Source organism: Lagenorhynchus albirostris, chromosome 2, assembly GCF_949774975.1.
Source record: "Lagenorhynchus albirostris chromosome 2, mLagAlb1.1, whole genome shotgun sequence".
NCBI classification, from domain to species: domain Eukaryota; kingdom Metazoa; phylum Chordata; class Mammalia; order Artiodactyla; family Delphinidae; genus Lagenorhynchus; species Lagenorhynchus albirostris.
The window spans coordinates 169402614-169543543 of record NC_083096.1 but is presented as its reverse complement, the minus strand read 5'-3'; the positions used below and the strand labels follow the sequence as shown (position 1 = coordinate 169543543).

Genomic DNA, 140930 nt, shown 5'->3' with positions numbered 1-140930 from the left:
TTTGTCTCTCACTGAATTCTTTCTGTGATGAGACATCAAGAACCTGAGCTTCATTAAGTCCTGAGACCAGGTGTGTGATCTCAGTTGGAAGACCAAGGGTTCAAGTCCCAACGTGGGTTTTGGCTGGGTTTGAGCCCCAGCCCACGAGTTCAAGTCCCAATCTGAGTTGCAGGGCTTCAGCATCATCTGGTTTTCAACCTCCCTCAGTGGCTGCTCCTTCCTCAGTCTTCTTTGCCACCTCCTCCTCCTCTATTGGCTTTCTAAAGAAAAAAACTCACTCCTGGACTTCCCTGGTGGTGCAGTGGTTAAGAATCCGCCTGCCAATGCAAAGGACACGGATTTCATCCCTGGTCGGGGAAGATCCCACGTGCCGCGGAGCAAAGAAGCCCATGCACCACAACTACTGAGCCTGCACTCTACATCCTGTGAGCCACAACTACTGAAGCCCGCGTGCCTAGAGTCCGTGCTCCACAACAAGAGAAGCCACTGCAATGAGAAGACTGCGAACCGCAATGAAGAGTAGGCCCCGCTCGCTGCAACTAGAGAAAGCCCGCGTGGAGCAAGGAAGGCCCAATGCAGCCAAAAATAAATAAATAAAATAAATTCCAGAAATGACAGTGGTTCCACTGACAGTGGTTAGGACTCCATGCTTCCACTGCAGGGGGCACTGTTCGATCCCTGGTCAGGGAACTAAGATCCCACATGCCGCAAGGTGTGGCTAAATACAAACATCTAAATTCCTTTTCATGATTTATAGGGCTGTAGGAGGCAGAATAATGCCCCTCCGAAGTGTTGCTATAGATTGAATTTTTTTGTCCCCCTAAAATTCATATATTGAAACCTAACCCCCAATGCGATGGTATTTGGAGGTGGTGTCTTTGGCAGGTGATTAGGTCATGAGGGTGGAGCCCTCATAAATGGGATTAGCACCCTTATGAAGGAGGCTATAGGGGTCCCTTCCCCTGCTACCATGTGAGGACACAGTGAGAAGACAGCCTTCTATGTACCCAAAGTGAGCTCTCACCACGACACTCTGCCAGTGCCTTCATTTTGAACTACCCAAGAGAGAGAAATTTCTGTTGTTTGTAAGCCATGCAGGCTGTGGTATTTTTGTTAATAGAGCCCAGAGGTTTTAAGACAGATGTCCATCTCCTTATATCCAAAACCTCTGAACCTGTGAATATGTTACCTTATGTGGCAAAAGGGAATTAGGTTAAAGATCTTTTTTTTTTTTTTGCTGCACTGCATGGCTTGTGGGATCTCAGTTCCCTAACCAGGAATTGAACCTGGGCCACGGCAGTGAAAGCCTGGAATCCTAACCATAGGCCATCAGGGAGCTCCCTAAAGATCTAAAGATGGGGAGATTATCCTGGATTACCTGAATGGGTCCAATGTAATCACAAGGATCTTTATAAGAGGGAGGCAGGAGGGTCAGGGTCAGACAAGATGCTACACTGCTGACTTTGAAGGCAGAAGATGGAGCCACAAGCTAAGGAATGGATTCTTGGATAAGGCAAGGATATGGGGCTTCCCTGGTGGCACAGTGGTTGAGAGTCCACCTGCCGATGCAGGGGACACGGGTTCGTGCCCCGGTCCGGGAAGATCCCACATGCCGCGGAGCGGCTGGGGCCGTGAGCCATGGCCGCTGGGCCTGTGTGTCCGGAGCCTGTGCTCCGCAACGGGAGAGGCCACAACAGTGAGAGGCCCGCGTACCGCCAAAAAAAAAAAAAAAAAAAGGCAAGGATATGGATTCTCCCCTAGAGCATCCAAAGGGAAGACCTTCCAACACTTTGATTTTAGCTCAGTGAACCCATTTCAGACTTCTGACCTCCAGAATTATAAATTGTTTTAAACCACTAAATTTGTGGTGATTTGTTACAGCAGTAGTAGGAAACTAATACAAGGGCACTTCATAATCTGCCCACTCCTGGGAATTCCCTGGTGGTCCAGTGGTTAAGACTCTGCACTTCCAATACAGGGGGTGTGGGTTCGATCCCTGGCTGGGGAACTAAGATTCCACATGTGGCGTGGCATGGCCAAAAAAAAAAAAGTAAATGATCTGGCCACTCCTAACTCCAACCTGTATCCCTCAATGACTGTACTTTAGGGACAGAATCAAGTACTTTCCTGACCCAGAGCCATCTGGTAACCAAGCAGGGGCCTTCCTGGGGCACACACACCCCCTGCCCCTGCCATGTCCTCCACCTGCCTCTTATTTGTAGAAAAACTTTAGCCTTCCCTGAGTTACAAAGAATGAATTTAATCAGAGAACTGAGAAAACGTAGAAAGGAAAATAGTCAACAAGACAAAATAATAATAGTTTAGCCATTAAACAAAGTCAAGGACCTTTAGTTCCTCCTCATGGGCTATAGATAATATCCTGAGCCATGTCCTTTGGGCTATTTTGCAGATACTGAAACCCCCCACCAGGTGGAAGAAGTTAACTGTATGCTGACCACAAGCATATAGACCCAGACCCTTGGGAACCAGAAGACTGATGATGTTGACTCCTGATTAAATCACCACCAACCAACCAAGTTGCATAAGACCTCCACCTGTCTGCGCCATGATGGTTCGACCAGCTTCTCACTCAGATGCCAAAGGACCATTAAAGGGCAGGAAAAAAGGTGGTACCCATACCCAGAAAGAGCCCCGCCCATTCCCTGAAAACCTATGCAAATGCTTCTCCCTCGTTAACCTTGCCCTTAAATCTTGCCTTGATGCACCCCCGAACCCCACCCGCGAGAAGTTGATTTGTGAACTAAGTTCCTGGTTCTCCATTCTCTGGCCATTGAATAAAGCTTGTGCTGCTCCTCTCTCAGCTTCAGTTTCACTTTTGGCTGTGTGAACCAAACAGAAAAAGAATATTCCCTACCAAGGCAAGGGGCCTCGGCCAGGCTAGGGCCCAAGTGGGTGGTCCATGTGACCTAACTCGGTAACAGTCTCACACCCCCAACTATCACATCCCTGTTTCTCTCCTGACATTTATCACATCTGAAGCGATCACGTTCACAATTTTTACTTGCTTATTATGTCTTCTTTCTCTAATTTGTCAGCTCCTCAAGAGTAGGAACCTTGCTGCCTTGTTCATTGCTATGTTCCTGGCACACAGAACAGTGCCTGACACATAGTAGGTATTTTAAAAGTGCCTGCTAAATGAATGAATGTGCATCTCTCTGATTAAGGATTAATGTTCCAGAGTTGTGGTTAGCAGTAGCTTCTTTCTCCTACATGAGGGAGGCTTGAAACCTATACAGACTCACAAATTATGTATAAAGCACAAGCAGTTTTTTGACATCATCAGCCATTCTTCCAAGACCCAGTCGGGGGCTTCCCTGGTGGCGCAGTGGTTGAGAGTCCACCTGCCGATTCAGGGGACACGGGTTCATGCCCCGGTCTGGGAACATCCCACATGGCATGGAGCGGCTGGGCCCGTGAGCCATGGCCGCTGAGCCTGCGCGTCTGGAGCCTGTGCTCCGCAGCGGGAGAGGCCAAAAGAGTGAGAGGCCCGCGTACCGCAAAAAAAAAAAAAAGGCCCAGTGGGGAGGAAAGGCAAAAATCCCAAGCCAAAAACAGAAGTGAAGGGAATTCCCTGGTGGTCCAGTGGACTTGGCGCTTTCACTGCTGCAGGGTGCTGTGGGGGTCGGGGGGGCAGGTTCAATCCCTGGCTGGGGAACTAAGATCCCGCAAGCCACAGCGTGGCCAAAACCAAACAAACAAATAAATAAATAATAAATAAATAAAAATGGAACTGGAGTGTTGGAGTGTCTCACCACCTGAAGAAGAGGAGGATGGGTACCTCAACCATGAAGTACTATTCGTGGGGACACTGTGGACACTATATTGACACTTTGCCCTGCCACCACTCTGGATCAGCATGTGTATGATCATATTCTAGAGCTGAGTCTCACTTTAACATCTACAGTGGGAATTGGTACACCAGGGAGTTATTCACTGACAATGGGTCAATGGGCGGAGGAGCCAAGCCCATGTTATATATACCATGAATATAACATAAGTCATGTCATATTCACTCCATTGGCTTTAGTGTAATAATGTGGGAATTGACCTTTCGGAAATTACTTATATTAATTATAGAATTATTCAATATAATAAAGGATTACCCAATATAATAGTATCTTTTCCACTTAAAATAAACCTTTCTATTAATACACCAGCCACACACACACACATATTCATTTTGGGTGGGGTGAAAGGCCAGGATGCCTTCACTTCTGGGTAGTGACTATGAGAGTCCATTAGTCTCCTCCTCTTTCTCTTCAGCCACTACCTAGACCATCACTGTGGATTGGATCCTCTTCTGGCTAGATTCTGACCCTCAGGCATTAGGAGAGCGAAGGACAGTATGCATTCTTGCTGTGGAAGCAAATGGTATAAGGATCAGGATTCTTACACGGAGACTTCCCTTTCTGTCTGTACTGGTTTCCAAGGGATGTCATGTTAAATTACTGCCAACTGGATAGCTTAAAACAATAGAAATTTAGGGCTTCCCTGATGGTGCAGTGGTTAAGAATCCTCCTGCCAATGCGGGAGATGCGTGTTTGAGCCCTGGTCCAGGAAGATCCCACATGCCGTGCAGCAACTAAGCCCGTGCGCCACAACTACTGAGCCTGAGTGCCACAACTACTGAGCCCGCAGGCCACAACTACTGAAGCCTGTGCGCCTAGAGCCTGTGCTCCACAACAAGAGAAGCCACCACGATGGGAAGCCCACATGGCCTCCACTCTCCACAACTAGAGAAAGCCTGCATGCAGCAATGGAGACCCAATGCAGCCAAAAAATAAATAAATAAATTTATTTAAAAATTCTTTTTAAAAAACAATAGAAATTTATTCTTTTATAGTTATGAAACAGGAGGGAAGGGGGCAAGACGCAAACTTTAAAAGAATGACATAGGACATGACAAAAACTGGTTAGAACCAACTAGGTCCATGATGGTGGAAGATTCTACTTCCAGTAGACCTTGAGCCTCATTTTACGCTCATTGTAACACATTAGCTAAATGACACACCCACCAGAACCATGACAGTTCTGAGGCCAACCATAAAAGGTTAAAGAGTGGGCGGTGGCCCAATTCCTGGAAATCCCCACCCCTTCCTGAAATAATTGGAATAATCCTCCCACTCATTAGCCTATGAAATTACCCAGCCCATAAAAACTAACCATGCCATATGTTGGGGCCTCTCGCCTTCTGAGATGGCCCACACTCTGTCTGTAAAGTGTGTTTCTCTCTAAATAAATCCACTTCTTACCTATCACTTTGTCTCTCACTGAATTTTTTTTCTTTTTTTTTGTTAACATCTTCATTGGAGTATAATTGCTTTACATTGTTGTGTTAGTTTCTGCTGTATAACAAAGTGAATCAGCTATATGTATACATATATCCCCATATCCCCTCCTTCTTGCATCTCCCTCCCACCCTCCCTATCTCAGCCCTCTAGGTGGTCACAAAGCACTGAGCTGATCTCCCTGTTCTATGCGGCTGCTTCCCACTAGCTAGCTATTTTACATTTGGTAGTGTATATATTTCCTTGCCACTCTCTCACTTTGTCCCAGCTTACCCCTCCCCCTCCCCGTGTCCTCAAGTCCATTCCCTATGTCTGCGACTTTATTCCTGTCCTGTCCCTAGGTTTTCAGAAACTGTTTTTTTTTTAGATTCCATATATATGTGTTAGCATACGGTATTTGTCTTTCTCTTTCTGACTTACTTCACTCTGTATGACAGTTTCTAGGTCCATCCACCTCACTACAAATAACTCAATTTCGTTCCTTTTTATGGCTGAGTAATATTCCATTGTATATATGTGCCACATCTTCTTTATCCATTCATCTGTTGAAGGACATTTAGGTTGCTTCCATGTCCTGGCTATTGTAAATAGTCTCTCACTGAATTCTTTCTGCAGAGAGACATCAAGAACTTGAGCTTCATTAAGTCCTGAGACCAGGTGTGTGATCTCAATTAAAGGCCGATGGGTTCAAGTTCCAATCTGAGTTGCACGATTTCAGTTCTGGAATCTGGAAGTCCAAAATCAAGTTGTCTGCAGGGCCACACTCTGTCTGAAGGCTCTAAGGGAGGATCCTTCCTTGCCTTTTCCAGCTTCTGGTGGCTCCTGGTGTTCCTCGGCTTATCACAGCATAACTCCATATTCTACCTCTGTCTTCACAGTGTCTTCTTTCCTGTGTATGCCCCTGTGTGTCCTCTCCTCTTCTTGTGAGGGTACCAGTCTTTTTTTTTTTTTTTTTTTTTGCAGTACGTGGGCCTCTCACTCTTGTGGCCTCTCCCGTTGCAGAGCACAGCCTCCGGACGTGCAGGCTCAGCGGCCATGGCTCACGGGCTAAGCCGCTCCGCGGCATGTGGACCGGGGCACAAACCTGTGTCCCCTGCATCAGCAGGTGGACTCTCAACCACTGCGCCACCAGGGAAGCCCTGTATGTCTTCTTTGGAGAAATGTCTACTTAGGTCTTTGGCCCATTTTTGGATTGGGTTGTTTGTTTCTTTAATATTGAGCTGCATGAGCTGTTTATATATTTTGGAGATTAATCCTTTGTCCATTGATTCATTTGCAAATATTTTCTCCCATTCTGAGGGTTGTCTTTTCATTTTGTTTATGGTTTCCTTTGCTGTGCAAAAGCTTTTAAGTTTCATTAGGTCCCGTTTGTTTATTTTTGTTTTTATTTCCATTACTCTAGGAGGTGGATCAAAAAAGATCTTGCTGTGATTTACGTCAAAGAGTGTTCTTCCTATGTTTTCCTCTAACAGTTTTATAGTGTCCGGTCTTACATTTAGGTCTTGAATCCATTTTGAGTTTATTTTTGTGTATGGTGTTAGGGAGTGTTCTAATTTCATTCTTTTACATGTAGCTGTCCAGTTTTCCCAGCACCACTTATTGAAGAGACTATCTTTTCTCCATTGTATATCCTTGCCTCCTTTGTTGTAGATTAGTTGACCATAGGTGCATGGGTTTATCTCTGGGCTTTCTATCTTGTTCCATTGATCTATATTTCTGTTTTTGTGCCAGTACCATATTGTCTTCATTACTGTAGCTTTGTAGTATAGTCTGAAGTCAGGGAGTCTGATTCCTCCAGCTCCATTTTTTTCCCTCAAGACTGCTTTGGCTACTCGGGGTCTTTTGTGTCTCCATACAAATTTTAAAATTTTTTGTTCTAGTTCTGTAAAAAACGCCATTGGTAATTTGATAGGGATTGCATTGAATCTGTAGATTGGTTTGGGTAGTATAGTCATTTTCACAATATTGATTCTACCAGTCCAAGAACATGGTATATCTCTCCATCTGTTGGTATCTTTAATTTCTTTCATCAGTGTCTTATAGTTTTCTGCATACAGGTCTTTTTTCTCCCTAGGTAGGTTTATTCCTAGATATTTTATTCTTTTTGTTGCAATGGTAAATGAGAGTGTTTCCTTAATTTCTCTTTCAGATTTTTCATCATTAGTGTATAGGAAAGCAAGAGATTTCTGTGCATTAATTTTGTATCCTGGAACTTTACCAAATTAATTGATTAGCTCTAGTGATTTTCTGGTGGCATTTTTAGGATTCTCTATGTATAGTATCATGTCATCTGCAAACAGTCACAGTTTTACTTCTTCTTTTCAAATTTGTATTCCTTTCATTTCTTTTTCTTCTCTGATTGTCATGGCTAGGACTTCCAAAACTATGTTGAATAATAGTGGTGAGAGTGGACATCCTTGTCTTGTTCCTGATCTTAGAGGAAATGTGTTCAGTTTTTCACCATTGAGAATGATGTTTGCTGTGGGTTTGTCGTATATGGCCTTTATTATGTTGAGGTAGGTTCTGTCTATGCCCACTTTCTGGAGAGTTTTTAACATAAATTGGTGTTGAATTTTGTCAAAAGCTTTTTCTGCATCTATTGAGATGATCATATGGTTTTTATTCTTCAATTTGTTAATATGGTGTATCATACTGATTGATTTGTGTATACTGAAGAATCCTTGCATCCCTGGGGTAAATCCCACTTGATCATTGTGTATGATACTTTTAATGTGTTGTTGGATTCTGTTTGCTAGTATTTTGTTGATGATTTTTGCATCTATATTCATCAGTGATATTGGTTGGTAATTTTCTTTTTTTGTAGTATCTTTGTCTGGTTTTGGTATCAGGGTGATGGTGGCCTCGTAGAACGAGTTTGGGAGTGTTCCTCTGCAATTTTTTGGGAAGAGTTTGAGAAGGATACATGTTAGCTCTTCTCTCAATGTTTGATAGAATTCACCTGTGAAGCCATCTGGTCCTGGACTTTTGTTTGTTGGAAGATTTTAAATCACAGTTTCAATTTCATTACTTGTGATTTTTCTGTTCATATTTTCTATTTCTTCCAGGTCCAGTCTTAGAAGGTTATACCTTTCTAAGAATTTGTCCATTTCTTCCAGGTTGTCCATCTTATGGGCATAGAGTTGCTTGTAGTAGTCTCTTAGGATGCTTTGTATTTCTGCGGTGTCTGTTGTAACTTCTCCTTTTTCATTTCTAATTTTATTGCTTTGAGTCCTCTCTCTCTTTTTCTTGATGAGTCTGGCTAATGGTTTATCAATTTTGTTTATCTTCTCAAAGAACCAGCTTTTAGTTTTATTGATCTTTGCTCTTGTTTTCTGTTTCTATTTCATTTATTTCTGCTCTGATCTTTATGATTTCTTTCCTTCTGCTAACTTTGAGTTTTGTTTGTTCTTCTTTCTCTAGTTCCTTTAGGTGTAAGGTTAGATTGTTTATTTGAGATTTTTCTTGAGGTAGGCATGTATAGCTATAAACTTCCCTCTTAGAACTGCTTTTGCTGCATCCCATAGGTTTTGGTTCGTCGTGTTTTCATTGTCATTTGTCTCTAGGTATTTTTTGATTTCCTCTTTGATTTCTTCAGTGATCTCTTGGTTATTTAGTAACGTATTGTTTAGCCTCCATGTGTTTGTGTTTTTTACGTTTTTTTCCCCTGTAAATCATTTCTAATCTCATAGCGTTGTGGTCAGAAAAGATGCTTGATATGATTTCAATTTTCTTAAATTTACTGAGGCTTGATTTGAGACCCAGGATGTGATCTTTCCTGGAGAATGTTCCGTGCGCACTTGAGAAGAAAGTGTAATTTGCTGTTTTGGGATGGAATGTCCTATAAATATCAATTAAATCTATCTGGTCTATTGTGTCATTTAAAGCTTGGTTTCCTTATTTATTTTCATTTTGGATGATCTGTCCATTGGTGTAAGTGAGGTGTTAAGTCCCCCACTACTATAGTGTTACTGTTGATTTCCTCTTTTATAGCTGTTAGCAGTTGCCTTATGTATTGAGGCGCTACTATGTTGGGTGCATATATATTTATAATTGTTATATCTTCTTCTTGGATTGATCTCTTGATCATTATGTAATGTCCTTCCTTGTCTCTTGTAAAATTCTTTATTTTTAAGTCTATTTTATCTGATATGAGTATTGCTACTCCAGCTTTCTTTTGATTTCCGTTTGCATGGAATATCTTTTTCCATCCCCTCATTTTCAGTCTGTATGTGTCCCTAGGTCTGAAGTGGGTCTCTTGTAGACAGCATATATATGAGTCTTGTTTTTGTATCCATTCAGCAAGCCTGTGTCTTTTGGTTGGAGTATTTAATCCATTCACGTTTAAGGTAATTATTGATATGTATGTTCTTATGACTATTTTCTGAATTGTTTTGGGTTTGTTTTTGTAGGTCCTTTTCCTCTCTTGTGTTTCTCACTTAGAGAAGTTCCTTTAGCATTTGTTGTAGAGCTGGTTTGGTGGTGCTGAATTCTCTCAGCTTTTACTTGTCTGTAAAGCTTTTGATTTCTCCAAGGAATCTGAATGAGATCCTTGCTGGGTAGAGTAATTTTGGTTGTAGGTTCTTCCCTTCCATCACTTTAAGTGTATCATGCCACTCCCTTCTGGCTTGTAGCGTTTCTGCTGAGAAATCAGCTGTTATCCTTATGGGAGTTCCCTTGTATGTTATTTGTCTTTTTTTCCCTTGCTGCTTTCAATAATTTTTCTTTGTCTTTAATTTTTGCCAATTTGATTACTATGTGTCTCAGTGTGTTTCCCCTTGGGTTTATCCTGTATGGGACTCGCTGCACTTCCTGGACTTGGGTGGCTATTTCTTTTCCCATGTTAGGGAAGTTTTTGTCTATAATCTCTTCAAATATTTTTTCGGGTCTTTTCTCTCTCTCTTCTCCTTCTTGGACCCCTATAATGTGAATGTTGTTGTGTCTAATGTTGTCCCAGAGGTCTCTTAGTCTGTCTTCATTTCTTTTCATTCTTTTTTCTTTATTCTGTTCCACAGCAGTGAAGTCCACCATTCTGTCTTCCAGGTCACTTATCTGTTCTTCTGCCTCAATTATTCTGCTATTGATTCCTTCTAGTGTAGTTTTCATATCAGTTATTGTATTGTTCATCTCTGTTTGTTCTTTAATTCTTCTAGGTGTTTGTTAAACGTTTCTTGCATCTTCTCGATCTTTGTCTCCATTCTTTTCCCGAGGTCCTGGATCATCTTCATTGTCATTATTCTGAATTCTTTTTCTGGAAGGTTGCCTATCTCCACTTCATTTAGTTGTTTTTCTGGGGTTTTATCTTGTTCCTTCATCTGGTACATAGCCCTCTGCCTTTTCATCTTGTCCATCTTTCTGTGAATGTGGTTTTTTCCCCACAGGCTGCAGGATTGTAGTTCTTCTTGCTTCTGCTGTCTACCCTCTAGTGGATGAGGCTATCTCAACAAGGCCTATTCTTTAAATATTTGGTAACATTGCAATGTGTCTAATCACTGAAGTTATATCAAGAGTCCCACAAATGCCCATGGCACATAGTGTAGCCAGTCCAGGAAGAGACATAGCTCCATCCATTGTAGCTTTGTTGTAATTGTTCCATGTTTCTCTTCAGCGTACCATGCCCAGGTCTATGAGCATTTGTGATGTCCACTCTTAGGTCTGTTCTGTTTTTCACTCTTGCTAATGGTCCATGAATCCCTTGACGATGTTGGTATAAATCTTCCCCATGTTTTAGTTGACTTGTCTCCTTTGAGGTAGGCATTATCATTCCAATTGGGTCTACTCTTAGTAGATGCCTCTGAGATGAGGCTCTAAGGCTCAGGCCCACAAGGTCCCTGTCTGGTGCTCTGTTCTTATTGACATTTTTCTGATAGGGTGAATTTCCCCACTCAAGATCCCTTGAGATTATGTTGACCTCACCCAGGCTAACTGAGGGGTCACATGGCTTTCTTTCATTCCATGGGAAACCGGACCATAGCTGTTTTGTGTCATGATAGTTGTAGTTGGGCTAATAGGAGTATTTTAGTTATTGTAAAATGTCCATGCTCTGTATCCAATCATGGTTTGATCCAAACGGGGTGTTTATCACCTTGGCAATCAGGTAGTGAAGTCAACCTATTAGGTTATGGTCAGTCTATTTACAGGAAAACTGGGCACATTATGTCAGATAATTAGGACAGTTAATAGTGAAGCTATTGAGAGTTGTCAATGTAAATGTTTTTCTATTCTGAAAGAGATACCAGAAGAATCTTGTATCTGTACACTTATTCCCCATAATCTTTAAGTTTAATGTGTTTAAACTTGATTTCAGTGTTGTCAAACCCAAGTTCCTTTTCCCCAAGCACAGTAAGGCCAAACAAACTGAAACGCTGGATTGGAGCAGGGAAAGGTTTATTGCAAAGACCAAGCAAGGGAAACGGGTGGCTTGTGCTCAAAACCCCCAAACTCCCTGATGGTTTTTGGGGAAGAGTTTTTAAAGGCAAAATTTAGGGTGAGGGCTGCGGAGTGTGTGACTTTCTTCTGATTGGTTGGTGGTGAGGTAACAGGATGGTACTCCAGGGAACTTGTGCTCAGCCAGAAGTTATTATCCCCCACCAGGGTGGGAGCCTGAGTTCCTACAGAAGAACTCAAAGATATATTGTGATGTCTATCTATCCCTTGAGGAGGAACCAGGCCCCTGCTTTATCACTGCATTAATGTTTCTTGACTGCTCCTCCTTTGTTTCTGCATTTCCTTCCTTCCCTTTGAAATCTTACAAACTAGAAACAAAGTTTTTATAACTGGGAAGGCCCCACAGGGTTTCAATAGGGTTATTTTGTTTGTAGCTCTAGGGTGTCAGGATAGTTGTTTATTATGTAATTTAGACTACTTATTCTATCAGAACACTGTTCAATCTTCCATTTATTTCACACCTAGTCTGGATTTAGGTTTTCGTTAGTAGTTCATTAAACTTTTTACCATTCCTGCTGATTTCCTTCTTATTGGCCTAGACCTGTTTCCTTACTGTAAAGGTTGTTTCCTGGTTTGAGTCTGTGATTAGGGAGTTCCATAGGCACTAATAAGTGTCTCTATGTCTGATATTGTGGATTTAGCATCTCCGCAAATCCCAGTCCTGAAAAAGTATCCTCCAAAGACATTTCTTTTTTCTTTGTGGCTCAGTCATGGCTTTGACATAGTCTATCTACCAGATTTAGCCTTTGTTAGTTCTTCCAGATTGTTTTCTGCTGTCAAGTGACATAGAAAATGTTGGCAGATTTGACAATGTTTTAGCATGTGCTGTTTTAGGAATACCTCTCTCCCTTGAACATTTAATTGATGAGTTTGTGCCCAAATATTTGTCTGGGGAACACACATCTAGCTAATATTTTGTCAATTAATTATTTTTGATGTTAGAGTTCCAGTTAATTTATCTACTTCCGATTATAACTTGCTTTTTGAGTTTTATATTTCTGGGTGCTGAGATATGGTCTCCTAATATGTAAGATTGTCAAACCTAATGTATATTCTCTGATATTGGTGTTCTCCATACTGGTTATCTGTTTATTAGACAATTATTTGTTTTCCACTTTGGGTACCAAATTATTAGGCCATTGACTACTGCCTGTGGATCAGAATTCAAGATAACTTCAGGATGTCCTTTTTGTAAGCTCCAACTTACTGGCAATTGTACTGATTTTAATTCATCGTATAGGGCTGACTTTGTCCCTCCACCTACCAGTTTCCCCTGTTGATGAAAAATTAATCAGTCTATCTAAGAAAGAAATGGAAAATTTTATTTGAGCCAATTTAAGGATTATAACTAGAGAACAGTATCTCAGAAAGTTCTGAGAACTGTTCTACTCATTAGGAATCAAGACACAGTTATATAAGTTTTTGAGCAGAGGGCTGTACATCAAATGACTTATTATTGACAGTTTATATAATCTAGACCTTCATCGTGGTGGGTCATATAACCCCTTATAAGATCAAGAGGAATGTTATCTTTTTTTTTTTTTTTTTTTTTTTGCGGTACGTGGGCCTCTCACTGTTGTGGCCTCTCGCGTTGTGGAGCACAGGCTCTGGACGTGCAGGCTCAGCGGACATGGCTCACAGGCCCAGCCGCTCCACGGCATGTGGGATCTTCCCGGACCGGGGCATGAACCCGCGTCCCCTGCATCGGCAGGCGGACTCTCAACCACTGCGCCACCAGGGAAGCCAAGGAATGTTATCTTTTAAGGAGTTGTCTTGTTGATGCTGGGAGAATGTTGCTGTTTATAGTTGGGCAGGTATTCCTGCCATTGGGGGAGGTTTGGTGATGCCTAATGCACATACACAATCCACAATGAGGGGGGAGAGAATGCCAAAGGGCAGAGGAGAGTTTTTGTTTAAATTTTTCTTGTCTTGCCATAAAAGGTGAATTTTATTCCACATCCCTGTGGTTGAATGTGGGACTGCTGCTTTCCATTTTAGCCCTTCTGGTCTAAGTGAATCACTGCCATCCTTGAACCATCACATCACCGGCACAGCCCCAGCGCCAGCTCAGACCAGGAGGAAGCTGCTGTCTCCAGGGTGGTGGGGTTGTGGTTGAGATGTTCCCTGCCCTCTGCTCAAGGGCAAGTCTAACAAAGGCTGAGACACTGCCTCCTCAGTGGAGGACCCTGCTTTGTCCTTTCCCTTATATACCATTTCCATTTTAAGTGCATAGGACTTTGTGCTACCCGCCTTGTTTGATCAGGACTGAGTCTTGCTCATGCAGAGATGAGTAACCTGGTTCTATGTATCCAGTGTTTTTTTTTTTTCTGTTGGATTTGTTTTCTGTATCAGAAAATGTCTTTGTCGTGGTGATCACATCTTAAAGTAAAAAAATATTGACTCGCTATGTTTTATACCTAAAGCTAACATAATATTGTAAGTCAATTATAAGTCAATAAAAAGCGGGGGGGGGGGGAGAAAAAAAAAGAATATCTTTGTCCAATAAGCTGAAATAGTACTATGCCTGATTCTCAAAGTCTAACTCAGAGCGACCAGTCTGCATGTCCATGAGTCACTGAAATCTGTTTTCTCTAGTAATATAGGTGCTTGGAGTATTGATGTCATACTGCCCTTTTTAGTTCATCTAAGGATGTCTGTTGGTGTGATCCTTGTGGAAAGTCTTGGGCTTTTTTTCCCCTAGAGATCTGATATATTGTAAAAGACTATCTAAGATGGGGACTTCCCTGGTGGTGCAGTGGTTAAGAATCCGCCTGCCAATGCAGGGGAGATCCCACATGCTATGGAGCAACCAGGCAACTAGAGAAAGCCCGCACGCAGCAACGAAGACCTTTTTGGCTGCGTTGGGTCTTTGTTACTGTCGGCGGGCTTTTTCTAGTTGCGGCAAGCGGGACTACTTTTCATTGTGGTGTGCGGGCTTCTCATTGCAGTGGCTTCTCTTGTTGCGGAGCACTGGCTCTAGGCTTGCAGGCTTCAGTAGTTGCAGCATGCGGGCTCAGTAGTTGCTGTGCATGGGCTCAGTAGCTATGGCTTGCGGGTTCCAGAGAGCAGGCTCAGAAGTTGTGGCGCAGGGGCTCAGTTGCTCTGCAGCATGTGGGATCTTCCTGGACCAAGGATCAAACCCGTGTCCCCTGCATTGGCAGGTGGATTCTTAACCATTGTGCCACCAGGGAAGTCCCTACTGACCAGATTTTACCTAAAATTTTAATGAAGATAATCCCTTTTATAATTTTATGGTGGGCAACTGTTCATTCTTTTAATTCTAAACATTTTTTGATTTTATCTGTTCAAGTTATTATGAAAAAGTTATGTTTCTGTCTGTCCCCCTATGATATGCATGTAATAATGTGTAGGATAATTTAACATTCTCAAACCCTTGCAAGTACTAGGCCACTTGTACCTCCCTGGGATAGTTCCTGAAATGTCTACTGTTTTCTTTGCCAAGTAAATGCAAATTGGGCTTAGTGATCTTGGGATCTGGAGATAATAGTATTACAAAAAAAGATATTACTAGTATTTATGGTAGACGTTATTTTCTTGGATATATAGAGAGATTTTCTGGGATTTCTTTTTTTTAAATAAGTATTTATTTATTTGGCTGCGTCAGGTCTTAGTTGAGGCATGAGGGATCTTTCATTGTGATGCTCAGGCTTCTCTCTAGTTGTGGCACATGGGCTCTAGAGAGTATGAGCTCTGAGCGTGAGGGCTCAGTAGTTGTGGCACGCGGGCTTAGCTGCCCTGCAGCATGTAGGATCTTTGTTCCCTGACCAGGGATTGAACTCATGTCCCATGCATTGGAAGGGGGATTCTTAACCACTGGACCACCAGGGAAGTCCCTGGGATTTCTAATGTATTAGATAAGAGCTCACAATACTTTTTGTACATCTTGTTTTATTTTGCACGTTTATTTTACTTTTATCTTTGTTTCTATTGTCAATCTTCATTTTTCTTCCAGCCAATCTAATGACTTGTAAGGGCTTAGGTTCACCTAATGATGCCTTCTTTCTCTAATTCAGTAAAAATGATTGTGATCTCATTATTTCGTCCTCGACCTTTGTGTTGTAGAATATTAACAACCTTTGTGAATATCTGGATAGTGGAAAGGGAACAACTATCTCCCCACATGACTAAATGTTGACAAACCTTGCTTAAGATTGTTGTCATGGAGCACTTCCCTGGTGGTCTAGTGGTTAAGACTCAACGCTTCCAATGCAGAGGGCACGAGTTTGATCCCTGGTCAGGGAAGTTCCACAGGCATGTTATCATGGAAAGAGCATGGATTTGAAAGGCAGAAAGACACAGAGTCCAAATTCTGGCTCTGCCCATTTTGGCTGTGAAATGAATCTTTCCACCATGCTTGGCCTGTGTGGAAACTGGGTCAACTGTGACCAGAAAGGTGGGCACTGTCTCAGGTTGCCGGGCAAAACTACAAAGGTGGGCTTTCCCAAGCCTTCTCAACTTTGTGCACACTTCTCCTTCTGCCTGGAACACTGTTGAGCCTCTCCTCATCCACCTAGGTCTATCCACACTTCATCTTTCAGCTCAGACAATTCCTCCTCTGGGAAGCCAGACTGCTTCCCCACTTCCTAGTTATATTTAGCACCCCTGTGCCTCACCTTCTTCATCTGTAAAATGGGGATGATAATATTACCTTCTTCATGGCATTATTGTGAAGAGTAAATGGGCCAATACATGACAAAAGTCCTTGGCAAATGGAGAGCACTCAATAAATTATGAATAACTTATCATTAATAATAATGTTAATTATTATTATTTATTCACTTTATTAAAACTAGTTAGTTTTAGTATTCTCCGTATTCTCTGCTCCAGAGCAGGCTGTGTTCCCTCCTCTCTGTTTCCATGGCCCTGTCTCTTATAATGCTGAAGTGTACTTCTGTTTTTTGTGTTTACTAGGCTCTGAGCTGCTTAAGGGCAGAGGTGTGTCCTTTACCTCTTTAACTCAGCTCCTAGTATAGGACCAGGTACTTTTGGACTCAAGGTCAAAGTGGGATGATATACTAGGAAGAGAATGGGGTCTGGAGCCCTTTGAAAATGGGCACCTAACTTTGCCTGCCATTTCTGGGGCTACTTTGAACAAGGCCTCTAATCTCGCTGCATTTGGCTTCCTAGTCTATAAAAGGAGATGATTATACCTGTCTCAGGGCTTTTCTAGAGTGAAGGTATTCAAAGCACCAGACTTGGAACTGGCAACAATGAATAGTTATTTACTAGTAGCTTATCAAACTGTAAGTTGCACAAAGAATGTGGCAGATGAGATGTGACAGCCTTGATGTAGGAATGTCAGCCCATATCCAGGACTCGAGGAAGGTCTGAGGGGAGAGAGCCCTTGGAGATGATCCAGTCTGGCTGACCCATTGTACACAGTAAGAGCGCATTGATTGGTGGGGACAATGGTCCTTCTCTAGAGTTACCTGAACATGTAGTGAAGTGACCAAAGCCTGTCTCAAGATGCTGAGTACTTGGTTTCTTGGTGAGCTGCCACCATCCCCAGCCCCTAAGCTGAATGGCGTACTGCCACCTCCCAGGGGCAGTTTCTAGGGTACACAAGTTTCCTCATCCTCGTCTTGGTATTGACTGCCCCCTAGTGGACAGTTCCTCCAGAACCATGCGTACCAGCTAAATACCCCAGAAGGGTTGGGCACTGTCCAACCTATTTGGTCCTCCTCTTCTCTTTCTATGCTCACTCCTGTGGCTCTCTTGCCCCATCTTGTGGCTTTACATATTTTCCATGTGCTGACTACTCCCAACATTGTATGCCCGGTCTGCACTTCCCCCCTCAATTCCAGACTTGGAGATCCAACCTCCACTTGTCCTCTCCACTGGAATGTCAAATGGGCATCTCAGTCTGAATGTGTCCAGAACAGAACTCCTCATCCTCCCCCAACCCTGCTCCTCTCACAGTTCTTCCCCTGCCACTTATGGCAACTCCATCCTTCCAGATGCTCAGGTTAAATCCCAGGGTACCCTCCTTGACTCATCTCTTTTCTTCACACTCCAAGTCCAATCTGTCAACAGATCCTATTGGCTGTACCTTCAAAGTATGTTCGTTCAGAATCCGACTACTTCTTCCTATTGCAATCCTGGTCCAGGCCACCACCATTTCTTTCTTTCCTTCTTTCTTTCCTTTCTTTCTTTCTTTCTTTTTTCTTTCTTTCTTTCTTCCTTCCTTCCTTTCTTTCTTTCTCTGCACCACGTGACATGCGGGATCTTAGTTCCCCAACCAGGGATTGAACCCATGCCCCCTGCAGTGGAAGCGCAGATTCTTTTTTTTCTTTTTCTTTTTTTTTTTTTTTTTTTTTTTTTGCGGTACGCGGGCCTCTCACTGTTGTGGCCTCTCCCATTGCGGAGCACAGGCTCCGGATGCGCAGGCTCAGCGGCCACGGCTCACGGGCTCAGCCGCTCCGCGGCATGTGGGATCTTCCCGGACTGAGGCACGAACCTGTGTCCCCTGCATCAACAGGCGGACTCTCAACCACTGCGCCACCAGGGAAGCCCCTGGAAGCGCAGATTCTTAATCACTGGACCGCCAGGGAAGTCCCCAGGCCACCATCATTTCTAGACTTATTATTAAATTGGTCTCCTATCTGGTCCTGCAGCATCTGGCCTTGCCCAGTGGTTCTCATCTCAGAGAAAAAGCCAAAGTTCTTACAATGACCTCTAGGGCCCTACATGATCTGACTTATCTTCTATCACTCTCCCCTTTGCTGCATTCACTCCACACTGTTATTGCTTGTTCCAGGCATGCTCTTGCCTCAGGGCCTTTGCACTTGCTATTCTCCCTGCCTAGTATATTCTTCAAAGAACTGCATGGCTGGCTCTCTCACTCCTTCAGATCTTTACTTAAAAGACCCTTCTCTGTGAGGCCTTCCCAAGCTATCCTATCAAAATTTCAACATCTCTCTGACATTTCACATCTCCTGGCCTTGCTTTATGTTTTTTCTTCTTAATATTTATCACTATTCAATACATCATACATTTTACCCATTTATCCTTCTCTGGAATGTAAGTTCCACAAGGGTAGAATTTTTGTTTATTTTGTTCCCTGAAGTATCTCCAATGCCTCACACAGAGGTCAGTGGTATTTGAAAAATGAATTTACATCTTTCTTTTTTTTTTTTTGGTATGTGGGCCTCTCACTGTTGTGGCCTCTCCCGTTGCGGAGCACAGGCTCTGGATGGGATCTTCCCGGACCGGGACACGAACCTGTGTCCCCTGCATCGGCAGGTGGACTCTCTACCACTGTGCCACCAGGGAAGCCCTACATCTTTCTTTTAATTTAACCTTCCCAACAATCCAGTAGGATACTTTAGTACTGTCTCCAATTTGTAGATGAGAAAACTGAGGCACAGAGGGGTTAAGTCACTTGCTTAAGGGGTACACAGCTAGGAAATGGGACCCGGGGGAATACTGTACCCCCCTTACCTACCAACCTTATTTATTATCATTATCTGCACTCAGATTACTCACCAGTTAAATGAGGCTCATAAGAGTGTCCTCTTTGTAGGTTCATTGTGACGATTATGTGTGATAAAGCATGTGACAAGCTTATAGCCAGTGACTGGAGTGTTGCAAACACTTAAGAAATGGTTGCTAGGGATTTGCTGGTGGCGCAGTCGTTAAGAATCCACCTGCCAATGCAGGGGACACGGGTTTGAGCCCTGGTCTGGGAAGATCCCACATGCCAAGAAGCAACTAAGCCCGTGCGTCACAACTACTGAGCCTGTGCTCTAGAGCCTGTGAGCCACAACTTCTGAGCCCACGTACCATAACTACTGAAGCCCACGCACCTAGAGCCTGTGCACCGCAATGAAGAGTAGCCCCCACTTGCAGCAACTAGAGAAAGCCTGCGTGCAGCAAAGACCCAACACAGCCAAAAGTAAAAAGAAAAAAAAAAAAAAGAAGTGGTTGCTAGAAATATGAAAAGGTTGACATGGAGTTCATGAAAGGTAGGGATGTTTCAGGCACAGAGCCCAGTCAAGGGGCCAGGAAGTTACTATTACTGCATTTAACACAGTTTCTGCATGGAAACTCCTATGCATCCTTCAGAGCCCAAGTCAGAAATGCTCTTCTCTGGGAAGCATTTCCTGACTTCCCAGGCTACCTCATGTTCCTGTTAAGATTGGGATTTATTTAATGGTTGTTTTTTGGTTTATTTATTTGTTTAATCTGAAGCTGTTTCCAGGCTATGAGCTCCCTGAGGGCCAGGTTATTTGGGTCCTGAAGCATAGACATTTTGACGGCCCTCTTTAAAAATATGAAATTATAAACACAAAAAAATTTGAAAGTGAATATTTATTCAGGATGAGAAAAAAATCCCAGCAATATATATTTTTAAAACATACATGAAGTTTTTAATGCAAAGATACATCAGTCGTGAATTCCCTGGCTGTCCAGTGGTTAGGACTCCACACTTCCACTGCAGGGGGCATGGGTTTGGTCCCTGGTCAGGGAACTAAGATCCCACATGTCAGGTGGCACAGCCAAAACAAACAAACAAAGAAAAGATACATCAGTTTGTTCTCTAGTCCTTTTAAGAAACCAACAAAAGGTACTTTGACTGGTTTAGTTTGACTGTGAAAAGCAACACCACTTTTGTGTACTGAAAGAAAAATAAAATTTACATTTGGCTCATTGGTTCCATACTTCATCTACCAGTGTATTTGCTGCTATTTACAAATGGAAATGTCTATTTAGTTCTATGTATTAATCTGAATAACAGACGCATATTACAATATTTGAGGCAGATGGTAAACTTTCTTATAGGTCTTACCATGGGGCAAACACTATTTCACAAAGTATAATAATGTTTCATTTTTTAAAGTTGAGGTAAAGAACTTGAGCAACAAAATAGCAAAGCTTCATGGGCAGTGAAATGTAACCTCACGCTCCGATTATGCTCTCTGCCTTTCCATTAGGCCAGTGTAGCTTTCTACCTGCTACAGTGGAAAACAGGAACTGCTTATAAAGCCTGAAAATAAGATGTTCTAAACCCAAATCCCAGAGCGTTTTAGTAGGATTAGCATCTTTGAGAAAAGTACTAATTGCCCAACTACTCCGTCAAAACAGCTCCAGAGAAAAGCTCTGCTTTCTCAGAAGACTTACTCCATTCCATTCTGTTCCATTCACACCTTTTGCTAACTAGGGTGAAGAGCTTTAGACCAAACAGCACTTTTATTAATACTATTTTTCTCTCAAAGCAAGTTCTTCATGCTGACATTTCCAGTGTCAGAAGGCACAAATACTCTTACATTCAAAAGTTTTTATTTTTATTTTTCTAAAATGTATTTTATTGAAGTATAGTTGATTTCCAATGTTGTGTTAATTTCTGTTGTACAGCAAAGTGATTCACATATATATATATGTATATACATACATATATATATTCTTTTTCATACTCTTTTCCATTATGGCTTATTACAGGATATTGACTATAGTTCTCTGTGTTATACAGTAGGATCTTGTTGTTTAGCGATTCTATATGTAATAGTTTGCATCTGCTAATCCCAAAGTCCCACTCCATCCTTCCTCCCTCCCCCTTGGCAACCACAAGTCTGTTCTCTGTCTGTGAGTCTGCTTCTGTTTTGGAGATAAGTTCATTTGTGTCATATTCTGGATTTCACACATAAGTGATACCATATGGTATTTGTCTTTCTCCTTCTGACATACTTCACTTAGCAGGATGATCTCTAGGTCCATGTATGTTGCTGCAAATAGCATTATTTCATTCTTTTTTATGACTGAGTAGTATTCCATTTGTATATACACCACATCTTCTTTATCCATTCATCTGTTGATGGACACTTAAGTTGCTTCCACGTCCAACAACTTTTAAAGTTTAAAAAACGGACAGGAACTTCCCTGGTGGTGCAGTGGTTAAGAATCTGCCTGCCAATGCAGGGGACACAATTTTGAGCCCTGGTCCGGGAAGAACCCACATGTCGCGGAGCAACTAAGCCCGTGTGCCACACCTACTGAGTCTGCGCTCTAGAGCCCGTGAGCCACAACTACTGAGCCCACGTGCTGCAACTACTGAAGCCCGCGCGTCTAGAGCCCGTGCTCCGCAACAAAGGGAAGCCACTGCAATGAGAGGTCCACTCACCGCAACAAAGAGTGGCCCCCCCTCTGCAACTAGAGAAAGCCCGCGCGCAGCAGCGAAGAAACAACACAGCCAAAAATAAATAAAAAAGAAAAACAAAAAAACTGACAAATACCATGAACAATATAAGTTTAAAATAATAGCACGTTTTAATTAAAATACTGCTTAAACCTCTTCTATGATACTTTTTTCCTTACTTTTTTTGGCTGCACACCCTTTTATGATTTCTGAGACAACATTATATGATATTTTCTATAACAGGACTAGAAAGATAAGTCAGTCTTTCCTTTTGCATGATTGACCAAAATTAGTTTTTTATTAGTGATCATTTAGACTTTTTTTCTTGAGCTTTGCCATTCGTTATTAGTAAGATTATTTATTCTCTTAAGGACTGTTAAACTTGGGATAACCTCTATCAAATTTCTTACATATGTGAGCTTTAAGATTTGAAAGGCTTTTCCATAGACTGGCTTCTGGCTTCATATGTTTCCAACCTTATTTCTCCTCCAGTACCCTCACACCAGTGAGGCCAGTCATAATGAATGGTCTCTGATTCTGCACCTTCATATCACAACACATCACAGCATAGAGGGCATGAGGAGGATTACTGGAAGGCATTCTGGGGCATTTATTAGAAATAATAAACCTATACCTGGAAGGAGCTAGGACCCCATAATTATATCCCCCCCAAGCCCAAACCCAAGCCCAAACCCAAACCCAAAGCCACCTCCCCTTAGCCAGATTTCAAAAATGCCCGTGACCATCTGAAGAGAGGTGCAATGGAGGAGATCGGGGTGGAAAGAGACAGTGATCTGAATTGACTGTGGTTGAAATACCTTAATTTTGTAAATTTTATAAAAATATATAATCTCATGCAAATAATATGTCCTGATGTGTAAGCTTCACGAGTTTCTTTCTTTCTCTTTTAAAGTGAAATCAAGTTTATTTAGAGAGATACACATTCCATAGGCAGAATGTTGTCCATCTCAGAAGGGAGAGCGGCCAGCTTCAAGAGTTTCATGATAAATCCACTCCTGCCAAAGAAGTCCCCCAAGGCCTAGCCTTGGACATCACACACAGTGGGGTATCAAGTTTGCATCAAATGTCAGGTCTAGAAAGAAGAGCATTAGAGAGCAGCAGGGCCAGTGGTTTTAACCTTCTCATAGTCTTCAGACTCTGAGGTGGTGTCTCAAAGTCTGAGGTGGGGACGTCTTAAAACATACATGACCTCTGTTTAAGTAATAATGATGACATTAAGGGTCATCATCAGCCTGACGTGCATTGCGCACTTTACTATGTGACAGACACTGTTCTAAGTAAGTAACTTGATACCCCACTGGTATCAAGTTACTTACCCTTTACAATATACCTACAAAGTTGGAATGATCATTATTCCATTTTACAGATAAGGAAACTGAGACTTGAAAAGTTTCAGCTTTATATATTAAGGTTCCATGTATAATGCCTTTGTAAAAAAATGGTTCTACTAATTACAGGTTTTGAAAAAGGCTGAAATGGCCCAAGCCCTTCCTTTTACACTATGGGGAAGTAAAACCCAGAAAAAAGGGAGGTCATTTGCTCAACGTCACACATTCGTCCTTTTTCTTTTTTAAAAAATTATTTATTTATTTATTTATTTTTGGCCGTGTTGGGTCTTCGTTGCGGTGCGCATGCTCCTCACTGCGGTGGCTTCTCTTGCTGCGGAGCACGGGCTCTAGGCGCGTGGGCTTCAGTAGTTGTGGCACGTGAGCTCTAGTTGTGGCTTGCAGACTCTAGAGCGCAGGCTCAGTAGCTGTGGCGCACAGGCTTAGTTGCTTGGTGGCATGTGGGATCTTCCCGGACCAGGGCTTGAACCCATGTCCCCTGCATTGGCAGGTGGATTCTTAACCACTGTACCACCAGGGAAGTCCCCACACATTCGTTCTTATTTCCTGGATGCCTGCTCTGTGCCAGGCACTGTTCTATGACCTAGGGCTTCAGAGAACAACGAGACACTCACAGAACACAATTTTAGTGGGTAGGGAGCAGTCAAAGGACAATACAAACAAGATAGATATAAATAAGCAAAGTAATTCCAGTGAGTGCTGGGATAAATTTGTGGACATGGGACTGAGTGACAGGGAGGGAGAACACTAATTCAGACTGAGAAGTGGTCAGGGAAATGTGGTCTGAGCAGGTGACATGTGAGCTCGAAATCTGAGTGAGCCAGAGAAGCCAGCCATGGACCTGCATGGGAGAGGAGCACCCCAGGTGGAGGAACGGTGAGGGCAAAGGCCCTGAGGCAGGAATACTTTGTCTGTAAAATAGAGCAGACTCCTGGGCCAGTGCTCATTCACCACCTGCTGTCTCTCTAGGCCCTCAGAGAGGCCCTTTGATGTCCTGGGCCTCCCTTAAGCTCAGCCCTAAAATGCCAACTTCTCCAGGAAGGCAGCAGCTCTCTGAGGCTGTGGGTCCCCCTCCCAGAAGCCCTGTGGCTGAACCGGATCTGAGTTTCCTGGTTCCTGTCTGGCAGGGGATGAGCAGACATCCTCCCCGCCTTCTCTCCCCAGGCTCCAGCCCCAGTCCCACATCTCCATGGCAACCCTAGACACAATCCTGATCTGAAGAAGGATCTGGAACAGGGAGCACAAACATCACTGAAGAGACCAGAGGAGCTGGCGTGCTTGCCTCCCTTGCTCTCTGTGTCCTGCCAATCTCTCCACTGGCCTAACCAGGCCCCTATACCCCAGTCTCCCCAAAGACCCCAAACTGAAGATTCTGCAGGTCTTCCCCATCGCTGGGCACAGGAGGGCCTGGATGGAAGCCTGTCCTCTGCAGCTGCCCCAAAGGCTGCTCCTGCTGGGGGCAACTGCCCTGACTGCGTCTGCTCTGCACACAGGGGAGTACAAGGTAGCTTGGCTGGGGCAGGCAGGGGATTCAGGTCCCAGCACCCTTTGAGATTGTGTTTCCTCAATCAGCACTCACCCTGATGAGCTGGGATCCCTTGAGCTGGGGGCACTGGGAAACCCTGTGCCTGGTTTTGTCTGGCACCCTCAAGTCCACCCCCACCCCTCTGGATGGCTGCAGCTCCAAGTCACCCAGAAGCAGGTGTCTGGGGGCGGGTGGGGCAGTCTGGCACCGGGAAACACTGTGGGCTTTGGAGTCAGACGGCCCTGCGTTCACACACACACCCTTGACATTACTGTTTCCACTGTCTAAGACTTGGTTTCTTCAGCAGTAAAATGGAAAGAATAATAGGCCCTTGCCCCTTAAGGCAGAGGTCCCCAACCCCCAGGGCCAGTCCGCGGCCTGCTAGGAACCGGGCCTCAAAGCAGGAGGTGAGTGGTGGGCAAGAGAGCGAAGCTTCATCTGCCGCTCCCCCGTCGCTCCCTGTCACTCCCCGTTGTTCCCATCGCTCCCCGTCGCTAGCATTACCACCTGAACCATCCCCACCCCCCGACCCCCGTCTGTGGAAAAATTGTTTTCCACAAAACCAGTCCCTGGTGCCAAAAAGGTTGGGGACCGCTGCCTTAAGGGACTATTATTATTGTGCATATAAGGTGAGATAAACCATGCAAGACACATAGACAGTGCCCAGCTCAGAGAAGGTGCTCGTTCACCCACTCTCTGAACCTCCGCCTGTCCTGCGTGCCTCCAGGGCAGGTTCTGGCTTTAGTAGGTCTGCACAGATGTGAGAAGATGCTCCCACATCCTGAGCCCTAACGGAGAATTTCTCCCCTGAAGACCCATATCCCGGCTTGTCCTCAAGCACCACTGGTGCCCCTACCATGCACCAGAAAAGCCACGTCTTGTTCTCCTTCTATCCTTACAAAAATCAGATGGTTTGAGTACTTATACGTTATCTCATTAATCCTCACAACAACCCCTGTACCAGTGAGGATGTTTTGGGTTGTAAGTAACAGTTACCAGACTAAACAGAGCTTAAACCATAGGACAGGGCTTCCCTGGTAGTGCAGTGGTTGAGAGTCCGCCTGCCGATGCAGGGGACGCGGGTTCGTGCTCCGGTCCGGGAAGATCCCACGTGCCGCGGAGCGGCTGGGCCCGTGAGCCATGGCCGCTGAGCCTGCGTGTCCGGAGCCTGTGCTCCGCAATGGGAGAAGCCACAACAGTGAGAGGCCCGCGTACCGCAACAACAACAAAAAAATTAAAAACAAAACAAAAACAAAAACATAAGGACATTTATTATTCCACTTAAGAAGAGAGGCCATAGATGAGTCCAGAAATGGTTAATTCAGCAGCTCAACCGTGTCAGGGCTCCTCCATAATTCTCATGACCTCATCCTTGCAAGATACCTGCTGCAGCTCTGGGCGTCGCATCCTCAGTCAATAGCTTTCAAAAGCAGGAAGAAAAAGGGGCTCCTCATCACACAGCTCTCCCTCCTTTTTTTTTTTTTTTTTAAATCAGGGAAGAAAACCTTTCCCAGGAACGCTCAGCAAACCTCTCCTTAAATCTCATTGGCCAGAATCAGTTCACAGGCCAATCCCTAAACCTGGCAAATGGAATTAGGATTACAAGGCTTGGTTTAGGCCAAAGACCAGGGGGGCTCTCTGATAATTGAGGGGAATTAAGTTTCTCTTAGCAAGGAGAAACGGAATGCCTGGTGGCTGGGCAGGTGCCCAACCGTGTCTCCCCCATCCTTTTATTTTTTGGCTGCACTGCGAGGGTTGTGGGATCTTAGTTTCCCGAACAGGAATTGAACCTGGGCCCTCCACAGTGAGAGTGCGGAGTCCTAACCACTGGAGGGAAGGCCAGGAAATTCCCTCCCCCATCCTTGAATAACACTTCCGTGATGCTCATTAAATGCCAGGCACTACCCTAAGCACTGAACCCATAGACGTCCACAATCCTTTAGTTTCCACTACAAAATATGGAAAGCTCTGACCACCAAAATTTGTTCTTAGCTAACTAACTGGCAACACCTGACCTGAACTGACAGGAGGCTGTTTACAGTCTGTATTTGTCCTACTTAGGGTAAATGTTCTGTGCAATTGCTCTAGAAAATGTGTTTGATCGTGGAGATCTGTGGCAGACTCCATTTGGGGCTGCAACATATTATATATCTTTCTAAAACCTGAAAAATTCTGAAACACATCCTAGGGTTTTTGAATACGAGATTGAGGACTTGAATTACATTTTTTAATCCTCACAAAAATTCTGACATTGCTCAATCATCCCCATTTTCCCGACGAGAAGACTGAGGCTCAGAGAGGCTGAGTGACTCACTCGGCGGTCACACAGCGGGCAGAAGGCAGGGCCAGGCTTGGAAGGGGACCGCGTGGTTCCAGGGTCGGTGCTTTTCGCTGCAGCCTACCTGGTGGACCTGTGCGGCCGGACGTGGCAGGCGGACGGGCTGCTGCTACGCTCGCACTCCGCGTCGCGCCGCTTCTACTTCGTGGCCCCAGACACCGACAGCAGGCTCTGGATGCGGGCGGCGACCCCCGGCGACAGGATCCGCTTCCAGTTCCGCTTCTTCCTGGTCTGCAGCCTGACCCCGGCGGCGCCCAACACCTCCTCCCCGGCGCCGGCGCCGGAGGACCCCTGCGCACCCGGGTCCTACCTGCAGTTCTACGAGGGCCCACCGGGGGCGCCATGGCCCTTGGGGGCCCGGTTCTGCGGCCTGACCATCACTGGGCCGGTGGCGTCCTCCGGGGACTTCCTGGGCCTGCGCCTGGTCACCAGAGGCCGCCAGCCCCGCGTGGATTTCGTAGGCGAAGTCTCCTCTTTCCGGTTGGGTGGGTGCGGGCTGGTCCTGAGAGAGGGCGGGGGCTGGGGCCTGGCGGCAGGGCCAGGGGCTTCAGGAAGGGGTGGTCCAGACCCAAAGAGCCAACCCCATAAACCTGACTTCCATGGATGCACGGACCAGCCCCTCACCTGTTCACACACAGCTCCCACTCCCACACGATTCCCACACGCTCACACACCTCACACTCCAGCACCCACCCCACTCACACACACTGTACCTGTGCGCAACTCACACCTCGTACACACACCTGGCACACCCACCTGCACCGCACACACTGAAACACCCAACCCACAGGCCTGGCGTACTGTACACTCTCTCCCACACGCAGTTCACATCATGCACACCTCATCGTACACAGTACCACTTTGCTCACTGCCATGCAACTCACACACTCTCATGTTCACACACTGGCTTCTCTGTCCTGGGTCCACCCGATGGCAGAGGGGCCGAGAGTTGGGACTCTGGTGGCTGTAAGTGACAGAAACCCACTTAGGCAAGGAAAGGGAACCGAGAATAATAATCCCTCGTTGAGCGCCGCCTGTGGCCCTTCTTATGCCAGATCCCATCTGTTCTCACAGCAGCTCTGCTGGGCCAGTGCTCATACCCTCGTATTCATTGATGGGAAACAGGCTTGGAGAGGTTGAATGAAGCAGCACAGGACTCCCAGCTCAGAGGTGGAGGAGCTGGGCTTTAACTGCTAGAGTCTGTCCTCTGCTCCAACTGAGTCAAGTAGTCCCAGCAGGTTTCCCCAGGACTAAAGACACTCACTGATGTTTCAGCAGAGGAGCTGCCAAAGCCCAGAAGTTTCCAAAACCTCGGAGAAGCATCATCGCCCTCGCTGGCAAAATGTCCAGACTGGAGAATTAAACATGGGTTTGGGGCTTCCCTGGTGGCGCAGTGGTTGAGAGTCCGCCTGCCGATGCAGGGGACGCGGGTTCGTGCCCCGGTCCGGGAAGATCCCACATGCCGCGGAGCGGCTAGGCCCCTGAGCCATGGCCGCTGAGCCTGCGCGTCCAGAGCCTGTGCTCCGCAACAGGAGAGGCCACAACAGTGAGAGGCCCGCGTACCGCAAAGAAACAAAACAAAACAAACCAAACATGGGGTTGTGAGCACTTCAAGGCAAGAACAGGGGGGCCTCCGAGAGCCAACACAGGTTCACCAGGAGCTGGACCTCGACATGCCAGGCCCCGGACGGCCCTTCAACCTCAGCTGGTCAGAGAGCACCCCCTGCTGTCTCATGTGTGTCTTTGGGGCCATGACTGATGGTGCCTGGGTTCCCCTTTCTGGCTCCTGTGGGCTGTAGCGTGCCAAGGGTCCTATTATATTGTTTTGCAAGTAGATCTCACAGGCTAATTGGAAATCAACCCCTCCCTCCCTCCTTTCCTCCCTCCCTCCCTTTCTCACCTTCCGTGAGGTACCAGCCAAGCATGTTGCGGCTGCTGTGTGTTCAGCAGGGCTGGACTCGAAAGCAGGCGGCAGTGGCGAAGCCCTGTCACAACTGGCTTCCTTGGATCACTTTTCACCACTTTTTACTTGGATTACTGTTTGTGTTTTCTCTCTCATAGATATTCACTCTTACCCCTGCACATCTTTTACAAATCAGAGCATTCACTCTCATTTGCACATGAAAAAACCCCGAGTCAAGTTGGCTTAAGCCAAAGGAGAATTTGGGGGGGCTCCTATAACCGGGATATTAAGGTGTTCATTCAGGTATAGCTGGATTCAGGAGATCAAGGAATGCCACCTGGGCTCTATCTCTTTGTTCTCTCCCTTTGCATTGCACTGGGTCTGTTTGGCTTCCATCTCAGGCAGCTCCAGTTCCTCTTTCTACTTGGCAGCAAGGTGACCCTGCAGCTCCAAGCCCACAGTCCCCCTTATAACTCTCACCTCAGTGAAATAAAGAGCGAGGATCTTTTCTCTCTCTCTCACTTTTTTTTTTTTTTTTTGGCTGCGCCGAGTGCCTTGCAGGATCTCAGTTCCTGACCAGGGATTGAACCTGGGCCCCCAGCAGTGAAAGAGCTGAGTCCTAACCAATGGACTGCCAGGGAACCGCGAAGATCTTTTCTTATGGTTCTAGCAAAAGTCCTCGGGGCCAAATTTGATTAGTCACATGGGCCATGTGTCTGTTCCCGGGGCCAGGAATGGAATGCTCTGATCCCCATGTCCACCTCTGAGCCATGGTATTGGTCAGTCCCTCCTGAACCAGCTTTTCTCCACAGAATGGGGTGCTGGGTAAGCCAACCTGTCTGCCACACCCTGTGCACCAAGTCATACCCTTCTCTCACCTGTGTGCCTATTCATTCATTTAACAAAGATCGAGTACCTGCCCTTGTGCCAGGTGCTGTTCTAGGCTCCAGGGATACATGCAGCAGTGAATGAAAGAGAAGTCCCTGCCCCATCTGAGCTGACATTCTAGTGGGGGAGGCAGACCATAAACAAAGAACCAATCAAATCCATAATCTGCAGAGGTGGTAAGTGCTGCAGAGGAACCCAAATCCGGATAAAGGGGTGGTGGGGGAGGGATGGTGTGCTGTTCTCACGTGGAGGTGAGGGCAGGCCTTCCAACACGATGACATTTGAGTGGAGACCTGAGGGGAGCAAGCCATGCAGTTACGGGCAGGGCTGATGGCAGGTGCAGTGCCACGAGCCGGGATGAGCTTGGAGTGTTCAGGTTGCTGGGCTACCATAGGCTGCGTGCATGCACACGTGCACACACACACACACACACACACTGGGTGCCACAGTGCTCATGAGCACGGGGCTGAATTCCTATCCTGCTGCTTAGATACAAGCTGTGTGGCCTTGGTCTAGTGACCTAACCTCCCTGTGCCTCGGTCTTCTCATCTTTAAAATGGGATTGATAATAGTATTGACTCTACAGGGTTAATGTGAGAACTTAATGAGCTGGGATGTGAACCACGCCTGGCTTGGAATAGGAGCTCAATAAACGTTAGCTGCCATCATCATCCCCATCCCCACCATCATCTTTATGATCATACACCTGCCTCATCTGTACTCCCATCTGCACGCACATGGAGACAGCCTCTCCTGCTCACACCTCCCGCATCCCCTCCCCATAGGGCCAAACATTCTGCGGTGCTCAGCGTCCTCGTCGTGCCTCCCCTCTCAGCCCCAGGATGCTGTTGTGCCTACTTCCGATGTCAGAACAGCCGGTGTGTCCCCCCGAGGCTGGTGTGCGATCCCTGGGCACGGACAACTGTGGTGATGGCAGTGACCAGACTTCTTGGCCAGCAGCTAACTGCAGAGGTCAGTGACAGGTGTGGCTTGGGTCCTGCTGAGCAGCTGGGTTAGAAGCTGGAGGCCGGAGGCACGGGTGCGGCAGGAGAGGATGAGGTGAAGCACAGTAGTGGCGAATCCAATCAGACCAGACTGCCTGAGGACCAGAGGATGTTAGAGCTCAAATGGTGATCGAATCCAGCTGCTTCCAAATGTCGTTTCAGTGGTGGAAGCTTTTCCTACACAGAGCCTTGCAGAGGCCCCAGACATCACAAGGAGAGATGCTCTACTTAACTGGACGTGGGAGGCCTGGGCCGCGGCTGACTGATGTCCCACTGAGAGACTTGAGTTTGACCTTCAAGACTTTGAAAACCATTGATCCAGCCTGACTCCCACATTTTATAGATGGGGAAACTGAGGCCTAGGGAGGAGAAATGACTTGCCCAAGGTCATAGAGTCACTGAGTGACATAACCAGGAATGACCTCTGTGGATGGACAGAGGGGACCAGACTAAGTCACCCCTGATTATCCTTCTTAGGAATCTGGACATGCCCCACTCCCAGTCAGGGTTGCCATGTCCTGTTGAACAGGTTGCTGGTTGCAAAAATGCACCTGGCTGAGGGGTAAAACCCAGCTTCCCGGGAGCCCACACACTTCCCTCCCCAGGCACTCCTCAGGGTCCTCCCTGACACTATGCTCTGTGCCCAGAGGCCCGGGCCCTATGTCCTCTCCTCCAGCTGCCACACCCGTTCCCCCCTCGTTCTCCTTTATACCGTATCGCCAGCTGGACTCGTCTTTGAACACTAGTTATATAACCACCTCCCCACCTGACATCTCCACGTGGCTGTGCAGGCGGGTCTCACACTTAACTTGCCGCAAACTGAACTCATGATCCACAGCCTGCCCTGCGTCCTGCTTCTCACCCGTGTCCCCTTCTCACTCAGTGGCAGCTTTGAATTCCAGTTGTTCAGGCCCAAATGGTTGAGTGGTCCTTTACTCCCTTTTCCCTCTCAGCCCATAACCAAGCCATCAGTGTTGTCGGAATTAATCTGATGTTTTCCTCATGATAAGACTGCAGTCGTGGGTTATGAGGAGGAAGATCCCAGAGGTCAAGTGCACACCAGGCCAGACCAACGCGATCACTGCCCAACACGGTCCACGGATGTTGATGTTGGCCTTGGTCACCGGGTTGAGGCTGTGTTTGTCCGCTTCTCCGCTGTTACTCTGTCTCCTCTCTCCACACCGCCCTCTTTGGGAGGAAGTCATCACGCGCAGCCCACACACTAGCAGGGAGTTAAGCTCTCCTGCCAGGGGAGCATTTTATTGGCCGCACCCCTCGGCTTGCGAGATCTTAGTTCCCGGACCAGGGATTGAACCTGGGCCCCCAGCAGTGGAAGCGTGGCGTCTTAACCGCTGGACCACCAGGGAATTCCCGAGGAGCCTTTTAAAACACTAAGTCAGATCGCATCACTCCCGTGCGCAGGACCCTCCTCACTCCTCACTCAGCCCACACAAGCCTCCCAGGGGCCCCCAGGCCCTGAGTGACCTGGGCCGTCACCTCCCACCTGCTCGCTTGCTCCAACAGCTCCTCCACTCTGGCCCCTGGCAGCTCCTTCCACGCTCCAGTCTTGTCCTGCCTCTGGTCTCTCACTAGCTCTTTCCTCTACCTGGAAGCCTTTTCCCAGAGGTTCACATGCTCATTCCTTTGCCTTCTGCAGGTCTTGACTTAACCCTCACCCTCTCCATGAGCTCTTTCCTTACCCCTTTGTTTAAAAATAGCAACCCTGGGATTTCCCTGGGCAGTCCAGTGGTTAGGACTCTGCGCTTCCACTGCAGGGGCCACGGGTTCCCTGGTGGGGAACTAAGATCCCACAAGCTGTGCGGCCAAAAAAAAAACCAAAAAAAAACCAAAAACACAAAAAGCAGCCCTGTGTCCATTGAAAGCAAAACACGTAAACAAAACGTGGTACGTCCACACAATGGAATATCGTTCAGCCCTACAAAGGAAGGAAGTGCCGACACATGCTACAACATGGATGAAGCTTGAGGACATTATGCTGACTGCAATAAACCAGTCACAGAAGGACGAATACTATGTGATTCTACCTATATGAGACACCCAGAGAACTCAAAGAGACGGAAAGCAGAATGATGGTCGCCAGGGGCTGTGGCGGGGAAATGGGGAGTTATTGCCGATGGGTACAGAGTTCCAGTTTTATGAGAGGAAAACAGTCCTGAGAACGGATGGTGTTGATGGTTGCTCAACAATATGAATGGACTTAATACTACGGAACTGTCCTTAAAAACGGTTAAAATGGTACATTTTGTTTTGTAGAGTTTACCACAATTGAAAGAAAACTAGCAACCTTGCCCCTCGCCAGCACGCCCTGTCCCTCTTGCCCTGCTTGACTTTCCCTCGTAGCTCCTGTCTCCATTTGACACATGGTGGAATTTGTGTTTTGTGTTGCCTCGCTAAAACGCCAGCTCCATGGGGGCCTTTTTGTCTGTTTTGCTCACTGTCATATCCCCCAGTCCCTAGAGCAATGCCTGGGGTACAGTAGCAGGTGATTGAAAAATACTCATCAGATGAGTGGAAGAATGAACCTCTCTATGTCTCCGTTTCCTTATCTGTAAACTGGGGATGATAAACCTAACCTCTCAGGTTTGTCATGAACTTTAAGTGAAACCCTGTGGGTGAAGGGCCCAGCGCAGAGCATGGTTCTTGGTGCAGAGAAAATGCTCAGTACAGCATTACTCCTTGAGAAGTAGCTCCATTCATCCACCCCAGCCCCTGGAGCTAGACTGTGAGTTCAAGTCTACCCCTGTCACTTCCAGCTGTGTGATCTGGGCAAGTGACTTAACCTCTCTGTGCCTCACTTCTCTTATCTGTGAAATAAAAATACTAACACTAAGAGGTTTGGGGAGGATTAAACGAGACATAATCATACCCTGCAAGGGGCAGATCTCAGTGTGTTAGAGCTGTTATTTGCCACTGCCGGTCCCTCTCCGGTGCCCAGCCAGGAAGGGAGTACGGATGATGGTACCTCCGGGCCCCTGACTCTTCCCCCAGGTTTCGGGTCTGCGGGCCCCCTGGGGATGGCAGCTGAGAGGAGCTCCCCAGCACGCCGGGACCCTGCACGACAGGATGCCGCTCCGGAAGGTAGATGGCTCTTGGTTGTCACCTGCTACCGCTCCTTCCGCCGAGATCACACTTGTCCCTCTCCAGTGATGGGTGGGGGCAGCTGGCCCAGGCTGAGGCCTGAGTGCTCTTTCTTTCTACAGGCCTCCAGCCGCGGGGGTGGCGCTGGCCTCCTCGTGGGCCTCCTCTGGAGCTGCTGCTCCTCCAGCCGGCTGGCTTGGGGGGCTGGTGGTGTGCACCATCTGTTACACACGTCCTGGCCAGGTGGCCCCTGGGGGCCTGCGGCTGAGTGAGCCAGGTCAGGGGGACTGTGGGCATCAGAGGAAGGAGAGTGGGCTCTGGGGTCAGACAGTCCCCGGGTTCTGCCCCTACCCCCCACAGGGCTGTCTAACCTTGGGCAGATCATATAACCCTCCGAGACTCAGTCTGCCCCTCTGGAAAATGGGATGATTCCTGCCTCACAGGGTCATGGTGAAGGCCACAGGAGGCAGCTGACCCTGCAACTTGCATGGTGACTGGCACTCGGCTGGATCAGTGAAGGGCAGGGAGTAGGGGCCTCGCTCCCCTGAAGCTGCCTTGCTTCACTCCCGGACCTCACTTGCCCTGCTTTGCCCCATCCTGGCCCACCCTCAGGTACCACGAGTCCAGTCGTAGCCAAAGACACAAGAGACAGCCCTGGCGGGGATAGCACCGTTTATTAAGAAAGATCAGGATAAAGACCACAGGAGGGTCCCTTCTAGGACACAGAGGCCAGGCGTCCCGGACCCACCTCTGGGGGTTGCTGGTGGGGAGGGCGCTTGCCCCCAGTTGGGCCCTGGGGCTCCCACAGATGGGGCAGGGCTGTCACGCCCCCTTCCTGTCCCTCCCAGTCATGAGTCCCGGCTCCCCTACCCAAGGCATTAACTCTTTCTGACCACCAATGCTCTCCTCCCCCCATGTGCCCTGGGCCTTCACTTCCAGATCAGTGGGGGGACGTGGCCTGGTGCAGGCAGGGAGACACTCTCAGTGCTGGGCTCTGCCTGTAGCAGCTCCTGGTAAGAGTTGAGGTGGGCTTTCCCTTGCAGCCCCTCAGGGCAGGGGCCCTGGGCTAGGTGTGGGGTGGGAGGGATGCAGGCCAGGAGGGCTTGGTGGGAGGGGGGAGGCTGCCAGGGGCCGGTGGCCTGGCTGGCTAGGCGGAGGTGGAGGGGCGCTGGGACATGGGCTGGCAGGGCTGGGGGCTGCCTGCCCAGGGGTGAGCTGCCTTTTGCACCACAGTTAGCACTAAAGAGCTTTCCCAACCCGGGGGAGGGTGGCGAAGGCCACTGCGATGCCCTCTGCTCCGGGTAGCTGGTGAGGCTCCAGGCTGGAAGCCGAGTTTGGCTCCTGTAGAAATGAGGGCTGCCCAAGGGCTGAAGAAACGGGCAGTCCAGCACTACCTCGGGGGGCTCTGTTGGTGGGGGCAGTTCTGAGCCTGCTCAGCCACCGTGCCCGACCCCAAGTCCTGGTGACCCTTTGAGGCACCTGCTCCCATGCAACCCGCCCTGCCCAGCAGCCTGTGGCTTTGCCCAGGTGTGTCTGTGTGGGGTGGCGTGCCCACCCTCCAGTCCAGCCCAGGGCAGTAGCAGCAAAGCGTGGCATCGCCTCCGTTTCTTACAAAATATTCATAATAATAATATTAATAATAATATAGTCGACGCTGCGGGGCTGGGGCGCTGCCCGGGAGTCCGTGTGGGGCAGGCAGTGCCTACGAGGGGCAGGGGCGCGTGTTGGCCCCCGCCTGGGCGCGGTGCTGCAGGTCCAGTGGCTGTGGAGGCGGGGTGCCAGGCCGGGCAGAGTGCAGCACCAGGTTCTTGATACAGCCCGTGATGCCCGAGGAGAACCTGCCCCCGGTCAGCACCGCCACGTCGGGGGCTCCACCTGCAGGGAAGGGAGAGGGCGGGGCCTGTCAGCTCCAGGAGGTGGGGGGAGGAAGGCCCCGTGCTCTACCTCTGCCGGAGCCCCTGGCCCTCCCCGACCTGGAGGAGCGGCCCCAGGCCTGCACGAGGCCCGAGCTCAAGACTTACCGACGTAGATGCTGCCCTTGGTGTTGACTGCCACGTTAGGGCCTGGGGACTGGCCGCTGACCAGCTCCTCTCCGTCCACCTGGATGGAGCCTCTCCGGCCCTCTCTGCAGTGGAACGGGGTCAGGCCCCTCACCACCGATCCCCCGTCCTTCTCAACCCAGTGAGAGCCCCCTCCCTTTGCTACAGAGACTCCAGTCAGAGCAGCGTGACCCCGCTCCCTGAGTTCTTTCTTGCCCCCTCCCTCCGCTGGATGAGAGATCTGGTCCCACAAACACAACTTCCTAGCACCCCACCCAGGCTTCATCCAGCCCCTAGGGTGCTTGTGCGCCCGCCCCATGGAGTTCTGTCCTGCCCTGGAAGTCTGTGCTCCGGCTGGCGGGCTCTCCCCTGACCCCGGCTTCATGTTCTGTCTCCCCAGAGCTCAATGCCTGCCTCCCTGCGCATGATGGGGGGCGTCCTGTCCCAGTCCAGGACTCCGGGCCCTTCGCCCTAGTGCCCGGGGGGCTCCCTTACCGCAGTGCCATCACCCGATGCCACTCGCCATCGTTGATGGGGTCCTCAGAGACAAGGCGGGCCTCCCCACTGCCCAGCTGGTAGCTGCAGTCACACAGGCCCAAGAGGGTGTGAGCAGGGGGCAGGACTGGAGGGGGTGTGGGACGGTGGTGGTGGTGTGCAGCTGGGGCACTGGGCGCTGCAGCTTCTTGCTGGGGGGGCCATGGGGCTGACCGGAGGGGAAGCCACTGAAGGGTGAGGGGGCTGAGGGAAGGGAGAGGAAGGGTCGGGTGCCAGGACCCACCTGAAGACAAGGTGCCCATCCTGAAGCCCAAGACTGATGAAGTCCTTGCCTCGGCCGGACTCTCCCACCTCCTGCCAGAGAAGCACAGGGTTCCGGGGGCTACCGACAGCTGTGGCCTCCTCCTTCCTCTCTCCCACTCCTGTGGCCACCAGGGGGCTGCGAACCCTGAGATCCTGGGCGGGACGTCCACACTTACCACACCCTGCCAGAGCAGGAGGCCGCTGGCCGTGCTGGTCTGAACCTCCAGCTCAATGGTCTCGGGCACCTCAGGGAGACTGCGGTGCGGGGGAAGTGGGTGAGAGGGCAGAAGCCCCAGATTCCCGTCCCCCACCCTGGGCCCACAGACTCTCTTCTCACCTCCTGGAGAAGATGTGGCCAGGGAGGGCGAGGAAGCCGTCATCGTAGAAGTAGGCTCCGTACTGCCCGGGGGCATCTGTCGGGGGAGTGGGGGCGATGCTGGGACACCTGCTCACCCGCATGGAGTATCCATCCCGCATCGGTGCCCTTGACCCCCACCTCCACCCCGACCTGTACTACTGCAGGGCTCTGAACCTGCAGTCCCTGGAGACCCAAGGGGGCTGGGGGCAGAATTCAGAGGCCTGTGAACTTGGCTTGGAAAACATTACAGTCCTAGCCTTGCTCTCTTCTCCCTGAAGGTTAGCAGTTCCTTTAGTTACGCAGGTAGGCAACACACTGAGGAGTAGCAGGGCCTGTGACTCAGTTACCAGTGGAAGATTCCCTTATTGCATTGCAGTTGCTGCAAATATTTCAGAACATTGTTTACGCTTATTGCAATTGTGGTAGCTGTTGGGACTAACGAGCCTAACCCTAACCCTAGCCCTAACCCTAACCCTAACCCTAACCCTAACCCTAACCCTAACCCTAGCCCTAACCCTAACCCTAACCCTAACCCTAACCCTAACCCTAGCCCTAACCCTAACCCTAACCCTAACCCTAACCCTAACCCTAGCGCTAGATCCTGTATTTAATGCGTTAATAGAGACGCAAAAAACTTCAAATATTTTGATAACCTTCTTTCAGAACAATTGATTCCCTTTGCAATGCTATGTATTTCATTCTATGCAGTCAGTAGGATCCAGGTAGCGTGATCAACCATCTCTCTTTGCCGGGTCCTGTCCTGGTTTTAGCTCTGAAAGTCCCACATCCCCAGAAGCTCCTCAGTCCTGAGCAAACTGGGGCAGCTGGTCATCTAGGTCAGTGGCACATAAACGGTTCTGAACCTTTGTAATCCCTCCATCTTACAGACGGGAAGACAGGTTCAGGGATGAGTGACTTGCCCAGGAAGTGGGAAGCCTGGATGGCAACCCAGACCTTTCGGCTGCATCGTCCACACTGTGTGTGTGTCTATAACATCCCCAACCCTACCTGCTCAAAGACATCCCACACCAGTGCTGGCCCCTGGGGCCTGGCAGCTACCAGGGTAGGCGACACTTCACCACCCTCCGCCAACTGATGAAGTTAGCAGCTAACAGTTACCAAGCACCTACTATCTGCCGGTCACCATGCAGGAAGTTTCACATCCAGCTACAAACATAATTTTTAACTGGATCCTTGTAACAACCCTATGTCTTTGCTATAATATTAACAAAAGCTAACATTCTGTGCCCACTCTGGACCAGACATTGTTCTAAGCATTTAAAATACATTAAAGAATTTTACTCTCACACAAAATTTTATCCAAAGCCTTGTGGAAGGATGTTACTTCTTTCTATTTTATACGTGAGGAAACTGAAGCACAGAGAGGTTAAGTGAGTCCCCAAGTCACACAGCTAGTAAGTGGAAGAGCTAGGATTTGAACCCAGGCTCTTATCCACTATGCCACTACCTCTCCTGTTATATTAGCGATAAATAAGGTATGTATCTATAACGCAGTTAGCACAGGGCCTGTAAATGTTCAATAAGTATTCATTTTTACAAATCATTATCATTGCTTTTAAACAGATTGTGGAATCCTTGAGAATGAGGGTCCTGCCTTACACATCTTGTATTTACTGCTCCCAGGGCAAGGATGGGCACACATACATGTCTGTTGCTGGAGGAGGGTACAGAAGTGAAAGTGGTTCAAAGGCCTGCCCACAGTCACTAGGCAGTGAGCATAGGGCAGGACCCAGCTCTGTGCGGCTGTGCTCTTCTTATTCTGTCTCTCTGCGCCCAAGGAGCCTCTCACCTGGGCTTGTTTTGTTCAGAGGCCAGGATGGAGGGGTGGGGTCATTGGAAGAGGGGCTGAGAGACCCAAGGCCTGGGAGGGACAAGCCTGCTCAGCTCCTCTGGCTGGTCACGGCAAGTACGTACCGTTGCCCCCACTGCCTTCAAGATGCCAGTCGGACTCCGCTATGCCATGTGCAGAGCCTGTGGGGAGACGCAGGGTCCAGTCGGTAGGCTGTGTCAGGCCCCAGCGCCCCAAGGGGGAGGTGGAGAGAAGCTGGGGCAGTTACCTTGTTGGCAGCGGGGGCCAGAGAAGCCGGGGGGACAGAGGCAGCGGGTGCCCTGGCAGGTACCCCCATGCAGACAGGGCTCACGGAGCTGGCAGGGGTTCTCCTCGTGCTCACAGAGGTCTCCTGTGGGCCAGGGAAGAGGCGAGTGGGCATGGGCTGGAGCGGCCACTGACCACCCCCCACCCCTCCCTCCCAGTGCCTGGCCGGGCTCCCTCGCCTTTGAAGCCGTCTCGACACAGGCACTGGAACTCGTATTCGCCGGTGGGCATGCACGTGGCGCCACTGCGGCAAGGCTGGCGCTCACACGGGGAGCTGTCGTAGCACTGCCCGACGCCCCGGCTGCCCAGGAAGCTGTAGGTGAGGTCCAGCCGCTTTCCATTCACTGACACCTGTGGGCATAGGGACACCAAGGGACTCGAAGAAGGCAGGAGGCTGAAGCATGGGTGTACCAGCAGAGAGAAGACTGCAGCAGAGGGGAGCTGGGAACCCAGGCTGGAACTTGAGCAGTAACGTGGGTTTCTGGGGTCGGGGGGGAGGACCAAAGTCGAGGGTCTACTGTGTGCCAGGAGCGTCCATGAGTGTAGTCCCTCCTCGCCACAACCTTCAAAGCAGGTGTAATTATCCCCATTTTACAGAGGAGGAAACTGAGGCTCTGATCCCAAGCGCCTTGGGCTGGCTGCAGGCGGAGGGAAATCACCCCGCCCTCCCCGCTTGCCGTCTGGAAGTCGCTCACCTCGCCCACGCAGCCGCGGAAGTGAGCGCTCATGTTGGTGGCCAGGGGCAGCTGCAAGGACGGCTCCACACCACCCAGGTAGAGCAGGGTGTGCAGGTTGAGGCCCTGGCTCTTGCCGGGTGAGGAGCGCAGCACAGGGCGCCCGCCGTTCACCCGCAGGCTGCCGTCCTTGTTGAGACGCTCTGCGGATATGCGATGCCAGCGGCCCAGGGCCAGGGGCTCGGAGCTCCGCAGAACGGCCAGCCCTGGGGAGGATGCCGGCAGGGTTGGCACATGGATGGCCCTCTGCCCTGTCCCACCCCCTACAGGAACTTGAGCGGACAGGGAACCTCCTTCAGCCTCCCAGTGTCCCAGAGGAACCCGAGAGGTCTAGAGACTTGCTTCAGGTCACACGGAGAGAGGAACGCGAAGAACAGGGGACTCCGGTTGGTCTGACTTCAGAATTTATTCCTCCCGCCTCCTGGGGGTGTGGAGGGCCAAGGGGGGCACGGAGCTTGGTGCCTACAGCTCAACTGCATTTGGTGTCAGTGCTCACCTGACCCCAACTCGTAGCGGAACTCCAGGTGGCCGCCAACCATCGCCAGGGACACGAAATCCTCCACCGGCCCGCTCTTTCCCCCGCTGAACAGCAGGACCCCGTCAGGTGCCAGCGGCTTAAACTCAACACCCAGGCGTAGCTCGTGGTGCGTGTTGGTGAGAGCAGGCAGCGCCAGGTAGGAGCCCGCGCCCGACAGGGAAGGGGTGGCCACAGTCACACCTGCAGCAGTCACAGCTCAGCCAGGGCGGTGGGGATGCCAGAGTCCCGGGAGGGCTCCAACTATGCAGCCTTCCTCTGGGACCCCTGCCCACCCCACTCTCCAGTCCTAGAGGCTCGGGATCAGCTGGGCAATGGCTGCAACAGCCTAGAAGCACCCTGCCCCCAGCACTACAGACCAGGCTGGATCTCCAATGAGATGGGCTTCCCCTTTGGGGCCCTTGTGTACGGGATTCAGGCTGGGCATGAAGCTTGGCCAGGTGACTTTGAGGCCCTCTGGCTCTGGAATAATTTTATCATCCATAGGGCCCGTCATGGCCTCAGAATGCCCTGCCCAGCTTCTCCTGTCCTTACTGGGACCCCTGGGGGTCTCAGGCCCAGCTCCACTTACCTTCCTCACACCTCACGCCCGAGCGGCCCAGGTGGCAGCGGCAGGTGTAGCCTTGGCCGTCGGGCCGGTTCACACACGTGGCGTCGGGCCCACAGGCCTCTGGGGGACACACAAGCCAATGAGGAGGGCACTGAGGTGGCCTGGGAGATGGTGGGGTCCTGATGCCAGAACTCTAACTACGGCCCCCCGGGGGCCTTGGCTACTTAGGGCCGGGACTCCTGGGAGGTCTGCATCGGGTGACCGGGGAGGGGGAATGGATTCGGGCAAGGGTGGGGCCAGAAGGGGCTGGGCAGGGAGAGAGCAAGGCAGGGAGTGAACGAGTGACTCTTTTGTTCGCGAAAGACTGTACCTGGGTGGTGGGTAGTGGGGTGAGTGCCTTGGTAACAGATGGGAAGGTGGTAGGTACCAGGAAGCAGTGATTGGGGCTGGGGGGAGTGTCCGGGTACAGTGACAGGGGATGAGTGCTTGGGTAGCAGAGACGGGAGGCATGGTGGATATTAGGATGGCAGTGATGGAAATCAGAATCCAGGAAAAGTGGTTAAGCACTCGGGAAAGATGGAGAGAGTGTGGTGAGTACGGTTAGCAGTTGGGGTGGATATGACGGGGCAGCAACGGGCAGAGGGAAGAGCCCGGGGTGGCAGTGATGGAGAGGGTGGGTTACACACCTGGGTGGCAGTGCAGGGCCTGCGAGTGCTCACAGCGGCTCCCGGTGAAGCCAGCCGGGCACACACACACATAGCTGCTGCTCTCCGAGTCCTGGCACTGGCCCCCGTTCTGCAAAGCAGCCCCCGGAAGTCAGACCGAGAACAATCTGGCCCTTCCCCACTCCCCACCAGGGCCGGCCATGGCTGAGGACAGCGGCCTGGGAGGCCGGGAGGAGTGTGCGGTGTGGGGTTACCTGGCAGGGCCGGTCCCGACAGGTGGGGCAGTGGGAGATGCCGTGCGCTGTAAGGTTGAGGTCATGGAAGACGATCTCCTCACCCTGGATGCGCAGCTCCCGGACACAGCCTGGGGGGTGGGCAGGCAGGATGAGCCAAGTCAGGGGTGCTGGGAGGCCTGCCCAGCTCCGACCCACGCCCTGCAGTGCCCTCCCAGGTGCTCTGCCAGCCAGGTGAGGTCTGGCCAGGGCTGAAGGTGGGGAGGGGGTTCACCTATGAAGCCGCTGCTCAGGCCTGCCTTGGGGATAGCGCCATAGTCGGGGTAGCCACCCAGGTAGAGCTCCTCATTCAGGTCCAGACCCTGGAACTTGCCCTGGACAGGGGTAAGTCAGGAATGGCAGAGGCTGAGCGGAGGTGGGGAGGGGCTAGGGATAGAGGAACGGGGCTGGGTCTCACCTGGGAGGTGCCGTTGACCGGGGCCAGGCTGCCCACGATCAGGGAGCCCTGGGTGAGGCTGCGCAGCAGGGTCACGGTGTGGAACTGGCCCAGTGCTAGCGGTGTGGGGTGACGGATGGTGGCCATGCCCGAGCCTGCATCAAACCTGCTCCACGGGGTGGGAGGGAGGGCCGGGGCAGGAGAGAGCGGATATGGGGTTTGTAGGAAGGGCTGGGCAGGGGGCCCAGGCTGGGCAAAGGGGTCGACGCCATTCCCTGTCATCCTGCTCCGGTTCCTGTCCCTGCCTTGTGCTCTCGCCCCACCACCCCCCCCAGCTCACCCTATCCCTGCCCCTCCCCAGGGGTTCTTCTTCTCCTACACTCTTTCCCCGGGAGCTTATTCAGAGCAGCCCCCGGGGCGCCAAGTGCCCCTGGCTCTAGGCCCTACAGCCTAGCACCTGGCCTCACTGTTCGTCTGTGCACTCCTCCCTCTGAGATGACCTTGTCTCTTTCCTTCTTTGTTTGTGGCTGGTCTTCCCCAACTAGAATATACATTCCCACAAGGGCCAGAACTTGATTTGTTTTGTTTGTATCAGTGCCTGGTACACAGTAGGTATTCAGCACAGAACTGTTGAATGAATAAATGAATGAATGAATTCTGGCCTACAGCGTCCCACCCTGGAAGGACACACTATAGCATTGCTGAGTATTTCTGCCGCAACTGTGTTCAAGTCTGAGGCTGCTTCCTCCGCCACCCGGCTGGCGCACTGTGCTGACCCCGGCAGCACGGGGGGGGGGGTCACCGAGGGTAACGGTCACACTCCTTCTTCTTTCAGAACCTCCGTCGTACAACTCAGCCCAGGGTGGTGTGTGCCTGACGAAAGTCCTGCAGTCTAGTCCCCCAGCCCCCCTTCCCCTGTAACCCGGGAGGGTGAGGGTCTCACCGAAACTCGGGCCTCCCGCCCACAAGGCCGAAGGAGATGAAGTCGGGCTGCCTGTTGGCCAGGTTGGTGGGGCTCCCTGGGATCCGCTTCTGCCCGTTGTACAGCAGCATCCCTGGGCGGGCATAGCTGTGTTAGGGCCTCCCGTCCAGCCACGGGCTCCCTGTCTACCCAGCCCCGGAACGAATGGCCCAAGCTTGTGAGCCTTTCCCCTCGCTAACTGCTGTCCCTCCCTCCAGCACACCCCACACAGCCAGGGCGTCTCCCTCTCAGGATGGGGCCCTAAAGAGAAGGGCCTTGCTGAGAGCTCCTAGAAAGAAGCTGAATTTGCTTCACTTACACTGTAGGGTCTACCTGAAGGAGGAGAGGGAGGCGGAGACTCACCCGAGTAGAGAAGGAGGCCTGGATAGTGAAAGTCAGAGACCCGTAAGAGGTGGGAGGAGACAGATGAGAAAGAGAGAGAGAGAGAGGAGGGAAGGGTGAGAGATGGGGAAAAGGAGGAAGGAGCAGAGACAGGAGTAGGGAGACGGGACAGAAGGACCGGGGGTTGCTGCACCAGTGGCAGAGGGACCGGGGGAGGCTTGGGTGCAGGTATCACACAGGAGGGAATGGAGAAGAGGAGGCATGAGCCAGAGGGGGAGGCCCGGCCGGCCTGGAGCCCCCGGGGCAGGGAAGGCTGAGGACTGGGGGCTGCCAGGGCTCATACCCTGATGGCAGTGACTTTGGAGATCCCCAGCCCCGGGCCCCCCAGTCAGCTCCTCCCCTGCTCACCATCGGCTGAGTCGGGCCGGAAGGTGATCTTGATCTCAAACTTCCTGTAGGCATCCTTGATGGTGGGCAGCGGCAGGAAAGAGTGGGGGGTCTGCGTGAAGTAGGGCACCACCCGCTCTGAGGGCAGAAAGCACAGTTCAAGACGCCACCCACAAGGTGGTGGGCAGGGTGCCGCCTATCCCGGGGTGTGTGGTCTCACCTGGCACCTGCAGATGGGCAAAGGCCTTGACCTTGCCCTGGCGGTTGGTGGCGGTGCAGACATAGGTGCCCGCGTCCTGGGGCTGGACCGAGGGCAGCAGCAGCATGTTGTTCTCCAGGCGGCTGTCGGGCGGCAGGTTCCCATCCAGCTGCAAACACACTGGCACTTTGAACCCTGGCCTTGGCCCACACCTCCACGGGGCCTGTCTCCCATCCCTGCCTGGGGCCCACCCTCAGACATGGAGCGCATGCTCTGGGCCAAGCCTGGGCCAGCTCCTGGGGGCACCGAGATGGTGAAGACCTGGTCCCTGCCCCTCAGGCACGCCCGCTGGTTTCCTGCCTAGCATTTACCTTGCTCCAGGTGATGTCAGGAGTGGGGTAGCCAGAGGCCATGCAGGGGAAGACAGCTGAAGAACCAGTGGGCACACGGACCTCTGGGGGCGTTGAGATCTGCGGCAAGGCTGAGAGGGGAGGAGGAGACACAGGCCATCAACCTGATGACACCAACCGTTTGTGAGCCCAGCCTGTGTCCTGACTCATTTAATCCTCATGCCATCCCTGGAAGGGAGGCACTGTGTCCCCATTTCACAGATGAGGAAACTGTGGCCGTTCACTCCTGGTTGCACAGGTGGAACCAGGCAGAGCCAGGGCTCAGGGACAGGTTCAACTGACTCCACAGACCGAGCCTCTTCAACACACCTGGGTGGAAAATTGTGCAGCCCTCTGGGGACCTGAAGAGGGGGTACTAGGGCAGTGTGGGTAAGTTTGGGGCAAGTGATAGGGCTTGGGGTGAAAAAGAATAGCCTCTGAAGAACACACAGATTGTGTCTGCCTGGCATCCACTGTCCACGTTTTACTGTCTTTCACGTCTGTTTTGTGTTTGTGCTGTCTCTGCCAGCAGACTGAGCTGTAGGTCTTCCTCGTCAGAGCAGGAGCTCCAGCAGGTGAAGACTACTTATCTGATTTCCTCTTGATGCCCCATGGCATAGCTTTTCCCTGCAAGTTCCAGCTGCCCCAGAGGAACACTCACTGCTATCCCCTGCTGCACCTGCTTGTTATGAAACCTGCTCCCTAAATACACCAAATTGAAAATCCCCAAGAGAGCAGGAAGGAGGAGTAGTGCAGGTAAGGCAGGAGATGGCGTGAGAGCAGCCCCTGCACGCTCCCCGGCCCTGCAGAGCTCCCTGCCAGCCTTCACCTTGCACGAGTAGCAGCACGTGGGACTGGGCGGTGCCTGCGGCGCTGGTGGCGGTGCAGCGGTACTGTCCTGCGTCAGCCAGCTCCACGTGGGCGATCCTGACGATGCCTCCGCTCTGCACGACGCCAGGCCGCAGGCGCCCTCCAACTTTGCTCCATGTCACCTGAGGCTTGGGGTCACCCAGGGCCAGGCACTCGAACTCCACGGCATGGCCGACCACCACGGTCTGCACGGAGGTCCGGATGTTGATGAGCACAGAGGGCAGAGCTGGGGGAGGACGGGGCAGAACAGAGTGAGGCCAGCCTGCTGCAGGCCTGGGCTCAGAGAGGCTGCAGGCTGCCCCAGAAAAGGTGAGCACTGGAGCCCGAGGCACTCAGCATTTCATTCACTTTTTCGTGCATCCACTCATTAGCACGCTCACTTGTTCGCTCTTTGTTCATTCGTTTCACTCACTTGTGCACCGCAGTCATTTTCATTGGTTTGTCTGAGCGCTCCGCCCATCTCCCTTCTTCCCCCCTCCCTTGCAATATTTGTCAAGCCCCCTCACTCTGTGCTAGACGAAAGCAAGATACAATCGAATAATTCTCTTTATTTGTACACATTTAAGGGGTTTCTTGGGGAATATGGTCCCTGTGCACTTCACCTCTGTCCCCTGCTCTTAGCAAAAGCCTGAAGCCACCGTCCTACCTTGGACAACAAGCTGGGCACTGGCCTGGGCCTGTCCCCATGGTCCATGGGCCTGGCAAACATACGTCCCTTGGCAGCTCTGGTCCAAGTTCTGGATTCTGTAAAGAAAAAAATAATAAGACATCAGTGAATAAAAACAATTGGTGAGAATACTTTGCAGTTCTGTGGGAGTTAAAAGTCGTCAAGTATCAGCACACGATGTAAACTTCTAGTCTCCCCAAAACCATGGGAGGTAGGTAGGAAGTCAGGGTGAGTATCACCACACCCATTTTAGACCAAGACCTTGTGGTCTAGAGTTCCAGATCACACAGTTATCAAGTAGCAGAGCTGAGATCTGGGTCACATGTATATATCTGGCCTCAGAGCTTGTTCTCTTCCCTTTAACAATAATACAAACATGGGCCACTGATTACTGAAGGCCTTCCACATGCTAAGCACTGTGTTAAGTGCTTTAGGTTATCTCATTCTGGTCTCATATAACCCACTGTAGAGCTGAGAACACTGAGGCTCAGGGAGGTGAAGTGACTTGCCCAAGGCCATTGTTTTATGCTAAGCCCAGTAGGATAGGTATTCTAACAGCCCCACTGGGTGCCTTGGGCTGGGATGCCCAAGTTCAGTCCTGCCCCTGCCCCCACTCACCGGAGCACCCCATCATGTATGCTGTGGCCGGGAGGCAGCTGACCCCCTTCTTTGATCCAGCGGAGTTGAGTGCCCAGGTCGCTGGGCACGACACAGTGGAACTCGACGCTGGCCCCTATGCTCTTGGTCTCCAGCTGAGGCGTGACCTGAACGGTGGGCGCGGATCCTGCTGGGATGGGGGTGGCGGGGAGAGAGCCGGAGGGGCCTGCGGGGACAGGTAAGAGGTTGCGTGTGTGTGTGTGTGTGTGTGTGTGTGATATCCCCGATGGCCCTCCAGGACCCAGGAAACCCCCATCCTAACATTCAGGGGACGTTCCCCTGTTTGCCTCTCTGACCAGGGAAAAAAGACCTTTCATTGGCAGATTCATTCATCTGCTCACTCGTGCAGTCATTCAATCAACACAAATAAGAGCCTGTGGAGTGCTGGGCTGTGCTTCCAGAAGCTCCTGGCCTTCAGGAGGGGAGGGCAGCCCAAGGCGAGAGCGGGAGGGGTCGGCCTTGGAAAGATTCAGACACCTGAAGGAAGGAGAGCAAAGACTATTCTGGCTCTAGTCTAAAATAGGAGAGGGGCTTTCCTGGTGGCACAGTGGTTAAGAATCCGCCTGCCAAAGCAGGGGACACGGGTTCAGGCCCTGGTCCTGGAAGATCCCACATGCTGCGGAGCAACTAAGCCTGTGCGCCACAACTACTGAAGCCCGCGCGCCTAGAGCCCGTGCTCTGCAACAAGAGGGGCCGCCGCAAAGAGAAGCCCGTGCACCGTAATTAAGAGTAGCCCCGACTCGCCGCAACTAGAGAAAGCCCGTGTGCAGCAATGAAGACCCAACGCAGCCAAAAATGAATAAATAAATAAATTTAAAATAGGAGGATCCCAGGTGAAGGCACCTAGTGTCCGGGTGCAGGGGACATATGGGAGGGTGGGTCAAATGCATACTATCACCATTTAGCAAGTGCCTACTAGGTGCCACGGGCTCTACATACGTGTCCGTTTCTAAGTCAGCCTATGTGCTGGCACCGTCCTCTCTACTTTACAGGATGAAGACAGTGAGGCTTGAGGTTCGCTGACTTGGCCAGGTTCACACAACTATCAAGTGATCGGGCTGTGCACTGAACCCAGGACCTGGGCTCACTTCAGTCCAGGCTCTTGAGGAGACCACGGAGATGTGGGATTCTCTGGAGATCCACTGAAACCCTGGGCATCCGGGGGTGGGTGCTGCCCTATCACACATTCATTGTTGTCACCGTCCAGCATTTATGCAGCCCATTCTGGGTGCTGTGGTGGACAAGCCCGGGGCTGCTGAGATGACTGGGTCCAGGCCCTGCCCTCATCCTCTGTCTGGCAGGCGAGGCAGGCTGGGGTACTCATGTAAACATAGCCTCTGGCAGTATGAGGTCAATGCCAAGGGAGGGATGCAGCAGTGAGAGCTAGAGTTGCTGAGAACACAGTGACCGGGGTCTTCCTGGGGGAAAAGAAGGCGTTCCAGCTAGGGTAGTGGAGGGGGGTCTTCATGCCCCAGGTGGGGGTCCCCCGGCACCAGCTGAGGGGTAAGTGAAAGGCTCGGACAAGCGCCTGGAGGAAAGCTGACCCCATTCTACCCAGCCTGAGCTGGGGCTGCTCACCTCGGACCAGCACCTGGGCGAAGGCCTCAGCTGAGCCCACCTTGTTGGTGACCCGGCAGCGGTAGCGGCCTGAGTCCGCAGGGGCCGCAGGCTCAAGGAGCAGCATCTCATTCCTGGTGCTCGCCCTCCCAGGGAGGCTGCCGCCCACACGGCTCCACTGGAAGGTGAGTGGGGGCGTCCCATGAGCCAGGCACTGGAGCTGCACCGTCTCCCCTGCCTGCACCGACGCGTGCTCCGGGACTGTGGTGGCATACGGCGGGCCTGGGGTTGGAGACACAGAGGTCAGGGCGGCGGAGAGCAGAGGTCAGGATGGCAGCAGGTGCTGGGCCCTGGCGACTTGCCAAAGGACTAGGGAAGCTGAACGGGGAGCCCAGAGGACTGGGGATGAGGGAAGCCAAGGTCCCAGGAGGGGACGTGGGTTTTAGGTTAGGGCAGGCTCCGGGGCCTGAGGTGCATGTGATCCTCCAGGTAGGTTTCCTGGAGTTCTGTCCAGGGTGTGGCCTGGTTGGGGGGCTCAGACCTCCATGCAGTGCGGAGAGGGTAGCGCGAGGAGGGTGGACGAGGGCCTTACTCTCTACGTGCAGGGCGATGGTGGCCTCAGCATGCCCGGCAGGGCTAGTGGCGTTGCAGATGTACTGGCCCGAGTCCTGCTGGGCTACCCGTGGGATGATTAGCGTGTCACCTTCCAGCTGGTGCTGCCACGGCAGCGGGGAGCGCAGCTTGGACCAGTGGATGGTGGGCGTGGGGCTGCCTGTGGAGTGGAGTGGCAGAGGTTGGTGGGCTGCCCCAGGACTGGCTGGGGGTGGGATGGCCAGGAAGGGACCTGGGTCAGCTTGCTCCTTCATGGGGGGCACAGAGTGGGCACCTCAGCCATCACTGGGAGATTGCCTGCAGCAAAGCCCCCTTCCTGAGCATGACATCCTCTTCAGGTCTCTTGTGTCTAAATTCAGGCCCCAGGGCCTGCCCTGTGTGCCAGCCCCCGTCCACACCTGTGGCTGAGCAGCGCAGGGTGGCCGTGTGTCCAGCTTCCACAGTCAGCTCGGCTTCTTCTACCTGGACCTGGGGGGCCCCTGGGGCCACAGTGCCCGTGTCTACAATTACTTCCACTTGCTTCTGCGCTGTGCCCAGTGCATTCTGAGCTAGGCAGACGTAGATGCCTGCATCTGATGGTTTAGCTGACGAAATCTGGAAGAAGCAAGGATGTTGGTCATCAGGCCACTGAGGGGGGACCTTGGCATCAGCCCTCTGGCTTGGTTTCACCTCTTTCTTCTACCCGTCCCTTTGTTTTTAGCTTTCCTATTTGACTGGCTGCTTGAGGGCTCACACTCAAGATATCCCATTAGTCTATCCATCCACACATCCACCCCCCCATCTACCTGTCCATCCATCCATCATCCATCCATCCACCCATCCATCCACCCATCCATCCATCCATCCATCCATCCATCTACCCACCCATCCACCCATCCATCCACCTACCCACCCAACCACCCATACTTCTACCCATTCCTCCTTCCACCTTCCTTCTTTCTTCCTGACCGTCTTCCAATCTAGCCATCATCCACCTATCCCATCCCTCCCTTTCTTCACCAATTCATCACCCATCTGTCCATCCACCACTCTCTCCTCCAGGTAACTGCTCGAGAACGGGCAGTGACTGGGCCTCAGATCCAGAGATGAGACCCCCCTGACATCACCTGCAGCACGGTGTGGCTGTCCACGAGCCCAGGTGCCCGCTGCTCCAAGTTGGTGGGGGCACCGATCCGGGTCCAGCGAGCAGAAGGGCGGGGCTCCCCAGCACTGACACACTCCAGGGTGATGGCCTTTCCCGCTTTCACCCGCACGGGGCTCTCGGGGAGCACAGACACTGTAGGGGGCCCTGCCCAGAGGAATGACACCACTGATACACATGCAGGGCTCTGCTGGTCATGGGCACTGTCACAGCCCCCTTACCAGTAACTGCCAGTGGGCACTAGTCTCCCCACTGCACCTATGTAGAGACCGAGGCTCAGAGAGGGAGAATGCCCAAGAGGGAGGCAGTGGCAGAGGATGGATTTAAACCTGGAGGTTCTGAGCTCGGAATCAGGGCTGGAAACACGAAGTCAGAGCCCACGGGGTTGAAGGCCCTCACCGTGCACGCTGAGGTTCACGACACTCTGGGCCACACCATAGGCATTGGAGGCCACGCAGCGGTAGGCACCGTGGTTGCTGGGCCGGGTGCCCACGATGGTGATGATGGAGCCGTTGGGGCTGATGTGGACATTGTCTGCGGGGTTGGCATCAAGGAGGGTGTGGTCAGTGAGGGTGTCCTCCTGCCTTGGCGCTGCCAGCAGGCACACCAGTGCCCCATGGCCCCGACCCCTCCAGTCTGGGTGTATCCAGCTCACAGGGTCACAGATGGTTGATAAACAAGTCCTTGGAGACTCCTGGGTCCAGCCCTCTCACCATCCAGACAGGGACACCAAGTCCCCAGAGGGGAAGGGCTTTACCCGGGGTCACACAGAAAGTTTGGTGCCATGGTCGGCTCCGCCCAGCCGCCAGTGGTGAGCCTCGCGCATTCACACCTGCCTCCAGCCCCCCACCCCCCCGGCTCACCCTCCAGCTCCTGGTTCCGAGTCTTCCACTCAAGGCTGATGGGGGCTGCCCCATCATGGATGAGGCACTTGAAGCTGGCGTCTTGGCCCTGCCGCACGGTGCTGCTGGGCGGGTCGATAGAGATGACAGGGCTCCTAAGGCCTGGGGGAGGACGGAGGCAGAGGGCTGCGCTCAGCAGGGCTGGGTGGGCTCCCCCGCCTCCCCTCCCCACTCCTCGGCCCCAGTGTCTCCCCGCCTCCCCCTGCCCGTGGCGTCTCCCTCACTCACGGTAGGAGGACCCTGCACTGGGCGGGACAGTGACCGTGAAGGAGGCCTCGTGCTCAGGGCCCGAGCTGCCAACCACACGGCACATGTATTCTCCGGAGTCGGCCTGGGAGACGTGGTGGAGCCGCAGCCGGGAGCCGTGGGTCTGTCGGAGTGAGGAGAGGGTGGCCATCGTGTCAGAGCACTCGGGACAGGGCAAGTCCCCGAGCCCGGCCGTGCCCGAGCCCAAGAGTTCTCAGGAGCTCAGGGCTCCAGCTGGTGGAGATGAGGAAGCTTCATTCACAGAGTGCTACAAGTCCACTCCATCCCCTTTTCAGAGGTAACTGCTGCAGGAAATGATTCAGCAGCAAAGCCAGGAGAAGAACCCAGGTCTCTCAATTCCCAGGCTGCTGAACTCCTCCCCGCCAAGTGTTTTATCCCCTGGGGTCCCCAAGCATGCCAGGGTTTGTGTGAAGAAGGTTTGGGATGCAGACGGCAACTGCAGGTCAAAACTTGCCTGCCCTGAATTCTCCCCACCCCTGGCCCCTGTACCTGGTGCCGGGCGGGGAGGCTGCCCCCACGCTTATACCACGTGACCTGGGCATGTGCCTGCCCGGGTACCACGCAGTTCAGGTCCAGGGTTTGTCCTTCGGCCACATGGGAGGAGGAGGCCTCGATGTAGACGGGCTGGGCCAGTCCTGGGGCTGTGGGCACAATGGGTGGGTGAGAAAGGGGCGGCCCCGGGGGTGCAGGCAGAGACCCGAGGCGGTGGCACCGAGAGCCAGCTGGCCCTCCTGGAGGTGCAGTGGCTTGAGAGGGACTGACATGGCTGAGCACCATTGACCTAAGAAGGGTCTCTGTCCCCTGGGGGCTGAGATGCCCTGGTGAGACCTTGGTTCCCAGTGGTTGGGGGAGGGGCTGGAGGACCTTCCTGGAGCCGAGGGCTAGAGCCCTGCTGGATAGCAGGGGGAGCAAGGCCAGGCAGGGGCCCCCAAGCCTGTGCCCAAAACCGCCCGCCGCTCCTGTCACTCACCAGGAATGGGGCCTGGGCTGGAGGCCTCGATTGTGACCAGGACAGAAGCCTCCAGAGTGCCTGAGCTGCTGGCCACTCGACAGGAGTATTCGCCAGAGTCAGCAGGGGACACCTGGTTCAGCCTCAGCAGGGGGCCGTGGACCTGGCCAGGGTGGGGCGAGAGTGGGGAGAGTGAGCCGGGGGGCTGGTGGCCAAGGCCGTCAGACGCCCCAGCCCTCTCATACCTGTATCCCAGGACTGTCATGCACCATTGCGAGTGCTGCCTCCTGCCAAAGGTGACCCCCTTTGACACTGGACGTTGTGGGGTATGTTTACTATTATGCTTTTCCTGGCAGGAGAAAGCCCAGTGTCTTGAGTAAGAGGTGTCCTTTTCTAATTTGCACCAAGGTACTGGGCAGCCAGTGATGGCCCTACCATGCCCAGCCTGTTCTTGAACTCCTGAGTCCCAGTGATCTCCTGTTGCCACTTTCCTGAAGCCCCGGACGTTGGGGCCACCTTCCCTCCCGGGCAGGGGACGGGGTGGGGTGGGAATGCCCACATCCTGCTTTCTCCAGCCTCCATACCTGGTGCCGGGCGGGAAGGCTGCCCCCGCGCCTGTGCCATGTGACCTGGGCGTGGGCCTGGCCAGGCACCACGCATTTCAGATCCAGGGTCTGCCCTTCGGCCACGTGGGAGGAGGACGTCTCGATGAGGATGGGTGGGGCTCCGCCCGGGGCTGGGGCACAGGAAGAAGTCAGTGAGCTGGGACTCCCTGTGTCCTCAGCCCCTGCCCCTGGGTGCCCAGATGGTCAGGCCAGAGGCCACAGGCAGACAGCCTTGATACCCCCCTTCCCATTCCCCTGAAGCCTGGAGCAGCTGGGCTAGCCTGGCGCCTCATTCTCCCAGCCCAGCCCCAGACAATGGTCCCACCATCCTCTGTGGTCCCGGCACCACTGGCGGCCAGGGCTCAGGGCCAGGCAGCTCCACACAGATCACCAACGTTTCCCAGACTTGAGTAGTACGGGGCTAAGAACACAGACTCTGGGGCCAGACTGCCTGGGTTCAAAACCCAGCCCTGCCATTTATTAGTTGTGTGACCCTGGGAAAGCTACTTCACCTCTCCATGCCTCAGTTTCCCCAACTGTAAAACAGAACAATCATACCTACTTCAAAGGGTTATTTTGATGGTGAAATGAGTTAATATGTGTAAAAATACCAGGGCCCAGCACCTGGTAAGTGCATATCACGTTCATTACTTAGCAATTCAGGTACTATTATCATGATGTCTGCTACGGCCATGTGCTCCCTGTGCTATTAATTCCTTTACACTTTCAATTGATTCACTTAAGAAAACCCTTAAACACACAGCCCCATCATAGGCAATGATTTCCATGCAATCGTGACAGGTTTGACGTGTTGATGTTTTTTCCCTAACATTATCACTATTAATATAAAAAAATATTTCATCAGGGCACCACCTAAAATCACCCTCTCAGATCCCAGAGGTGCAATCCCAGCCTTTAAGGAACTCGTGTAATTGCTGCAAGAGCTCTACTAGCCCCACTTCACAGATGAGGAAAGTGACACACCAAGAGGAATCCCTCGTGTAACATTTCAGAGTGTGGACAGAGGAGCCGGGACTCACGCCCACACGAGCCGGACTCCACAGCCTGTGCTCTCGGGCCCTAGGGATGAAGCCCACTTGACCTGGCTCTCGAGCCCCCCTTTCTTCCCTCCTCCTGCTTCCCAGCCCCACTGTAGGGATCCTCACCAGGGACGAGAACAGCGCCAGAGCCAGAAGCCTCGATGGTGACCAGGACTGAGGTCTCCAGAGGGCCAGAGCTGCTCACCACGCGGCACACGTACTCGCCCGAGTCAGCCGGGGATACCTGGTGCAGCCGCAGCCGTGAGCCGTGGGCCTGAGCAGGGACAGGACGGGAGAGGAGCAGAAGGAGATGGCACGTGGAATCCTTGAAGGCTGGGGCCAGGGTCCCACCTCTGACGCAGGCAGGCACTGCACCCCACAGGGGATCCCAGGCCCTCCTTCCCGGGCAGAGCTTGGGGGACAGGCCCCTAGCCAGGGCCCGCACATCCAGCAGCCCTCCCACTATGTCCTGCCCCCAACTCCCATACCTGGTGGTGAGTGGGGAGGCTGCCCCCGCGCTTGTACCACGTGATCTGGGCATGCGCCTGTCCAGGGACCACGCAGTTCAGATCCAGGGTCTGCCCTTCGGCCACGTGTGAAGATGACGACTCGATTCTGATGGGCGTGGCCCCGCCAGGGACTGGGCACACAGAAAGAGCAAGTCGGGGCTTTGGTCATGGTCAGATTTGGGAACACCTGGGTTGGTGGGAGCCTCAACTGGAGAAGCCTCCACCCTCCCAAGGTAGTAAGAATAGCTAACACTTATTAAGCACTTACAGTATGCCAGGCACTGTTCTCAGTACTTTGCGGGCATTAACTCACTTAGTCCTCACAAAATTCACATACTTTCTGCCTTGATGGAAATGTTCTATCATCCGCACTGTTCAATGCAGTGGCAACCAGCTATGTGCGGTTACTGAGCACTTTGTTTTTGAAATGTGAGGATGTGAATTTAGAATTTTAACTAATTTTAATGACCATGCATGGCTAGTGGCCACCGTATCGGACAGCTCTCTGAGGATGGAATGATCGACATCCCCACTTCACTGATGAGGGTACGGAAGCTGAGAGGGGAGAGTCACTCCCTCAGGGTCCCTAGTGGTGCAGGCAGGATGTGAACCCTGGCATCCTTCTGCTGAGCCCTCGTCCTGCACCACCGCCCTCGTCTGAGGGCTCTGACTACAGGGCCTTTCCTCCCTGGGAAACACTGGTACCTGCGTCTCCCAGTCCCTTCCTGGGTCTTCATCGGACTCACCAGAGGGGCTGCCGGTGCTGGGGGAGACTGAGACCACGATGGAGGCCTCCTGGGCATCGATGTTGTTGTTAGCCCGGCACACATACTCGCCTGAATCCGCCACGGACATCTGGTGCAGCCGCAGACGGGAGCCGTGAGCCTAGGGGTGTGGATAAGGAAGAAGGGAGTCAAGGGGTTGAGGGGTCACCGGCTGGCTCAGGCCTCCTCCCAGGGCAGGAGGGAGGACTGCCAGCTAATGCTTCGGGTTCTTTGCCCATGGGGGGCTGTCCCTGAACTGCCCACCCCACTGCCAGGCTCTACTCTGTACCTGGTGTCGAGTGGGAAGGCTGCCCCCACGCTTGTACCACGTGATGGTGGCCTGGGGCTGCCCGGTGACCACGCAGTTCAGATCCAAGGTCTGCCCTTCAACCACCGTGGGGGACGAGGACTCGATCCTGATTGGTGGGGAGACACTGGGCACTGGGGACAGAGAGGAATGCACCACGTAGCCGGAGTCAGACGAGAGTGACGGTGCCGGGCACCTCGCTGCCTCCCCCGCACCCGCTTGCCTAGACCCCCTGCCCTAGGAGTTCTCACTGTGGGAGGAGCCGCTGCCCTGGATGGTGACGATGAGCGAGGTCTCCTGGGAGCCGGCACCGTTGCTGACATGACACACGTACTCGCCCGAGTCCGCGGGCGTCACCTGGGGGATCCGCAGCCGGGAGCCCACGATCTGAGGGGGAGCAGGTGTCAGGGGGTGCGGGCAGCACCTCCATGTCTCAGGTGCTGCCGCTGCTGCTTCCCCTGGACTCCGGGAGCCTCACTGCCTTGTCTGGGGTAGCCTCCACCCTGGCCTCCTTCAGAACTCCCTTGGTGGCCTTCCCGAGGCTCTGGGCTGGGTGGACAGTGTCTCCAGCCTTTGGACTATTCTCACCCGTCATCCCTGCAGAAAGCCCATTGAGGCCCTCCCCGGTGACGCCTATTACAGCGCTGTCACATGGCATGTCTGCCTAGCCCTTTAGCCTGTGAGCTCCCTGAGGGCAGGCAGTGGTCTCATTCCATTTGAATCCTTAGTGCCAGGACCAGGACTTGGCCTGGAGCAGGTTCTCAGGGAAATGTAGTGAGTGAGTGAAGTACAGGATCCAGCTGAGGTCAGTGGGACTTATCTCCATATCCTCAGCACTGGTCCAGCAAGAACACTCAATGTTTGTTGAATGACTGAATGAGCACAGACGGGCTGTTGACAGCTCTTCCTGATTCCCGTCAGGGCCGGTGACCCCAGCTTTTGCCCTCCCTGCCTGCTGGTTCCATACCTGGTGCCGGCTGGGTAGGCTGCCTCCACGCTTATACCAGGTGATGGTGTGGGGGGCTTGACTGGCCACCAGGCAGTTGAGGTCCAGCGTATGTCCGTTGGCCAGGGAGGCTGAGGATGACTCAATGCGGACGGGGTACACCACACTCTGGGCTGGGAGGGTGAGATGGAAGGCAGGGTGTGGGAGCCACTGACGGTGGAGGGGCCCTCCCAACCCATTTGTTATGACCCCTGAGACACTCACAGCGGGAGGGGCCGAGGCGCTGCTGGATGGTGACGAGGACGGAGGCTTCCTGGGTGCCCGAGCTGCTGACCACGCGGCACACGTACTCCCCGGAGTCAGCTGGAGTCACCTGGGGCAGCCGCAGCCTCGAGCCATGTACCTGGGAGGGGAGGCAGGTTCACAGCCAGGCTCCCACCCCCTTCCCTGGTACCCATTCCAGCCAGACCCGGCCAGATGGAGCTTTAGGGCTGGGGCAGAAGCTCTTCCAGGGAGAACCACCATTCATGACCCTTCAATTCCCTTGCCCGAGGGTTGGAACTGGGTCCAGTGGGAAGAAGTGGGGGACCAGCACTTGCCACCTATGGGGCAGGTGAGGTAGACAGTGTGAGCCCATCTGGCAGATGAGGACACTGAGGATCAGGGAAGTCAAAGGACTGGCCAGGCAAGGGGCAAAGCAGTGTCCAAACTCAAAGCTCCTTACTCCGCAGTCTCGAGGGTCCTTCAGGCCCCCCTTAGCACCCCACCTCCTACCTGGTGCCGGGCAGGGAGGCTGCTCCCGCGCTTGTGCCATGTGACCTGGGCGTGGGCCTGCCCAGAAACCAGGCAGTTCAGATCCAAGGTCTGCCCTTCAGCCACGTGTGAGGAGGACGACTCGATCCGGACTGGAGGGGTGACCCCCAGCGCTGGGGACAGAGGGCAGAGGGTCAATCCCCAGCTGGGAGGAGAGGGGGAGGGGAGGGTGTGAGTGAAGGTAGGGACTGCTGGTCTCTGGGGTCCTGCCACTGCTGGAGTGGGAAGCCTCCCCCCAGCACCACTCACCAGGCACAGAGTCTGCAGACTCAATGGTGACCAGGACGGAGGCTTCCAGGGGCACCGAGCCGCCTACCACGCGGCACACATACTCGCCTGAGTCGGCTGGGGACACCTGGTGGAGTCTCAGCAGTGAGCCATGGGTCTGGCCAGAATGAAGGTGAGGTCAGAAGGGGCCCTCTTAGGACCCCTGCACCTATAACCTGCAGCCCTGCCTCACTCTGAGCCTGAGAACTGGCTCTTAGTTCTGTCCTGCTCAGGGGTAAAGCAGGTGTCTTGTCCCAGGAGTGAGGGGTGGCCCGGAGGAGCCATGGGGAACTGGGCAAACACTAATACCACACTCCATCCATTCTTACACACTTAAAAAAAAAAAAAAAAGGATGGAGAAGATAACCTGCATATTATTTTTATTTTATTTTTTATTATTATTATTTTGGCCACACTGTGTGGCCTGCGGGATCCTAGCTACCCAACCAGGGACCGAACCTGGGCCCTTGGCAGTGAAAGCATGGAGTCCTAACCACTGGACTGCCAGGGAATTCCCTAGACATACTTTTTAAAGTCTCTGAAATCAAGATGCATCTCGCAGTGAATTACAATTACAAATGGCAGTTTTTTCGTTTCTCCTTAGAGGTACATAAAATAATGGTGCATCCTGCAATCAGTGGCATCCTAAATTCTATAAAATATATCAATAATAACAGCTAACGATGGGACTTCCCGGGTGCTCCAGTGATTAAGACTCCGTGCTCCCAATGCAGGGAGCCCGGGTTTGATCCCTGGTCAGGGAACTAGATCCTGCATGCCACAACTAAGATCCCGCATGCCGCAACTAAAGATCCTGTACACCGCAACTAAGACCCAGTGCAGCCAAATGAATAAATAAATAATAAATATTTTAAAAAACAGCTAATGATATGACAGTAGTAACAGCTCAGAGCACTTTCTATGAGCCAGGGCTCTGAGCACTTTGCATATAAATTAATTCATTTCATCCTTAAGATAATTCTGTAAGGGAGGTACTGTTATTACCATTTTACAGATGCTGAAAATATGGTACAGGGAGATTAAGTAATTTGCTGAAGGTCACAAGCGAGGAAGTGGTGGAAGCAGCAGTCACACCTAGGCTGGCTGGTCCTAGAGGCTGGGACCATTGCCCCACACACCTGTGCAATGGGGTCCTAGGCCTCCCCGTCTCAGAGGAGCCTCCAACCCACCCTACCCTTGACCTCCACTCCCCAGTGGCCTCCCTCTTGTTCCCTTCTTGGCCTGTCCATCCTCCGGTCCTGTACCTGGTGCCGGGCGGGAAGGCTGCCCCCGCGCTTGTGCCATGTGACCTGGGCGTGGGCCTGCCTGGGCACCACGCAGTTCAGATCCAGGGTCTGCCCTTCGGCCACATGAGAGGAGGAGGGTTCAATGCGGATGGACTGGGTGCCACCAGGAGCTGGGGGAGAAGACGGTCACTGGTCAGTCCAGTTCTCTGCAGCTTCCCCCGCCTTACCCCTTTCTCTGTCCAAGCGCAGCCTGCAAGTCCCACTCACGGTAGGCGAAGTTGGCTCCCTGGGTCCTGGTTACTGTGACTGTGATGGAGGCCTCCACACCATTGCTGGCCCGGCAAACATACTCGCCTGCGTCAGCTGGTGAGGCCTGGAAGATGTACAGGCGGGAGCCGCGGACCTGGACAGCCATGGGCAGGGGTGTGAGAGGGGGGCTTCTCAGAGCTCAGCAGGTGCCCCCCAACCCTGTTCCTCTGAGCTGGGAACTGACAGCCCCTCAGCTCAGAGGCTGCCCCCGCCGACCCACAGTCCACAGCTTGGCCTGGCTGGCCCCCTCCTGCCTTTCTGCCACTGTGTACCTGGTGCCGGGCGGGGAGGCTGCCTCCACGTTTGTACCATGTGACCGGGGCATGGGCCTGCCCGGGCACCACACAGCTCAGCTCCAGAGTCTGCCCCTCGGCCACCGTGGGGGATGAGGATTCGATCCTGACAGGCGGGACGGGTCCTGGGGCTGTGGGGAAAGGGGCGAGGGTAGCAGACGCTCCCCAGAAGGGAAGGAAAGAACTGTTCACCCTGGAGCCAGCTCAGCCTGTGGGTTCAGTGGCCTGGGCTTGAGGTCCTCGGCTCAGCAGCCCTGAGGGGAGCCAAGCCTTGCAGAGGGAGCGAGGAAGTGGGAGAGATGAGGATGATTGAGGGAGGAGCAAAAACATGAGTGATGTGGCCAGAGAGAACAGTGATGGGAAGACGGCAGATTACTCAGAGAAGTGGAGTCCTCCCGGGCCGGCCCTGTGGCCAGCCCCAAGGTGGGCTTCCTGCCCCAGTGTGGCTTCCTGCCACCCCCTTCCCCGCGTCAGCAACGGGAGTCACTAGGGCCTCAGCACCTGGGAAGGTTCTCGGCACCCCGCACCCCAGCTTGCCCTGTCACTGGCAGTCACTCACCGGGGATGGAGCCAGTGCCGGCGGCCTCGATGGTGACTAGGACGGAGGTCTCGAGGGGCCCAGAGCCGAGGACCACGCGGCACACGTACTCGCCTGAGTCTGCTGGGGACACCTGGTTCAGCCGCAGCAGTGAGCCGTGGGTCTGAGTGCAAACAGGGAGGGTGAGGAGGGGCCTGAGCGGCTCCATCCAACCCCTCCGGCGGGCTGGCCCTGGGGGGCTGCTGTACCTGGTGCCGGGCGGGGAGGCTGCCTCCACGTTTGTACCATGTGACCTGGGCGTGGGCCTGCCCCGGCACCACACAGTTCAGATCCAGCGTCTGCCCTTCGGCCACATGAGAGGAGGACGACTCGATGCGGATGGGCTGACTACTGCCTGGAGCTGGGGCGCAAAGGAGCTGGTCAGAGGCCTGGGCTCCTGAGCCCCAGCCCTGCAGCCCTGAAGCAGAGGGCCCTGAGATCTGACGAGGCCCTAGCTTGGGAGGGCAGATGGGAGGCCTTCTAGGGCTGGGACCATGCTTTTCTGCCTCAGCAGGGCCAGCCAGACCCCTCTTTCCCTCTCTGACCTTCAACTTGGGGTTCAAGGCCCATTTGCCTATGCATGACTCCTTGATCTGTGATGAGCTGCTCTGGCTTGCAGGGAACCAGAGTCTTTTAGCGCCCAGGCGGGGCCAAAGGATGCAGACAATAAGGCCACAGCTCCCTTCTTTAGAGCGCACGCCGTGTACTCACACTACATGGTAGTGCTGCTGTCCCCATTTCACACGTGAGGAAACTGAGGCCCCAGAGGTAAAGTAACCAGTTCAAGGCTGATAAAGGGCAGAGCCAGCATTTGAACCCAGGTCAGCCTGACTCCCAACTCAGTGTCCAACCCTGACTCTGCTGCTTTTTGATGAATTCTGAAAACAGCACTCTCCCCATGGGGTCCCAGGTAAGTCAGGTCAACCTGTCCCCACCCTCAGTCCCCTCATCTCTCCTTGCAGGGAGTGGAGGGTTGCAGCCTGCCTGGAGTGCCTCTTCTTGTCCTGATGGCATCGAAGAGACCACAGACACCAGCCTTGGGAACAGAGGGGAGGTCGGAGGCCTTGGCCCCCACCCAGCCCCACTGGCTCCTCACCTGGGGTGTAGCTAGGGCCCGAATGGCTGCCGTGGAGGACAGAGACGATGATGGAGGCCTCCTTGGGGCCTGACTCATTCTCCACTCGGCACACGTATTCTCCAGAATCAGCTGGTGAGACGTGGGGCAGCCGCAGCCGGGAGCCATGCACCTGGGCCGGGTAAGGACAGAGGCACGTGAGGATGGGGAGAGGCCGCGGTCAGCACTCCCTCTGTGCCTCAGTGCCTGCCTCTGCTCAGAGCCACCCACGTGGGAAGCTGAAGAGGGAGGGAAATAAGGGCGGACCCTGCTCGTGCAGAGTGCAGAGTGCCAGGCTGTGTGAAGGACCACCCCCAGGTCCCCTGCCACGGGCTCAGGGACCCTCGTACCTGGGCGTGGGGAGGCAGGCTGCCCCCTCGCTTGTACCACGTGATCTGGCTGTGGGCCAGCCCTGTCACCATGCAGTTGAGGTCCAGCGTCTGCCCTTCAGTCACGGAAGGTGATGAGGACTCAATCCTCACTGGCGGGATGCTGGCACCTGAGGCTGGGAGCAGAGGGGGAGTGAGTAGGCCTCGGGGGGACCCTGGCTTGCCTTCCCACTCCTTCAGCCCCAAGGCCCCGCACCTGGAAGGACGACCACTTGGATCCGGGCCTGTGCGGTGCCCGCGGGGCTGGTGGCCACGCAGAGGTAGAAGCCGGCGTCGGCGGCAGTGATGGCTGGGATGAGCAGCGTGGCGATGTCTGTGCGCTCAGACCGGGCCTGCCACACAGCGAGAAGGGTCAGCCGCCCGAGGGGCCCAGGCAGCCCGGCAAGGGCTAGTGAGGGAGGGCAGGAGGAGGGGGCATAAAGAGTAGAGGCAAGCTCCGAGCCAATATGAGGGCCCCAGCTGGGCACCAAGGAGGGCGGAGCCAGGCAGCAGAGCAGGAGGCTGACGGCTGCCACCCGCCGGGACGCACGGAGCGGGAGGTCTGAGCAGGGCACCATCTTGGAAGTGAAGGGAACCAGAAGGGGAGATGGGAGGGGCAGGTGGCAAGTGCTAGGACTCTGCTGAGCCTGTGGGCCTGGCCCGGACGGATATCCTCACCTGTGGGGGGAGGCTGCCCCCCTCCTTCCTCCAGGTGATGGTGGCGCTGGGCACACCCGCAGCCCTGCAGTACAGCCTGATGCTGCGGCCTTCATGTACCTGGGTCCTCTCTGGACTCACCTGGACCCTAGGCCCGCTGCCCCCTGCAGACAGAGCCCTGTGAGAACACCTCTCTGGGCCGCCATGAGCTCCCAACTGCCCACCCTCAGCCCCGTCCTCTCACCGTGCACGTGGAGCACGGCCCTGGCCACGTGCTGCCCGGCGCTGCTGTGGGCACGACACAGGTACTGGGCTTGATCCGAGGGCTCGACGGCTGGCAGGCGCAGGATACCGCCATGGATTTGGGCCTTCTGAGGGAGCTGGCCACCGGGGCCCCCTGACGTGGAGAGGTGGGGTCAGCACCCACTGGGATTGGCATTGCCAGGCCCCCCAGGGGTTGAAGTCCACAGCCTAGAGTCCTGCATCTGGCCCCCATATGCAGGAGAGCCAGGCCCTGACTGTCATACCCGCCACGGCCTCACCTGTCCACTCGAGGGTGGGCGTGGGGTTCCCTGTGGCACTGCAGCGGAACTCAGCCAGCTGCCCAGGCTGCACTGTGAGCTGTGGCGGGTGGATGGAGACCACGGGGGACGACGGGGTGGCCGAGGCTGACGAGGGAGGAGAAAGCATATGTGGTCACGGTGGGGAGGGACCCGTGGCAACAGCCTCCTTGCCGCTCTCTTTGCTTCCACTCTAGCCCCTCGTGGCCGTTTGTCCATAGAACAGCCAGAGGGAGCCTTTAAAATGTCAATGGGGGAATCCCCTGGTGGTCCAGGGGTTAAGACTCTGCCCTTTCACTGCTGAGGGCGTGGGTTCGATCCCTGGTCGGGGAACTAAGATCCCGCATGCCACATGGCGTGGCCAAAAAAAAAAAAAAAGTCAATGGGGTCTTGTTACTTCTCCACTTAAGACCTGTCCGTGGCTCTTAGAACAAAATCTGAATTCCCTGCTGTGACCCACTGCGTGTACTCACCTCTGCCCACATCTTCAAGTCCCTCACCCCACCTCCCCTCCACGGCTCCAGCCACGCTGGCCTTGCGTCCCTCAAACACATCAACATGCTCGTGCTTCAGGGCCTTTGCACACGCTGCTTCGTCCGCCAGCTCTCATGTGGCTGAACACCTTCTCTTCCCTTCAGGTCTCAGCTGAGATGTCACCTCCTCAGAGAGGCCCTCCCCAACCACCCCACGGAGAATAGCTCACCCTTCTCCCACCTCATTTCTCACTTTCCAATCACTCTGTTTACTCCTGTCCCAGCACTGGTCACCCGTGTAATTATGTTGTTTGTCCACTTGTTCCCTACAGAACATGGAGGGCAGGAGGGCAGAGCCCCTGTTTGTCCCCTCCCACCCCTGTTTCTTCAGAGTCTAGGCCAGGACCTGCCATACTGTAGTTCAGAAACTGTCAGCTGAAGGAAGAAATGGTCACTGGTCTTGGTGGGTGTGGACGAAGGTCAGGACTGGGTGGGTCAGGCATGGACATGCACAGTGTACCTTGCACGTGCAGCGTGGCTGTGCCCTGGTCCATGGCAAACATGTTGGAGCCGGTGCACACGTAGGTGCCCGCGTCACTCGGCTGTACGCTGCGAATGGTCAGGATACCGTTGAAATCCATGGCTCGGGCTGGCAGTTTCCCATTATGCAGGCGAGTCCACACCAGGGTGTAAGCCGGAGACTGCAGGCAGGACAAGGGAGATGGGGGTGGGGGTCCAGGTGGGGCTTGGAGACCCCAGAAGACAGATCCTCACTGATGCCCACTCCCTGCCCCGCCCACCTTGCTCTTGGCTGTGCAGATGAAGGTGACGTCGGTTCCGGGACGCACGCTCTGGCTCCGCTGCTCTTCCACTGTCACTGTGATGGGCTTGCTGGGAGCCTCTGCCGGGACAGGAGGTCCCCCAGTGAGCCGGGTGCTGGCTAGGCCGCTGTCCTGTGGCCACGTTCTCTCCCTCTTCATCACCCCTTCCGGATGTCACTTCCTTCCCAGTCTGGCTTAGATTCCATTCCACTCCCTGGCACCGCCCTCCCTCATCCTGGCCGAAACCCATCATCTACTTTCTTCCTGCTGGCACTGAGCACCCAGCAGGCTGTGACCAGAGAACATCACACCATGATCCCCTTGGCTCCAATTCAGGATCACAGACCACAAATGAGCTCTTAACACTTCGCACTTCACTCCAACTGGGCTTCTCTCTCTGGTTTGAGTTTCTATCCTCCCAAACAACCATTTCACACCTGCTCCCAACTTTTCCACCCTCCTGAAACCCCCTTCCACTTCCATGGCTTCAACTCACGCTTCTTGAGAGAATTGAAACAATTAGTCAGGAATTTTCCACGTTCCCAAATCTACCCACCTCCCTCCTTCCTGGTCCCTGAAGGATGAGACCTCTCCCCACCTCCCACCCCACCTCAACTCCCCTTCCTGAGTGCTGGAGCCCCTCCCAAGGACCCCCTCCCTCTGCTGTGCCCTCTCCTTTCCTTCCCCATGGGATCATTCTGCTCCACAGACAAATGTGTTCTAGAGTTTCCCATCTCTGAAAATGCCCCCCTGACCCTATACACCCCTCAGCTACTGCCCCATTTCTTGGCCTCCCTTCAGAGCCAGGAGTCTTGAAAGAGCTGTCTACACTGGCTGCCTTCCCATCCCTTCTTTGCCTCCCTCCCATCCAGTCTCTACCCCATCTCTCCACTGCAAACCGCTCTTGTCAAGGCATGACCTCCAAGGGTTATTTCTCTGTAGCTGACCTTCCCGGGGCATCCGGTGAGGCCGGCCACTCTCTCCGGGAAGTTGTTTCCCCTCTTGACTTCCAACTCATCACCTCCCCCGGCCTCCTCCTGTCTACTGGCTGCCCCTGCTCACTCTCTTGCTGTCCTCCCTCCTCCATTTGTTCCAGCTGGAGCTCCTTGGGGCTCTGTTCTGGGCCCTGTCCTCGAGCTACACTCTCCTGGGTAATTTCATCCTGCCCCATCCCTATGCCAACAGCTCCCAAATTCATTTCTCTGACCAGGGCCTCTTTCCTGAGTTCCAGATTCACATATGCAAATGCCCACCTGATGTACCTACTTCAATGTTTCCCCAAGCTTCTCAAACGTTAACAAGTCCAAAACCAAACTTGTGGTTCCCTCGGACCTGTTGGTGGCAGGTGTTGCTGGGGCCCCACCCATGTCCCCTCATCACTTCAGAACCAACCTGCCTGGCTTCTGCAGCCGCTGCATTTCTTTGCATGAGGGTTTTCTCAGGCCACTGGTGACCATTGTGTGTGCCCATGAGGTGGGACAGAATGCAGGGGAATCGATGCTACTGGAACAGGTCCCAGTCAGTGACTGATACGAGCTGGTGTGCACATACCCCAGCTCCCTGGACCCCAGGGTGGAGGGCAGGGGGACTCCAAGGAGCATGTTTTACTCTGGAGTTTCCCGGGGCTGCCTCGTCTGCGTTCAGTAACAACTGCTCTAGGTGGTAATGTGCTCAATGACACACCGTTAATTGGATGCCTTCTCTTCCCTGTTTCATTTCATTTTCCAAATAAACTATGTACACACAAATCCTTGCCTCAGCCTCTGCTTTTGGCGGAGCCCAAATGAAGGTGCCCTCCTGTGGGATCCTCTCTCATCTCAGTAAATGGCACTCTGCCCAGCTGCTGGAATCCAGACCCCTAGGCTTTTCTCTCTCCCTCAACGACCAGACTCAAGTCCTGCCAGTTCTGCCTCTAACATCAGCCTTGAGCCATCACCTCTTTCCATCTTCCTGGCCAGTGTCCTCGTCCACCATCCCCTCTGGTAGATGGTCTGCAGTTTGCAGCCCATCCCAAGACAGGCAGTCTGGTGGACAGAGGACTGGAAACTCACCAGTGACCAGCAGCTCTGCCCGGCTGGTGTTGGCATGATGGAGATTACGACAGGTACAAATGTAGACTCCAGCATCTGAAGGCTGGACGCTGGGGAAGTGGAGCTCGGAGCCTGGTGGCAAGGAGATGGGAGCTCATCAGTACAGATGCACCCCTTTTCCCACCTAGTCCTGCGTGTGGGTCCCTACAGGATCTCAGCAGGGCAGGGACAGACCTGTGCCTCCCTTTCCATTGGAATGGCCGAAGGGCCTGGGGCCATGTGTACCTTGATGTCGCTGCTGGGTGCTGCTGGGCAAGGGCCGCCCATCTTCACGAGACCAGTAAAAGTAGTGGGGTGGGCTCCCACTGACCTGGCACCGCAGGGAGTGGGGACCACCTTGGGGTACTATGCTCCGAGTTGGCTGGACCTGGACCACCAGCGGGGCTTGGTCTGCTGGGGGAGGGAAAGGAGAGGCCATTCAGGCAGGAGGCCCCCAGCATGTACCATTGTCTCAGATATCTCTGTCCTTCCAAAGACTCGCATGCCCAACCCTTCACCCTGTTCCCCAGACCTAGTATCTCTAAAATTCCCTGGGTCCCCTGCCTTGCCCATCACCTCGACCCAAGACCATGGTCCCACTTACCCTGTGGCAGGCACCGACCCCCTCGCACATTGGGGTTACCCACGTATCCTGTGGCACACCTGTAAGGTGGAACAAGGACCAGCTGTGTCAGACCCCAGGGGACCCAGTGCCTCATAGTGGACTTGGGGAGCCAGAAGCTCAGCTCTCTGCCCATATGGGGTGAAGAAGCTCTGAGCTCTGGAAGGACTTCAGAGACCAAAAAAGCCCCACCACAGGGCCTCTGGGAGCTGAGAAAGGGGAGTGTGTGGAAATGTCAGTAGGTTGGATTCAGGGAAACATTCATTCAACAAATGTTTATTAAGCGACTACGATGCAAGGTTATTGAAACGTAACAGTAAACATGATAAAGTCCTTGCTCTTATGGAACTGACTTGTTGGGAAACTAACATGGAAGCTATGTAAATGAGAGTGATGGACATCTATGGGGGTTGAGAGGGCATGGTGGGGAGGCACTAATCTAGCCCTGAAAATCAGGAGGCTTCCCAGAGGATGGGATTGCTGAGCTGCTATATTCCCTTGGAGCAGCCTACTCTGCAGCGAACTTCTCACTGTTTTAACTATGTATTTGTATGATTACTCACCATCTTGTCTCCCATTATAGTTGGGAAACTCTATAAGGGCTGGGACTGAATCTGTTTTGCTCATTACTTTATTTCCAACACCTTGGCACACTGCATGGCACACAGTAGATGCTCAATAAAAATGTGCTGAATGAGGGAATAAAGCTGAGCCTTGAAGGCTAAACAGGAGTTAGCCAGGAACTGGCGGTTTGAGGGTGAAGAATGTTCCATGAAGAGAAAATAGCACATGCAAAGAAATGAACATGAAGAAGTCAAGAAATGAAGCCCAGCTAGAGTATAGAGTTGGGTGTCAGAAGTGGGATGAGACTGAAGAGTGATAAAGCTACCTAAGGAGCTTGGGCTGGTCCCAAGGGCAATGGGGAATCTTGGAAGGGTTTTGAGCAGGGGAGGCACATGATCCTGGTAGGGACCTTTCTGAGCAACATCATCCAGGACTCTCACCTAGGAGTCTACCATATGCCCCTTCCCTTCATCCCTCCTATTTGCAAACTTACTGCTCACAGTACTGGCCAGTGTAGCCAGGTTCGCAGGCTGTGCAGCGGTATCCACCAGCTCCCAGGCTTTCACAGGTGCGGGAGAACCTGGGATAAGAGGCAAAGGTCAGGCCATGGGATGCTCACTCCCCACCCTGTTCCCTCCACTTCTCCCCCAAAAGTCAGTTCAATGCCCTCCACTCCCCAGTGGGAGTTCTTCCTTGAGCCTTGAGCAAGGGCACCCACATGTTCTCTGGGTTGGTCAGTGGGCAGGCACAGGGCTGGCAGTCCTCAGGTGTTCCAGCCGTGGGGTCCCCATAGTAGCCAGGTGCACACAGCTCGCAGAACTCCCCGGCGGCGTTGTGCTGGCATTGCTGCGAGGCACAAGGATGTCAGCTACTTGCTATTTGGCAAAATTTACCAAAAACTGTACAGTTTTGTAATCTCTTGACCTCAAAATTCCATGTTTGTGAGCTTATCTTAAAGAGATAGTCATAGAGGGGCACAATGATTTCACTACAGGATGTTCATCTCAGTGGTGTTTATAAAAGCAAAATGCTGGAAACAAACCATGAAAAAAGAACTGAGAAAATTAAAAAGAGCACCCATCCAAATAGCTATCAAAAAGGATGATACTGATTCCATTTCTTACATTTTTCTACCTAAATACCTGTAATATCAGAGGAAAGTCCCCACGTGAGTATGTGGGGGCAGAGTTTTGGGAATAAGTGCTTCATCGTAAAAACGTGTGTGGGTTTTATGTTTTCCTCCAAAGAGATCCATGTTTCTTTCATTAACGTAGCATATTCCTCATTCCATATTTAGCTTGTGGCTCTGTCAACCCCTGGTCCTTGACCACATACCCTGGACAGCTATACATACACCACTCCGAAAAGTTCAGGTATAAAAAACTACTGAAAGGGCTTCCCTGGTGGCGCAGTGGTTGAGAGCCCGCCTGCCGATGCAGGGGACACGGGTTCGTGCCCCAGTCTGGGAGGATCCCACATGCCATGGAGCAGCTGGGCCCGTGAGCCATGGCCACTGAGCCTGCGCGTCCGGAGCCTGTGCTCCGTCCACAACGGGAGAGGCCACAACAGTGAGAGGCCCGCGTACCGCAAAAAAACAAAAAAACCCCAAAAAAATACTACTGAAATATTCAAAGACGTCATGAACTTGTAAGTGAAAATAGTTGATCATAAAACACAGTGATCCTATGATTATTTGTAAAACAAAAGGTATACTAATCTGCATAAATATTTGCCTAGAAAAAGAGCAAAAGAGCTCCACAGCCTAACATTGACAGTAATTACCTCCAGATGGTAGGATTTCAGGGAATTTTTACTTTCTTTTTAAGTTATCTCTACAGTCTGATTCTTCTACAGAAAACATGTGTCACTTTGGTGATGAGAAATAGCAGGAACCAAAGTTTTCGTTTCTTTTCTTTTAGGCCATGCCATGCGGCTTGAGGGATCTTAGTTCCCCGACCCGGGACTGAACCCGTGCCCGCTGCAGTGGAAGCGTGGAGTCCTAACCACTGGACCGCCAGGGAATTCCCCCAAAGTTTTCTTTATAAGGAAGGATGTTACTCCATAGTTCTGGCCACCCCACCATGCCTGCAACCCCTCGATGCCCAGACCTGCTGGGCCAGGCGCTTTTCCCCATAGGATGTGCCCCACGACCTTGCCCCTGGATCTGGGTCTATCCAAACCAAACCCCTCCCTATCCCACAGCCAGCCCTGACACCCCACCCAGGTCCAGCCAAGCTGACCCCTGCCCTGGCCCCGCTTGCATCTTACCGAGCAGGCCCCGGTCTCCGGGTGGCACAGGTCTGAGTGGCCATTGCATTCGCAGAGCTCACAGTGGCCAAGGTAGAGTCCACTCCCAGTGCGCGTGTAGCCCGGGGCACAGTCCTGGGGGTAGAAGGGAGAGTTGGTCTCCGTCTCCATTGTGGTCCCACCCAGAGACAGCAGACCTAGAACCCGTCTCCTCCATCCCCCCTCCACCATCTAGACTCCCATTGGCTCTTGGCAGGGAAATTCCAGGCCCAGCTCTCCACCCCAGCATCCCCTCTTGGTAGCTCTCCTCCCTCATCTTCACTTTTCCAACACTCCAGAGCTGGGACAGTGTCGCCCCCATCCTGCCTGGCATCTCCAGTCGCTCTGGATATACTGAAATAACAGTTCATTCTTAATGGAGAACCCTTCTCCAGCCCCAGGACTTCAGCCCTGAAAATTCTTCTGGCAGGGTCTTCATTGAAAAACGTAACCCTGAGATGGAAAAAGGGAGTTCAGGAGACCTGGATTTGGAATGAGTCCTCGAAGACCTTTATGACTATGTTTACATTTGCTCAGTAAAGTGAAAGAGGCGGCACCCATATAACCGAGGACGTTTTTACACATCCTAAGTGAGTAATCATGGGTTCTGACAATAATGAATTTCTATTTGTTGCCCCTTCTTTGAAATCTCTCCAGGCCCTCGCTCCCCAACCATTTCAAAGGGATGTTTATAAATCTGTTTTGCTTCACTGTGGAAAACGTGCACCAAGGATTCTGCTTTCCCCAGGGGTTCTCCTTCAAAACGTGTTAAATTTTATAACCTCAAGGAACGTGAAGTTCATCTATTTGGATTTGAAAGTTCTTGTGGACACAGCAAAGGGGCGCAGAGGTAAAGCTGCAGAGATGTGGACTTCCCACTGGGACTTCCTCGGTTGGGTGGGGGGCTAGCTGTTTCCACACTTGACCTCCCTGTCACCCACTTGGCACTGCAGCCCTGCCCCCTTCCCTCCTGCGATCCCCCTTCCCCAGTTCCACATTCATTCATCCAATGTTCACTGGTTGCCTGCTCCGTGCCTAGGGATTCAGCGGTGAACAGTCAGCTCCGGCCCTGCCCTCGTGTTCAGTCTCCAGCTGAACACTGCAAATGTTCTTGGAGTCCCTCCATCTGCCTGCCCTCTCTTCCACCCCCTACCGCCCTTCCCTCCCGACAGGACTCACTGTCTCTCCCCCGCCCCATCCATCTCATTCACTGGGGGCAGAGGAATTTTCCTGGGGTTCAGTTCCAACCCCAGCACTCCCTCAGCAGCTTGGCAGTCCCTGCTGGAGGGAGCCTTGCTCCAGGCCTCAGGAAGCACCCCCCACTCAGCTTTCCAGGGGTGACCCTTCTGCATCGCAGGCTATGTCCCCACACATTCCTCCTTCTGGGCTTCTGCTGCTTCTGCCCTCCCTGCCTAGAATGCTACTCCAGTCCACGCTGTTCACCACGCTGAGGCATTTCCATGCTCTGCGTTGGGCTAACTGTGTCTCTGTCTCTGGCGGGCATCCTAGGAACATGAGCTGGGTCTTAACCTCTGCAGAGTGTAGCTATGTGCCCTTGGGTAAGTTGTGCACCCTTCAGCACCTCGTTTTAAAAAAAAATCTGTTAAAAGGGGACAATTACACATCTCTCAGTGCTGTTGGGAAGAATAAATGAGATGTTGCTGAGTATACTAAAGTTATGACAGTAGTCCCAGGTGGCCATGGAAATCCCAGCTGACCGCTTGCTGATCCAGCTGTGTTAGCGCAGAGGCATCTGGGCCGGTCACACTCACCTGGCAGGACGAACCGACATAGCCCGGGGGGCAGCGGCATTCCTCCACCTCAAGGGCCCGGGGTCCCTCCGAGGGCCCGGGCTGGGCAACCTCCAGGCTGACCGCGCTGATGCTGGCTGCTAGCGGCATCGAGGAGAACGTGGCCCGGACCAGAAGCTCGTCCAGGTCAGCCAGTGCCATCAGGAGGTGCTCCCGGGTGGCTGGCTGCCCATCAGGCCGGCGCCAGAATTCCTGGGTTGGTGGGGGAAGACAGCAGATGAGGGTGAGGGGCGTTGGGCTTTGTGTGCTGTTTCTGCAGTGCCCCCAGCCCCAACACCTGCCTTCCAGGCACTGGCCAAGGACTGTTAGCTGAGGATGGGGGGAGTGAGAGGCAGTGTAGCTGGCGTCAAAGCCAGGCTCCAAAGCAGGGTGGAGGGTGCAGAGGGTCAGACATGGTGTGGCCGAGTGCCTCTCACCTCTCGGAAAATGATCTCGTAGCTCTTCCTCTCCGGACCCTGCAGTGCTGGCTGGGAGGCCACCAGCATGATGTTGTTGCCCTGGGGAGACACGAGTGGGCTTGGGAGGGAAACTGAGGGGCTCTCGGGGATAGTGGGCTCCTCTCCCAATCCCAGTCTCCTACCTCTCCAATCTCCCAAGCTCACGTACCCAAAGGAGTCAGGTACATGCCCACTACCCCATCTTCCAGCAGCTGGGCCTCTGCCTACATAGTGTCCAAACAGATGGTGGGGCGGGGGCATGGGCCTAACTAGTGGGTGGGTGCCAGGCCAGCTGAGTGCTGGACGGAAAGGAAAGAAACACTGAGGGTACCCCCAGCCTCCACCTTCCCCTTTTGCCCACTCGGTGTGGAATCCACGTGCTCACCGTGATCTGGACATCAGGGTCAGACAGCGGGCTGCCCTGGGTCCCTGCTGTGTAGGAGAGGGTGTACCGCAGCTTTCCGCCATAGGCTGCCACCTGCAAGAGGCAAGCCCTGCAGTCACAACCTGACTCTGCCCTCCTCTGGGGTGTGTGCGACCAGAGAGGTGAGGGGGCGGAGTCTCTGGAGGCCTTTCTGCACCCGTGCTGTCCTCCCCACCCAACCGGAGGCCGGTGGTTGCCTAAGTGACAGGACATCTATCAATTCCTTCACAGTCTCAGACCTGGTGGCAGTGACCCTGAGAAGCCTCTATTCTGTTTTATGGGGTTCCCCATTGTCTCACGATCCCAGCAAACAAGCTCCAAGTCCCTTCCATTAAAGGAATTTCCCATAAAGCAGACAGGGGTAATGACCGTGACCACCACAGGGAGGTTGCAGAAGGTTCAAAAGTTCTCAGCCACGGCGGGGGCAAGGGGATGCTGCAAGTTGCCCCTCAGAACTCTTGCCTCCTGGGTAGGTGGTTTTTGTTTGTTTGCTCAGAGTCCATTTTCCCCGTTGTTTTGAAAACTGTAGTCCTGGTTTCCTTTAAAGGAAACTATGTTCTACAGGCAGCCTGTGTGGTTGGAGGGGCCCCTCCTCCTCTAAAGTGGAGACGTGAGCCAGGTCTGGCCAGTCTGCACATTCCACCACTCCCCGTCTCTGCTCCAGCAGGGATGAACATGTGAACCTGGTACTTCTGCCCTTTCTACTGCAACAGAAAAACCCCCTTTACTAGTCAGATTGGAAGCTGGAGAATGATGCCAGCTGAGATAAAGTCCTAATGAGCTCCTGGATCGAGCCATGCCTGATACCAGCTATCTTTGGGCTTTGTACTTTCATGAGCCAATAGATTCTTCGTTGCGGGCAAGCCAGCTGGACTCGTTGCGGGCAAGCCAGCTGGACTCAGGTTTCCTATTGCTCACAACTGGAAGAGCCTTATGTTTGCTGCTGGGGGTTTCCACCTGGGCAGCCAAGGCCCCAGCTCTGCCCCACAGGACTCTCCTTTCTCTCCTCTGCCGCTAGGGCAGTTGTTCAGGTCAATACCACACTGTGTCAGGCCTAGCCCATTTGCTCATTTGTGATCATTCAGTTGGTGAGCATTTATTAAACACCTACTGATGACATGCCAGGCCCTGGGCTACACAGGCCCTGAGGATGTTCTCCACAAGCTCAGGGCGAGGTAAGGAATTTAGGGGCATAACCAGATAACCATGAAACAGCTGGTTTCCCGTTTTCTTTGGATGCCAGCAAGTTCATCGCCATGTCTAGGACCAAGCTGCAGGTGTGTACAGCAGGGTGGCTACGGGAGCAGACCCTGCAGTCTAAGACTGGGGTTCAAGTCCAGCTCTATTGGCTGGACAGCCTTGAGCAAGTCACTTAACTTCTCTGAGCCCAACTTTCCTCCTATGGAAATGGGAATAAAAATAATACCTACCTTGAAAGGTAGTATGAGAATTAAGTAATGCAGGCCATGTAAAACCCTGCACTCAGCACAGGGCCTGCTGAGCACACAGCCTCAATGCTTGCTAACTCCCCTCAATGCGCCCAGCTCCACGTTGGCTCCAGCAAGCTGCCTACCTTCATTTCCCCCTGAACCAGCTTCTCTGAATGTTATTTTATTGCATATTGTGTGTATTCTTAAGAGGCACTCTAAATCATTTCTGGAACAATACTAGTACAAATGCAATACTAATACTAATAATGACGATGATGATGACGGTGATTCCGACATGACAGGAATGATAATCAGAGTAACACTGAACTCTGGGAGGCCAGGGTCTTATTCTGCCCAGATACAGTACAGCACACAGTAAGTACTTAATGCTTCTTGAATGAATGAATGCAGTCCCAAGAGCTAGGTCAGTGATCTGGATACAGGGTAAAGGGAAACCAAAGAAGAGGTGCCTCACCTCCCAGTTAAGACAGCCTTTCTGCCAGGGGACTGTGGCTCGCTGAAGGGTAAGAGCTGAGCTGGGTTTGATCTCAGCTGAACGTTTGATCACCTGAACGTGGGACCGCTCTCTGGGCCTTGGTCTACCCATTTGTGTCATAAAAGGTTTTGACAAAGGGCCCTCTGATATTTTAGGATTTGATGACACCCCTATTCCCCCACCCCCCCCAAATCCTTGTTACCTTGTTCCCCAGGAAGGTTTTGGGCAGCTGCCAATAATAGAGGCTTTCAGGAAGCAGAGAGAAGCCTTTGTAGGAGAGAGAGAACTAGGACAGAAGGACAGGTGGTGAGAGTGGATCGAACAGGTCGGGGGCCAAAAGGTCAGAGATGGTCCCGACGCGGGTGAGAACAGACCCCAGAGGGAGACCCAGGAGGGCAGAGGGATAGAAACCCCACCCCCAGCCCACAGCTCAGGTCCTGGCCCAGCTCTTTGGACAACTTGCTCCCCTGTCTAGACCCAGACACCCCAACTGCTCTCGCTGGCCGTGGTTTGGGTCGGTGTCTCCTCACATCTGGTGCTATGCCCCTTGTGGATCCCACGATGATTTACGGGGCACACCAGAGAACATTTTAAAATTTAGTGGCTATTTTGGGACTACCCTGGTGGCACAGTGGTTAAGAATCCACCTGTCAATGCAGGGGACACGGGTTCAGTCCCTGGTCGGGGAAGATCCCACATGCCGCGGAGCAACTAAGGCCGTGCGCCACAACTACTGAGCCTGTGCTCTAGGGTCCAAGAGCCACAACTCCTGAGCCCACGCGCCTAGAGCCCGTGCTCTGCAAGAGAAGCCACTGCCATGAGAAGCCTGCGCACCGCAATGAAGAGTACCCCCCGCTCACCGCAACTAGAGAAAGCCCGCGTGCAGCAACAAAGACCCAACGCAGCCATAAATAAACTAACAAATAAATAATTAAAATTTAGTGGCTATTTTAATGTGTATTTAAAAATGTAAAACTAGCATAATTGAGTTGGTATATGATTGGCTGAAAGAAAAAACTGGAGTAAATAACTGTCCAAGTGGTGTGCAGAAATGGCAGAATTTGTGAAATTGGTTCAGAAAAAACTGAAGTCTAGAAAACACGATGGGTGTGGGGGGGTGTCCCTTGGTGGGTGCTTTGGCACATACCTGAGAGCCTGCTGAGGAAGACAGAGAGGCAGAGGAGGAGGGGGAGGGGGAGGGGGAGAGCAGAGCTGCTTGCAGAGCAGCTGCCGGCTGGGGATGGGGCGAGAGCCCCTGGGGAGGGGCCTGGGGGTGGGCAGCAAAGCTGGAAAGGAGCTGCCAGATCTCAGCATCCATCCGCCTCTGGGCCTCATCCACCTGGGGGACCGAGAGAGGGAGGACAGAGGAAAGGAGCAGAAGGACAGAAAGGACACCATGAGGCTCTGCCTGCCCCCAGGTCGCGCCAGGCCCAACCAGCCGCCCACGCCTGTGCTATCTGTTCACAAGTGCCGATGCCTGACGCTCTGGCCTTTGCACCTGCTGCCCTTTTGCTCCCCGTGAGACTGGTGGAGCTCCCTGGAATGGGCCCGGACTACGGGGAGAAGCTCATAGAGTGGGTGCCCCTGGTAAGAGAGGAGCAGACAGTTCCGCCCAAGCTCAGGCTAGAGGGGCTGGAGGCAGCCCCAGGGGCATATATGGTGCCGAGACGGCTCCTTGGGCCTCACGTTCCGTGCATGCCCATGGTACCAGCCCAAGCCACTCACAGCTCTGTAATGCTTCCCAAGGGCAACACTGGAGTGGTCCGGGCATCAGGTTGGGGCCTGGCCTGGCCTGGGGGAAAATAACCCAGGAAGGCCAGGGCCTTAGCTCCAAGCTCCTACTTGGACTGTGCTCTCTGGTTGCTTCCTTGGGGCCCTTAGACACAGGCTGTCCCCAGCCAGGCCTTGGCTGTCCCCTGTGACAGCCACTGTGTCCGGCCCTTGCCCTGTGGAGGCCCCAGGATCCTCCCAGCAGCCACAGCTGCCTGCACCTGCTCCTCTGAGAGGGACGTGCAGTTCTGATGGGTAGAGGGCACAGGCCAGCTCAGACCCTCCCAGAGCCCCAGAGCTGGAGCCCTGGGGGGTGTCCTCTCCCCGTGGATATGGTGGCCAGAAAGGCCCACGCGGACTGGGGAGAAAGACGCATGCTCCCCTCTCCAGGCCGGCACACAGGGTTAACTCCAGGCCGTGGAGGGCCATACGCACACAGATGGTTAATGGAGGCTGCCTGGGAGACAGCGCCGGGGTAACCTGGTGGGCCAGGTATAGTCACATGGTTTAGCATCAAGTTAGCTTCCTGGCTCACTCAGCCACCACTCTGGCCACAGACAGTTGGCACCAGGACCAGACCACACAGCAGATGAGGCACACACCCCTCCTGGTTCTAGCTCCTGCTATCACAGGGCTTGGGCACAGCAGTGCCCTGACCGTGCGCCATCGGTCACGACCTGGGTCCACGTGGACCCATATTGCCCGGGGCGCTGGGCATCTCCCCACGCAGGGCTGAGGGCATCCAAGAACACACCATGCCCACGTCACATCAGTTTCACACCACTCAGATTGCGGGCCTACCTGGTGAGCCTGTCGCGTCCGCGCAAAATATGCCTCCCTCTGTGGGGCACAGGGAAATGCCAGGAGAGGGAGTCAGAGAGACAGGGAGAAAGGTCTGGAGCTGCAGGGCAGTAGGGAGGAAGACACGGAGGCCAGGAGAGGAGGAGAAAGGGCAGCCAGCCCTGGGAGGAGGCTGGGATACGTGGGTCTGTCCAAGGAACAGGGACAGGGCAGCCTTGAACACCCCCTCCTAAGTGTCCCTGACCTTCCTGGGGCCCTGGGCGTGGGGACACATCTGCTTGAACGCCGGCCTCAGCCAGCAGGGGATGCCTGTACCAAGACCCACTTTCGCTGGGGGCCCCCAGGTGGCTCTGACCACTCACAGAACCCACTTGGGCGGCCGTCCTGGAGTCCAGCCCAAGACCCTGCGTCCCACCGTGCCACTAACACCATCGCCCCATCACCTCCACGCTAGACCATGACACTGGAGGAGCAAAGACTCTGACTAGTGTAGTATTTAAGGGCGGCCTCTGACCTGGTTGGAATCCCAGCATTGCCACCTTCAGGCTGTGGGAGCCCAGGCAAGTCACCTAACCTCTCTCACCTCAGTCTTCTCACTTACGCAACAGGGCAGTAGTTGTACTTAGCTCATACAGTTGTGATTTATGACATGTAAAAGTGCTTGCAGCAGTGCCCAGCACAGAGTAAGAGATCAGTAAATATGACCTCTAATAAGAATTACCCAACACCAAGCACAGGGTTGACAGCACAGAGGGAATTCCATGTGTGAGCAAATGAATGAAACTGAAACTCTGTCTCACTTGTCCTTGTGTTTCCAGGGCCTCGCTCAGGACCTGTTTGTTGACTAACTGCGCGAAAGCTAATAATCATTAACAGGCGAGCACTTATTATGCACCAGGCATGAGCTCTAATCCTCCGAACTGCTTTGGAGCTGAGGTTTATCAAAAGGCAGCCAGCTGGGAAGTGGCAGGGCTGGGTTTAGACCGAGGCCTATATGACCCCAAAGGCTGCACACTTAACCATGACATGGCTGATGACTCCCTGCCAGCCCAAACTGCTCTGAGGTCAACTCGTGTCTGAGTCCCTGCTGGCCCCAGGGCTTGGCAGGGGCCTGGCTCAGAGATGGCGATCAGGCAGGGTCTGCCAGGCCCTGCTGCATGTCACACCTTGTCTCCCTGGTATGTCTCCGGCAGCTGCCAGTAGAAGGACTCGTGGCCAAGGTTAGCGAAGTTGCCAAAAGTAAGCTGGGCACCCTCGGGCACCGGTTCCACGGTGAAGCCTCCTGTCAGGTGGCTGTTCCGCTGTGGGTTCACCAGGGTGAAGCCTTGGAAGTCCCCAGGGGCAAAGTGGGTGGAGATCTGGCAGCAGAAGGACAAGGGTCAGCCTGGGCACTGGGGCAGGCACCTTGGTGGGGGAGGGGCAGGGATGGGCATTAGAGTGGGGAACGGGGGGATGGTGAGACCAGGGCTAGGATAGAAATAATGGGGAAATGGAGAGGACATTTGGGGGAAGGAGGGGGTTGGGGTCAGTGATGACATAAGCAATAATGGGGTCATGGGGAGGGCATTAGGGGCGGGGGCGAGGGTTGCTGGGATCTGTGCTTACATGGGCAGTGACGGAGGCATGGGGATGCCACTGGGCTAGGCTTCTCACCTGCCCTGCCCTAGTGATGAGCCAGGAGAGGCCGGCAGCAGGCCCCGGTGCCGGGGCAGTGTAGGGGCTCTTACCAGGTGGCGTGTGTAGGAAGAGCTGGTGCACTGCTGGGTGACGCCCATGCAGAAGCAGGGCAGGCAGCCAACAGGGTTGCTGGCGCTCAGGTGAAAGTGGTGGGGCCGGCAATAGCTGCAGGTGAGGCCTTCCACCTGGGCCTGGAGGATGGGTAGAAAGGTGGGAGCGGGGAGCTTGGATGGCTCTCTTGCACCTTCAGCAGCCTTTGAGGCCAGGCTTCCCAGCCACTTCCAGCAGTTCTGGGGAGCCCCTGCTGCCCCCATGCCTAGGCCCCAGCTCCCATCAGATGCTGCCTGACTTCCCACGAGGCCCCGAGCAGTAGGGCAGAGATGCGTCCTGCGAGGAAGGGTGGCGGGGGCGTAGGGACAGCCCTGAGGGTATGGTGACAGGGAAGGCCTGGCAACCGCCGTGGCTGCGGTTCAGGGCCTCGTGGAGGGCAGGGGTTTGTACTAACCTTGCACTGGCATTGTCCAGCAGAGTCACACTGGTCGCTGACGCTGCCCTGGGGGTCACAGCCACAGCCGGTCGGCTCTGGCAACTGGCCACCTCCTGAGGTGGAGGGAAGGCACAGCTGGAACCCCAAACCTGCCACCGAGCATCCCCATTTTCACCACCCTCTGGGCATCTAACTCGCCACCTGAGAGAGGAAGTGTTTGCTTCTGAACACCTACCACGCCCAGGCATCATACACATTCACAGCAGCCCTCTGGGGTACGTGGGCCTTTTACTGCCCCCGCTTTACAGATAAAGAAGCCGAGGCTCAGAAAGGTAAAAGTCACTTGCCACAGGTTGAAGGAGAACAAAGGCTCTGTCCTAGCTCCACCCCTAGGGTAGCCCGATCCCAAAAGCCTCCCCAACCAGGACTCACTTCGACAAGGCTGGCCCTGGCTGGGGTTGCCATAGTAACCTGGGGCACACCTGTGGTGAGAGAAAGCACTGGGTGAATGGAGGGAAGAACCAGAGAATCCGGGACTGTGCTGGGGGCCCCCCCCCCCGTATTGAACTCAATGACCTCAGAGTGCTGGAAGGAAACTGTTAGCCTAACTCACCCATTTCACAGATGGGGAAATAGGTGGGAGAAGAAGGGCAGGGACATGCCCAGCATGGTCAGTCCTCAAACCCAGGACTTTCAGCAAGAATGAGGGGTTTTCCCGGATTTCTCCGGGTAGTGGAAAAAAAAAAAAAAAAAAAGAATGAGGGGTTTTCTGGGAAGATTCTGGCCTGGTTGGGGCAGGGGGGCAGGGGGTGTTGGGAGTTGGGGGTAAACTGCAGGCCCAGATCTCTGAGGGCCTCGAATGCCAGGCTAAAGGTTTAGGCTTTTGGGTAAAGGAGGTGATTGTCTTCTGGGGGCCTTTGTGAGGCAGAGTGGGCGGATTCTGGTTCCTTCTGGTCAGGAGGGCTGGGCCTAGCCTGACTCCAGGGGCAGCCCCTCCTGCATGCTCCCCACCCTGCCCGCACCTGCCTCACCTCTCACAATGACGCCCGCTGTGGCCTGGGGAACACGCATCACAGGTGGGGTGGCCATCTGTGTCCAGAAAGCAAGTGTGGGTGGCTCTGTGGGTGTGGGGGGCAAATTTCCAGTTAGAAGGTCAGCAGCTCTTCTTTTAGGACCAGGGCAGGAGGGAGAGGAGGAGCGGGCATGTGAGTTAACGTGTCCTGAGTGCCAGCTACATGCCAGGCTCCGTGCTAAGAGTTCCATGGCATCATCTCATGCTCACACCAGGGGCCAAGGTGGAGGTACGTCATTATCGCCATTTCACAGATGAAGAAATTGAGGCCCAGAGAGAGAAGTGTATCTTATACAAAGTGACACCTTGAGGAAGTGGTGAGGCCATGATTTAACCACTGCCTCTCAGAAGGGTCTGGGAAGAAGGGAATCTGGGACAGGGCAATGGACGTTTCAGGAAAGGGCAGGTACAGGCAGGGACTGGACGCACTGGCCAGCAGCGGGGGCTCCATGACAGGGGCATGGCTGGCAGTCTTGTGGTGTCCCACGCTGGGCATCCCCGTAATATCCGGGCTGGCACTGCTCACACCGGGGGCCTTCTGTGTGGTGCTGGCAGCCCTGCGGTGGGGGGGGGGTAGAACGTGGGTTGAGGCTGAGCCCCTGGAGGCCACAGATCCCTGGGGTAGGAAAGAAGGAGGGTGGGACTCACCTGGCAGGAACCTGTTTCGGGCTCACAGACCTCTGTGTGGCCATGGCAGCTGCAACGTTCGCAGGTGCCCAGGTAGAGGCCGCTGGGCATGCGTGTATAGCCTGTGTCACAGTCCTGGGGGCAGGAAGATGACGGTGGAGGGACTTCCTCAGCAGGGGTCATTCTGGGAAGGGACCACTGGATGGCTGGGGTGGGCTTGGGGAGGTGGGAGAGCTAAAGGAGGAGGAGCCAGCAAGCACCGTGGAGGGAGCTGGCTGGACAGGCGGGTGGGGCCCAGGGCTCACCTGGCAGGATGGGCCACGGTACCCAGGTGGGCAGGTACACTGCTCCACTTCCAGTGCAGGGTCCTGGCCGGTGTCCTCAGGCACAGCCACATCCATGCTGATGCCAGAGACCCTGGGTGTGGCAAGACCCACTGTGAATGAGCGCGCGCGCTGGGCCTGGCACCCCTGAAGCCCTACACACCATCACCTCATTAATCCTCCCAGCAGCCCTGCTGTGATGCTCCTGGGGCCCCGTCCAGCTCCCTGACTGGGCGTCCATGCCCCAGCAGCTGCAAGGGCTGTGGTGAAAGGCTTATACCTGTAACTTCCTCCAGGGAATGAGCATTCCTTGCCAGGAGAGGTCACACTGTCCCACTCCCTTGGGGTGACCAATGACAGACTGACCCAGGGTCCAAAGTCCCTCTGCCTCAAGGCAGGATGACTCTGCAGGGCTCCATGGGGATGAGACCGAGGCTGGTCTTCACCTGACACCGCTTCCTTGCCTGGCCACTTCTCCCTCCTGTGTCCCTCCCTCCCAGGTTCTCCTTGTCAATCACGGGCACCCAAATCCCCATCTCAGCCTTTGCTTCTTGGGGACCCGATCTAAGACAAGCCTTCTGAGGGAGGTACTGTTATCATCTCCATTTTACAGATGGGGAAGATGAGGCACAAGAAGGCCGCAGAGCCAGAAAGCAGCAGAGCTGGCAGTCTGGGTGCACCACGTCGCACCGCTTAGCCTGGCGCCACCCCCAAGTCCCCTCCGGTCTTCCCGCCCCGGGCCCCAGACACCTGCTCTCCGCTGGCCGCTGGGTGTAGGATGCCTGGATCAGGAGGGTGTCGATGCCCGCCAGTGCCATCAGCAGGTGCTCCCGCGTGGCCGGCTGCCCGTCAGGCCGCTGCCATGCTTGCTGCCGAGGAAAGAGCTTATGGGCTGCAACCCCTGACGGCCTGACACCTGAGTGAGAGGGGCAGGGGGCCTGCCCGCCCCCCCCCGGGGGTCTCCTGGGATGGCATTGCTCACTTCTCGGAAGGGCACGGTGAAGGTGCTGGGCTGGCCGGGGCTAGGCTCCTGGGAAGTGTGGTGCTCCAAGATAATGTTATTGCCCTGCAGGACCACCAGCGGCTGCCTGTGCAGGGCCGCGGAGCCAGGCTGGGGCCGCTGGGTCACTGTAAAGCGCAGCTCTCCGCCATAGGAGGTCACCTGGGACACAAGGCAGACAGGTGCTCAGCTGGGGCCCCCACCGTCGGGCCCTGCCACTGCTCCGGCCACCTCCTCCGCCTCTTCTCCAAAGGTACCACGCTGCCTGGAATTCCCTTTCTCTTCCCACCCCCCACCCACCTTGTCCCCCAGGAAGCGTGAAGGGAGGCTCCAGAAGTAGGGCCCAGACGGGAGGCTGTGGAAGGAGGAGAAGACCAGTTCCCCGGGCATGGGTGACGAGATGCCCTCGCTGGTGTTGTGGGTGCCCGCGGCGTTGGTCAGGCTGAACGGAGTGGGCTCCTCAGAGGCCCCCAGCACCTGGGGGGGGGGAGAAGAGGCCGGGATGGGGGCCGTGGCCTGTGACTGGCCCTTGGTCCACCCAGCCCTGGGCTTGGCGGTCCCGCCCGTCTGCCAAACCACCCGCCTCGTGTGGGTACCTGTGCGCGGCTCCAGGAGGAGCTGGTGCACTGGCGACTGACGCCCATGCAGAAGCACTTGAGGCAGCCGTCAGGGTTGCGGGTGCTCAGGTGGAAAGAGCCAGGGACACACTCGTTGCACAGGCGCCCCACCACGTTGCTCTGCAGGCACAGAGCTGGGAGCTGCAGGGTGGCCCACAGGAGGGGCTGCCTGGAGCTTCCGGTCCAATCCACCCATATTCTAGATGGGAACCCAAGGCCAGAGGGAGCCGTGAAAAGAGCACACGTATGAGGGCGGCCACCATGTGAACAATAATTCCTCATTAATGGGAGCTTATACAACCAATCGTTTTTCTCTTTTCTCTTTGGTTGCTAGGGGGCTCACGAATAAATTTTCGACTTGAAATATAGCAACGTGGAGCCCCTCCTCAGAATAATTACTGCTACTACGAATGGAGTGTTTCATGAACTGTGCTAGTTTCTATTCAACCAGCACCTCATTTAACTCCTCTAAGTCCCTTGAGAGGGATGTGACATCTCCATGCTTCACACGAGGAAACTGAGGCTCAGGAATGGGAAATGATTTACACAGGGTTCCTCAGCTTGCTAATCCACTCTGGGATGGAACATCAGGAATGCCTGATTCCAAAACCTGCCCAGTTCTTTTTTCTGCAGACACTTGATGCTCCCACCCTCAATGCAAACCATTTCCCTCCTCTGAGCCCCCATCTCCTCATCTGTGAATGGGTGATGCTACTAGCTACACCATTGTGTCAATGTGGAATGAAAGCACGGTTAAAGCAAAGGTACAGTACAGCTATAACGGTCACACAAAGAATGACTAGCAAAGGACCTGAGACTTGAACCCAGGTCACCTGCCACCCCAAACCAGTGCTCCTTCCTGATGCCGGGCCACCTCTCGTGAAGGGGAAGACGAGCCCACCAGGCCCATCCGCCTACAGCTAGGTCACCACCCACTGGCCAAGGAGCGATGGAGAGCATGGAGCCTCCTTCCTCCCTCTCCCAGCTGTGTGCTGGGACCCAAGGCCCCCGGGGTGGGGGAGGGGAGGGCACGCGTACCTTACAGAGGCAGGCCTCCCCAGAGGTCCCCGTGCTGCCTCGCTCATCACAGCGCACGATCTGCTGGTCTGGAGACACAAAGCAGGTATGGGCAGGCATGAGTGGGATGGACATAATCTGGACAGAGTGGGGCGGCTCTCCAAGGATCATGGGGTTCGTGCTGGACTTGGGGACTGGGGCCTGGTGGGCAGCCCGGGGAGGTGCCAGGGGATGGTGGCTGCGGTACTCACTGGTGGGCCTGCACTTCCCGCCGGGCTGGATGGGGTTGCCCTCATATCCGGGGGCACAGCTGGGGGAGAGAGAGGGTTGTCAACGGCACTCCCATGCCCCCACCCACGATGGCCTGCTTCTCCCAGCCCCCACCGGCTCTCCCTCACCTCTCACAGCGGCGGCCCGTGTAGCCTGGGGCACACGCATCACACGTGGCTTGGCCATCCGTGTCCAGGAAGCAGGTATCTGAGAACCTGTGGGTACCAAGCGGACAGGACATGGGGCAGGGCTGCGATGATGGGCCAGGCGAGGGCTTACAGTCCCACTCTGGGAATGACTGCTGTCCACAGGGACACAGCAGGCTATGAAGCCCACCTGCTCTTGGTCTGCAGCCTCATAGCAACACTAGGAAGACAGATGGGCCCATTGTATGGAAAAGGAAGCAGGCCTGGAGAGGTCAAGGGGCCTAGTATAATTTAGCGACCAGGTGAAGATTTGAACCCAGGCAGGTCTCCCATCTCCCTGCCCAGAGGATGCCCCTAGCCTGCAGCACTCCCCACTCCCTCAGCCCTATGTGCCCCATCTCGAGCTGGGTCTGACCTGCGGGAGGCGTCGATGTATGGGCAAGGGCAGGGCCGGCAGGCAGTGGCCGTGGCCTTGGTGGCGTCACCAAAGAAGCCGGCCTTGCATTTGTCGCACTGTGGCCCCTCTGTGCTGTGCTGGCAGTTCTGGGAGGAAGGGGAGGCGGTGGTTCAGGTTCTACAGAGCAGCCCTCTGACCCCAGCGTGAGGCCACGTTGGACCAGATGGGCTCCTTGAGGGTGGGCCTTTGAGGCTAGCTGGATCAGCCTCTCCCATCATGCTGGAACTACCCCACAGCTTTGCAGACAGGGGAGCACCCGGCTCCATCCTGACGGGGAGCTCACCACCTCACGTGGCAGCCTGTCCCACAGAAGGTTCCAAACGCCTGCTTTGTATTGACCTAAACCCACATTCTTCTTCCAGTCTGCACCCACTGGCTAGTTTTGCCTTCTGTAGGCCGTTCCTTCTACCCCTGACAGCTCTTCAGGGATTTGGAGATAACAGTTTTTCCCTGCTTGAGGCTTCTTTCTGTCAGCTCTACAATCCCAGCTCCCTCCACCATTCCTAAGGCATAATGTATGATTTATAGGCTCCTTCCTCTTAGGAATGCCCTGCTAAGGGCCATGCTTTACACAGTACTCTCCAGGATTGGTCTGACCAAGGTGGAAGAGAGTAGCTCTTTCACCTCTCCTATCTGGACATAATATCTCTGTTAACGCATCCACAGGTCATGATGGCTTGGGTGGCAGCCATGGCAGTCACTCTGGAGGCTTGTGCTAAGCTCTGGGTACAAGGAAGCCTCAGCCTGAACCTCCCACTGAACCCTTGCCCCTAGCCAGGATCCAAGTGCCAGCTGGCATGACTCACCAGGCAGTGGCCATACACAGGGTCACAGGAGCTGGCATGGCCATTGCAGTTGCAGCCCGAGCAGGTGCCCAGGTAGGGACCACCAGGCACCCGGGTGAAGTGGGCATCACAGCTCTCACAGGACAAGCCGGAATAGCCAATGGGGCATCTGTGGGGACAGGACCAAGACAGTGGCTGCAAGAACCATGAGGCCTTGCTGTTTCTCCCCTATCTTTGCCAGGGTCCCTGTGGTCCCCGGCCCTGCCGGGTCAGGCACCTGCACTCCTCTACGCTGTGGGCGCGGCCATGGCTGGTAGCGTGGGTGACAGTTGTATCCATGGAGATGTCACTCAGCCCCACGCTGGCCATCTTGGCGTTGTACACTGTCTGGATGAGCACAGCTTCCAGGCTCTGCAGCACCTGCAGCATCTCCGCTCGCTGCACTGGCCGGCCAGACTCATGGACCCAGTGCTCCTGGGTGTGGACAAAGGTGGGAGGGGTCATGCATCAGCACCTGCCCAGCCTGTACCCCCTTCACCGCCAGCCCTGAGGGATCAGGCCCCACACACCTCAGAGAAGTGCACTTGGCGCAGGTTCACAGAACCGGGCTGGGTGGGTGTGTGGCCTCGGGAGAGCAGGCGATGTCCGGCGCCCACCAGGACCACGTCTGGCCGCTGCACTGGCTCCAGCATGCCACGTGCCAGCTCATAGCGCACCTTGTAGCGCAGGGAGCCACCGTAGGAGTCCACCTGGCCGAGATAGGGCAGATCAGGGCTGGGCCAGTCATGGGCACGCTTGATTCCCACTGTGTGTCCACTCGTTCCCCTCCTCCCTCACTCTGCATAGCCGGTACTGCGTGTCCAGCATGGAACTGGGCACAGGGAAGCAGAGATGGGTGCGACTTGGGTTCTGCCTTGGGGATGCTCAGTCCAATTTGGGGGAGGAGTCTGATAATACTGTGTAAAAGGTGCCCAGGGAGGCCGGAGGAGGGCACTGGGCCCAGCTCAGACGTGGCGAGTGATCCGAGAGGGCTTTCCAACAGCTGAGTCAGCATTCCTTCCAACCTGACAACGGCAGGCCTGACCCTGCCCTGAACGAATGAGCCGCTGCCCACAGGGGGCTGCGCTGGGGCAAGACAACACGTCTCCCAGAGCAAAGACTGCCCTGCTGCCCCCCAGCTTCAGAGGGAGCAGAGCCCAGGCAGGTTCTGGGCATGTGCAGCAGGGCTCGGCCACCTCCCCATGCAGGGCAGCAGCCCGGCCTGTCACCTTGTTGCCCAGGAACTGCTCAGGCAGAGCCCAGAAAGAGTCATGGACCAGGAAGCGTCGGGACAAGTCGACCAGCTGGAACTCCTGCAGAGCGGTGTCGATCTGCAGCTGGGTGGAGGAGAGGGGCGGCATGCCAGGCTGCGTGGGCGTCGTCACATTCATGCCTGGGTGGCAAAGGGGAGGGGTGAGGGCCATGCATGTTCTGGCCTGAGATATCCCCCTTGAGGGGCTGTAACCCAGAGAGATGGGAAAGTTTTGGGAGAAGTGTGATTTAGAGAGAACATTAGTCTCTCTCCCAAAGTCAAATAAAAGCAAAGGTTTTTTTTTCCTCCTGAAGTTCTGGAGCGTCTCCCAAAGCATGCTCTGGGCAAAGCCAATGCTTCAGAATGATGGCTGGGAACCATCTGGGAACCCCAGGGTCAAGGAAAGGTCAAGGGGATTTTTTGCAGCAGGACTTTTCAGAGCCTTTGCTTGCCAACAGATCCATGGACTGTCAGGGTTGGAACAGCCCTCATGAGGCAGTAGAGAGCTACACAGGGCTGAAGAATGGGCACCCAAGTCCTGGTTCCACCACCCTCCAGATGTGTGATCTGAGCAAAGGCCTCAGTTTCTCTATCTGTAAAATGGGGGTAAGAGTGGCTTGCTTCACAGGGTTATTAGGAAGCTAAAATGAACAAACTGATATAAAATGCTTAAAACAGAATGCGGCACAAAGGAGGTGCTCAAAAACCGGTTAGCTGTTACTGTTGCTGTTATTATGACGGGTCATCTAGTGCAGCACACACACACACACACACACACACACACACACACACACACACACACACACACACACACACGGGTATTCTCTCTACAGCGCCTCCCAGATCTTGAGGGAAGCACCAACCATCCAAGAGATGGCACTTCTGTGATAATGGCAACGTTCCTGAACCCAGGTCCGTTTGACGCCTGGGCCCACGCCATTCTGCCTCTCAGAGCCAGAGAGAACTGAGTCCAACTCCCTGCCTTTATGTTTGGGAAAACAGGCCCAAAGAAGCCAAGAGTCTCAAAGTCACACAGGCAGTAACTAGTGCATCTGGAGGTCAGCCCCGGGCTAGGAAGATGCCAAAGTCTTGGCTCTTAATGCCCTGGGGTCACTGGTGCCTCTGCATTCTGCAGGGTGAGGATGATGAGGACAGTGAGGATGACATCAGGAATACTTACTGGGCACCTACCAGGGACCAAGCACTGTTCTCAGTGGCTTATGCATATTAATCCATTAAGTCCTTATAACAACCTGGGTAGTTAATATTTTATCCCCATTTTGTAGATGAGAAAACTGAGACACAAGATAGTAACTTGGCTAAGGGCACACAGGCAGTAAGGGTCAGGGTCAGGATTTGAACACGGACTCCGGCTCCAGAGCCCATCCTCATCGTCACCTAATGCAGGCGAATATCAACTGTGGGTTTGGCTTTTCCTAAAAAAGTTTGTTTTCCCCTGAAATGCTCTTCTTACAGGGCTCAGCATTTCTTCAGCAATGCCGTGTCCCTCCCTGAACTGGCCCCACATGTCCAGGGCATGCTGCTCTCCCACGTCTGCACTCTGAGCCCGCTGGAGCCTGCCGCTTGCCTCCCATCCACCAACGCACCCTTGAAGTCACTGGGCCGGTCAAAGCGCAGCCGGATCTGGTCTCGGAAGCGGCTGCTGCTCTGGCACACGGCGGTGATGCCAAAGCAGAAGCAGGGCAGGCAGGAGGCGCTGCGCTCCACGTAGAAGTGCCCGTCGGGGCAGGGTCCTGTGGGGCGGCAAGGGGGCAGGCTACGGCCGGTCCCAGGCAGGCAGCCCCGGCTCCAGCCCCACGCCCGGTGCCCACCTGCCCATGGGCCGTACCTCGCTGCGGGATAAGCTCCAGGACACCGTCGGGGATGCCGAACACCATGCCTCGGGTGTTCATGGCCTCACAGGTGTAGGCGCCCTGGTCTGCCTCCTTCACATCACGAATGGTCAGCGTGCCACGGCCTCCCTCACTCGTCATCGTCACCCTGGTGGGCCCCGAGACAGAGGTGGGGGTCAGGCCTGGACCACTGGCCGCACCTCCACCACGTCCCCAGCTCCTGCCGGGGCCCAGAGCTGTACCTGGGATGAGAGGGGATGTGGCCCCAGTTGAGTCTCCAGTTGATGATGGGGGTGGGGACGCCGATGGCCACACAGGTGAGGGTCACTGTCTGGCCCCGGGAAGCCTGGACCGACTCTTGGGGAGGGGTCACCACCTGGGGAGGCACTGGGAGATGGGAGCAGAAGTGAGGGGTGGGAGGGGCAAAGGGAGGGGGAGCGGGGTGGGGGTGGGGCAATGGCTCAGAGGAGCCAGGCCGGAGAAGAGCCGGTGGGGAGGGGCCCAGGGCCCAGAGCTCGCCGCCCAGCTCCCTGCTCACTGCAGCCAAACTCGTCGCTGCGGTCGGGACAGTCACTCTCGTCGTCACAGTGGAAGCTGGCCGGGATGCACGTGCTTGTGGAGACACAGCGGAACTGCGTGGGCCCGCATACGTCCTCGGGGTGCTTGGCGGCTGGGGACAGAGCCAGGTGGTGTGGGCAGTGGGCACTGCCCTCAGGGAGGACCCCCCCATTACCTACCCATGCCCAACAGCCCACCCTGCCCACCTTCCCCAGGATCACTGTCTCATCTCGCCCACATGACAACACAGCTGCCCTGACCCGGCCCAGACCCAGACTCTGCTGCCACGACGCCGTCCACAACGTCACGGTCACCGGTCAGCAATGAAGCACACTCTAACTGCGTTCCCCAAGGCAGTTATACCTGGCCCGCCACAGTCACTCAGCTCCTCCCACAGCCAGCCACCAGAGAAGCACAAGACCGCTGGTCAAAGGCACAGCCCCAGTGGCCAGGATCTCTGGACGCCGGGAACACCTGGGCAGTTCTGGCTACTGGAAGGGTTTTGCGAGGGCCTGCCGCAGCCTGGACCTCGCTGCTCTGTACCCCTCTAAGTAGCCTGACCTGAGGCCATCTAGGGACTGGCCAGAGGCCTGGAGCTGGCCTGGCCCCAGGGCTGGACCCCAGCTAGACATCTCTAGTAGATGGTAACTGACATTCTATTTCTGGAAGATTGAGCGTGATACAGACACATAGGCAGGGACAGAAAGGGCAGAGTGGTGCAGGAGCAGAGGTCACCCGTCCACAGAGAAGGCACAGAGAGGAGACCGGGAGGCAGCCACCTACTCCCACTCCCTCGGGGGCTTCTGTCCCAACACCCCACGAGCCTCCGAAGTCATCTGGCTTTCATGCTCTCTGTTCTGCGCTCTGTCAACAAGGACTTGGTCTTCCTTAGACTGTTCCCCCGCAGAGGCCTCTGAGAAGGGCTTTTCAACTAAAACCCTCAATTACTTCTCTGTCCCAAAGGGCCATGTTGTCAGGCAAGCTCAGAGCCGCAGAAGGGCATCATAAAACTCTGCCAGTCTGCAGCACGATGCTGCTTCTCTCCAGGGTTTGCTGCAGAGCAGGGAAGGTGAGGGGAGGCAAGGAGGAGAAGCCGGACCAGCAGACACTAGGAATGTCAACACGCACTCAAACACGTGACCCAGGATCACAGAGCAATGGTTAGAAGATTATCCTCAATCTTGGACTAATAAGCCCCAGGGTTCACCTCATAGGACGGAAACCACAAGATGCTACCTGATATGGTCTCTGAGTCTCCAGTCTCACCCATTTGACTGTCATAACGTTTATAACATTGACTAGATGGATGGACGAGCAATGGATAGATGGCTGAACAGATGAAGAGGAGGAAGGAAAGATGTTGGCTATATGAATGGCTGGCTGCCTGGGGAGCTGGCAAGACGGATAATGCATGGATGGATGACAGATGGACGGATGAACACATGGGTGGCAGGAAGGATGTTGGACAAGTGGATGGATGGATAGACAACAGATTGATGGATGATAGAACGGATGATGAAATGGACAGAAGGAAGGATGCTGGATACGTAGATAGGTAGACAGACTGATGAAGAACTTTGCAGATAAATAATGGATGGATGGACAGTTGGATGAGTGGGTGGGTGGATAAATGGATGCAAGAGAGGAAAGATGCTGGACAGACGGACGGACAGATAGTGGATAGTTGAATGGTCACATGGATGAAAAGCTGGGCAGATGGAGGAACAAATAACTCAGAACCAGCTCTAGATGAAAAAACTCTAGACCCGTAAGAGGAAGGCTTTGACTCACACATACATCAAGGGCCCCACCCCTTCATCAAGGGACGCTCGTGTATCAAGCCTACTCGTCTGACCCCCACACAAGCATATATGACAAAGAGAAGGTGAATGGTAACAAAATAAATAAAGAGACATTAACCACGGGTAGTCTACTGCTTGCTACGAAGGCCAGCTCAGAGTCAAAGAGAGATAAACCTTAAAGTTTGTCCCCAGGGCCTCTACCACTCAGCCAGGGACAGCACACAGACCTGCCCTCGAAGGGCTGGGGCTCAGGGAGCTAGGCCAATGGGCCGGAGACGCCAGAAGGACGCCGGGACACTCACGGCAGTCGGCTTCATCGGTGCGGTCCTCACAGTCAAAGTCGCCATCACAGCGCCACAGCTTGAGGGCACAGTGCCCATTTCCACAGGGGAACTCGTTGGGTTCACAGGGTGGGGTGGGGCCTGGGGGGACCAGGCAAGGTTCAGTGGCCATTTCCCCACCCCCTGCATCCCCACCCACACCCCTGCCCGGCCCTCACCGCAGTCCAGCTCGTCACTGCCGTCCCTGCAGTCCTCCTGCCCATCACACACGTAGTCTTTGGGGATGCAGTGCCCACTGCGGCATGTGGCCTCGTGGGGCCCACAAGGCACGGGCCTGCCTGGACTGGGGAACACAACCTGGGGAGCAGGGGTGGCTGGGAGCTGCCATGGGATGGTTGCCTCCGGCTGGGACAGTACAGGTGGTGTCTCCGCCAGAGGTGGTGGCTGCGAGCTGAGCTTGGGGACCGGCTCCTCTGTGGACAGAGCCCGCTTAGCGTTGGCATGAAGGGGTGGCTCCTCACCCCTCGCCCCCTGCCACTCCCCAGGCCCTGACCCTGTTATCACCCCTCCTGTGTCCCTGCCCACCTCCCACAGACCCCTTTGCCTGCAGCAAACCCTCGCAGCCCCGGACTGACTTGGAGGCCACCATGTCCCCAGACCGCCCCTCACCACAATCGAGTTCATCAGACATGTCCCTGCAGTCAGGCCTCCGGTCACAGCGATACTCCAGGGCCACACACTCATTGTAGCGGTGGCAGGCAAACTCCGCCTCGGTGCAGACCCTTGGGAACTGGGGCACTGCGGGGGTGTGGGACAGTGAGAGAGGCAGGCAGGAGGTTGGCAGAAAATGTCACGGGTGGCACAGGCGCTGCAGAGCTGGGAGGGGGCTTTGGGGCTCCGTGTCAGGCCACGTGGTTTCTGGCAGACTCAGCGAGGGCACAGAGCACGTGGTGAACACATCCACAGCACATGTGGGATGTGGGCTATGTGGCAGTGGCCTCACCCATCCCTTACACAAACCCCACACACAGTTAACACACCACACCATGCAATGACCACAGCACACACGTGCGGGGCACAACCAGGCCTAGAGAGGATGCAGAGGAAGGGGAGGAGGGGCGGCCTGTGGGCTGTGCCCAGCCATCTTGCCCTCATCCTTCCTTCCCCTCCATCCATTAGCTTGTCTAGTTACCCGGCTCAGCCTGGGTCTGGCTTACACTCTCACCTGGTGTCACTGCGGCCACCACAGCGGCCAGGGGGGGCGGGGGTGTCTGTGCTGGAAAGGAAGGTGTGATCAGCAGCCGGCCCACCTGGGACCTGGGGGCTATGGGCTGCAGGGCTGAACCAAGCCCATCCTAGCATCCCTAGCCAGGAGGACTCATTGGAAAGTGGGGGTGAGAGGACTGGGGCCTCGGCAATCTTCAGACCTGGGCCTGGGGATGCCCAAGAACAAGCTTGATCTTCGGGCATGTGGACTGAGGTTTTACGTGCAGAACAAATGACTTCACCCTTTTTCTCTGATTGGGCGACACTATGGTAGGGATGAAGTTTGTTCAGTTCTGGGTTCCGCTTAGTCCGGGATGGTGACATTTCCCAGAGAGAGGACTGAGATGGAGACTGGGATGGGATGGGAACTGTAGCTTGTGAGGAATGAACTGGGACTGCTTGGCCTGGAGAAGAAAACACTCAGGGAGTTGAAACAGGAGACAGAGGGTGCAGTGGAAAGAAAGCTGGGCCTGTATAAAATGAATAACTAATAAGAACCTGCTGTATAAAAGAAATAAAAGAAAAAAGAAAAGAAAAAAGAAAAAGAGAAAGCTGGGCTGACTGAGGGTACGAAGGCCGGGCCTGCGCATCTAACAGCTGTGTGGCCTGGGGCCAGTTTCCTGTTCTTTCTGAGCTGCGTTTCTCAGCTCGTCTCATCACAGGTTCTGGCAAGACCAGCAGAGACACAGGGTTTGGTTTACATTCTGGCTTTTGCACTATCTGTGTATGTGGATTTGGATAAATCATTTTTCCTCGCTGGGCCTCAGTGCCCTCATCTCTAAAACAGGAGAAATAATATCTGCTTCATAGGAGTTCTTATGAAGACTGAACGGTCAGTGAAGAATTGTTGGTTATTATTAAACACAAAAGTGTTTTTGGACCTGAAAGCACTGTATGAAGAAAGGAATTATTCTTACCTATTGTCGACATAGAGAGGTTAATAGAGAGTGGAAGTTGGGTCTACTGAGTACATGTTAGAGGAAACACAGGTTGCTCAACCCAAGCCAAGACTGCATAAAGATGGATGGGGCAGACTCATAAGGTAGTGAGCTCCCTGTCCCTAGTGGTGTGCAAGGCCAAGCTAGGAGAGCCCACGGTAGTGACACTGGAAGGGGGCCCACCTGAGTCTGAGAAATTGGAGGAGGTGACCCTCAGTTCCAGGGCGGGCTCACCTGTGCCCAGGCGTCGGAACTGGAATCCCTGGGGAGAGGTGATGTAGGAGGCGATGGAGCCACTGGAGATGACGGTGTGGAGCACCTCCTGAATCTGAGCCCCATCTGCATTCCCTTCGGAGCCCACATCCAGCTCCACAAAGACCCAGCCGTCCAGCTCCCTAGGGACGGGTGTGGGGGGCAGGGCAGCAGGGTGAGGAAGACGCCTGGGATCTCAGCTCCTCCCTTGGCCCCCTGCCTGACGCTCAGACCTGATCTCTTGACTCTCCCCCTGCTTCTGGATAGCCTGTACCCCATGCAAGGCAACTTAAAGTCCAAATTGTACCCCTACCGATTCCCGAATTTCTACCAATAGAGGTTCAGCCCATTAGGCCTCTCTTGTCTCCCCTCCTGGCGCCCGGCCCCTCCCCATCCTTGTCAGCCCCTCACCAGCCCCCACCCCCCACCCCAGGGGACCCTTCTCACTTGATGAACACCACATTGACAACCTGGTCTCCAGGAATCTTCAAGTACTCTGACTCCAGCTGGAGAGGGACACAGCACCATCAGCCTCCAGATCCCTTCACCCCACCTTCAGTCCCGCACTGCCCTACTCGGGGAGCTCCCCAAAGCCCCTTCACCTCACCGTGTCTACCACAGCCTCGGACACCTCTCGGAACTCCTCGGAGCCTGCATCCTCCAGCTGAGGGCTGTAGTCGATGGAGCGAGTGAAATTTACCAGGGCTCGGAAATAAACTGCAGAAGGAGTCGGGGGGGGGGGGGGGTCGCTATGAGGGGCCCAGCCTGGCAGGTAGTGGCCTCAGGCAGCTGCGCCAGTGGGTGGAAACGGGGGGGATGGTCCCCAGAGGCCTCTCGCTGAGGCTGACACCTGTGTGCCCACAGCTGTGCCCAGCACTACCTGTAGGAGCATGTGCTGCAGTGACCCTGGCAGGCCGCCCAGGGATCAAAGCCGAGGCCCCACCCTTGAGTGAATGGCTTCAACTAACAGGGAAAATGGCCCGATCCAGATACCAAGTGATAGTGCAGAAGAGAAGACCTCCACTGGCTCAGAGGAAGGCTGGGTAAGAAGGGGTGGCTTCCAGAGGAGGAGGACCTGGCACAGAATTTTTTTTTTGGCCGCGCCGCACCGCTTGTGGGATCTTAGTTCCCCGACCAGGGATCAAACTCGGGCCCCCCGCGGTGAAAGCACTGAGTCCTAACCACTGTATCGCCAGGGAAGTCCCCCTTTTTTTTTTGGCACAGAAATTACTCGAGAGTGACCATGACATGCTTCCCCACCCCCCCCATTCATGCCAGTCATCACCCTCAGGGCTCAGCTCAGTCATCACCTCCTCCAAGAATACTGCCTGAGCTGCCCTCCTTTCCCAACCCTGACTGGGTAGAGGCCTCTCCTCTGGGGGTCCCCCAGCCCCTTGGCTTCTCCCATCAGAGCACCTGCTACCCCACGTGGCACAGATCCTGCCAGAGCATCGTCATAAAGATCGTGGGTTCTGAGGTCAGCCACACATCAGGCATGGACCTTACCTCTCTGAACTTCTATTTCCCTTTTGGTCAAATGTGCATATTAATTACATTTACCACACTGGTGGCTGTGGGGAATAAACGATATCATGCTTACAAGGCCATCTCCCTGTGCACGAAGATGCAACGCCTGGCATAGAACAAGTGCTAGGGAATCAGGAGCTGCTGTCATCTTTCTCCCTACTGCTAGACTATAAACTTGATGGGGGGAAACCTCGGATCTCATTCACCCTGTACCCCAGTGCTTGCATAGAGCCTGGCACAGAGGAGGTGCCTAATAAGTGATTGCTGAATAAATTCATAGCAGATTGGGGTGAGCATACACTTACAACTCTTGTTTAATAAGCACCTACTATATACACTTTATGCACATTAAATCTCATAATGTTCAGAGTTCATAATAGAAGTTATAAATATGAGTTGCAAATGAATCATATATATGTACACATACACACACACACACACACGCACACACAGTGCTTAGATCAGAGGCAGGCACATAGTAGGGGCAATATAATATGAGCTATTACTATATGAGAGGCAGTATAGCTTAGTGGTTAAAAGCTCAGCCTCTGGAGCAAAATTTCCACTTACAATTAAAATAACTTAAAATTGCCCTGTGACCTTAAGCAAGTTACTTAATCTCCCTGTGCCTCAGTTTCCTCATCTATAAAACAGGGACGATAGTAGTGCCCACCCCAGAGGGCTGTTGGGAGGATGAAATAAGATAATGAATGTAAAATGCTTATGGCAGTACCTGGCTCACACTAGGGGCTGCACGTGTTAGCTGTATTATCTCTGGTCTTTTTTTTTTTTTTTTTTTTCCGGTACGCAGGCCTCTCACTGTTGTGGCCTCTCCCGTTGCGGAGCACAGGCTCCGGACGCGCAGGCTCAGCGGCCATGGCTCACGGGCCCAGCCGCTCCGCGGCATGTGGGATCCTCCCGGACCGGCCACGAACCCGTGTCCCCTGCATCGGCAGGCGGACTCTCAACCACTGCGCCACCTGGGAAGCCCCTATCTCTGGTCTTTAAGACAAACTGAAGGAATGGATTTGGTTTTATTTCTTCCCATCTGAGAGAGGCATTCATTGCTTTATTGAATCTATACTGAAGGTCTTTCGTATGCTTGGCAGTGTTCTAGGGGCAAGGGATATAGCAGCGAACTTCATAAAGATCACTTTCCAGGGGGAGGAGAAAGGAAATAGAACAAATGGGCAAGAAATATATGGACTATGAGGGAGAAAAAAACAAGGGCTGGGGGAGCGGGCGTGCTGGCGTGGGGGTAGCTCGCTACTTCCCCAGGGCAGCCAGGGAGGCCTCTCCGCAAAGGGGATGCTTGAAGGCAGAGAGTAAGGTACTGGGAGGCCCCTGAGAGAAGCGCACTCCAGGCAGAGGGGACAGCAGCTGTGCCTGGGGCAGAAGTGGGCTCTGAGAAGTGACAATCAGCGTGTGGGCAGCAGAGCAGGGAGTGGCACTGGCTGGGCCTGTCCTCTTTCCCCTTTACTCTGTCCGGCAGGTCCACAGGTGCACACGCCCTCTGCGCCTGGACCCTCCCCCTCTGCGGCTCACGGAGCAAGTCCTGGGCACATCAGGACGGCAGCCTAGCAAGCAGCCGGAGGGAACTCCTGCACCAAGAGAAGGTGCCTGTGAGGGCAGCGCTGCCTGCGCTGAATCACGGGGACCATGCTGGGCTGGGCTCCTGGGTGCTGGGCGGGCGGGGCCCCGTGGGCTGGAGCGTGAGGGCCGCGAGCTTGGCCACAGAGGCCTCTTGTGAGCTGGCACAGAGGCCCATTGAAAGTCCCCCACCCTGGCCCCTGGCCTCAGCCCTGCGGCCCAGCGCGGGCGAGGAGGCCAGGCCTCTGCCCAGGAATGTGCCCGCTGCTGGGGGAGGGGGCTGAGGCTCCACAAAGCCCCTTTCTACTAGGGCCTGGGAAGGGCACGGACCCTCCAACCTGACCCCACCCCCTGCCTTCTCCCAGATCAGGGGCAGGTCAGGATGAGCACACCCCTTTTCCACCCTGAGCGGCCTCCCTGTGGCAGGTATCCGAGGGCTGGGGCAGAAGGTGAGTTTCAGGAACCAGCCCCCAGAGCTGAGGGTGCTGGTGGGAATGATGCAGACTGGGGTGGGAGTGCTCTCTGGGCGCCTGCCTGGCTGACCAGCTCCACGCTGGCCCTCATCTGACCCCATCTGGAAAGCTCAGTTGGAGCCAATGGCTGGAGGGACGGGAGGCCCAGAGCTGCCCGGCACCCCGCGTGGGGTGGGGGACGCACACCTGACCACCCCCAGCCCCGGAGCCAACTACCCCACCTACGCTCGATACCCAGTCCCTGCTCAACAGAACTCGTCCCCCACACACCTGGGCCCCCGAACCCCAGCCCAGTCCCTCTGGGTCCCCAGGATCAGCGAGGCCCAAGGCCCTAGCCTTTTCCCCGAGGGGTTGCTGCACCCATCCTGCCTACACCAGGGGTCCGGCCCACTGTGCTTAGATTGTGTGCCCGGCTGGGGCCTGGCTGCCTCCTGGGCAGGGGCAGGGGAGAAGGTGAGGCCAGCTGGGTGGGGACAGAGGCAGGCCTGGCTCCAGACCCTGCAGAGAGGTGCCTCTGACCTTCAAGTGTGACCAAGTGCAGGCTGGGGAGGAAAAGAAGACAAAGGAGTGAGAGGAAGAGCTGGGAGAGAGGAGGGGGAGGGAGAGAGGGAAAGGCGACTCCTCCTAGGGCTCCAAGACCATCACACCAGCCACGGGAGGGTGGCCCGGGGTGGGGCCCAGGGCCTGCAGAGAGGGAGGTGAGGAGGGGCAGAGACAGCAGGGAGGTGGCGAGACCAAAGGGAGAGACAGAGGGGGGAAATGAGAGAGAGACACAGAGACTGATGGAGACAGAAAACAGAAAGAGATGAAGCAGACAGAGAGAAGGAGACAGAGACACAGAGAGATAGATACAGGCAGAGACACAGAGAGAAAGTGGTGGGGAGAATGAGAGAGAGAAAAGACGAGACAAAGGCAGATTGAAAAGAGGGAAAGACAGAGGGACATGGAAGCAGAGATGCAAGTCCAAGAGGTGGAGGGAGAGAGGCAGCGTGAGACAGAGACACACAGAGTAGGAAAGAGATGGCCCAAGGCAGGGGAGGGAGGGAACAGGGGAGACATGTAGACAGTTTGTCAGCAGGACAGACAAAGAGACAGTCAGAAGGTGGAAAGATTGGGCGAGGGGAGGTGGGCAGGGTTCCCAAGGTGGGGAGGCAGAGCCAGGAGCTGTCCAGGAGGGGTCCTGGCCTGGGGGTGGCAGTCAGGGCTGGGACAGAGCCAAGGGGAGCCGCAACCCTGCCCAAGGGAAGGGGTGAGGGAGGAGCCATCTCAGACATTCCAGGGTCGGGGGTTGGGTCAGTCAAGGGGTGGCCAGGCACGGCCCCATCATGGTCAGGACGGCCCTTGCTCACCAGAGTTAGGAGGGACCTGCCCTTGGGCAAGGCTGAAGCAGGCACCCTGACCCTGGGAATCAGGGAGACTTATCTGATGCCCCCGGGCTGAGATGCAACCCAGCTGCCTGGACCTGCCCCAGGGGCAGCGGGCTGGTGCCAGCGTTTGGGTCTGCAGGGCCTAAGGCCCCACATCTTCCCACAGATCAGCCCCACCTACAAGGAAAGGCTCCTGCCCTGCCCTTGGGCCCTCCCCAGCTGCTGCCCCCCATCCCCATCCCTGCCCCACCTCTGGCTTCTCTCGCCCTCATAGCTGCTTCTCATGGGACGAGGTGGGCTAGCAAGGACCACTCAAAGCAGGTGGAGCTGCTGTGAGCAGCCCCCTGGGAGGGGCTCTAGATATTTCTGAAGGGACAGGGTGGACTGGCCCAGGGCCGCAGCGGGCAGACTTGGCTTGGCAAGAGGCAGCTCCCAGAGACGCATCAGCAGAGGCCATTCGGGGGTGAGCATTGTGTGCATGGGGCCCACCTGACACCCACACACAGGCCCCACCCAGCTCCCAGGCATCTGCAGCCCTGCAGAGACCTACACATGGAAAAGCTTCAGGCAGTGCCTGCGTCCCAGGTGCTGGGAGGTCACAGTCAGGACTGTGCCACCCAGGGGTCAACCCTCCTATCCATACTGGCCCGGTTAGGATGCCACCCTCTGGCATTGGGATGCTTCTGATACTCCAGCCGTAGGGAGGCAACCCCGTCCCTGGAGGGACCCAGGCCAGACTCGCCCCAGGCCTGCTGGCGTGGGCAGCACAGGGATGCAGCGGGGCCGCCCAGTGGTGACTCTGAGCTGAGCTCCATCCTTGGCCCTGATCACGTTGTGCCCAGGCACTGGCTCCCAGAGAAGGCAGCAGGAACCGCACGGCTTTGTCCCGAGTAGTTCCTTCTCTCGCCAGAATCCCAGGGTGGGAGGAAACAGAGACTGTGAAGCCCCGGTCCCAGCGCTGGGCCAGCTCCTGCTCTGGCTGTGCACTTGGAGTGCTGGCAGAGTGGGCAGCTGACGGAGGCCTGATTCCTTTCCCTCCAGGAAGCCCAACCCTCTTTCCCCAACCCAGGAACTTCGGCTTCCCAGCAGGTGACCCGACCTAAGGCAGGTTCCCTCCCAGGTCCAGCTCTTGGCTTACCCGAATGCCTGTGCCACAGAGTCCCCTCTCTCTGCCCACCCCTGCCTGGGGTCCCCCACTCTGCAGCATTCACCCCCAAGGAGGGCTCTGGGGAAGGACTCCACAGCTGAGCCGCCCAGGGAGGTGAAGAATCTGGCTTTGAATGCTGAGTGGCTGACTTTCAGTCCCTATCAGAACCGGGCATTTCCCAGCACAGGCAGGCACAGAACCTGTCCATACCCAACCTTGCAGGGACTGGCCAACCAAGGCACACAACTGTCACTCAGCGGGGATGAGACCATCCCCATGGCAGGCACAAGGAGCCCTCAAGGCCCTCAGTCCAGGAGATGCCGCCTCTGTGGCTGGAAAGACCTACTCTGGGGCTTCCCCGGGGGCAGGATGGGGGCCTGTGCGATGCCCCCAGATACTTACCCATCTGGAAGTCCCCGCTGCCCAGGTCCCCGCTGCCCACACCATCTACAAGTAAAAGAGAGACTTATTCAGCAACAATTAATCTTTGTTGAGCACCTACTGGGTGTCAGGCACCGTTCTGGGCACCTGGCACACGGTGGGGAAGGTCATGAAAACACAGCTGTTGCCTCCTCTCCACACTTAGGGAGGGCCGGCCTGTAACCAGCTTGGAAGCCTCCATCAGAGAGGGTGTGGACCAGGAGGGATGGGGTGGGTGGCGCCAGGTCAGACTGGCCTCTAGGTGAGAATGGGAGGAAGTGGAGTAGGGGGCCGTAATCATCCTCCACTGTGCACTGCCCACCACCCTCCCCTTAGGTCCTGCTCAATCTGGGCTGTAAGGAGAAGCAGCCACCAGTCCCGGGTCACACAGTTTTAAGTGGAGGATCCTGCGGTCACTGGGACCAGGGCTCAGGATGCACGCAGCTTTTAACCCACCTCTTTTTTTTCTGAACTAAAAAAAAATTGAAGTATAGTTGCTGTACAACATTATACAGGTTACAGGCATACAATATAGCGATCCTCAATTTTTTTTTGTTTTTGGCTGTGCCACGTGGCTTGTGGGATCTTAGTTCCCTGACCAGGGATCGAACCCAGGCCCCCGGCAGTGAAAGCACCAAGTCCTAATCACTGGACTGCCAGGGAATTCCCGTGATTCACGATTTTTGAAGGTTATACTCCACTTATAGTTATCATAAAATACTGGCTATGTTCCTCATGATGTACAACATATCCTTGTAGCTTATTTTACACCTAATAGTTTGTACCTTTTACTCCTCTACCGCTATATTGCCCTTCTCCCCTCCCCTGTACCCACTGGTAACCCACTAGTTTGTTCTCTACATCTGTGAATCTGCTTCTTTTCTGTTATATTCATTAGTTTGTTGTATTTTTTCGATTCCACATATAAGTGATATCATACGGTATTTTGTCTTTCTCTGTCTGACTTATTTCACTTAGCATAATGCCCTCCAAGTCCATCCATGTTGCTGCAAATGGCAACATTTCATTCTTTTTTAGGGCTGAGTAGTACCTCATTGTATATGTATATACCACATCTTTATCCAGTCATCTGCTGATGGACACTTAGGTTGCTTCCATATCTTTCTTAGTCCATCTCCTGAGGTGCCACCTTGGGCAAGCATCCTGGAGCCTCTTTAAGGACCGGTGGGAAGAACCCCAATTCCGTCCTTACCCCTTCCACTCCCAGCCACCAGAACCCTCTGCTCACCTCCGGAGGCCTCATCAGCCAGGAAGTCCTCATCATCAGAAAGGTCTGAATAGCTCCAGCCAGCACGGCCCACTGTGACTGTCTCTGCATCCTCGGGCAGGGACAAGCCATCATATGCCCTCAGCCCGCAGGTTACCTGTGGGACACCACACGAGCAATTGTGTCAAACTCTCCAACTCCTGCCAAGCCCAGGACCCCTCTTTTCACTTCAAGCGGGGGGTCAGAGTCCCACCCCAAGGCCCTCCGGCAGTTAAATCAGACACGGTTTGGCGAAGACAGTCAGGCTGGGGCTGTACCATTGTTTTTGACTCAGTTTCCCCAAATCTCATCAGCCCCTGCATGAATCCTCAGATAAACTTATAAGTTTGTTTTGGGCCACACTGCACGTCTTGTGGGATCTTAGTTCTCCGACCAGGGATTGAACCCGTGCCCCCTGCAGTGGAAGCGCGGAGTCCTAACCACTGGACCGCCAGGGAAGTCCCGACAACAAACTTAAAATCACTTTGGTAAGTGACGACTCTTCTTCCTTTGGAGAAGGCAAGTGATATCCAGGACATGAGTTAGTGGACAGGGACACACAGGCAGGTAAAGGGTGACCGGGGCCAGCAAAGATGGGGGATGTGGGCAGGTGACAGGGTGGCCAGGGGCAGCATGGATGGGGGACAGAAGCAGAAATGGAGGGGAGGTCAACTCAAGCTGCTGCCGCCGACAGCAGCCCCCTGCGCCCCGCCCCAGCGGTCCTGGCCACCTCTTTCTGCCTTGGTGTGGCCTCCAACTCTCCAGGCCACAGGGAACACATTCCAGCCACGCTGGAGATCAGCTCTGGCACTTGTGGGCACACTGACAGGATCATCTGCACACCCAGAAGCGGGGGTGGAGCCCAGCTGCTGGGCTGAACGGGGCAGGTCAGGCGTGGTGTCAACTCATGTGACCTCGGGCTGCAGCTGAGCCCAGCACAAGCTCCACCTCGGGCTCCCGTTCCACAGAGGGGCGGCTCGGACCCCGCACCTTGCAGGCCGGCGCAGAAGGGCCCCCGCAGCCATGACCCCTGCCTTTCTTGGGGATGGGTGCGGACAACGAAGGCCTCTTTCCACTTAGACAAGATTGAGGTGTTTCCAAAGGAGTTTTACAAAATAACTTAGAGCAAAACAAACCCAGCAGAGCCCCCAAGGGAACCCCAGAGCCCCCAAGCACAAGAGTGCATGGATTCACACACCCAGCCCCAGATGGCCTGGCGCGAGTGTCTCAGGCCTGCCCTGGCCTCAGCCCTATCTGGGGAGCCCAGCCTGACCAGAAGGAAATAGTCTCACTTGTGAAAACCAAACCCGGCCCTCACTGGCTAGACAAGGTGGTGGCAGCAGCAGAGAGGGCCAAAGAGAAGAAGAAAAACAGAGAAACAGCCAATCCTTCTCCCTCCCTGCTTCCCCAACTTCACACAGCGCATGTCTTGGAGCCTCTGGCCTTTTCTCAGCTGGTGCCTCTCTTGGAATGCCCTTCCTCCTTTTGTTTACCGGGCTAACTCCAGTTCATCCTCCGAAACTCACCTAAACATCACCTCCTCTAACTACTCAGTAACAAAATGGAACAAATTCCATATAGGCCTGGAAACATGGAGGAATCTCAAACACATTATGCTGAGTGAAAGAAGCCAGACACAGAAGACTCCATAGCATATGATTTCACTTATATGAAACCCACGGGGGAAAAGTCTAATCTATAATGACAGAAAGATCTGTAGTTGCCTGGGACCAGGGGTCGGGTGCGGCTGTCCGGGAAGGGTCACAGGAAACCTTTTGGAGTAACAGTCCCCTGGTTATATACAACTCATTCTCATTATTGAATTGTACACTTAAAGTGGGTATGTTTTATTGTATGTAATTTACACCTCAATAAATATGACTCAAAAGAAAATCTCCTCTGGGAGGCTTTGTCATGACTCCTTGGCCTTTCCAGCCACCTCTGCCCCTAGGCTGGGTTCTGGGCCCTCCAGGGCTCACACTGTAATGACCTGTACCTCCACTGGAATGACAGCACCTTGAAGGCATGGCCTGTGATGAGCTCATCTCTACCTTCTCAGCACTCCATGTTCAATAAATGCTTGAATAAACGAATGGACAAAAGTGTCATCACCTATTAATTCTAGCTGCTTCCTGAACATGACTTGTTCTGAAGGTACCACCCACCCTCAAGCAGTCTATATGCATCTCCCTCCCAGGCTGGGAGCTCCCTGGGGGGAGGGGCTGGGTGCCAATTGGTCATCTTTGTGTTTGCAGTGCTACCAAGCCTTGCGTAATGTCTGCACTGCCCATGTCTTATCCCCTAAAGCCCTTCCCCGCACAATCTACGGGCATATCCCTCCTCCTGTTCCTTTTTTTTTTTAATATATATATTTTTGAATTCACATGTATTTTATTTCATTATTTTTTGGCCACACCGCGCGGCATGTGGAATCCTAGTTCCTCGACCAGGAATTGAACACGCGTCCCCTGCATTGGAATCGCAGAGTCTCAACTACTGGACCACCAGGGAAGTCCCTCCTGTTCCTCCTTTCCCCTCCCTCTCCCTCTGGACAAGTGCCCATTCCAGCCCTGGGCGGCCAGTAGACCTCTGGGCCATGCCCATGAGGTCTGCATCCAGGAATAAGCCTTAGAACCTCAAGGAGCTGGTGCGAAGTAGATTCCTGGGCTCCTTCTCAGAGCCGCTGAGTCAGACTCTCCCCACCCCAGCCGGGAGGGTTAAAGTCGTGCATGCTCAGGGGATTCTGACACTCACGGGTTACGAACCACAAGACTAGCCCCCTACCAGGGTTTCTCCTTCCTCCCCTGGGTAGGGGTAGAGGGCAATGTTCCCACTGGGTTGGGGGCGGGGGTGGTCCTGAGAAGGCCCTGATTGACCTAAGGGGAGTGAGGCTAGGGCTGGTGCAGGGGCACTGACACTGGGCAGAGGAGGTTAGAGGGGCAGGACCCTCCCCACTTGGGGAGGGCTCTCTTTGTGTCATTGCCACCCCCTCTCCCTCCCCATGGAAGCAAGGCTGTGGAGGGCATGCATGGTGCACAGAGATTCCTGGCACCCCCTAGACACCAGACTGCTGTCTGGAAAGGAAAATCCTGGTGGTAAGCAAGGTCTAGAGCTTCTCCCAGGGAGGGAGAGGCCACCGGGGCTTGGGAATGGACAGGAAATAGCAAAGATTCAACTTGGAAAAAATGCTAGGAACACACATCTGCAGTGAGAGGAGAGAATCCAGAGCATGGCGGGTCCTGGACTGAAGCCCCTCCACCCCAGGGACCCCAGGAAATGGTCTCTGTGCATGCCAGCCTGCCCTTGCTCGCAGTCCCCACCCCAGGACCTGAGGCTTTGGGGTCAGATAAGGGCCTGCAGCAAGGCACAAGCCAGCAAGAGCAGAGACTTCACTTGTGGAAAACTGAAGATCAAAAGGTTTTAACAGCTGTATTTTACATCTAGGAAGGGAGATGAAGCCAGGCTGGAAAGAAGCTTCCAGAAAGAGCACAAAAGAGCTTAGGACTTTTGCTTAGCACAAAAACGTCTTAGGACTTGACCATAGAAGGGAACTTGGATTCAGAGCTGGAAAGTCCAGGGTCTACTTGGACTAACTTTTACTGAGCACTTACTATGCAGCAGGCACTCCTTTAAGGATTTTGTAGGTGTTAACCCAGGTCAGGTGTTAGGTAACCCCACTGTAAAGACGGGGAAATGGAGCAGAGTCAGGAACCTGCTTGAAGAGCTAGCACAGGGTAGAGCTGGGATTTGAACCCTGGTGGTCTGGCCCCAACAGCTAAGTCCTTACCACTGTGCCACACCACCTCTGTAACGAAGGCTGTGGAAGAGACGAACCAACTGAGGTCACTGAGAGTCACTCCCACATAGCCTCTCAACTGCAATTCCCAGTTTACCGGGCATTTCCTCAGCCTCAGTGTCATCTGACCCTGACAATGACCCCCTGAGATGGATGAGCTGGTGCGGATGGCCCCCACTGGCTGGCAGAGTCAGGACTGTCCCAGGACCTCTGAGCTCCCTACCCCAAGCCCCTGCTCCCCAGGAAAGGACATGGGGCTGGAGCTGGGCCTCTGGGCTGGCCATAAGGCCCAAGCAGTGGGCAGGGCCAGGAGGCCCAGGGCTGACCAGTCTCCATCCCCAACCGGACCAGCTCCCAGGATGGCTCATGGGATGCCTGAGCTGGCAACGTCCTGGACCCATACAGTGGGTGTTTAAGGTCCCAAGGAGGGCCATCAGTAGCTCCAAGGTCAAAGGCACAAATAGAACCCAGGTTTCCTGCGCTGCAGCCTGTCTCCGGCTGTGAGGGAGCCCTGCTTCCTTCCAGAGGAACCCAGTGCTTCAGGCAGGCGTTGGAGCCGGATGGCGGGGCCAGACAGGAAGGGTCCAGAGGGCAGGCCTGGGTCAGAGAGGAAGGAGTCAAACAGAGAAGGGGATTTTCCAGACCCTGCAGGTTCCTGGTGAAGGAAAGGAGGGGGCAGCTGACTCACACAGGCCAAGGACTGTTCTAGACTGCTAGGAACAATTGCGTGCGGTGGAGGTGTGGGCAGAGTGCCCCCACACACACAATGGCCAGGCGCTCCCTGAACACAGGCAGGGTGAGGCAGTGGGGGGACCAGACAGGCAGGATATCAAACAGACGGGGGACTTCTGGGAGGCACCCACTCTCAGAGGTTGGGTTGGATCCAGGCCCTCCAGTGAGGATGAGGTCGCACGTGGAGCTCCAGGTCCAAGTCCTGCAAAGGCTCCTTGGGGACCGGGGACATCGGCCACGCCTTCCTCTCCTGGCCTGGGTGAGGATGCAGAAGGAGCCAAGGATGTCTGGGAAGAGTGTGGGGGTGAAAGGTCAAGCCATGAGCGAGGGGTATAGAAGGCAGAGGTTTTGGGGTACAGGGGTAGGTACAGATACAGATAGTGGATATGGGGTGTGGGGTTTTCAAAAGGAGTTTTTAGGGGCTTCCCTGGTGGCGCAGTGGTTGAGAGCCCGTCTGCCGATGCAGGGGACACGGGTTCATGCTCCGGTCCGGGAAGATCCCACATGCCGCAGAGCGGCTGGGTCCGTGAGCCATGGCCGCTGAGCCTGCGCGTCCGGAGCCTGTGCTCCGCAACGGGAGAGGCCACAACAGTGAGAGGCCCGCATACCGCAAAAAAAGAAAGAAAAAAAAAAGGTAAAAAGGAGTTTTTAAGTGAGGATTGTGAGTCTTGTGGAGGTTACGTGTATAGACAAGAGTTTCCGGCGCTGCTAAAATCAAAGCTGTAGGAAGAGACACAGCGGCAAGTGAAGAGACGACCATAAAAATGGTCACTGTCCGCGGAGGGCTTTCCCCATGCCAGGCCCTGTCCTCAACATACTCAACTAATCCTCACAGCAACCCGGGAGGGCTGGCACTACAGGGCCACTATCCCTCATCTGCAATAAGGGAAATCCAAGGAGCTCCGAAAACCAAGAGTGGTTTTTTTTGTTTTGTTTTTAGTAAGTTTATAGCAAGCTCATTTGGTGTCAAGTCCTGACCTAAATTGACATGAAGCTATTAATAGCTTATCCACTCCACTTAGGGTCAACAGTCATACATTTTGCTGCAGCAATATTAATGTGTTTGATTAGGGGGTGTTGCCCCAGACTCTACCGAGGATGTCACATCACAGCTGGCATATGCTCTATGTCACCTTTCTCAAGTTTGGAAACTTCTGAATTCCAAAACATGGCTGACTCCAAGGGTCTCAATTAAGGGATTGTGAACTTATAACTGTTATTTCCATGTTGCAGGCTCGGAGAGGGTCATCTGTGTAAATGGGAGTAAGCACGTAAGTCATCAGCCTGGTACCTTGTATACAGTTAGTGCTCCATAAGCATTAGAGTTAGTACCGGGCAGGGGTACAGGGTAGGGGTGAAGGGCTGAGAGGTGATGAAGTGATGCACGGAGCGTTGGGATTTGGGCTCGGGCCTAGGGTCACCTTCCGGTCTGGGATGAAGGGAGGGGTCTGGCTCTGCTGCCCAGGCCCTGGGCGGGCTGGCTGGGTGGGGCCCTGGCTGGGGGTGAAGCGTGGTTTCAAGGCTCAAATTGTCTGCCTGCTCTGAGGTTGATTCTGGGAGGACTGGAGGACTTCGGGCTTCTCCAGAGACATTCTTCCCATGTCTTGGGCAGCCAGCCCATGCCCTCCCCCCACCTCCCCATGGTCCAGGCCTGGGGCTGAGCCCTCCACCACCCCACAGCTGGGCAGGAAGGCCTGAGTACCGCAGTCCCCAGGGTGGCTGCCGCTGCCTGGCGTGAGCTCACTCCATCAAAATCCAGAGACAGCGTGCGGGTGGGGGACAAACGAGCCGCTGCCTGCCCACCTGCCTTCTGCCAGCACAGACTCTGCCCCCTCCCCCACCCAAGGCGGAGGGACCAGCAAAAGCGTGACCTGAGGCCCCCGAATCTCCAGGGAGGGACCCAAACTCAGACAAGTTCCTCCTCCCACTCTGCTGTGACGCAGGCTCCCAGATAACTCCACAAGTGCTCCCCACACTCTGCTACAACCCAGGCCCCAGATACGGGGTCAAGGTGCCATGCCCCACCCCCAGGCTGCTGGGTACCTTGTCCACGGGCAGCAGACGGCAAAGGGGAAGGAATCTGTCGGAGCAGCACTTTGTTGTGCAAACTGCCAGGGGCGGGAGGGCCCAACACAAAGGCCAAAAGGCCTTTAATCCCCTGGCAGGCTGAGAGGGGCGACGGGCCGGAAAGGAGGCGGCCGCAGCCTCCTCTGGATGCCTGCACTGCCCGTGCCACTCGGGAGCCCTGCCAGCTTCCCACACTTGGGCTCCCAAGGCGGCAGGATCTTCGCCAGCCAGGTGGCCGGCAAGGACACAGATCCCCCGAATAAGGAGAACGGCCGAGGCTCACCAAGTGCTCACCACGTGCAGACGCTGAGATAAGGTCTATACGAGGCTTATCTCACGCAAACCCGCAACCTCACAAGGCAGACACTGGCGGCTCCCCCACTTTTCAGATAAGGAAAGAGGCTCAGAGAAGGCAAGTCACCTGCCCAAGTACACACAGCTAAGGCAACAGAAATCCAGTTTGAAAGTGGGGCCCCTGTGCTAGCTCAGAGGCACAGCTGCCAGCAGGCCCCTCCTTCTGACCCCTGCCCTCTGTACCATGGCCTGGAACTTGGAAAGGCAGCATTCCAGCCAGCATCCCGAGGGAGCGCTGAGGCCCAGTCAGGGTCTTCAACCCTGCCCAAGGGAGTGGGAAGCTGGGGCCTGGGGCTTCTCATCCCAGCTCTGCCCCAAACTCACCATGTGACCCTGGACAAGCTCCTCGACACCCTTCCCTTTTAGCAAACTGCAGCCATCTCAGTCAATGTGAGCCAGAGCACCAGGAGGACAGGACAGTGATTTTTATGTTTTGATCACTGCTGCATCTTCAGAACAGACAACACATAGTAGGTGCTCAATTAATATCTGCCGATTGAGGGACTTCCCTAGTGGTCCAGTGGGTAAGACTCCATGCTCCCAATGCAGGGGGCCCAGGTTCGATCCCTGGTTGGAGAACTAGATCCCGCATGCATGCTGCAACTAAGAAGTCCGCATGCTGCAACTAAAGCATCCCGCGTGCGGCCACTAAAACCCGGAGCGACCAAAGTAAATAAATAAATAAACAAATATTTTTAAAAAATCTGTTGATTAGGTGGCATGGTGAAAGAATGAATGAATGAACAAATGAACTTGCCCAACAACCCTGAGGTAGGAATGAGCCCATTTGACAAAAGAAAGCAAAGTTCAGAAACAGAAAGTAAGGACTTGCCCAAGATCACACAGCTAGCATATACCAGAATTATCTCTGGGCTTCATTTCCCCATTGGTAAAATCGAGGCCATAACACCTCATCCCAAGAGAAGCAGGGGACTGAGTCACACACTCCCTGAAATCCATCCTGGACACCTTGCCCTTGCATTACAATCCTGCCAGGTCTCAGTTCTCTTGGTGATAAAGATGGTCTTGGCCACATTTCCCAAAGCAAAGAACCCTGCTTTGTTTGCTTCCTTCCTGGGGCTGCTGAGAGAGACAAGCAGAATGAGGGGTGAGCTGCTTTGGGAAGTGCGGCCAAAGACCCTGAATTTGTCTGGCTCTTTTGCAAGTAGACCTGACCCGGGCTCTGCCTTGAAGGCCCCTCTAATGTAGCTGGGGCGGGCGCCCGAATGGGTCTGCTACAGCCACGGCCAAGCAAGAGCAATTTATCCCTGCATCTCAGAGAGATGCGACCGGTGGGGCAGAGAGGGTGCACAGCCCCGAACCTAGGCCACCTCGGCCTCCTTCTAGCTGGGGGGCTCAGCTTCCTCATCTGTTAAAAAAGGGTCATCAATCAGACCTACCCCATAAGGTTCAATTCCAGTCACTCTGACCTCTACTTTTTGGGCATCTAATAGGTGTTGGCCCTGAGGATAAAATGAGGAAGTAGATGGTCACGGAGCTCCGTGTGCCTAGTGGAGACAGACCACGAAACCGAGTGATGACAACACAGTGTGCAGAGAACTCTGCAGAGGAAGGACAGAGGCTGGGAGAGCCCAGAGGAGGGTCCGCCCCACTTAGCGAGGCTGGGCGGAGGTTGGGGAGGGTTTCCCAGAGGAAATGACAATTCAGCTGGGTTTGAAGATGATTTTGCCTAAGCAGGATGGAGAAGGGAGACAGAGTATGCACCAGGCAGAAGGAAGGTGGGCTGAGGGACGGGAAGAAGTTTGGTGCAGTGGGACATGGTGTGCCAGGTGGCAGAGGATCAAAGGAAACCAGCCCTGAATGGGCTTTTCCACTAAGAGCAGTGCCCCTTTTTGTGCTGTTGTCATGGTGCTGGTCACAGAGCCCAATTCTCCCAGTGCCCCCGGAGTCCCCACACTCTCTTCCTGCTCTTACACCCCAAGTATGGGTCTCCCCTGGTGCTGAGTGCGCTGCCTGCCGCTTACAGGGAGGAAGCAGGAAGCTACTGGGAAATGTCTCTGCCCCACCCATGTGCCAGGTGGGGCCACTGTGGTGGGAGTGGCCGAGTGGCAGCTTCCGGGCTGGGCCGCCCAGCAAGAAGGTCCCCAGGGGTTGAACGTTATCCACCAAGTACTGTTGGTGCCAACGGCGCCTGTGGTGTTCACGTGCCTGCCTCCTGCCCACAGCCCGGTTCGGTCCTCAGATTCTCTGGCCATGGAACACTGGTGTGCCTGTGGGCCCTCGAGGCCACAGCAACCTGGTCGGGTGTGCCCATGCCTTCTGGGGTCACGACCCACAGATTTCATGAATGAAGTCCCTAGCACAGTGCCAGCCCTACGGGAGGATGCGGGGAGTGTTCCACACATTTTCAATGAAATGAGACACCACTAACAACAATGAACCTGAACAGACTAGGTTAGGCCTTTCCAACTGCTCTCGACTCACCAAAGAATTAGGAAAAAAGCCCTTATTATGGCCAACCAGGTCCCGTGTGATCTACCTACACACACGTGTATATACTTATACAGACCTCTGCACTTCCTCTCCTACTGTGCCCTCCCTACTCCCTGCCATATTTGTCTCAACAGTTCTCAAACACACCAAGCCCCCACCCACCTCAGGGCCTTTGCACTTGCTGTGTCCCCTGCCTGGGACACCGCCCCCAGGTGTACACATTCCTCTTCCTCTGGTTTTTGCTCAAATGTCACCTTTAGAGAGACCCACCCCGACTATATCCCAGGTCCAGAATCCATTATAGTTGGCTCTCTGTCGCTTCCCTTACTTTGCCTCAGACGACCTCACCACTTAAATTCTACCCTGCATTTTACATGTTTATCATCAGCTCCGTGAAGGCAGGGACTTTGTCCATTTTGTTCACTGCTGAATCCCCAGCCCCTAAAAGTGCCTGGCACACAGGAGATGCTCAATAATATTTGTTAAATTAATGAATTAATGGGGTTTACAAATCAAGAGACAGTCTTAGAAAGGTGACTTGCCCATGGCCACAGAGACGCTGAAGCCAGACCCCTGGTTCCAAACAGGGAACTCTGTTCTACCTGAGCCCTCCTCCTGCCATCTCTGACACCTGGAGCTTTGCAGCCAGGAGGCCCATCTCTGGGGGCACAAGAAGCTGTCCACAGTCACTGAGGAGAGACCTGCCCGCTGCCCAGACCAGCATCCCAGGGAACGGGCAGGGATCTCAGAGGCAAGCAGGCCCACAGCTCTGGCTCCAGGGCCTTGCGCAAGGCAGCCAGACAGCCAGGCCTCGGTGACTCCATTCCTGCTTGCTCCCGTGGGCATCGGCAACAGGAAAAAACAGGCTGGAATGGCAGCCCAACAGCTGCAGCCAAAAGGGCCAGCTCCCCCTGCCCCCGGGGCTTTCCTCATCTGCTTCCTGGAGGGGGAGGAGGGGCAGGCAGGGCCGAGCCCATGGTTGAAGATAGGCCTGTGGGCAACAGAGCTGGAAATAAGAGGAAGGGCCCCTTCCTTTTGAAGCACCCCCCCCCGTCCCCTTTCCTCATGACTAATGTCCATTCCAGGGCACAGTAACTCTGGACAGGAATAGGTATGAGGGAAGGTCTTGCAGACAAACACTTCTGGGGAAGGCTGGCTGCACAAAGCTGAGCTGGTTCCCTAAGTCCTAAATGTCCCAAATACCACGATGAGGGAAGGGGGACAACTATTTAGTGTTTCCCAAATGTGCTTGATTTGGAACCCTTTCTTCATGCAGACCTCATGGGACTAGGGTTCCACAGAACATACTTTGGGAACACCCACCCAAACATCCACCTTTCCCTCAGCTAGCTGCCCACTGGCTCTCCCAAAGGAAGGCTTTAGACGTAAGCTATGAGCCACCACCACAGGGGTTTTGAAGACAGAAAAGCCCCAAGGCCACACGAGAAGTGCTGACAAAGGAAAAGTGGGCCAGGTGACAGCTAGCTGGTGGCAGGAGGATATGCTCTCTCCTGGGGTGAGAAAACCCAGACAGGAGCTGCTCCTTCCCTCCCTGGCCATCAGCTGCCCTCTCAGAAGATGAGTCCCTCAGAGAGGACACGGAGGGTAGCCCAGCACCTGGTCACTCCCAGTGCCCTAGGATCAAGGAGAAGGTCCCAGGGTATCCACGCCCAAAGACAAAGGGAGCAGAGTGATCAAGGGAGGGCTCAGCTGCTGAGTGCAGAGATGGGGACGGGGATTGCTGGGGGCGAGGAGAGGTGGGAGGGGTTGGTGGTCCTCCAGGCAGCAGGCGGGCCATGAGGGATGGAGAATGGGCTTCCAGCTCACCCCGATGTCTTGGGCAAGTCCCTTCCCCTCTCTGGGCCTCAGGCTCCCTTGTCAAATGTCGCAGTAGGCCTAGATCACTGTTTTCCAGTCTGTCCTCAGGGGGTGGGCGGGGAACAGGTAGAGTTTGGGCCCACTCCCCCAAATACTCACTTCAATAACAAACAAATTCCATCTTTTCCCATTTTATATTCTGACCTTCTACATAATATGTCTGGTTCAGTCCCTGGTTAGCTGTAAGCAAGTCACTTCACCTCTCTGTGCCTCTGTTTCCTCAGCTGTAAAATGGGCATGATAATTTATAATAATAGTATCTACCTCATAGGGTTGTTGTAAAATGCTACCACATGGTGGAGGCTCTATAGGTGTTTGCTGTTATTTATCAAAATATAATAGTATTTAACCAAAATACCATTATTTTGATGTAAACAAGGGTTGCACTGCTTAATAATAAGTTTAAAAGTTTTCAGCTTAGACGATCCCAAAGGTTCCTTCTGGCTTTGCCATTTTATGACTCTGAAACCCTGAAATGTTAGAATTCTCAAATTCTAGGCTGTGACTCCCACCAGCAGAGAGAGCGGGGCTCGGGGAGGGAATTACAAAGTGAGGACCAAGCCATAAGGAACAGATTTCAGGAAACTGACCAGCGAAGGGTTACCATCTTCATCATTGTCATTTACCTGTTTACACCTCCCCCACTACCCTGTTCCAGAAAGACTCAAAGCAGCTAACAAAGATATACACGTAACAGCAAGAGAAAACCAACTAAAGATGCATAAGCAAAACTGTATTACAGCAGACAGGGCCTGGACTGGAGTGAGACGAGTAGGCGGGAAGCATGTGCTCAATTCTGGAGGTCTGGGAAAGTGACAATGCATTAGGTTCTAAGTTTTCCAGTGGCCAGTGGGAAGAAGGAAACCTGACCAGTCCCTGGATTCTGTGTCCCAGTAGGTAAAAACAAACCCGTTGCTTAGAAGAAGCACAACTGGGCTTCCCTGGTGGCGCAATGGTTAGGAATCCACCTGTCAATGCAGGGGACACGGGTTCGAGCCCTGGTCCAGGAGGATCCCACATGCCGCGGAGCAGCTAGGCCTGTGCGCCACAGCTGCTGAGCCTACGTGCCACAACTATTGAGGCCCGTGCGCCTACAGCCCATCCTCTGCAGCAAAAGAAGCCACCACAATGAGAAGCCCGCGCACCGCAACGAAGAGTGGGCCCCGTTCGCCGCAGCTGGAGAGCGCCCGCGCGCAGCAACAAAGACCCAACACAGCCAAAAATACAGTAAATTAATTTTTAAAAAAAAGCAGCAGCAGCACAACTATTCCTGATACTGACAGCATGAATGCCCTGAGGGTAAAGATTTATCTGGCACCCTTCTTTACCCTTCCCGGGGCGGGGGGCGGGGGGGGCGGCATCCCACTGGAGTCCACTGACCATGACCCTTTGACAATGAGGTCAGGGGCAGAGGCCATAGTGTTCAAAGATCCAAGAGGCTGGAATGGTGGTCCAGGGAGCGCCCCCAGCATCCTCGGTCTGGGCAGGATTACCCATCCCTCCCCATGCCTGAACACAGCCAGTGCCCAAAATAGCCAGAGCAGGAGAGGGTGCCAGGAGGCCCGGGGCAGGGGACCTGGCTAGGCCTGCCCACAGAGGAGGGCCCAGTGGGCCAAAGCACACACATCCCTGCGGTACAAAGCAGCACCTTCACTTGGGCACATGGCCCTCTCTGGGAGTCCCCCACCCACCAGGCTCCCCCCTTGGCTGCACGTTGCTCACGCAGTCTAGGCAGCTGCTCCACCCTTTCCACAAGGCAGGCCTTCCTGCAGAAGCCAAATGGAAGAGTCTTCACAAAAACACCACCCGCACCCTAGAGGGAAGTGCTTGGAGACCTCCTCCTGCTCCCCACCTCCAAGGTCTGCCTCCCTCAGGATTCTCCTGGATCTCCCCAGCTGTAGGCCAAGACAATGGGGGCTATTTTGGGCTGCATGGGGTATTTAAAGCTCTGGCTGGGCCTCATTCCTGGGGAACAAGAGGCCCTGACCTCTGCAAGGCCTTCCTGAAATTGTTGCTGCTCATATTGTGGTGGACGTGTCCCAACCTCTCCTGCCAGGCCTTAAGGCCCCGAGGGATGCCGCACAAGCGCCTCCTCCTCCAGGAAGCCCTCAGGGCCGCTACCTAAGACCCTTGGAGGAGCTGGGTCCTGGCCCCTGCTCAGCCACTGATCTTCTCAGCCCACACTTTCTGCATTTGCAGTTTTCTCATCTGCAAAATCTGGATAATACCACCAGTATGTGTAAAAGTACTTGGAGGCTTCTGTGGTTAAAATGAAGCTGTGTCTCCCCAGCTACCATGTGGGGGAGAAGGTAAGCAGGGTGGAAATCTTGTCTGTTTTGTCACTGCTCTTTTTCTAGCACCTGGCACACAGTAGGTGCCAAATAAATACCTATTGACTGATATAAATATTTGTGGAATGTGTCTGTAATCCCCACAGAACCACCCACAGTGCTGAGTACACAGGTGGTTAATACTCTTTGGTGATAATATTGCCAGATCTCATTTTGGGCACTTGGACCATGCCAGGTCTTATGCTAAGTACTATACATTGATTATCTCATTTAATTTGCTCAGCAATCCCAAGAGGTCGGTACTATTATTATTTTATAAGCAAGAAAATGCGAGTTCCACTCCAAGTGGTTAAGGAGCTTGCCTGGGGTCCTAAAGCTACAAAGCGGCCTAAAACTACAAGCGGGAATCAAACCCAGGAATGCTGAAGTCTCTATAATCCTGCACAAAAACACCCCCAAGAAAGGCAGCGGGGTGAGCACTGAGCTGGGAGCCAAGAGCCTGAATTCAGCCATTCAGTAGCTGTGTGACTTCAAGCAAGTCACTTGGCCTCTCTGGAACTGTTTTCTCTTCCATAAAAACAGGAGCATTTATTCTTGTTCCTTTGTGTCATTAGTAAAATCAGAGGGATTTAGGGATGTGACCATGTCCCCCATGTTAGCCCCAACCCCTCCCCAGGGTCAGCAGCTATGAAGGACGGCGGGAAGATGCCCTGGAGAGGACGGGGGTGCCCACTGCTGGCTCTGGAACAAGGCTTGGCAGTGGCTGACAGCAGCTGGTATGAGTTCTGGGCCCAAGTAGGGAGAGAGGGGTGGGCTGAGAGGTCACCTCTGGTCCTCCTCTGTCACCCTTCCTTGCTGACAGCTGCTGGGGCCTCAGGGCCAAGGGCCCCGCAGCAGGAGGGGGTGGGAGCCGGCTGGCTGGCGTCATCTCAGTCCTCATGCTGCCAACTGCTCAAATCCCAGGGTGCCTGGCCCTGCTGGGCTCACTGGCCAGGACGCAGGCCTCACTGCCCCACCCCGTAGCCCTTTCCCCAGTTCCCTGGGAAGTCTGGGGTGAGGGTGGAGGGGCTGGAGCAAAGGTCTGCAGGTTGAACATGCCTTGCTTGGAGACTGGGCTGCCCCAGACCCCCTGAGGGGAGGTGGCTGGGCAGGTCTGGGTAGGAACGGGGTCCTAGGAGGGGCCTTGTGGTTTTCCTGGCAAATGGCCGGGGTTGCAAGCCCTGCAGGGACCCTTCTTGGAGCCTGTGAACTCAGCCTGGCCTGGCCCCACCCCAGACCCCTCTCAGCCCCCATAGCTCCACTCCCAGCTCAGTGCTGAGCCTTTCCAGTCTGCTGCAGCCCACACGCCTCTTGCTCCTCTGAACTCCTGCCTACCCATAATTACCACTGACCATATTTTCCAAAGCGAACATGAAGAACAGTTTAACAAAGGATTCTTGGGCCACTTCCAGGTGTCAGAGGCAGCCTGGGAGATGTAGTCTGGATTTCAAACTCTAGGACATGTTCACAGTGTTTTGGAAGGACTTTTTTTTTTTTTGGCCACGCCGCGTGGCACGTGGGATCTTAGTTCCTCGACCAGCGATCCAACCCACGCCCCGTGAGGTGGAAGCGCAGAGTCTTAACCACTGGACTACCAGGGAAGTGCCTGGAAAGACTATTTTTATATTATTTTATTCATAAATCAAAGCCATCCTAGGAAACGTGTGTTGGCCACATGCCACCTCACACCAGTTAGAGCTGACTGGACACCCCAGCCTGGCAACTTCCTAGCTGTGCAGCCCTGAGCAAATCACTTGACCTCTCTGAGCCTCTGATGCCTCATCTGTAAAACAGGAATCAAAATAGCCACCTCAGGGAGGGTGGGAGGGAGGGAGACGCAAGAGGGAAGAGATATGGGAGCATATGTATATGTACAACTGATTCACTTTGTTATAAAGCAGAAACTAACACACCATTGTAAAGCAATTATACCCCAATAAAGATGTTAAAAAAAAATTATCAAGAGAATAAAAAGGAAAACAAGAGAGTAAAAATAAATAAATAAATAAATAAAAATTGCCCCCTCACAAGGCTGTTGTGAAGATTCAGCAGGACAACCCAAGAGCTTAACCCAGTGTCTGACGCTTACTAGGTTCAAGTGTCACTTCTTGCCTTTCCTCTCCTCCCATTCCTACCCCATCAAGACCTTACACGCCAAGAGAGTGAGATCCTCAGAAACCCCTGGGGAGAACAGTCCCTGTTCTGCCCCCTTACAGGCTAGACAGGGCTCAAGAGGAACCTACCTACAAAAGGCTCCGATGGATTCCTGGGTCCTGGACTGTCAGGGCAGGAAGGGATCGCCTAGCCCAACACCCTCACTTATCAGAAAGGGAAACCGAGGCCCAGAGAGGGCAAGTAAGGACATTAAGGAGGCCCAGCAAGTGTTGAAAGGGCTGAATTCACACCCATCTCTGCCTGACTGCCTCTGGGTGACGTGCGTGACCTCTTGGAGCTTCCTTTTAGTGTCCCTCCCCACTGGAGTATTGTCACAAGGAGAAGTTGGATTATGTATGCAGAGTTCTTACAGCAGTGCTGGGTACTCGGAGAGGACGTAGCAGCTCAAGGAAGAGAGGAAGAAGTCTCCCTGCAAGTTGATGGCAGAGGTAGACTCAGGGCCCAGGTGTCCTGGCTCTTAACACAGGGCCCTTCACTTTCCACGATGCCCCCTTCTTCCCATCCTTCCCCAAGGCTGGGGTCCGGGCCACACCGATGAGGACTCTGGGAAGGTGGCATTAGGCTGGGTCTTTGCGGTGGGCTGATCGAGGCCTGAGACCCCAGTCTCAACCTCTGGGATTGAGAACTGGTTCCTCTGGCCCGCCCCAAGACCCAGTCAGACAGGCCCAGCAGAGGAAATGGCAGGAAGGGTTGGCAAGCAAGGGGTGCGTGTCCTTGGCAGGGAGAATTCACCTCCCAGGGACTTGGGTTACCGGAAACGATAAATCTCCCACTGCCTGCCACCTTCGACCAGGAATGTCGGCTGCTTGGAATGTCGGCTGCCTGGGGGAACATCCTGTCCACCTGCCCCAGGACAGCCCAGGGACAGCCAGGACCTCGCCCACCCCCTGCTCCCTGCCCTGCCCCTGGGGCCTTGGCTTGGTCTCTGGGGCTCCGCAGCCAAAGGGCACCTGTCATTCTGGGAAGGTTGGAACGGTTGTAAATAACCAATCACAGGAGGAGAAGAGAGGGCTGGAAGGGGGACCCCCAAAATATTGAAAGCCACCCCTAAACCCGATTCATTCAATCCTGTCAAACATGCATTCTGAGCCCCAGGTTTGGATGAAGGCTCCGATCTTGTTAACCCAAGGTAGGAGGTGGCACAGGGTAAGCTCTGGGCTAGGATTAACCCGGTTGGAGGCCCAGCTCTGCAACTGGCCAGTCGGGAGGCTTTTGGCACGTCACTTCAGCACCTCCCACCCCTCATCTCTGATAGGGAAGCGACACGGCCGTGAGGGGCGCCCTGTGGCATTCACGGAGCTCAGCTGTGAGTCGCTCAGCACAGGGAGGGTCTGGCACACAGCAAGGGCCCAATAAACAGTGGCCGTTGGGTATTGGGAAGTGTCGGGAAGGAGAAGGGGAGATAACCAAGAATCGTCGTGTGAGTAGGTATGTGAGCCATGCATGCTCTCTGCCATCATGGAGCAGCTGGATCATAAACCAGTACTTGTTAAATGCTGAAAGTGCTGAGAGGGAAAATACTGCAGGTGAGGGGGCCACGGAGCGGCTGGGTGCGGGCGGCTACTTCACACAGGCCATCTGTGCACAAAGAGCTGTCTGAGCACAGGGAACAGCAGCGGTAAAGGCCCCAAGGCAGAAGCATCCTTTGAATGTTCTGGAAACATCCAGGAGGCCAGTTATCTAATACCCATAATTGCCCTGGGAGTGAGTTATAATTATCCCCATTCCCCACATGAGGAACATGAGGCTCAGAGAGGCTGGCCAAGATCACAGAAGGAGTAAGTGGCAGAGCTAGAATTCCAACCCTCCTTCTCAGCAGAGTCCAGGGGCTGCTGAGTCCATCAGAACTCCCACGGGGAGGGAGCGGGCGGGAGAAAAGTACGCAAGGTGTTCAGTCAAGGACCTGACTCCTCCAGACTGGCTGCGTGATCTCAGGCAGGTTACATCTCCTGCTGGGCCTCCATGGCTTCAGCCTCATGGACCAGCCACGCCTGTTCCTCCACCTCCCAGCTGATGAGGGAGGGGCCAAAAGAAGGGGGAGGGGAGAGTATGATGCCGGGAGGTGACCCTGAGCTTTTCTGGCACCTCAGACCCGGGGCTCCTCCCCACAGGTGTGAATGCCACGTACAGACCAGACCAACCTGAACCACCCAGCACGACTTCTTGCCTGCCCCCTCCCCCCGCAAAGAGTTTGCACCCTGCCTACGCCTGCCTGGGCCTTGTCCCCGCTCAGCACCCAGGGCCCAGCCACAGCCAGGAATCTGTCCTGCACTCCAGCTCCAGGTGCCAGCCATGCCTCTCCCCCCAGCACCCAGGACTCAGCCCGTGAACAGCTCCTGGCGGCCCGTGACCGGCCTTTGTAACCAGGGGTGCCAAAGCAGGCCAGCCCTCATGGGCACCAGGCCAGACCCTGAGGCCCAGCCAAGTGCAAACAGCATGCTTGGCTCCCAGATACAGGCGCGTTAGAGCAGGCAGGCTGCCCACTGCCCCCATCACAACGAACTATCATCTCCGCCCTGCCGAGAGGGGCCCAGGCAGCCCAGGCAGCCAGCACCTCTGCTGGGAGCTGGGGACTGCCACGGGAGGCCCCACCCCCACCCCGAGAATGGCCAGTGGGAATCTCCGAGGCTGGACGTGGAGAGTCCAGATGCCAGCAGCTGAACGGGGAACTAAGCAGAGACAGGCTGAGGGGAGTGGGGGGTAAATTCAGGGGGGAAGGGTGGGCTGGATGGAGCCGAGTCACGGACTTTCCAACATTACGTATGGAGTTAGGCAAGGGGAGAGTGAGACCTCCCCAGCGCCAAGGAGAAAGTGGGTCTGGCACTGTGTGGCAAGGGGGGCAATCCTGTCTGCCTCCATCAGGGCCCAGGGGCCTCGCAGGCCTCCACAGACCGGGGCTTCCAAAGCGGGACAGGGATCTAAGTAAAAATGCCAACAGTGATCCTTATTGAGCGCACGGTGCACTTCATATGCACTGGTGCTATCCACCAGAGCTTGCTGCAGTGACGGAAATGTTCTATATCTACGTTGTCCAATAAGGTAGCCATGAGCCACCTGTGGCTATCGAGCACTTGAAATGTGGCTGGTACAACCGAGAAACTTGAACTTCCTTTCATTAAATCTTAAACAGCCACGTGTGGGCTGGCAGTCACCATACTGGACAGTGCAGATTTACACCATCACCAGTCCTTACACCAATCCTGGAGGGAGTGCTATCTCCATGTGACAAAGGAGGAAATTGAGGCTTGCCCAAAGCCACACAGCAGGCAAGCCACACAGAAGAAATCAGAACCCAGGCCTGGCCCCTCTGTTGTGCCCCGACCCAGGGTCAGTATCAACCCTGGCAGAGACTAACGGAACTTGTACATGCGTGGGCGATAAGGCTGCCCGGTTGATCAAGGCATCAAGTCTCTTGCATTTGGCGCGAATTCTGTCGGTGTTTATCACACGCTGACCAGACGGGCCATTTATAAAAGTCTTTGATTTCTTGACATGAAGAAAAGGCAGGATGATGACGTACTAATCGCAGCTGGTTGAGGAACCAAGTCTTTGAGAATGCTGGGAATCTTCAGGGACGAGACAGCTGGGCTTGGTCTTCCCCACCTCATCACCCCAGACCACACGCAGGCCCCCAAGGCTCCTGAGATCTGCACGACACTCTCACATGGCACATTTTCCTGCCTCTGAGCCTTTATGTATGCTGTTCCCTCCTCCCAGAATGCTATTGCTCTGCCTCCCAATCTAATCTACTCATCCATCCTTCAAGGCCTGGCTTAATTACCACCTCCACTCTGAAGTCTTCCTGGACCCCCCACAAAGACATCCTTCTCCCCCATACATCCGTAGGACTTAATTTCTACCTCTTAGAGGGCTAGAGATTTGGTCTTAAATACAGACACTTGAGTAAATGTCTCTACTCTCTTGCTGGAACCAAAGCTCCTTGGGAACAAACATCAGCTTGAGTTTTTTCCATCATATTTATGTATGATATACTATATATATATATTTATTTTTTAACCTTTAGACACTGCCCGATGCCAAGCAACAGCTAGTGGATAATAAACAATATTTACTAAATTGAATTGAATTTTAATAGTGGCTTAGAAGTTTGGGGACTCAGTGTCTTACGATTCTGCCCTAATCTCCTGTGATCCTGACAGGCAAGTCCCTTCCCTGCCCTGGACCTCAATTTGTACATCTGTAAAATGGGGGCAATGATAGTGCCCACCTTGTTGGGAGATTATTTGTACTTCTTACATTTATTTGACAAACACTATGCGCCAGGCACTCCACAAATACTATCTTCTTAACAACCCCATTTTATAGAGGAAACTGACAGTGAAATTAAACAGGTAACAGAGATAATGCAAGTCAGGTGCTTAGCACAGCATGTGGCACATGGTAAGTGCTAAAGAAACTATAGCAACACTTTTTTCTTTTCTTTTTCTCTTTTCTGTATAATGAAGAGTCTACAGAATTGGGAGAAATTGAGGATACTTTCCCAGGGCTGGGTACATAGTAGATGCTCCTTAAAATATTTGCTGCTAGATTGACTCAGTCCCAAGAGTACCAGTGATAGAAGGGGTGACCCTCACTGAGCCCCGGGAAGCTCCTGCTCTGACTCCCCGCCGCCCCACTCCCCAATCTGCCAAGCAGTGGCCACAAGCACAGTAGAGAACCCTTTTCTTGCCCCACCTTTCTCCAAGGACAGGAAGTGTGGAATGCCTTTGGGGAGATGACTCAGGTCCAGCTGTGCTGATCCCATGGGCAAATGGAGAAAAGAGAGTCTGATTAAGTCTCAAAGACAAGGGATATTCTTGTCCTTCTCCAGTCCTGCTAGGAGCTTGGACACCCCACTCTTCTCCTCAACCCCAGCTCAGACCAAAAGAGGGGAAGGAGGAGGAGAAGAGTGAAGAAAATCAACACTGATGGCGTTTCTATGTTGGCCATCTCTCCAGGCCCCAGTTTTCACAACTGTCAAATGATAATTCCTACATCATGGGGGTGGTTTTCAAGATAAAATGAGACAGGACTTCCCTGGTGGCGCAGTGGTTAAGAATCCGCCTGCCATTGCAGGGGACGCGGGTTCGAGCTCTGGTCCGGGAAGATCCCACATGCCGCGGGGCAACTAAGCCCGTGTGCTGCAACTACTGAGCCTGCTCTCCAGAGCCCGTGAGCCACAACTACTGAGCCCACGTGCCACAACTACTGAGCCCATGTGCCACAACTACTGAAGCCCGTGCCTAGAGCCCCTGCTCCGCAGCAAAGAGAAGCCACCGCAATGAGAAGTCCGTGCACCGCAATGAAGAGTAGCCCCCTCTCGCCACAACTACAGAAAGCCCCCGCGCAGCAACGAAGACCCAACAAAACCAAAAAAAAAGATAAAATGACAATGTATGTAAAGCAGAGCTTCTCCATCTTTAACATGCACAGGAATCAGCATGGGATCTTGGGATCTTGTCAGTGTACAGATTCGGATTCCATAGGTTTGGGTGGGGCCTGAGACTGCATTTCTAACAAGCTCCCAGGTGAGGCCCCAGCTGCTGGTGCATGGACCACCCTTTAGGTTATGAGAACAAAAAGGGACTAGAACAGCACCTTGCACACAGCAGCCCTCAATAAAAGTTAGCTATACTTCTTCTTCTAGAGATTTAATCACTAAGAATCATCCCTAGGGGATTAGAACCGTTATATCACCCCAATAATACTGAGGTCCTGTGAGGCTGAGTGGGTTGCCCAAGCACAGAAGGCTAGGACTCAAGGCAGAAGCAGGGGACTTCTTCCCTGGCGGTCCAGTGGTTAAGACTCTGCGCTTCCACTGCAGGGGACACGGATTTGATCCCTGCCGGGGAACTAAGATCCCGCGTGCTATGAGGTGTGGCCAAAAATTAAAAAAAAAAAAAAAAATCAAGGCAAAAGCAGGATTCGAGGCCATGTCTGCAGATCCATCCTTCCCATGCATCACACCATCCCAAGCCCCACTAGCCTCAGTGGCAGCCAGGGGCCTGGAGCTGAGGACACACCAGCCCTGCCCCTCAGCCCCATTGCAGGCCCCTGCTGGGCCAGACAGGCCTCCAGGCAAAAGCCCAAGCTACCCCAAGAAAGGCCTTGTACCATCACTTCCACTCCCCCAGCGGCAGCTTCCAGCAGCCTCCCCCTCCATCGCCTTATAAAGCAGCCCCGATCTGCTCTTTTCCAAGCTGCAGTTTAATTTTACATAGAGTGAACCAACTGTCCTTTCCCTGCAGCCTCGCCCTGCTTCACACATTCCTTCTGGAGCAACATTACCTAATTTAACCATAGCCCCTGCTCTCCAGGGCTCTCAAAATAGCAGCTGCTGGTGGGGGAAAATGCCCTAATGTTATCAAAATAAACAATTCTCCCTCCTCCTCCGTTCTTGGCCAGCACCAGCCTCAAGACCCAGCCCAGCGAGGAGTGAAAGCTGGGAGGACCAAGGTGGGCCTGGGGTAGACAGAGATCCCGCCAAAGCCCTGTTCTCACCATCCTTCCAGCCCTCTCATACGTGTTCCTGGGACACTCTCTCGTATATGTTCCTGGGACACTCGCTCGTACGTGTTCCTGGGATCTCCCCAGGCCTTCCCCAGGCCCAAATCCTCCAGTTCATCCAGTGAGCCGATGTTGCCCTGGTTACCCAAAACCAAGATTCAACTTTCACTTTCTCCTAATAACAAAAATTACAGTAGTGATAATTGCTACCATTCCCCAGGTATTCATTATGAGCTAAATACTTCCCACACCTTGGCTCACTGACACCTGCAAGGTAGAGATTTAGTATTCTCTCGTTTCAGATGAGGAAATGGGTGCTCAGAAAGGTGCAGTGACTTGCCCAGGGTCACGTAGCCTGGAGTTGGCAGAGGTGGGATTGGAACCCGAGCCCAGCTGCCCCAAAGCCCTAACCATGTACTACCTTCTAGCTGGGACGCCTCTGCAGGGTCTGAGCCCAGGAGAGGAGGAGCGAAGGGGGTTTGGGGGGGCTAGAAAGGGCCTGCTCACCTGATGTATCATTGTAGGGTCTGCTCACATGGCTGGTGCCAAACCACAGGGGCCTGTTATACCCTAGCTTACATTTCACCCAGGTTTTGTGAGTCCTAAGTCTGTCCCTAGGACTCCAAGGGCACAGGCTGCCTGTCAATCTGTGAATCCAAGCCCCTACTCCCTGCTCCCCACATCCCATGTGCCCCAGAGCAAGGCTGCCACATTAAAGCAGGGAACAAAAAAAAAAAAAAAAAAACCAGGGAGCACCCAAGTGCTGACATACCTCAGGCGCAACCAGTGGTTAAGGAGCTGGGAGGGCGGGGCCTCCCCCTGCCCTGCTCTCTTAACATACAGAGTAATCATTAACCAGGGCAGAGCATCGCACCCCCAGGGCCAAGGCCAGACGCTCCAGACCCTTCCCACCTGAGGAATTCTGGGGCCACTTTCCCAGCCACACCACTGGGATACTGAGGTCCCTGGTACAAGGGAGGGGTGACTGGACCAGGAAGGCCTAATCTGATATCACTATGCGGGTGGCCCAGAAGGTGCCTGGAAGGCACTTAGGAGCATCTGGGCCCTCTTCACTCACAACCCTTCCTGCCCTGCTCCCCTCCCAAAATTATGAAGATCCATAAGTGAAGAGGGTTGGACAAGAGGTTGGACCCTGGGGTTTGCAGCCTCCTCAAAGGTCAGGTGGAGGAAGAACGAAACCAAGCCCCAAGGTTTACCCAGGACGAAGTACCAAGGGCAGTCTTGAAGGGGAAAAAGGAAAATCACAAAATAATAGTTCCTGTCATACATCAACTGCCCGTTCTGGCTGGCGGTGATTTAAATGATGTCTAATCTTCACTAAAACCCTGCAAAGACGGTATTACCATTCCCAGCTGATAGCTAAAGCTTAGAGAGGTTAAGTCACCGGCCCGGGGTCACACAGCAATAAGTAATGGAGCTAGGACAGGACTCAGGGCTGTGCCTCCTGCCCATGACACTGTCCCAAAGTATAACCTGCAGAATTAACAGATGGGGGGCTAACAGGCCACATAAAGGAGCCTCTGAGTCCCGGCCAGAAACCCCAGATGAAAGAGCGGGTAGGGGTGGGGGTGGTATGCAGGGTGTCCCCCATATCTGGGTGTGTCAAGTAAAGGTGGCCCCTAGGGCTTCCAGCACCTGAGGCCTGCGTGAGGTGGGTGGGGCCTCCTGGAGTGTTGAAGGGTGGCGGGTGGGACCTGCACCCCCTCCCCCAGGAGGTCACTTAGAGAATTCCCTTCAACTGCTCAGGTGAAACCTAGGTGAGCCCCAGGCAGGCTGGAAGCTTTGATCTTATCGCACATTCCTGCCCCAGCCATCCCGGTCCTTGTCCCCTCCCCACCTCCTCCCATCCAGGAGGTGGGAAACCAGGCGGACTTAACCCTTTCCTCCCATTTCTTCAAATCAAATCCAGGCTTGAGCTGACCTCTGCCTCCCTCCAGATCCCCCAGAAGAGTGGGGAGAGAGACGAGAGGAAGTAAAGTGGAAAGCAGGAGTTTCAGCCCTACTCTCCTTGTTTAACTCACTCAACGTCACGGAGCCCCAAACCCGAGCTCCATGGGCAGCTTCCATTTCTCTTAAATTAAAATAACCAGACTCAGTATAAATAAGCCTCGCTGTTTTCCACATCCATGAGCTCACCTGAGACTCATGGCAAAACCAGACTGCTCTCCTCTCTGCCCTGTGGGTCTTCTCCCCTGCCCTAGCCCAGGGGGGCTGTCTCCCCAAGACCCCTCTTCCCACAAGCTAACTGGAGGGAAACAGACAGTAACCAGAATAACAAACAGGGGCTGAGACAAAGTCACAAGACCCCAGCTATCTCCCAGAGGTCGTGTGGCCCTGAGAAGCTGCTCCCAAGCTCTTAGAAGACTCTTGCTTGCATGCAGCCTCCTTTTATTGAATCACCCTCCCCTTTTATTGACTAGGCTCCCCTGTCAGACTAGAAGCTCTTTCAATCCATGCTAGGTGTTTAAACCTAGCACAAGGTTGGGCATAGAGCTGGCACTCCATAAATGTTTGCTGTATGAATGAGTGAACGGTCCCATTTTGCATCTGGGGAAAATTATGCTCAGAGAAGTTAAATGACTTGCCCTGGATCCCACTGACAGGGCAAGGAGTACAGGAATCCTGTGACTCCTAGTCTAGTGCTCACTTGCTCAAAAGACATTTACAAGGCCTCTGGATCTTAGCTCAGCAGCAGGTGATCTGATGTGGGCGGACCACTGCAGGAGTGACCCCAGGTCCACACGGGAGGACAGGCGAGGCTTCAGGAAGGTCTAACGGAGCAGGGGGTCTTCTCCTTCATCTGTTTCCCTGGCCCAGGGTCTGGCACTCGTCGGCAGGTAGTCAGTGAAGAGATTGGTAAGATTGGTGGGCTTTACCTGGTAGCTACCACCAAGTCTTGAGGACAAGCTAACAGTTTTCTCCAAGAATTCAACGTCCCCTTCCTCTGAATTGGCAAGTGGCCAAAAAACAAGGAGCCCATTTTGTGGGTAGGAAAAGCGAGGTCCGGGGAAGATGGTCAGTAGTTGGCTGGCAACCAAGAGGAGGCCCAGGCCTTGACTTCTTGCCTCCTGGTCTGAGCAGTTACAGGGCAGGGGACTGGAATGCTTGTCACCTCAGCTATCTTGGTGACTTCCTCTCATTCTTCTCCAGTGTTAATGACTCCAGCTGCAGGCTACAGCCTTCCTGCTCACACGCTTGACAACAATGCGAATCTAGGGAAGACGGGGACAACTTCTGGAACCCTGCCCTGGATGCCTTCCTCCTCCACCAGCCAAATCCTCCTTGCTCTTGAAGCCCCACTTCCTCCAGAAAGTCTTTCCAGAGAATTCATGCCCAACTGACCTTTTCCTTCCCTGACAATCTGCTATTGTCTAGACTGGAGCTGTGCTGGGTAACCATGGTCCACGAGCCCTACCTCTCCAACAAGACCCAGAGCTTCTGGAGAGTAGGGACCACCATTCTCATTTCTTACAGGAGGACTGACAGAGCTGGATTCAGCTCCCACCTTCCTCTGGCCCTGGCTGTGTGATCTTGGGCAAGTCACCTCTCTCCCCTGAGCTTTCTCTCATCTGGGAAATGGAGGCGTAATCCCAATTACGCAGGAAAGTCGAAAATGCAGACAAAACACCGGCACAATGTCTGGCACACCGCAGGTCCTCAGGCAATGAATGAGTGAATAAATAAATGGATGGATGAAGACCTGGTTCCTCTGCTGCACAAAGGTGTTCAAAGGACACAGTTTCGGGGACTTCCCTGGTGGCGCAGTGGTTAAGAATCCGCCTGCCAATGTAGGGGACATGGCTTCGAGCCCTGGTCCGAGAAGATCCCACATGCCGCGGAGCAACTAAGCCTGTGAGTGAGCCACAACTACTGAGCCTGCGCTCTAGGGCCCGCGTGCCGCAACGACTGAGCCCGCATGCTGCAACTACTGAAGCCCACGTGCCTAGAGCCCATGCTCCGCAACAAGAAGACACTGCCATGAGAAGCCCGCGCACCACAACGAAGAGTAGGCCCGCTCGCCGCAACTAGAAAACCCCCCCGTGCAGCAACAAAGACCCAACGCAGCCAAAACAAAGAAACAAAACAAAGGAACAAAAACCAAATTACACAGTTTGGGATTTGTTTATAGATTCTGCTCCCAGCTGTGCCACTATTGAGGTGAGCACAGGGCTGCCTCAGAGCAGGCCCCACTCAGCAAAAATCCATTGAACTCCAAACAAGGCAAAACCTACAGGCCCCAAAGGGAGCTTGGGACCTGACTGAGAAGGATCCAGGTTTCCAAGGGTCTCGATCTCAGGGAAAGCCAAATCCACCTCCCTGGGGAATGTTATCACTAAACTGAGCTGGATGCCAAGGGGCAAAAGGCACCCAAGTCTGAGAAGCAGGAGCCGGATAAGCCCACATGGCAGATACACAGCTTGCTGTACCCTCCGCCAAGGCTGGCCCAATCCACCTCCTCCAGGCAGCCTGTCGCGACTATGCCAGTCCTCCCAGATCGTCCTCTCTCTCCCTGCAACAGGCCAGACCCACTCAGGAAGGGATGACAAGTCTGGAGTCAGACAACCTGGGCTCTATTCCCAGCTGTGCCAGGCACTGAACGGATGACTTGGGCCAGCCATGCCCCCCCCCTCGGTGCCTCATTCTCCCCAGATGCACAATGGAGATAATAATGCCAACAGCAAAAGACCGCTGTGAGGATTATATGTGATAATGCCTGGAGAGAGCTCTGCGTGGGGCTTGGCTAAGAAAGGGTGGCAACCCGGGTGACTGAGGTCACTGGGGAGGAGACCCTGGAAGTCCCAGGGCACAGAGACTGGTCTGTCCCCAGGAAACTCCTAGGTCTCTGTTCCTCTGGCCAAAGGGTCACAGGAAGGCAAGTGGCAGGAGGGGGAGAAGAGCTGTTAAGTGATAGAGGCCACCGGGGCTAAGATTTCTGAGGCCAGAATTTCAGAGCATCCAGTCCAGCGAGAGATGCAAGAAGAGGCATGATCCCAGTTCCCAAGTATTTGAAAACTGGGAACGCCAAACAAGGAGAGGGATGAGTCAGCTGGGGTGAGGGGAGGCCAGGACCAGAAGGAGGGGGGCAGAACTGGCTCTTTGGGGGTGAGTTTGGGGAGGCGGGGGAGACAGAGGTGGAGGCAGGCACCTGGAGGTGGGCTGGGAAGGGGCCAGAGGCAGCTGGGAATTCCCAGCCCCACATCAGGAGAAGCATCTGTGGGGTCACCTCAGGCCACCTCTAAAGTCCTCCCTCTGCCAGCCCCGGGCTGCCTCCCCATCCCCACAGCCCGGGATTGGGGAAAAGATGCCAAATGTTAAAAAATGAAACACCTGGACGTGACCCATCCTACTGGGGAAGGGGCATGTCTCTACGCAGCAGCCCAAGGCCAAGGCCAAGTCCCAGGGTACAGGGAGCGGTTACCAAGCACGAGTGCGTCTCTTTCCTTTTAGCCCTGCTATTTCTCTAAGAGCCCATGGGAGCCAGATTTAAAGCTGTGCAACTCCAGCTTCCCTGGCAATGGACCTGCTACAGGTTTGCCCAGGGCTCCCCGGGCAAGGTCCTGTCTCCTCCAGTGGGCCTGAGGGAGGGTGGGGCTGGGATGGAGTCCCAGGAAGCCCATTCCCCTTAAGATGCATGAACATCCTTTCTGTACCCATGGGAGCCACTTGGCCACACTCTCTGTTGCTCAGAGCCCACCAACTGCACACATCTGGGAAGGGGACAATGCGTCCACAGGCTCCAGCCTTTCCCAGGCCACACCCTGTGGTGTGCCCCCACTCCTTCTCCCCCTACAGGAAGGAGCAATCAGGGTGGAAGGGTGGACTTTTTCTTGCAGCTGCAGCCTCAGTGGGGGAAGGGGAGCCAGTGACAGATCAGATACAGTTACATCCGGGGCTCACAGACTGAGAAAGAGAGGCAGAGGGAGCAGGGAGGATCCCTTAACTCGGTCATTCATTCAACAAGCCCAGGGCTTCCCTGGTGGCGCAGTGGTTGAGAGTCCGCCTGCCGACGCAGGGGACGCGGGTTCGTGCTCCGGTCTGGGAAGATCCCACATGCCGCGGAGCGGCTGGGCCCGTGAGCCATGGCCACTGAGCCTGCGCGTCCGGAGCCTGTGCTCCGCAACGGGAGAGGCCACAACAGTGAGAGGCCCGCGTACCGCAAAAAACAAACAAGCAAACAAAAAACAACAACAAAAAAAACAAGCCCAGAGCAGGGCCTGGGTCAGTAGGTGACAGCAATTGCGATCAGGAGAAGGTGTGTCATGCTGGGCACTGGGAATCCCCGAGTCAAATACCACTCTGGCTGTGCCCTCAGCAGGAACCAGCCTAATAGAGCAGCCACTGACTGTCAAACACTCTCACATCCCAGGTACTGCGTGAGGTGCATCCACCTGGTCTCATATTCACTTGGGAAACAGGCATCATGATCCCCATTTCTGTCCTGAGACTCAGAGAAATGAAGCAACTTCCCCAAGGTCACACAGCCAGTTGGGGCTGAGCCAAGTCATGACCCTCTGAGCCCACACCTTTCCCTTGTCCTCAGCGCCCAGAAAAAAGGGCTCCAAGTCCAGTCGGGGCACAGAAAAGCGGAACACGGCACGGTGGGCACCCTGGCTTGTCTCACATGCTCCAGATCCCAGCAGAGAACAGTGGCTGGGAGGAAGAGCTCCCCTGCGTCCAGCCTCAGCAAGGAGCCTGGGCCTTCTTGGCCAGCTGGCTTCTTCAAGGCCATTAGTTTTTTTTTTATTAATTAATTTATTTTTGGCTGCATTGGGTCTTTGTTGCTGTGCGCGGGCTTTCTCTAGTTGCGGCGAGCGGGGGCTACTCTTCGTTGCGGTGGGCATGCTTCTCATTGCAGTGGCTTCTCTTTGTTGCGGAGCACGGGATCTAGGCGCGCGGCCTTCAGTAGTTGTGGCGTGAGGGCTCAGTAGTTGTGGCGCAGGGGCTTAGCTGCTCCACGGCATGTGGGATCTTCCCGGACCAGGGATCGAACCCGTGTCCCCTGAATTGGCAGGCAGACTCTTAAACACTGAGCCACCAGGGAAGTCCTTCAAGGCCATTAATTTATTCACTCAATAAGTGTTCACCTACTATTGCCCAGCAGCCTAGCACCGGGCAAACTGTAACAAACAAAACTGAATGCCCGCCCTCTAGGTGGGGAAGACAGTGAATTTCAATAAAACACATAAATATACAAGCTGTGAGCTTAGGCTGGGGGGTTCCAAGGGGTCGGTGTCTGCAGCTGCACAAATGTGTTCGCAGCAAGAACCCCCTCCAGGCCAATGCAGAGGCTCCGGCTTGGGGTCGGGGTGTGGGGCTGCCCTAGCTGAGAGTCAGTCCAACACCGTCCCCTCCCCCATGCCATCCCCTCCATCACCTGTCGTCTCCACCCTCCTCCCAAGTCTGCGCCTCTGGAGCTCTCCTACCTCAGTCAGTGGCAGCCCCACCTTTCCAATGCCCAAGCCAAAACATATGGAGACGTCCCTGACGCCTCCCTTTCTGTCCCCTCACCCCCATAACCAGTCCATCAGCAAATCCTGTTGGTCCTACTTTCAAAATATACTCAGGATTCAACCCTTTCTTCGTGCCTCCACTGCCCTGGTACGAGCTCCCATAGTCTCGGGGCTGGGTCACGGCCTCCTTGCTTTTGACCTTGATGTCCCACGTTGTCTTCTCCACACAACAACTAGAGTGATCTCTCATCTCACTCAGAAGCAAATCCAAACTCTTTCCTGTGGCTGAGGCTCTGCCCCACCTTCCCTTGCCAAGCCCCGGCCGCATCCACCAACCCTCACCCATGCTGCTGCAGCCACGTGGGCCCCCCTGCTTTGCGCAGACGCACCAAGCACACCTCTGGGCCTTTGTGTCAGCTGTTACCCCTGCCTGGAGAGCCCTTGCCCTAGATACCTGTAGGGCTCACACCCTCACCTCCTTCAGATCACTCTCTATCCTCTTCCCTGCTTTATTTTCTCTTCCAAACACTTATCGCCACCTGCCATATTATATTTATTGTGTGTCTCCCTGCACACGCTATAATGCAAGTTACCTGAGGGAAGGGAATTAAGACTTCTATGTTCTCTGCCGCAACCTCGGCACCTAGAACAGGGTCGGGTACTTAGAAGATGCTCAATAAATATCTGTGAAATGAATTTTGAGTCTGACACTTCAGGGACTTTAGTTTACAGAATATTTAATTGCATGCATCATTGTCCACTCATTCATTCCACACAGACCGCAAGCCTCTGTGTGCCAGACACCACCCTGAAATCCAGAGCAACAGAGAAACAGGGCGCCCTCCTCTGCGGCTCAGGGACAGGCCTCTGGTAGGCAGCCGGGACTGGTCCTCAGGACATCTCACAGGTGTCACGAGGACCCCCTACCCTGGGATGCTCTGAGGTCCCTGCAGCCCTGGCACACATGGGCATCAAGGAAAGGAGGGGAGGGTGGGTTCTGGGGGCGGCTGACACTTGAAGGCCCCGCATTCCCAGGCCTCAAAGAGCCGCCTTGTTCCCAGGACTTTCATGACGGTGCCCCTGGCCCAGCCATCCCAGCAGCCATGAGCCACTCCCTTCTCACGGCCGCTATTGACATGCACCCGACGCCACCAGGCTGGGCAGTGAAGCTGGCGGCTCCCCGCGAAGCGAGTTCCACACATTCTTCTGGGTTTCAGTCAGCCAGCTCTGGGCGCTGGGGCGGCCAGCAGGCCCCGGCCAGGCCCTGGAAGCAGGAGGGGGCAGCAGGGCCAAAGAGGCCAAGGCCGGAGCTGGGGCAACATTCCAGCAGGGCCAGGACCCTCAGCCTACCCTCCTGCTTCCTGGCGGGAGAGAGATGAGGGGAAGGCCGGCGTGGGCCCTGGGAGGAAGGGCAGGGGGCTCCGCAGATCCTTGGGAAGCTGCAGGAGGGGGGAACGCGGCCACGTTCTGCCCCTCCTCCTCCAGCCTGAGTCCTCACAGCTGGGAGTGGACTGGGGCAGGGGGCAACAGGCCAGGGCTGGGAGTCCTTCCCGCATGTCCCGAGTGGCCTGAGGGTCCAGAACCCACACGTCTGGCCTCCAAGTGGCTTCTGAATCATCGTTCCAGATCTTTCCACATCCTGGGCGGCCACCGCACCCTCCCGCCTGAGACATGCCCCAAGGCCAGGCAGCCCTGAAGCCTCTGCAGATTCACCCTAAACCTTCAGCCCCCAGGGAACAGCCAGGGGAATCCAGTGAGGACTAGGGCCAGGCGGCTAGCCATTCTCCCCTTCACTTCCCACACAGGGTAGGGCCTGGCCTGGCGCACTTAGGCCTTAAGGCCCCTGGATTAATTCAACTGTCTCTAGGGTCTCAGGGAATATTGGTGAGGAAATTAATTAACAAACCTACAAACGAACAGGCAATCCCAGAAATGACTGCCCTTAGAGTTAAGTTTTTCTAGGCTCCCGCCAGGGCAGGTATCCCCAGGAGGCCCCGTGGACACTGGGGCACACCCATCCTGAGTGCCTCTGTCCCCAAAGCCAGACCCCAATCTTCCTTGCCCGAGGAAGCCCTTGCACCACCTAGGACCTGAGTCCTTTTATCAACATCAGTGGTGACAGTTTTATCAACACCCACCGCCTGCTGGTGCCGGTAGGGTGGTGAGGAGCCTCGTGTGGCTTCAAAGCCTGGCTCGTGGGGCCTCCAAGCAAAGTGTACTGGGCAAGTTATAGCTGAGTTGTTGGGCAAGTTACACGATCCCTCTGTGCCTCAGTCTCCTCTGCTTAGAAAATGGGGACTGCACTAGTAGCTATAGCTTAATTCAGTCAACAGACATATTTACTGAGCGCTTACTACCTGCCAGGTGTTAAGGAGACAGCAGCAGTGAACAAAAGCACATAAGGTCCTGCTCGCATGAAGCTTAAATTGGGGGTGGGGTGGTGATAAACAAGTAAAGAAATACACATCAAATAGTGACAAGAAGAAAACAAAGCCGTATAAGGGGACAGCGAACATCGGGCAGAGTAGTAGGGGACTTGAGGGAAGTGAGGCAGAGGGTCACGCAGATATCTGGCGGACAAGCATTCCAGGCAAAAGGAACAGCAGATGCAAGGCCCTAAGGCGGGAGCGTGTCTGGCACGGTCCAGAAACAAAGACCGGCATGTCTGGAGTGCACAAGCAAGGGGCAAGTGAGCAGGAGAAGAGAGTTGAGGCGGGGGGGGGTGGGGGGGAGGCCAGATCTGTAGGGCCTTGAGGGCTAAATTAAGTCAAGGGCTGGGGTCTGACGTAAGCAACACGGGGAGGGCAGGGAGGCTGTGAGCGAGGCAACAACGTGTGAGGATCTGCTGAGAAACTTCACGCGTGGCAGAGAGTGGGCACTGGATAAGTGTGATCTATCCGTATTATTTTGTCAGCATCTGGCCTGGTACCCCAAGACTGCCCTCCCCACTGCTGCAAGCCCTAAACCCAGTCACCTTCTGCCACCTTCCTTCCACCCATCTCCCGGGCTGGGCCTCAGGCCCGCAGATCCCAACTTGCCTGCACTCAGCCTGAGAACAGGCCCGGGCCGAGCCGGTCGGGGTCCAGGACTCCCCGGACACAAGGAGCTCGGCTGGGGCGTGGCAGGGTGGGGGTGGGGCGTCCATCTCTACCCCCGCCAGCCTCTGCCTCCCTCTGTGGACAGACCTGCACCCTCCCTCTGGAAATCTCCAGCGCACACTCACAACCCCCTCCGGGCGGCAGATCTGGAGCAAGGGGGAAAGACAGCGCGGCCAGTTATGTCAAGGGGAGGGCTGAGGTAACACTGCCCCTGAGGGAAGGGGAGGCTCCTCCATTTCCCGCCTGCCCACAGCCTCCCCAGCAAGAAAACCCAGGGGGGGCAGGAAACAGGTATCTCAGTGACTTCCCCTCTCAGCGCTGGAAAACACCACTATCACCCTCAAGAACCCTGTCTCTTGGCGGCACCGGCCCCAAGAAAGGAAGGGCTAAGGCCCCAGCAGGCCAAGGCAGGACCTGAGTCACTCAGGCCTGGCCCCCTCCCCCAGCAAGCCTCCCCACCTCCTCTGAACTGAAATTACTCCCACACTTAATCACAGACCACTATTGCCTCTGTCTCCTGCCCCCAGTGAGGTCTTGAGCTCCCTAAGGACCACCTTACCCTCCCCTTGTGTCCTACCCTCACCCACTCACTGTGGGCTTGCAAACATGAACTGAAAGGCACGAGAGCTAAAGGGCAGCAGACAAGGAGGAGCCCAAGGCTGGCTAGGGCACAGGGCTAGAAGCCTGCTGGCGTTTAAAACTTACAACAAACTTCTCATCCCCATTTTACAGATGTGGAAACTGAGGCTCAGAGAGAGGAACTTGTCCCAGATCACACAGCTAGGAAGTGGCAAGAGCTGGGATTCGAACATGGGTCTGTAGGACTCCAGAGGCCAAGCTCTTTCCGACCCTTCTACCCTCAGCCTAGGGTGGGACCATGAAGACCTCAGTGTGGTTGCTGAGGACACTGTAATCCCACAGGATCAGAGCTGCCTGTTGACCCATCTCAGTTCTGGGAGAGGGCAGCCAGGGCCTGTTGCTGTTCACCCATAAGCCCCCATTGCTGGATGCACTGGTGCACAGTAGGTGCTTAGCGAGTATCTACTGAATGAATGAACCCTGAACTCCTACTCACTGTCATGGAATGCTGCCCAAAGATGTGGTGAACGAACAAGTGAATGAGGATTAGCTGCAATCTGGGAATTCCTCCCCCACACAGCAAACATCTCCTTCCCTCCTGCCACGGCAGAACCCCTGATCAGGGGGCAGAGCTGGGATAGGGTCAGAAAAGGAACATTTCATGTGCTAGGTTGGTGTCTACTTTTCGGAAAAGTAAAGATCAGTGTTGGGAGGTGCAAGTTCAGGTCAAGACTGGGGAGCAACTGGATGGATGGGCCCTGCTGGTTGTGTTGAAGTGAGAGGCTGACAGAGGATTAAGGAAGCTGCCCTGATGCGGATGGGGGAGGAGAGGTGCTGGGTGGGTGGGGCAGGAGAGGTGAGGGGTCAGGTCTGGGATGGGGGTTAACGAGTGACTCAGGAGGGCAGAGGTGAGAGGGAGCCGGCAAGGGGACAGGGAGTCAGTCACTGGGTAAACACTGGCCAGCTTAGATGAGTCCCTCTCTTGGCTCTGAGAACAGGGGACAGGGATGGCCCAGCACCACCTGAAAGAGGGTGGGTTGGCTCTGTGGTTCGCCACGCAGGCCCAGATCCCCAGATGTGCCCCATCCACATCTGCCACCAGCTCCCTGCCCATTGACCCCGCCCTGCCCTTCTCAGGTTCACTGGGTCCTCAGAGCCTCTCCGGGCCAAGTGCCCTCTTTCTCTCAGCATGGACCCATCCAAGCTCAGAGTAGGGGGCTGGACTGCAAGGGCAGGCCTCCCCCTGCACCTTGAAGACCTGGGGAGGAGAGAGCTGGGGAAACAGATCCACTCACTGTCCACCGCAAACCGGCTCAGCAACAGGCACTTTGAGGCCGTGTATTCTGAGTTCCCCCTGGGCATGTGGGCTGGTCTCAGAGAGGTTAACAACGTGCTGGAGGTCACACAGTTGCTCAGTGAAGAGCAGAGATTGATTCAATTCCTGGGCTGTGGGACTCCAGGGCCCGTGGGTGTTCCACGCAAGAATCAGTTGTGTCCAGAGCGGTTCGTTACTTGTGCCTGCCTGGTGACCAGCTCCCCAAGGGGAGAGACGTCGTGGTAAAGTTCCAGTGAGGATGGATGGTCCCCATCACCACTGAGTGCCCCTGTTTCAAGCTGGCAAAGGCAGGCGTGTCCTCGCCCTGCCGAGTTCCCACCCTGCTCGAAGTTTCTCAGCCTGGCCCCCAGGAATGGCAGGCCGGACCATGACTAGCGCGAGTCTGAGACTCAGCAACGTGGCCTGGCGACCCACGGGCTCCCACGAGGGCCGGCCCCGCCCCCGGTCCATCGCGGGGTCCCCTGGGTGCCCCTCGGCACAGCCCCACGGAGGAGGGTGGCGCCGGCCTGTACCGGCCCGGGGTCCCTGGCGGGCGCCGCCGTCCCGGGCCAGAGTCCCAGCCGCGCAGCCTCCGCGCCCCAGCCAAGTTGGCGGGGGCGGCGAGCGGGGCCCGGGGCGCCTCCCACCTCTCCGCCCCGCACACTCACCCCGAGCAGCCGCCCGTGCAGCACCAGCGCCAGCAGCAGCGCGCCCGCCGCCTGCCGCCCCATGGCCCGGCCCGCTCCGCTCCCTCGCTCGCTCGGCGCCCGCCCGCAGCCACCCGCTCGCCTCGCTGCCGAGTCCTCGGGGCAGGGCGGCCCGCTCCAGCCACCCCCACCCTTCCCGCGGCCGCCCCGCCCCCGGGGCGAGGCCCCGCCCCCGGGTCTCCCCGCCCCGGGCACCAGGCCCCGCCCCCTGGACCGCCCCGGGGCTGAGGGCTGTGCTCTCCCCGGCCCGCTGCGCAGCTAACTGAGCCTTTGTCTGGGCCCCCAGCCCCCTCCGGGAGGGCCGCGGCCCAACCCGGCTCCCGCCAAACCCGGCCTGGAGTCTGGGATGGGACTGGGGCCGGGGCTCTGCGCGCTGGACCACCCTCCCTCCACGTGCACGCCTCTCCCGCACCTCCCCACCGACCCCCGGACCCCTAAATCCATCTGCTCTCACACCCTTTCACACTCCGCAGACGTGACTCCACGCGGGCCGCTCTCCAGGACCCTCCAGAATAGCACGCGCTCACACGGGCGCGTTTGGTACACGCGCTCACTACAACTTTGGCTCACAAGATTACCTGCACACTGTTCACACGCTAACGTGCTCGTCCGCTGCCCGTGAACGCTTGCACACGCTCACTCCCTTCACCCAACTTTCATATAGTAACAGTCCTCCCCGACTCAAAAGATCACTCTATCCCTTGAAAACCTTCACCTCTACAGGTGACACAGTGGACACAGCTTATACACACACACACTCAGCTGCCCACGTTCATAGTCACATTTTCACACACATATATGAATCCCCGGGCAGGAAGCGGAAGGACGTTTTCATACTCAGATTCCCCACAGGGTCTCACAGTTCACACACAGGCCAACATAATTTCTTTTTTATTTCTTATTTTTTTTCTTGCGGTACGCGGGCCTCTCACTGTTGTGTTGGGTTTTTTTGTTGTTTTGGGGATTTTTTTTTGCGGTACGCGGGCCTCTCACTGTTGTGGCCTCTCCCGTTGCGGAGCACAGGCTCCGGACGCGCAGGCTCAGCGGCCCTGGCTCACGGGCCTAGCTGCTCCGTGGCATGTGGGATCTTCCCGGACTGGGGCATGAACCCGTGTCCCCTGCATCGGCAGGCGGACTCTCAACCACTGCGCCACCAGGGAAGCCCCGAACATAATTTCTTACACGCACAGCACCTGCATTTTTTTACATTTTCTCAGTACCTCACAGTGGGCACTCAATACGAACCTGAATTGCCCCTGATACACCCCATTCTCCACATAAATCACTCACAGACCAACTTTGATTCACATAAATCACAGCCCCACTGCCAGAGATGCACCATCTCACACACCCAGGCCCAGACACAAACAGACACTGCCAAAGCCCAATCACAGATGCGTGGGAGGTAAATCCCAGTCCCTGATGACACAGACCCACAGACAACACACACAGCCATGCCACCAGGCCTCCCCAGGCCATGGTCTCCTTGCTGCCTGAAAATTTCTAGGGCAGCCCAGGCTGATGGGTGGAGAGAAAACTGGGGTGTGTAAGTGTGTGTGTGTCACTTAGAGGAAAACCTTTTCTGAGTAACGATGGAGGAGAATAAAAACTGAAGTTTCCATTGTTTCCTGTGAGATTTGCTAGGTTCCAGAGACTCACAACCAGGGTTTGCAGCCAGGAGTGAGGTGAGCTGTGGACAGAAGGAAATGCCCAGCTCACTGGGCGGCACCAGGCCTGGCTCCGGAAGGCATGTTCCCTGTGATAAGGGCCAGCCTGCAGTCTCCCAAGCACTCTGAAGCCTCCCATCTGGGAGATGGGAAACCACTGGCATCCTGACTGGCACCTGGGGGATTAAGAAAATACTGGCATCCTGACTCCCTTCCCAGATAAATGCCCCATCTCCAAAAGCTGGGGTCTTCTCCACCCTGTGGGGTGTATCTAGGGGACCAGCTCAGAGCTGTAAGGGGCAGAAACTACATTCACAGTGGTTTGGCCAACCCCCCGGCCCCAGCCCAGATGCCAGACACAGCACTGAATAAGGTCTGTTTCTGCTCCAGACAGGGAGGTAGGGTGGACAGAGGAGGGATGCCTGATCTTGGCCCTTGGTGAACCCCTAATATGATGGAGGGAAAAGGGAGGCTATAATCCCTGTCCTCATGGTGTTCTCAGTCTGCTGGAGGATCCTGCCTCCATCATCTTGTTGTGCAATCTTGAACAGATTTTTCAATCTTTCCATGACTCCATTTCATCATTTAGACAAGGAGAATAATGTTCAGACCTCCATCACAGTGTTGTTATGAGGATTTAAATGAATTAATATATTTATTTTTTAAAAAGAACAGTTTTGGGCACATGGTAAGCCCTAAATAAGCGATAGCCATTTCTTTCTCTCTTTTTTTGTGGCAGGGCAGGGGTGGTGCGCGCTGTGGCATTCGAGATCTTAGTTCCCCGCCCAGGGATGGAACCCATGCCCCTGCATTGGGAGTGCAGAATCTTAACCACTGGACCGCCACAGAAGTCCCAGTCATTTCTCTTATTACTGTTTCTGGGTGAGCTCCCAATCTAGAGAGGGAGACACAACTCTTCCCTCAGGGGACTCCAGTCTGATGGAGGAGCAGTCCCTGCACCCAGTGTCGCTCTCAGTCTGAAAGCCAGATGCAGCCCCCAACCCCAATGACCTCTAGTCTGATGGGGGAGTACAGCCTTGCATTCATCAAACTTCCCTGATGAGGAAAACTACAAAACTCCACTGACTTCAGAGTTGACAGGTGGCCAGCCTTGGTGGCAGGATTTTTCCAAGGCCTTGCCTGTCCGTGGAGGGTCAGCATCCTTGACAAATCGCATTTTGTGAGCTGCCTCAATGTTCCCTACCTCGGGCCCTTTAAGTCCCAGAGCCTTGGCTTCTTGGATGATTTGTTCATAAGCAAAGGAAAAGGAGAACAAGCAACTCTTTGTAGATGTTTGGTCAAGACTAAGTCCGAGCTATAAGTCTTGCTTCCTAAAAGAGGTTGAGGAAAGACATGGTAAAGCTTACTGGACTGGAAGGAACTGGGCTGACGTGGAGGGCAGGAAATATGGCCTGTCGAGAAAGTTCCAGAGTAACTCCACCTACCCTGAGGATTGGTCATCCCCTTGTTTATTCTGCATCCTCTCCTTCCCACTAAGGGATTTGGCTGGCTCTGTTTTATTTTGCTGTCCTTGATATCTTTAGTAAATGTTCTCAAGTTGCTTTGTCTAGGGCCTGGCTATCTCCTCATATGGCTTAGAAGGGGAGCAGAGGCAAGGCCTTCCAGGCGCTTGCTGAACCCAGGAGGCATCTATAATTGCAGTGTATGTACTCATAACTCTGGGTGCTGGTCACACTCTTTGGGAGAGAAACAACTCAAGCCTCACACAAGGTTCCTTAGATAAGGGGAGACTACGAGAGTTTGGATAGGCAAGAGCGGCCAAACAATTTGGCTTCTGAGAAACAGGAGTCTGATCTAGTCTGATGGGGGAGTACAGACTTTTGAGTCACCTGTCTGCCAGAGTTTGTGGGTCACCTGTCTGCCACTACAAAATTGACAAGACTCAACTTCTACTGGCTTCCACTCCTACTCCAAACCTTTTCTTTGCCTTGGAGCTTCTCACTCATCTCATATTCCTTTATTCATTCAGGGCTGCAGTGGACGGTTGGGCAGGTTGTTCACTGAACAAGGGTATGCAGCCAAGGGGATCCTGTTGTGGTGTTACATCTGCCCAGAGGGGGTACCTTTTGTAATATGAGCAAAGGTTAGCTGTGGCCCTGCATTCATTCAACAATGAAAGTAAACATCTATTATGCACAAGGGATGCAATGCCTGTGTGGGAAAACAGATGCCGGCAGGGCAAGGATATGTACTTGGGTAAGAAAATGGAACAGGAAATTGGTGTGAAAGGGAGTGGGATGGAGGAGAGGGAACAAGGAGATGATGTGGAGAAGAGGAAGAAGAGGAGGGAGGACACAGTTCTAAGCAGGCAGTGAAAATTCATGGACAGGGAGGGAAGCATGCAAGGCAGGGAGATGCAATCCTGGCCAACTCTCCAGCCACACGCCTCCCCCACCCTGGTCTTTGCACATGCGGTTCCTTCTCCTTAAGGGCTATTCTCACCCAACACCCACCCCACTTCACCCTACTACTCTCTTTTAGGATTCAGCTCAAA

The 140930-nt window shown here is 54.4% G+C and overlaps 2 protein-coding genes across 2 annotated transcripts; one reads left to right on the top strand and one right to left on the bottom strand.

Annotated features, from left to right (window-relative positions):
- Positions 1-24684: 24684 nt before the first annotated feature.
- LDLRAD2 (low density lipoprotein receptor class A domain containing 2) lies at positions 24685-34419 on the top strand. Its single transcript, XM_060141963.1, is given in 7 exon segments — positions 24685-24769; positions 27199-27621; positions 30769-30840; positions 30843-30899; positions 33848-34030; positions 34218-34307; positions 34391-34419. Coding segments are annotated over 7 exon segments (939 nt in total).
- Positions 34420-34685: 266 nt separating this feature from the next.
- Positions 34686-136843, bottom strand: HSPG2 (heparan sulfate proteoglycan 2). The gene is made up of 97 exons (XM_060141174.1): positions 136710-136843; positions 101267-101402; positions 100000-100044; positions 94101-94210; positions 93941-93999; positions 93476-93636; positions 91707-91835; positions 91256-91510; positions 91059-91178; positions 88935-89066; positions 88639-88783; positions 88393-88544; positions 88151-88297; positions 86521-86684; positions 85822-86001; positions 85530-85726; positions 85274-85421; positions 84426-84553; positions 83993-84079; positions 83846-83904; positions 83616-83683; positions 82557-82697; positions 82261-82437; positions 81943-82122; positions 81711-81829; positions 80943-81054; positions 80659-80772; positions 80440-80567; positions 79970-80056; positions 79371-79420; positions 78957-79051; positions 78502-78642; positions 77941-78132; positions 72239-72331; positions 71833-71913; positions 71378-71608; positions 69588-69701; positions 68038-68165; positions 67813-67899; positions 66738-66796; positions 66380-66547; positions 66116-66226; positions 64044-64144; positions 63764-63944; positions 62753-62878; positions 62455-62607; positions 62232-62374; positions 61771-61906; positions 61536-61690; positions 61168-61318; positions 60281-60432; positions 60054-60195; positions 59474-59625; positions 59160-59295; positions 58911-59062; positions 57628-57763; positions 57340-57491; positions 56830-56968; positions 56587-56738; positions 55871-56006; positions 55602-55753; positions 55295-55433; positions 54528-54679; positions 54166-54313; positions 52979-53130; positions 52416-52557; positions 51935-52086; positions 51407-51548; positions 51140-51280; positions 50676-50810; positions 50242-50423; positions 49534-49729; positions 49116-49295; positions 48545-48805; positions 46928-47132; positions 46289-46386; positions 45602-45868; positions 44755-44864; positions 44405-44552; positions 44206-44322; positions 43438-43549; positions 42516-42660; positions 42333-42432; positions 42080-42189; positions 41847-41955; positions 41182-41280; positions 40572-40793; positions 40037-40281; positions 39521-39692; positions 39304-39426; positions 39161-39217; positions 37205-37280; positions 37044-37122; positions 36848-36918; positions 36565-36648; positions 36052-36155; positions 34686-35905 (listed from the first exon to the last, which is right to left on the bottom strand). The coding sequence occupies exons 1-97, from the start codon at positions 136770-136772 to the stop codon at positions 35733-35735; spliced, it is 13188 nt and encodes a 4395-aa protein (XP_059997157.1). The 5' UTR covers positions 136773-136843; the 3' UTR covers positions 34686-35732.
- Between the last annotated feature and the right edge of the window lie 4087 nt (positions 136844-140930).

Bases quoted from the DNA above. Each gene is read 5' to 3' on its own strand.
- HSPG2 (XM_060141174.1), bottom strand. From the start codon at position 136,772: ATGGGGCGGCAGGCGGCGGGCGCGCTGCTGCTGGCGCTGGTGCTGCAC. The intron at 100,045-101,266 runs GTGAGCAGAGGG...TTTTACTTGTAG, and splicing joins GGCTGATGAGGCCTCCGGAG to ATGGTGTGGGCAGCGGGGAC. The intron at 83,684-83,845 runs GTGAGTACCGCA...TTGTGTCTCCAG, and splicing joins CGGGAAGTGCAGGCCCACCA to ACCAGCAGATCGTGCGCTGT.